The sequence below is a fragment of the Eublepharis macularius genome, chromosome 5, assembly GCF_028583425.1.
Source record: "Eublepharis macularius isolate TG4126 chromosome 5, MPM_Emac_v1.0, whole genome shotgun sequence".
NCBI lineage: Eukaryota > Metazoa > Chordata > Lepidosauria > Squamata > Eublepharidae > Eublepharis > Eublepharis macularius.
The window spans coordinates 174,925,323-175,045,532 of record NC_072794.1 but is presented as its reverse complement, the minus strand read 5'-3'; the positions used below and the strand labels follow the sequence as shown (position 1 = coordinate 175,045,532).

At 55.9% G+C, this 120,210-nt stretch overlaps 6 protein-coding genes across 9 annotated transcripts; 4 read left to right on the top strand and 2 right to left on the bottom strand.

Annotated features, from left to right (window-relative positions):
* Positions 1-8,210: 8,210 nt before the first annotated feature.
* ZNFX1 (zinc finger NFX1-type containing 1) lies at positions 8,211-19,151 on the bottom strand. Its single transcript, XM_054980982.1, has 13 exons — positions 18,977-19,151; positions 15,782-17,530; positions 15,318-15,437; positions 14,964-15,106; positions 14,038-14,181; positions 13,416-13,524; positions 12,919-13,172; positions 12,572-12,711; positions 12,341-12,495; positions 12,083-12,228; positions 11,862-11,972; positions 11,376-11,471; positions 8,211-11,166 (listed from the first exon to the last, which is right to left on the bottom strand). Exons 1-13 carry the CDS (start codon positions 19,089-19,091, stop codon positions 8,722-8,724), a joined length of 5,727 nt encoding a protein of 1,908 aa, XP_054836957.1. The 5' UTR covers positions 19,092-19,151; the 3' UTR covers positions 8,211-8,721.
* Positions 19,152-19,322: 171 nt separating this feature from the next.
* On the top strand, positions 19,323-38,615 carry DDX27 (DEAD-box helicase 27). Its single transcript, XM_054980228.1, has 21 exons — positions 19,323-19,450; positions 19,563-19,712; positions 19,807-19,866; positions 20,286-20,421; positions 29,619-29,668; positions 29,788-29,892; positions 31,796-31,901; positions 33,856-34,029; positions 34,154-34,304; positions 34,395-34,494; positions 34,707-34,848; positions 34,934-35,087; positions 35,174-35,255; positions 35,356-35,533; positions 35,650-35,756; positions 36,298-36,400; positions 36,482-36,576; positions 36,679-36,808; positions 36,930-37,017; positions 37,302-37,376; positions 37,466-38,615. The coding sequence occupies exons 1-21, from the start codon at positions 19,358-19,360 to the stop codon at positions 37,479-37,481; spliced, it is 2,295 nt and encodes a 764-aa protein (XP_054836203.1). The 5' UTR covers positions 19,323-19,357; the 3' UTR covers positions 37,482-38,615.
* Positions 38,616-43,296: 4,681 nt separating this feature from the next.
* SNRPB (small nuclear ribonucleoprotein polypeptides B and B1) lies at positions 43,297-46,127 on the bottom strand. The gene is made up of 7 exons (XM_054979873.1): positions 46,048-46,127; positions 45,792-45,943; positions 45,557-45,668; positions 44,583-44,735; positions 44,215-44,353; positions 43,896-44,021; positions 43,297-43,458 (listed from the first exon to the last, which is right to left on the bottom strand). The coding sequence occupies exons 1-7, from the start codon at positions 46,048-46,050 to the stop codon at positions 43,421-43,423; spliced, it is 723 nt and encodes a 240-aa protein (XP_054835848.1). The 5' UTR covers positions 46,051-46,127; the 3' UTR covers positions 43,297-43,420.
* A 235-nt stretch (positions 46,128-46,362) lies between these two features.
* On the top strand, positions 46,363-64,075 carry ELMO2 (engulfment and cell motility 2). 4 transcript variants are annotated; one of them, XM_054979870.1, is made up of 22 exons: positions 46,363-46,477; positions 47,890-48,021; positions 48,174-48,214; positions 48,334-48,406; positions 48,622-48,672; positions 48,865-49,046; positions 51,924-52,023; positions 52,287-52,438; positions 52,867-52,945; positions 53,203-53,238; positions 54,322-54,372; positions 54,792-54,914; positions 55,029-55,163; positions 55,353-55,457; positions 55,540-55,648; positions 57,341-57,477; positions 57,624-57,787; positions 57,890-58,002; positions 58,230-58,337; positions 58,562-58,644; positions 58,796-58,873; positions 63,465-64,075. In XM_054979870.1, the coding sequence occupies exons 2-22, from the start codon at positions 47,944-47,946 to the stop codon at positions 63,663-63,665; spliced, it is 2,199 nt and encodes a 732-aa protein (XP_054835845.1). In that variant the 5' UTR covers positions 46,363-46,477; positions 47,890-47,943; the 3' UTR covers positions 63,666-64,075. The 4 variants fall into 4 exon arrangements, with proteins under 4 accessions (XP_054835845.1, XP_054835844.1, XP_054835847.1 ...); XM_054979869.1 differs by having other exon boundaries at positions 51,921-52,023; XM_054979872.1 differs by lacking the exon at positions 53,203-53,238.
* A 3,774-nt stretch (positions 64,076-67,849) lies between these two features.
* On the top strand, positions 67,850-74,729 carry SLC35C2 (solute carrier family 35 member C2). The gene is made up of 9 exons (XM_054979874.1): positions 67,850-67,988; positions 68,093-68,258; positions 68,363-68,426; positions 68,541-68,613; positions 68,721-68,889; positions 68,979-69,062; positions 71,086-71,261; positions 71,821-71,950; positions 72,045-74,729. The coding sequence occupies exons 1-9, from the start codon at positions 67,860-67,862 to the stop codon at positions 72,152-72,154; spliced, it is 1,101 nt and encodes a 366-aa protein (XP_054835849.1). The 5' UTR covers positions 67,850-67,859; the 3' UTR covers positions 72,155-74,729.
* Positions 74,730-104,908: 30,179 nt separating this feature from the next.
* On the top strand, positions 104,909-107,029 carry LOC129330462 (basic proline-rich protein-like). Its single transcript, XM_054980497.1, has one exon. It carries the CDS (start codon positions 104,909-104,911, stop codon positions 107,027-107,029), a length of 2,121 nt encoding a protein of 706 aa, XP_054836472.1.
* The last annotated feature ends 13,181 nt before the right edge of the window (positions 107,030-120,210 follow it).

Below are 120,210 nucleotides of genomic sequence, written 5' to 3'. Positions count from 1 at the left end.
ATGAGGGGCAGTTCGGTCTATGGACCATTGTGGTTGGCGTGTCGTGACGTCGAGGTCTTGTCCGGTGGGTAAGTGGCCTTGTGGCCTGGACATATCCATGGGTGGGGGTAGGCTGTCCTCCCCTTGCTGTCCCCCCTTGGTGCTCCCTCTCAACTGCCCATCTCCTGTGCAGGGTCTTACTCTGCAGGGGCGCCATTGCTTGGTCATGGGGTTCTGTGGCTGTGGCAGCTGGTGACCAGACAAGCCCAGGACCACCCCTAGGCCCCTAGGGGATCAGGACAAACCTGCACTTGTGGATTCCTCATCCACCCTAGAGGGGTGCTCTGCCAAGCCCATGGTGCCTGTGCCACTCCAGCCCTAGGGAGCAAGCCAGGAGAACAGGAGCTCCTCGATGGGCCGTGCCCCACCCCAGCCCGTGTCTGCAGAGCCAGAGGAGAAAGAGGGGAGGCGGCTGCGGGCATCTGCGTGTTTATTCCCTGCCTTGTTTCTCAGTGGGGAACAATATAATTTTAAGGACAGAGACCTATGAATTAGTTACATCTATTGCAAGAGTCTGTTTGCTGTTGCCAGCAGGAGATCAATGCATGGGTCAAGCCCATTGATAAAACGAGCCAAAAGTCTGAAAGCCTGCTACAAAACTGGGACAGCAGGCCTGCACCATCTAGTGGCATAATGTATGGAATTTCATAGAAAACTGGAACATTTATTTTCATGACTACCAAAGTGTTTTGAAATTAAGGAAAGTTATCTTAGTATTTTACTCCAAAGATCTCCTAAAATTATTTTTGCAAGTATTTCCCCTGAAACCAAGGAGTTGTGGACTTAAGAGTTTCCAGATGGATTGACAAAAATACTGGATACACTTGATAAAAATTTGTCAGCCATCTGGAGACCGCAGGCTTGGCAAGGCAAGGGCAGTCTGCCAAGGAGGCAGAGAAATAAATAATAACAGCCCTTCAGGATGACTTAACACCCAGAGCAGTTTAGAAAGTGTTGTATTATCCCCACAACAATCACCCTGTGAAGTGGGTCTGCCTGAGAGACCTCTGAGAGAGCTGTGACTGACCCAAGGACACCCAGCTGGCTTCAAGTGGAGGAGTGGGGAATCAAACCCGGCTCTCCAGATTAGAGAGCCTGCGCTCTTAACCACACCAAGCTGGAAGGGGTCTCAAGGGCCATTTAGTCCAACCCTCTGCACAAAGCAGGAAATTTACAGCTCCCCCCTCCTCCCCCCAAACACACACTCTATGCCCAGAGGAAGGCAACAAACCTTCAGGGTCCCTGATCAATGTAGCCTGGAGGAAAATTCCATTGCTTCTGCTACATGCCAGAAATGTCATTTTCTGGCACCACAGATGTACACACCTCATGCACAGGTAATCCTCACCCCCATCCTGGCAAACCTGATGCTGAAGACTCTCACAGACTCAAATAGGCCAAGGGCTCCCGTTCTGGAACCTTTTCTCCAAAAAGGGAGCACCAATCACAGAAGAGTTGGAAGGGGCCATACAGAGACCATCTAGTCCAACCCCCTGCCCAGTGCAGGATCAGCCTAAAGCATCTCTGACAAGTATTCATCCAGCCTCTTCTTGAAAACTGCCAATGAAGGGGAGCTCACCACCTCCCTAGGCAGCCTATTCTACCTTTGAACTACTCTGATCCTGAAAAAGTTTTTCCTAACATCCAGCCGGTACCTTTGTGCATGTAATTTAAGCCCCTAATGTCCAGCCGGTACCTTTTAGCCCATTGCTTCGCGTCCTACCCTCTGCTGCCAACTGGAACAGCTCTTTGCCCTCCTCCAAATGACAGCCTTTCAAATATTTAAAGAGAGCGATCATGTCCCCCCTCAATCTCCTCCAAACTAAACATTCCCAAGGCTCCTCAGCCTTTCTTCGTACGGCTCAGTATCCAGACCAGTGATCATTCTCGTCTCTCTCCTCTGCACCCTCTCGATTTTGTCCACATCCTTTTTTGAAGCGAGGCCTCCAGAACTGCACACAATACTCCAGGTGCGGCCTGACCAAGGCAGTATAGAGAGGGACTATGACCTCCTGCAATTTCGACGCTATGGCCCCTTTGATACAACCCAAGACTGAATTGGCCTTTTTTGCCACCCCATCACACTGACTGCTCATATTTAGTTTACAGTCCACTCTTACCCCAAGATCCCTTTCACATATACTACTGCCCAGAAGTGTATCCCCCATCCAGTATTTGTGCTTCCCATTTTTGTGGCCCAGATGTCATACTGTGCACTTGTCTTTGTTGAATTGCATCCTATTCACAGCTGTCCACTTCTCCAGAGTATTCAGGTCTTGTTGAATTTTAACTCGATCTTCTTGGGTGTTTGCCACTCCTCCCAATTTGGTATCCCCAGCAAATTTAATGAGTTAAATGAGTTAAACCTACGAGTCTGGCTACGAACTTCCTTGGCCCTTGCCCCCCACAGCAACTGGAATTCAAGGAGGACATTGTAACTTCCCCCTAAGGTCCCCCACCACCATAACCCTATCTACCAATTCTTCCCTGTTGGTAAGTCTACTATGGCCAAGCCCCTTGTAGCTTCCTCCACCATTTGAAAAAGGAAGTTATTGGCTAGGCAGGTCAGGAAGTTGCATGATTCTTGTCACTTTGCTGAGCTTGTCTCCCAGCACACATTGGGGAAGTTGAAGTCACCCATAATTATAAGGTTCTGATGTTTGGATACTCTACCAATATGTTCAAGGAGGGCAGCATCCATGTCCTCTCCTGGGCCAGGCAGTCTGTAGCAGACACCAACAACAATTCCCTTTGTCCTTCCTCCCCTTATTTCCACCCATATACTTTCCACTGGGCTGTCAACCACATTCTCCAGAACTTCCTGACAGTCAAGCCCTCTCCTCACATACAATGCCACTCTGCCTCCTCTCCTACCCTTCTGTTTTTTTCTTGAACAACTCATACCCATCCACTACTAAATTCCAGTCATGGGAATCATCCCTCCAAGTCTCCGTAATTCCTCCTATATCGTAGCCCTCTGTTTGCAAGAGCAGCTCAAACTCTGGTCCTCCAATGGACCAGAGCATCGCCCTATGCAGGACTCAGCCTTTTGCCACTGGGTTCACAACAGGGGGCATTCCCAGTGCCAGAGAAAAATGCTGACATTCCCTCCCCCTTCCTAAAAGGCACTAATCAGAAGAGCGCGGTTGACGAGGCCAAGGGAGATCCAAGCACGGCTCGTCTCGATTTGAACCAGAACTCCCCCATGGTGATGCTCGGATCTATATGAGAGCAAAGTTGGCATCTTGATTTGTTGCAGGTCTTGGTACCAGAGTCCATGTGACTGTTAAGCGGGTTATCATTGTGGATGCTTGTTTCAGGTTAGCCGGCTGTCTGTAAGCAAGAAAAGGCCGGCCTCCCCAGTGCCTGTGTGAGGAGAGTGTCACAGTCCAGCCTGGGCTGTAGGTCATGATTAATGTGCTGAGTTGGGAGCAGGGGGTGACCACCAGTGGCGTTTGTGTTATTTTCTCTGGGCTTGTCTTGTAGCAAGCTATCCCTGGGTGTCATTCTGTATTTAACAGGAGTCACTCTCAAGCAAGTGTGCAGAGGATTGCAACCAGAAAGAGGTTTGGGCTTTTTTATTTTTTGGACAAGAGACTGTATGGGGAGTGGGGGGGGGGGGAGAGGAGGAAAGCAACTCTACCATCCGTTCCCATCCACCCTCTCCGGGAAAAGGCTGAACCACACCGAGAATCTTTTTCTCGTCACTCTGCAGTTGCAAGATCTCCTTCCAAGACCCACAAGCAATAAGAAAGAAGAGCTTGAGCTTCTATTGCAAACAGAGGGCTACGATATAGTAGGAATTACTGAGACTTGGTGGGATGATTCCCATGACTGGAATGTGCTAGTGGATGGGTATAAGTTGTTCAAGAAAAACCGGAAGGGTAGAAGAGGAGGTGGAGTGGCGTTGTATGTGAGGAGAGGGCTTGATTGTCAAGAAGTTATGGAGAATGGGGCGGACAGCCCGGTGGAAAGTATATGGGTAGAAATAAGGGGAGGAAGGACAAAGGGTATTATTGTTGGAGTCTGCTACAGACCACCTGACCAGCAAGAAGAAACGGATGCTGCCCTCTTTGAACAGATTGGTAGAGTATCCAGACATCAGAACCTTGTAATTATGGGTGACTTCAACTTCCCAGATGTGTGCTGGGAGACAGGCTCAGCAAAGCGTCATGAATCACGCAATTTCCTGACCTGCTTGGTCGATAACTTCCTTTTTCAAAAGGTGGAGGAAGCTACAAGGGGCTCGGACATACTAGACTTGATACTAACCAACAGGGAAGAATTGATAGATGAGATGAAGGTGTTGGGGACCTTAGGGGGAAGTGACCATGTCCTCCTTGAATTCCAGTTGCTGTGGGGAGCCAAGGAAGTTTGTAGCCAGACTCGTAGGTTAGATTTTCTTAAGGCCAACTTCGATGAACTCAGAGGCTTGATGAGAGTCATTCCGTGGGGGGGGGGGGGGGGCGTGTACGGGAAGGGAAAGGAGCGAGTGAAGGGTGGGCCCTTCTCAAACACGAGCTTTTGCAAGCTCAAGCCCTCACTATCCCTGCAAGACGGAAACATGGTAAGGGCTCCAAGAAACCGATGTGGATGTACAGAGAGCTCCAGAATAAGCTAAGAGAGAAAAAGGAAATGTTCAGGAAATGGAGAGGACAGACCTCTAAAGTGGAGTATATGAGGGTTACTAGGCACTGCAGATCAGCCGTCAGAGAGGCCAAAGCTCAGTACGAGCTGGGTCTGGCCAGGAGGGCTCGCTACAATAAGAAAAACTTCTACAGATATGTGAGAAGGAAACACAAGGTAAAAGAGGCAACTGGACCGCTGTTGGGAGTAGATGGAGAAACTCTGATGCAGGACAGAGAAAAAGCAGACAGGCTTAATGACTTTTTTGCCTCTGTTTTCTCCCTGAAGAACTCAGGCACATCTAGAGATAGTAGAAAATGTGGAAGGACACCTGAATGGCTAATTGACATTGAGAGAGAGGTTGTGGAGAGGCATCTGGCTGCATTGGATGAATACAAATCCCCTGGGCCGGATGGGGTGCACCCAAGAGTGCTGAAAGAACTTTCTAGAGAACTTGCAGAACCCCTGTCCATCATCTTCAAGGCCTCCTGGAGGACTGGGGATGTGCCACAAGATTGGAGAAGAGCAAATGTTATCTCACTCTTTAAGAAAGGGAAGAAGGATGACCCGGGAAACTACAGGCCGGTCAGTCTGACTTCTGTTGCTGGGAAGATATTAGAACAGATTTTAAAGGGGTCAATCTGTAAGCATCTGAAGGACCGGTCAGTGATCCGGGGAAGTTAGCATGGTTTTGTTCCTAACAGATCTTGCCAGACCAACCTGGTTTCCTTCTTTGATCGAGTGACCAGCTTAAGAACTCTGTTGACATGATTTATCTGGATTTCAGTAAAACTTTTGATAAGGTCCCCCATGACATTCTGATGGGCAAACTGGAAGACTGTGGAGTAAACTATAGGACAGTTCGGTGGATAGGGAACTGGTTGGAGGACCGCACTCAGAGTGGTGGTCAACGGCATTTCATCAGATTGGAGGGAGGTGTCCAGTGGGGTGCCGCAGGGCTTGGTTTTGGGCCTGGTACTTTTCAATATTTTTATCAATGATCTGGATGAAGGAGTGGAAGGGCTGCTCATTAAATTTGCTGATGATACCAAATTGGGAGGAGTAGCAAACACCCAAGAAGATAGAATTAAAATTCAACAAGACCTGAATACTCTGGAGAAGTGGGCAGCTGTGAATAGGATGCAATTCAACAAAGACAAGTGCACAGTATTACATCTGGGCCACAAAAATGGGAAGCACATATACTGGATGAGGGATACACTTCTGGGCAGTAGTATATGGGAAAGGGATCTTGGGGTAAGAGTGGGCTGTAAACTAAATATGAACAGTCAGTGTGATGCGGTGGCAAAAAAGGCTAATTCAATCTTGGGTTGTATCAAAGGGGCCATAGCGTCGAAATCGCAGGAGGTCATAGTCCCTCTCTATACTGCCTTGGTCAGGCCACACCTGGAGTATTGTGTGCAGTTCTGGAGGCCTCACTTCAAAAAGGATGTGGACAAAATCAAGAGGGTGCAGAGGAGAGCGACGAGAATGATCAGAGGTCTGGAGACTGAGCCCTACGAGGAAAGGCTGAGGGCCTTCAGAATGTTTAGTTTGGAGGAGGTTAAGAGGGGACACGATTGCTCTCTTTAAATATTTGAAAGGCTGTCATTTGGAGGAGGGCAAAGAGCTGTTCCAGTTGGCAGCAGAGGGTAGGACGCGAAGCAATGGGCTAAAAGGTACCGGCTGGACATTAGGAAAAACTTTTTCACGGTCAGAGTAGTTCAAAAGTGGAATCAGCTGCCTAGGGAGGTGGTGAGCTCCCCTTCGCTGGCAGTTTTCAAGAAGAGGCTGCATGAATAGTTGTCAGAGATGCTTTAGGCTGATCCTGCACTGGGCAGGGGTGTTGGACTAATGGTCTCTGTATGGCCCCTTCCCACTCTGTGATTCTAAGCTGTGCGAGAACCCTCCTCTCCCTCTCACTGACAGAAAATGGCCTCTGCCTGGTTCTGAGCTAGAAGCGAGAGGAAGGTCCTGATCAAAAACTGCACATGTAACCGCCCCCCCCCCCAAAAACCCTTGATCCATTTCATTGCATAGGCCTGATTCTGAAAATGGCAGCGGAGCAGGAGGAAGCATTTCAAGAGGCAGGATATCGATTCATTGGGTCTTTGGCAACCACATTTCTGAATCAGTAGATAAGAGCAAGAGTCCAGTAGCACCTGTAAGACTAACAAAATTTGTGGTGGCAAGGTATGAGCTTTCGTGAATCACAGCTCATTTCTCCAGCTACATTCCTGAATGTGAAAGAGTCCCTGACTGGTCCATTCTTTTTCCTTTCTCTGGAAAAAGAACGATGGGCAGGCCTGGCCATTGAATTCTTATGGATGCGTTGACCAATCAGGGACTCTGAACTGTCTGGACAGCTCCCTGCCCCATGAACTAGCTCTCTAGTGTGGGTTGGCATCACTTACACCAGCGGGTCAGGGACAGCCTGAGACTGGCTCTCTTCTGCCCACACGCAACCTGCTCTTTAGCAGTGATGGTGGGTGTGGCCCAGGAAGGGTAATGGACATGCGGGGCGGGGGGGGGCGGGGGGGGGGCGGGCAGCAAGCACAGGTCCAAGGGTGGGAAGGACCTGCAGTTGCATTGGACCAGCCCTGCTGGGCAGCGCATCCCACGCCAGCCAGCACTGGTCCTGAGCGTGGGCCTGAGCCTGGCCTCCGCCTCCCGTTTTGCTGCTGGGCTAAAGCTGGGCTTTGCCTTCTGACCAGCCTCCTCCTTGCTGAGAAGGGAGCCTGGGCCTCCCCCTCGCTGCAGGGGCTCCTTCGCCAGAGAGCTTTGGGAACGGGGAGGGTGCAGCTGTGGGCCCCCCGTAGCTGCCCCAGGGCCTGCGTTCCCTTGCCTGGAGGCCCCCCGTGCCCCGCTCATGCTGGCTGCAACCTGAACCCTTGGCCAGAGGGGTCTTGGGTGGCCCCGTGGGTGCTTGGGCTGGGTGCGTAATGGCTGGCACCGACATGTCTCCTCTCCTGGCAGAAGGAATGCAGCTGCAGGCAGGGCCCTGACCCTGCACCCGAGGAACTCCCCCTCTGGTGGTTTTCCACCAGCACTGGACGGCTTTTCCCTTGGCTTTGTCCTCCCACCACTGACTCTTTACTAGCTCTGCTCCCCGTTTGTGGGTTGGTATGGCTCCCTGGCAGGGGCCCCCTGGACTCCCAGACAATTGCTCCACTCCCTTAGTTTGCCTCTGTGTGTGTGTGTGTGTGTGTCCGTCCGTCCCTCCCTCCCTCCCTCCCTCCCCCAGATGCTGACCAAGCTCAAGGGTTCTCTGCCAGGTTGGAGTCTTAGAAGGGGGCTGCTCAGCTTGGAGGAAGTGAAAAACGACATTCCCAGCTCTGTCAGTGCCTGAGTGAAGAAGAATGGATGAAGGGGAGGGAGAGGAGTAGCCAAGTTGGTTAGGATATTTGGGTACAAGATTCTTTGGAGGGTTATCCTGATTCCCGCTTGGCTTGATGGGTTCCTCCAGAATAACAGAAGAAACCAGACTTCACATACGTGTGAGCAGAAAGGTGGCTAAGGCAGCAAAAGCTAGATATGGGTTCTGTTGCCATAGAACCATTTGCTTTAATTGTTGCAACATGAAATCAACATGCCAAATAATTCCTTTTAATCATTGCTTCAAATGCAGTACTTGGACAGGGTTTCAGTAAAGCGGTAAAAAATGTGCCCTCCCCTCGTTCATGGTTTACCTTCTGGACAAGACAAGAGCCTCATTTTCCAGTGGGAGAGGTACAGCTCAAGAGGATATAAACCCTCTGAAGCACCCAAGGTTAAGCCATCGGCTATGGGAAAGACCTACTGGTTAGCAGAAGGCCTGGCAGGGCTGTTGGGAGAGAGGCTCCAGGGAAGGAGTCGCCTTCTCCCCCACCATCATTCCCAGACCACAGGAATTTAACTCTCCAACATTTTTCTTTGTTCCCTCTTGTTCAGAAAAAATGAAGTGCAGCCCAGAAAGGTCCAGCGCCATCAGGATCCACCCGCAGGCCAAGACCCAGGAGGCCTTGACATGGGCTGGGCCAGTAAGCAGGTGAGGAAGGACAAGGGCTGGGGGCCAGCCTAGTGCAGCTGGTGCCACTCAGCCGGAGGGAGCAGGGCATTGGCAGTATCTGACCACGCGGGATGAGCGGCGCCATCCATTTCGGAGGCCAGCTGGTTGCTGGGATCGAGCCTGTGGTTGGTCCCTCCAATGACTTCACGACACTCCGGGCAGCGGCTTTCCTCCATGGCCCCCCCACAATCTCCAATGGCGTAAATGTGCCCGTTCCGGCACTTGAACCAGTGGCCCTGGCGTGAGCCTGTGACAGCAGCCACGATCTCCACCCTCTCTGCGTCCGAGAGGCCCAGGCCCGACTTCGGAAGAGCAGCCTTCACCTCCTCCATCGTCCCTTTCACAAACTTCTCATCTTCCAAGGTGAACCTCCCCACACCCTCCAGGACCTGCCGCATCGTGCTGAGCAGTTCCGCCACAGGAGCGCCGACCTTCTCTTTCGCAGCCCTGCAAGTGGCCAGGAGATCGAGGAGGAAGCCCAGGCGCTGGAATTCACTCTGCAGGTCCAGCAGCTGCTGGGGGGTGAAAGTGAGGCGGGGCCTCTCCAGCCACTGGCCCACTTCCGCCAGCCGCCTCTTCACGCCTTCCCTCTCGCTGGGGTCCAGCTGACTCAGGGAGGAGCGCAGGTCGGCCAGCCGCACAAAGAAGCTCAGCTGGTTCTCCATGACCCCCAGGCTCCGGCTGCACAGGGAGGGCTCCTCCAGCGCCTTCTGCAGCCGTTCGTACTGCTCAGGAAGGTGCTGCTCCAGGGTGGAGCCTTTGCCCCTCAGTGCTGCCTGCAGCCTGTGCCTGGTGGCTGCAGCCTCCGCAGGGGAGCCCTGGATCTGCTCCTTCACCTGCTCCACCTCCTGCAGGCTCCTCCTCACCAGCGTGCTGTAGCGCAGGTTCCTCCGGATGGGCGTCTGGCAGCCGGGGCACACCCTCAGCCTGACGGCAGCAGCGCCTGCACCCTCGTCCATGTAGTGGTCCAGGCCCGTGGACTCAAAGATGTGGCCGCAGTCCTCCAGCAGCACAAAGCGAGCCCCGGGCTCGTCCTCAAAGCCGAAGAAAATCTGCGCGAGTTCTTCGTGGTGGCACACGGGGCACTTGGGGGGACATGGCTCTCCACACATCCCTGCACAAGGGTGGCCGCAAAGCAACTGCTTGGGACACGGAACATCACAGCGGGGCCTGTCGCATGGCTCGGAGCACAGCTTGGAGCACTGATAGTGCCGGCAACGCCACTCGCAAGGTTCCATGCAGGGGGTGCACGGCTCACCGCATTTCTTATGGCAGCGGCTGTGGCTGCAGCGGTTCTCACAGGGCTTCTGGCACGGGGGGCAATTGCTGGTGCACGGCTCCAGGCACTTGTGAGCACAGATCAGGAGGCGTTCGCACGGCCTTCTGCACTGCTCATGAAACCGGCCACTGGAGCAGGAGTGGCAAGAGCCAGGGCAGGCGTGGCCACATTCCAGTGTGCCGAGGCACTTCACCTGGCATAAGACAGGCCTCCCGCATTCCACATCAGCAGCAGTGCAGCACTGCACCATCTGGCTGTGCTGACACCGCAGTGTGACCTGAACCATCTCTGGGCAGTGCTTGGTGCACGCCTGGCCACAGGTCTGACGGCAGCTGTGCCCGCACCGGAGGACTTTCCAGCACGGCTCTTGGCAGCAAAACGCCTCTTCCGGAGTGGAGCAGGGAACGTCCTGCAGGTGGCCACACCTGGGCAAAGTCTTGGGCACTATGACAAGGCACTGCCCGCAAGGCTCGGAGCACAGCTTGGGGCAGCGGTGGCCATTCGCACAGAGCACTCTCTGGCAGGCCTTCAGGCACTCCACCTCTTTGTGCTGCGGGTCATAGGGGTGGCAGGCCCGGGGGCAGACGTGGCCACAGCTCAGCCGGTAGTCGCAGGGGCGGCTGCAGCCCCCCTCAGGAACCTTGCTGAAATCCACAGCAGAGGCCACGGCGGTTCTGGTTTCCGGGTGGTTCTGACAACAGAGCAGGAGCGAGTGACCGATGTGGCCCTTTTCGCGCAGTGTGTGGATGATCTTGCTCCACAGCGGGACCTGGCCCAGCATCGCCATGTTGCCGATGCAGTAGAGCCCCTTCTTGGCTCTGGAGAGGGCCACGCAGACACGGTTGGGGATCTGCAGGAAGCCCACCCGCCCCTCCAGGTTGCTCCGCACCAAGGAGAGAAGGACGATGTCATTCTCCTCCCCCTGGTACTTGTCAACCACGTGGACCTTCACTCCCTGGAAGGTCTTGGCTGGCAAGAGCCTGCGCAGGCACAGCAGCTGGCCGGTGTAGGTGGTGAGGATGGTGATCTGGGAGGGCCGGTAGTTCTGGCACAGGAGGTACTTGCAAAGCGCCACCACGAACTGGGCCTCGTGGGTGTTCTGGTGGCTCTTCCCTTCTTGGATCTCCTGCTCAGGGAAGTCGTGCTCCACAAAGAAAAGACTGGAGGAAACTCCCTGCAAGGAGAGAGCGGGAGGGGGGGGGCAGGCATCAGAACAGCCTCTGCTGCCTGAGACCCAGCCTCAGGGGCCCTCCTGCACGTCGGCAGCCCAGAGGCGCCGTGGCAATACGGGGAGGTTCTTGATCTCAGCCTGCAACTGCCAGTGGGGAGAGGAGGGAGGAAGCCTGTGGAGCAGGCTGGATGGGGTCGCGTTGGAGCACGTACCTGGATGGGGTCGTACTGGAGCACAGAGGGGTGGTTGGCCAGCTCCTGGTAGATGTGTGGTGTGAGGAGGTGGGCAATCTCTGGCCGCATGCGGTGCTAGAAAGCCGAGCAGAGGTTACAAGAGTTGGTATGGTGGGGATGGGAGGGCTGAAGACACACACAGCTAGCCACAGATGGAATAAATGAGCCCAGGAGACCCCACGGCCCCGCTTCAAGCCATAGACTTTGACGGGAACAAGCAAGCACTCCTGAAACCCCCTCCCTCCTTTATGTGGGATAAGGGGCCAAATCCCACATTATGGTGGATCAGTCCCAAAGGCAAAATTACTTGGCGAGACAGGGCTACAGCCAAAGAAAGCACCAACTGTACCCACAGCAAAGAGGGTGCCAAGATCCACCAGTGTTGGGTACAGGGGAGACATGCCTGCCTGCCCGCCCGCCCCCACTTCTGAAAGGTGGCCTCAGGCAAGCTGGACTGCTCCCCACCTGGAAATTGAGGCGGACGAAGGGCAAGCCAACCTTCACCAGCCGTTCAAAGAGGGACACCTCCAGGTTGAAATTCTTGGCCAGGTCGTACACATTGGCACTGGGGCGCAGCTGCCAAGAGAAACAACCGATGGTCTCATACATGCCTGTCCGCATGGAAGCCGGATTCTGGGACGGGGCCGGATTGTGGCCGCCAGGCAGCCTCAGACCCGCTCCTCTACCTGCTGATGGTCCCCTATGAGGACGAGGTGTTGGCAGGCCTTGCTCAGCGTGGTGATGGTGTGAGCCTCGAGCACTTCTGCCGCCTCTTCCACGAGGACCACACGAGGGGCCACCTTCTGCAGGCCTTGATGGTACCTGGCAGCGCCTGAGGGGAGAGAGGGATGCCACCCTGTGCCGCGCTCTATGCCAGCAAGGCCTCTCAGGAGGTGGCAAAGACTGCCGATGGCAAAGACTGCCGGGCCCTCCCCCCCCCTCACCTGTCGTCGTCATCCCAACAATCTGGGCCTTCTCCAGGATGTAGAGGTCCTCGTGAAGACGCAGCTCAGCCAGCCTCTCTGCCGCGGACTGGTATGTCTGCTCGTGCTGCTGGATTTTGTTCCGGATCTCGGCCTGGTACTTCTGCAGCCAGTGCCTGGCGGGGAGGAGGAGGGTGTGAGCGCTGACCAAGCTCACCTGGGGCCACCCACCCACCCAGAGGAAAAGGCTACCTGTAGAGCTGCCACCGAGAGCCAAGGTCTAGCTGCCAGACATCCTGGATGGCCTCTGCTTGGGCCACAGTCATCCCTTCCAGCTTGCGCAGTTCTCCTTTCACTTTCTGCTTCATTCTCTTCTTCTGGCCTCGCTGCACCTGGAGTGAGAGCCGATGTGTGTGTGGGGACCAGGGGAGGGGACGGGCCCTCTTTCGGCCTGCTCATCGCACTGCCATGCCTGAACTCCCTGCCCTCTCGGCAAAGGGATCAGAGAAAAGTGCCCTCCCCTGTCCCTGGCTGCTGCCACCAGCTCTGCTCCAAGCAACTGTTCCTTTGGAAGGCTGGAGGGGAGCAGAGCGTCATACCTCCCAGCCACCGTTTCCCAGCCCGCTGGCTGTCCTTTGGCCCTCCTGCTCCTCCCCATCTTCTTCCTCCAATTTCATGGCCAGCAGCAGGTTCTCCAGCTGAGCTCTGGCAGCTCTGGGGGGCTCCTTCTTCGGAGGGCGGGGGCGGGCCGCCTCATCGCTGTCCAGCAGGCGCTCTGCCTGAATCAGCTCCGCTTCCTCTTCGATCAGCAGCAGGTCTGACTCCGCCCCCTGCTCCTCCTCCTCCGGAGTGCCTGTGGGATCCAGGGCAGGTCAGCGGCACAGAGAGGTCAACGACCCCCGCCCAGCTGAGCCCACCAAGCCACTACCCCATCCCCCACTGAGAGGGGGTGGCCATGAAGTCAGCGGGGCCATCAGTGTCTCCGCGCTTAGCTTAAGCTGCCTCACGGAGTTGTTACGAGGACAAATAAGAAAGGAAATCAGGTGAGTAGCTTTGGTCTCCACGCAGGAAAGGCGGATACGTAGTTAATAAGCACCTGCATGTTCTTCCCCATTGGGCTCCACGTCACTGCAGGAGAAAGGGCCGAGGCCGAGGCGCAGCCACTCCACCATCAGAGAGGCTTGCGGGTGCAGCCACTCCGTGTCCTGAAGCAAGAAAGAACAGCTCAGCTGGGCTGGGGGCACCAGTTCCAGCCCCCCTGCTCTTGACCGCTGGCAGGGCCAGGCCAGCCGAGGCAGCAGGAGGTGGGGGGGGAGTAATCTGCCACTGCCCTGTCCTGCAATGAAGCCTCTCCCATCTGTATGAGTCCTTCCCCGCCTGCCTCACACCCCAGAGGAGGAAGTGCCTGCTCTGGGTCGGGGGGGGGGCTTCCCCCTCTACTTTCCTGATGGCCGTATTCTGCAGCTTTCTCCTCCAGGCCACAGCCAAAAAAGTGGGGTGTTCAGCAGACAGAGCTCCCCACCAAGTCAGCGCCAAAAGATGCCCCCCATTCTTTCCACGTTCCCCAGGCCCTCCATTCTTAAACTGTTTGTAAGTGGGCCCCAACAAAAGAAAAAGACAACCGCCCCACGCCTGGGCTCACCCTCCACCCCCCTAGGAAACCAGAGCCCCCGAGATTTCTCACAGAAGCCCCCCGAGGCAGCTTGCACACGCCTTACCCAGCCCCGTAGGAGGCTGTTCCAGTGGGACTCTGAGATGTGAGACTGCAGGTGGCGCTCATGCAGGATTCCTTTCAAGCTACACTCCAGTAAGGCAGCAAATTTCTCCAGCTGCTCTGCGGATTCCCTCATCTGGATGGTGACCTACCCGAGAGATCTCAAGGTTAGGGCTGCCTGGGTCCCGCTGCTGGGCCCAGCTGCCACGCCTTGCCCAAAGCACCTCTCGAGACCAGGCCTTCCAGCTGCGGCGGCAAAGCACTCCAAGTGTTCCCACCAGTTCTGCCTTCCTGTCATTAGACGTCACCTCCCTCCTCACTCAAGGCCCAGCAGAAAACCCCCTCGCCCTGCAAGCGCTCCTCCTCTTAAGCACACAGAACCTCTCGGGATGTCTTTGCAGAATGGCCCTTCTCCACACACCCCAGGCCCTGAGACGGCCTCGGCGTTAAGGGCAAATGTCCCGGAGAGGCAAACTGACTAGGTTTTTTCCACATGGGATTTCCCCCATTTTTTGCTAACCTGGTCAAAAAACAGTCCCTGAACATCCTAGACCTTGGCCTTCCCTGTTCAGAGGCAAACATCGACAAGCATTTATAATACTAGTAATAAGTCTGTTTATATACTACATTTCTGGACAAAGGAGTGCCCCACTCAGAGTGGTGAACAACATCAGTGTTGTCATTATCCCCACAATACAGCTGGGTAACTGGGCTGAGAGAAGTGGCTTGCCCAAGACCACAAGCTGAGCTCACAGCAGTCGTGGGAGTTGAACCAGCAGAGCACTGGCTCAGAGTCTAGTCCCTTAACCACTATGCACCAGCACCCTCTTTCCCAAGCCAGCAGGCCAGCTGGGGCCACCAAGGGGCTCACTTACAAGGACTGCCTGAAAGGCCCCAGAGCCTGCCTCCCACCCCAGTTCCGGCACGTACCTCATTATAGCCCCAGCGCAAGTGGGGGCGCAACTCATGCCGAAATTTGTTCCGCAGTTCCCGCAAGGTGAACTGCCGCAGGACCTCGCTGCTGCTCCTCCCGCCCACACGCACAATCCCGCTTTTCTGGAACTTGTAGATTCCTTTGCAAGAAACACAGACAAGGAGGAGCACACAGCCCCGGGCGCAGCAGTCCCCCCCCCTTCCTGGGTAGCAGGTGGCCTGGCCAGTTCTGGCCTCCTTCCTCCTCCTGGGATGGAAGCCACCAGCCCTGTGACAGCAGCTGACCCTCCCACCATGCGTGGTGCCACAGAGGGCCTTGGGGGGGGGGAGGTAGCAAATGCACGCTCTCACCTTCCAGGAACTGGTCCAGGGCATGGTTGGTGTAGCAGACCACCAGAATGGGCGACTTCTCCCGCAGGGCTTCATTGGCCAGCAACGCCTGAACAATCTTCAGACCCACATAGGTCTTGCCTGATGGGAGTGGGGGGGGCACATGACAGCACGCTCCCTAGCGTTTGCATTCCGCTCAGAAGGAGCTTCTGCCCTGGCGAAAGGCCGACCTCTGCCACCAGGCCTTCACTCCCAGCACTGAGGTACCTGGAGGCCAGCAGCTTCTCTGCCACCGGGCGAGTGCCTTCCCCAGTCCCCACCCAGCTAGCACTTCCAGCACCAGGGAGGAACATCCCCCCCCCCCGCCCAAGAACACTCCAAGTGTTCCATGCGAACCCCTGATGGGCACAGCCTGGGCCTTGGGCCGAGCTTTGCTGGTCCCCAGCTCAGGCCAGGCAAAGGGAGGGGAGGCAGCCCAGACTCACCTGTTCCAGGAGGTCCCTGGATGATGGCCAGCTCCTTTGTGAGTGCCAGCTGCAAGGCTTCCACCTGGGAGGCGTCGAGGCCCAAGACGTCCGCAGCTGGCCACTGGGCAGGGTCAAGGACATCGATCCTGTTCCCTGCCGGAGCCCCCAGGTGCTGGTCTGCAGCAGGCGCCTTCAGCAGAGGGCGGAGGTCGTAAGTGCTGCCCCTTTCCAGGTAAGCAGGTGCTCTCACCTGCGGCTCACACTTGACAATGTAGTCTTGAAAGGGGACCTCTGCCTCTGGGAGCGCCTGCAGCCCCTTGAGCACGTGCTGGTAGGCTTCAAAGTAGGCCGTCGTCTCCACCATGAGGAAGGAATCAGCAGGTTGGACCTCAGCCAACAGGGGCCGGCTGTGCTTGTTAAAAGACAGGTGTATGAAGCCCTGCTGCAGGTCCCGGCTGTCCCGGTGAGACACCGTGGCAAACAGGAACGTCTCAAAGTTATCTTTGGAGAGGCACACTAGGGAGCCGTAGAGCAAACGCTTGGAGTTCTCCCACCGGACAAATTTTAGGGGTCTGGTGTCAAACTGGACCTTGTAGTCGATGCCAGTCGCAGTGCAGAGAGGGCCGAGGATCCTGGCGTCAAAGTAAACCCGGATGTCATCAAACTTTTTCTTCCGGAGACCTTTGTCTTCAAAGCTCTGGAGGAACAGCAAGATCCCTTCCCTCAGAGGCCGGACAAAATCCTCTCTCAGAAGCCGGAACTGGGTGTCCAGGTAGATGGCTGTGCTCTCGTACTTCTGAGAGATGATGTTGGGGCGCAGGAAGGTCTTTTCGTTGCTGTGCACTTCATTGTACGTGGGGTAGACGGGCATGGTGCGATAATCGGCTCCCTGCTCAGCGCCCAAGGGGTGCATTGTGGTGCAGCTGTCCACCTTCAAGGTGCCCCCCCGCCTCTTCTCCTGCAGGTGCTGGACGAAAACCTGGACCTTCTCCAGGCGGTTCTCCATCTCCTCTGTGAAATCCACCCCAGATGCCCTCAGAGCATTTACGGCCGCCGGCAAAGCAGACATCAGCATGGAGATGTTCTGGATGGAGCTGGCGGGGAACATGCTGGCCATTTCCTGGACCAGCACCACAATATTGTCAATGTGCTCTGGGTACTGATGCCGCACCGCAGGGGTAGCCTCCGTCAGCATGCCTGCCACGTACTGAGGCAGGCAGACCCTGAGGAAGGTGGACTCCTTCACAGCGCACATCAGCTGCTGTATGCTCTGCCGGTCCATCTGGGAGCAGCAGGCCTTCCGGAGCACTTGGCAGAGCAGCTGTACGAAGCCGGGCCTCAGGGCCGTTTGAGACAGCGCCTCCTTCAGGCCGCTGCTTGAAGCCAGAGTGATGGCCACCTCCGAAGCATCTTTTTGCAGGAGGCCCTCCAGGAACTTCAGCCCGACCCTCCGGACCTGGCCATGCGCGTGGCGTGGGTCCTGGGGGAAATGGGAGGCCTGGCCAGAGCGGAGGGTTCTGCTTCCGCCACCGGGGTTCTGACCCGCCTGCGAGTCCCCCCCTGCCTGCTGGCTCCATGGCCTCCTGGCTCCATCTACTGCCACCCTGCCCTGGGGCAGGACAATTCTCCCGGAACCCACATGCCTTTCCTCCCTTATCTCAAGGTGGCCACGGCCTCCTCTGGGGAGGGCCGCTTCTCTTCTAGGGCGGCCTGGTCCCCGCTGGCCATGATCAGGACCTTCCTGGAGCACGTCTGCCACTCGATGGGCTGCAGAGGAAGAACAGAAAGAAGAGGGTGCCACAGCTCGCTTGGCTGTTTCCACGGCTGCCTTGCTGGGATTCGGCACTTGAGCGCGGGCCTCGAGCGGCAAGGGGTTGCTGGCAGAGGCAGCAGGGGAGGGGCTGAGTAGAAAGAGCAAGGCTGCCTGGGCAGCAGTGACAGAGGGATGAATTCAGAGGCAGGCTGGTGACAGGGCAAATGGCACTGGGTGGCACCCTCCCAGAAGGGGCTCATCACAGGTGCCCTGCGAGTGCTTCACTCAGGATCGAGCCCAGGGGCTTGGCTTAGAACGAGAGAGCTGGGAGGGACCGCAAGGGAGGGGAAAGCAGCAAGTTCACAGCTACTCCCCCCAGGGACCCCCAGGATCCCTGCCCCGTCTGGCCTGGAGGAAAACTGCTACCTGGCTCCAAGGTGGCGACCGGCCTCACCCTGGGCGTGTAAGAAGGGGCCACGAGAACTAAGCCCTGATGCGACCCTTCCTGCCCTCCCCCTCGTGATCTGCCCAGGTTCACAGAATCGGCACTGCTGTCCGATGGCCGTCTAGCCTCTGCTTTAAAACCTCCAAAGGAGGAGAGCCCACCACCTCCCGAGGAAGCCTGCTCCACTGAGGGGCCGCTCTAACTTTCAGGAAGTTCTTCTTAACGTTTAGCCAAAACCTTTTGATTTAATTTCAACCTTTTGGCTCTGCTCCGACCTTCTGGGGGAAGGAAAACCAACTCGGCGCCATCCTCTATACTGCAGCCCCTCAAGGACTGGAAGAGGGATCCCTCTCCTCTCCCCTCGCCTGGCTATGCACACGGGGCTCCCTCAGCCTTCCCTCCTAGGACTCGGGCTCCAGGCCCCTCGCCACCTTCGCGGCTCTCCTCTGGACACGCTCCAGCTCGCCTGCATCCTTCTGAAACTGCCCCGAACTGGCCCAGGCCGCTCCCTGCGGCCCCCTCGCCGGAGACCTGCGCCAGCCCCGGGGGCAGGGAGGCCTCCGGACCCGCCCCGCGAAGGGCTCCCGCCTGCCTGCGCGCCCGCCTGGGTGGGCCCGCGCGGGCTGGCACGAGGGGGCCCCCAGGAGCGCGCCGGGCTCCCCTCCGCCTCTGCCGACCCACGAGCGCCCCTAGGCGGCGGCGGCGGCGGCGGCAGCAGCAGCCCGCCTGCCGCGCCACTAACCAGGCTCGGGGGCGGGCGGGGTAAGCCACGGGGGGGGGACACCAAGGCTCCCCCCCCCCACGACCCGGACAGGCGCCCCAGGGCAGGCGGGAGGGAAGGCGGCCGAAGAAGAGGCGGAAGCGCGGGCGCTGCTGGGCTGCCGGCGGGGAGACGGGGCGCTCGGACCTCCCCGCTCCCGGCCCGCGCCCCTCGCCAAGAGCCACCGGAGCGCCCCTTCCTCTGGCGCGGCACGTGTGCATGCGGCGGACACGCGTTTGCCGGCCCGACTCTCACCTCTACCGGCACCGGGCGGCTGCTGTTGCTGCTGCCGCCTCGCGGGTCTCCGCCGGGCCCCCTCCATGGCGGCGCCGCGGCCGGCCCGAGGGAAGGCAGGCAGGGCGGGCTCCATCCCCGCCGGGCGCGACCCTGCAGCAGCCCGACTGCCCCGGCTCCTGCCCCGCTCCAGCCACTCCCGTCCGGCCGCTCCCGCTCGGCGCTTTCGCTTTCCAGTTCCCGGCCGGCCCCGCCCCCGGCGCTCAGGCCCCGCCCCCGGGGGAGGAGCGAGAGGCGGGGCGGGGATTCTCCGCGGGCGGCCGGAACCTCCTGTCGGCGGCGTTGTTCCCGGCCGGCGAGGCGGGGCCCGGCACTTCCGGTCCGTTGGGTGTCTCTGTCGGCATGGACCTCGAGGCGAGCCCGGAGTGGGGCCTGGACGGGCCGGAGGGCGCCGCGGAGGAGACGGACTCGGGATCGGACTCGGACGGCGCCCAGGTGGGCAGCGGGCGGGCGGGCGGGCGAGGAGCGCCTCCGGGTCGGGCTGCCTGGAGCTGGCGGGGCCTTCAGCCGCCCTCCCTTCTCTCTCTCTCTCTCTCCCGTGCTGCAGGAGCCGCGGCCTCTCCCGGGCAGGGGCCGTCGCGGAGCAGGAGGCCGCCGCGGAGTCTTCGCGCCCGGGTTCGTCTTCGCCGAGAAGGAGGCGGCGGCCGGGCGGGGCGGCGGGACGTGGGCCGAGGCGCTGGGCCAGTTGAAGCGCCAGGTGAGGCGGGGGCCGGGGCTGGGGGGCCGGGGCCGGGCCGGGGCCCCGCCGACGCTCCTGCGACCGGCCTCTGTCTCTGCCTCTCCCTCCCCAGAGGAAGGCCTCCAGCCTGGACGAGAAGATCGCGGCGGTGCGGAGGAAGAGGCGGGCGCAGGTGAGCGGGGGGGGGGGGGCGCTCTCTCTCTCTTGGGCTTGTTCCGCGCGTGGCCCGGCAGGTCCGCTGAGGCAGGCGGTGGGTCGCCTCGTGTCATTCCCCTTGTCGTGGGGCCAGGGCTGGAGCAGCGCGTCGGGCGTCACTGGGCGCTTCCTGAGCCCGGCAGGCAGCCAACCCCGGGTCAGAGCGGGGCAGCTGAGGGGGTGTGAACACACACACTCACACAGAGGAAATGGGGGGCGGTGGCAGTGTGCGCACTGAACACAACCAGTGGGGGTGAGAGGGGAGAAAACACACCGAGAAGACCACCAAGGGGAGAGTGGGGTGCACAGCTGCCTCTATGAGCCCTAAGGCTATGGGGCAGTCTGTGGCTGTGCCAAGAGTTTGCTACGCTCCGTGCTATGGTGTGTGTGCCTTAGGAGAATCAAACAGAACAAGAAACCACAAATAGAGGGGCCGGAGAGACTACACATGAGGCTGGGGACAAGGCAAGTCCTGAAGATAGTGAGGAAGACGTGTACTCTTCTGCAGATGAAGGCATCTTCTCAAATGCAGGTAAGCAAGCATAAGCTTGAGTCAGGTTTGTCTGCCATGCGGTAATTTTCATGTGCTTGCATCTGGAGGAACGTTCTGCAGTTTTGTTTTATAGCATGTTTTCATATCTTATAAAGCAGCAGTAGCATCTCTTGCCAGTTGTGGCAGAAACAATGTCCTCTGGATCAATGAGATGTATGGATGCATAGGTTTACAGAGCTGAGCAGATGCACATCTGGAGGAATAAATGGTATTACTGAGAAACAAGTAAGCTGGTGTTCTGTTACTAGTCTTGGTCTGGTTTCCCGTGCTTTGTAGACATTAGGCCTTTTCGTAAAAGGGTGACATACCAACTTGCATTTCTTGGCACTTTGGTCAAGAAGTTCAGCGAGGGTTTTTTTTAGCTTTGTGTAAAGTGATGAGTGTGTAAATATTGTATAGCTGCAATTATAACTACTACAAAATCAAGATAATATTGTTGATATCTAATTTAGTATAGAGAATCTACCTAGTGAAGTTTATCCTGTTCATGAAACACAAGGAAATAAACACACTTGTAAATCTAATAAAACTCTTAAGTCTAATGAGCTGGGTTTTATTATTTCGGATCCAGACTTCAGCTTATGATGGAGGTTGCAAAGTTGGGGGGGGGGGCTGCACTGAGGAGGCGCTAGGGGAATCCCCCCCCCCAATATTTCTTCAACCGGCTGTATTTCTGCTTGCACAAAGGCAAGTGTGAGGATGATCCCACCTGAATCCCCCTCCCCCACCAGCCAGGCAAGGTCTGTCAGAACCTTCAGCTTATGCTTTGTAGGATCCGATCCACCCCCCAAGGGCCGCTTATGCGAGCCCAAGACTGGCAAAGTGAGGCCTGCCAGGAGAAAGCGTTTGGGTTAGGAAAGCGGAGAAGGCGGCAGTGTTTGTGTGCGAGGGAGAAGGCACACCGGTCACACTGTTTCCCCATCGGGTGGTTGGGTCCTGCCAGTACTGGACGGTCTTTGCTGGAGGTGGTGGGGAGGGCACTCCTGGTTCAGCTCCTCTTGGACTCGCAGTTCCAGCTGTGGATCTGTTGCTGTCCTCTCCTTGGTCAAGGCTCTTAAGGGAGTGGCGCAGCTCCATTTGAACTATTTGAATGAACACAGCTGCATTTGCCTTCTTGGCTGGCAACTTGACTCTGCCAGGAGAAGAGTGGTAGAGGAATGTAACCTTGCTGGTTTTGATTTTCTCGGTTGTACTTAACCACAGGATCCTGGATTGCCTGTTGGAGGTGTGAGTTGACGGTATAGGGTTCTGGTGGTTGCACCTCTCTACCTGCTGGGCAGGTTCCAGACAGTGGCACTAGAAGGCTCCTCGCTTCCACGTGTGACCACGGAGCTTTGTTGTGTCCCTTGCGCTCATTTAACTTCTACATGAAAGCCCTGGGAATGAAGGTCTGGACGTGAAGCTCATTCAGTATGTGGGGGCGCAGGCCTCATATTTTCCTTGCCAGATTCACTTATTCTTATTTATGATCCTTGTAGGGCACCTTTCTTGTTGAGAGTGTGAGAGGCAGTGGTTTCTGCACGTTGTTTACGAAGAAAATCCCTGGACAAATCTGACATGGGCAATTACCCTGCTGCCTCTTCTCTGCCCTTTCTGGGCAAAGTGACTGAGAGAGCACTAGCCGACTTGCCTGAGGAGTGCCTTGCTGCCTGGGGTGGAACTCTTGGGAGGGCCTGCTTCTCCCATGGGGATCTGCCCCTTGCCTGAAATCGCTTCTGAGGGCACCCCCCCCCCCTCTCTCGGTCTCTGTCTTCAGAGTTTCCGTGAGTGGGTCATCCGGGACGAGTGCCTTTCCTGCGCCCGGAGTTTGTGCCTGAACGAGTCTGTGATTTCTTCCGTGCTCTCTGTGGTTGCTTTTAACTTGCCCACCTTCTGCCTTTACTCTGACGGGTGCCCAGTTAGCATTAGAGGTCACCAGAAAAGGTAGGGAATCCGTACTTTCGGCACGGCACACTTGCATCTCGGCCTCCAAGAACAGCCTTCTCCTTTGTTCTTCCAGCCCCAACCATCTGCTACTGCAGGGGGCGAATGAGCCCCGCAGTCAGGAGTGGCTATGTGCAGAATGAGTCTCTAGTGACAAGGTGGTTCTCTTTAAAAGAGGATAAGCAGATAAGATGGCAGCATGGGCGTGAGTCCCTGGTGAGTGCTCTGCTGAAAAATATCAAACACTGCGAAGTAACATGCCAGTGGAAAATTCTGAGCACCTAAAACAACTTTTTACAACAACTTTTACAATTTTTTCTGAGTTATTAAGTCTGGAACAGCAACAGGACAGTGCCTAACAGCAACAGAGCGGGCAGCAAGCGGAACAGCAATAACAACAACGGAGCTACAACTGCCCCGTAACTTTAGTTAGCAACGTTTAACTTAAGCAGCAACAGCAATGGAGTTACAGCTGCTTCTGGCAAGTGAGTTGAGCCTGGAGGAGGATGACGAAGACACTGAGGCAGTGTCTGGGAGATCAGCCTAGCCCCAACCTCAAGTCGGCGCCCCAATTAGCCAGTTGGAAAGGATTTTTACCTGGAGGTTTGGGAGCTGACAGAGAGACTGGGAGGAAGGCGAAGAGGAAACCAGCAGTGAACAGGCGGCTACTGTAAGGCGACTGGAAGACGAAACTGCTCCCTCGGAGACCCTCGGGGAATTTCGGAATTTCGGGGTGGAGCAGGGCTGGGTGCTCTGGAGAGGCCGTAGGAGGCTGCTGGCCTTTCTTCTTTGCACAACAAACGGAATTACAGCTGTAACCAGCTGAGCCTTGAAATAGCTGGTGAAACCTTGGAGTTATCAGCCCGAAGACCTAAATCACTGATAGTAGATTATTAGGGCTTGAGAAATCTAGAGTTAGTTGATTATATTATTGTGCCCTAGGATTGGAAGATTGTAACTACTGTACCACTCTGTTTAGCTGTGGTTTAAAGGGGAGGGGGTTAAGATATCAACCTGAGTAAATCAAAACTGCTGGTTGTAGTTGAAGTTAATGTGGTGTTATATTAGATTGAGGGGGGGCGAGGTATTGCTGAGGTTAATTAAACTAAAATTGAAATGAATGGTTTTGGAACCGACTAAATTGGGGGATATATATTACGGCCACGATCTACTGTGGCCTTAATATAGTAACATATTTTCTAACCTCTGGACAAAAGGGTTGTTAGTTTGAGGGTTGAATTTGGTTTATGCTACCCTGTTAGTGCGGCCTAGAAAAGGAAATTGTTCCCTGAAACTATTAAAAAAGAAAGAAAAGTTTTCCTAGACTGTTGCAAATTGGAGCTTCAAAAAGTTGATGAGTGGAGGGGAGCCAAACTACGTAGTTAGGGTTAGGCTACTGAGGACTGTGTTCAAACACATTGACTCAAGAGTAAATTGTATTTGATAGGAATGTTTCATAAGGTCTGAGATATGTATATGGCTAGGTCTTTGCTATATGATATGTGGTTAATATCAGTGTCATCGGTCACTGCTGTTTGGACTGCCGGTCGAAACGAGAAGTGAACTGGATAGTGGTGGGCATAGGGAGGGGGGCCAGTATGGAGTCAGAGATCCCAGTCCTCTAGGGCAGGGGTGGGAAAATGGTGGCCTGCGGGCCGCATGCGGCCCGCTACAGAGTTTTTTGTGGCCCGCCAAAACAGTACACCACCTCGGCGTCAGTGGCTCCTGTGGGCTTTTCCTGGGAACATGCCCCTTTTTTTTGCTGCTGCGCTCTCAGCGCGTCGGCCAGCGCTCCGTGGCTCTGCGGCCCGCGGCCACGTCTCCTGCGGCATGCTCGCCCAGCGTCCCTCGCTCAGCCGCCTTCACTTTCTTGCCTCGCCGCCCCCGGCCAGCCCTCCTCGGCTCGCACACAACGATAACAATACCGGAGCAGCCTCTGCCTCGCTGGCTCTGCGTGTCTGTGCGTGCGTGCGCCTGTCCACCTGTCGCAGCTTCGCCGCTGCCGCCTCCCCCCCCCCTGGTTCTCTCTGCTGGCCACATGGCCAGTGAGAAGCAACTGGCTTCAGCGCAGCCCTTGCCCGGGTTAAGCAGCCGCCCGGCACCACCCGAAAGCAAAAAGCTGGGTTTAGCCGCCGCCAGAGCCGGAAAGAGGCGCGCGGACAAGGTGGTGGTATCTCCTGGCCATTGAGCCCTCGGGAAGAATTGGGCGGCTCGGCGGGTCTGGTTTATCGAAAGACGCGCAGAGACGGCGGGAATGCAGGGCTTGAGATAATTTTAATAAAACAAGCGTGGCAGCGCTTTGAGGCTTGTGCACAGGGCGAGAGCCTCTTGCTAATGTGGAAAATGCCTTTGCAGACGAGGCCAGCCAAGCCCAGCAACGCTGTTCCAGCCCCCATTGGTCGCGGCACTTTGCGCGGAGCCACCTGCTGGGAAATGAAGCGTCGCTGTGTTTAGGCGGTCGGGGATGCGTTTGTTTTTACTTCTCTCCCGCCATTGCCCAGCCTGGAATTTGAGCAGCCTGAAAATTAGGAAGTTTCCGCCCCTGTGGTGATTGCGTTGGCCGGCCTTTTCTCTCCCCACTCCCCCCCCCCACTCCCACGCCCTCCGCTACCTGCGCCGATTCTTTGCAAATATTTTCAGAAAGCTTTAGGTTAACCATGGGCAGAGCTCCAATCTGTGTGTCCAAAAATGTCAGGCTGCATAGCGGAAATTGGGAAGGTCGCTGAGTACACAGTAACAGCAAGGATCAGTGCTGGGTCATTTGCAGAGCTGGCAAAGGTTTTTCCCCTCACCCTACAGGTCACTGAGCAAACTTGTTTTGTGTCCATGCACCAAAGCCTCCAGGAGTCCAGCCTGAGTGAGAAACAACAAGGGAGGGGAGGGATTCGAGGCACCGGCCCCTAGAAAGCTTCACAGGGAAAGAGGGACTCCAATGACTCGCTCTGGGTTTTATAATTGAGATTGCATGAGAGGATGGAAATCTTATTCCTACCACTATTTTATTTAATTTATATTTATTGATTTTTATGATACAATTTAGACCTTTTCTGAACTAATGAATGCAATCATTTTAAAAGGTGCGGCCCTCCGCTAACCTCCGCTCCCACAAAGTGGCCCCTGAGCCAAAACAATTGCCCACCCCTGCTCTGGGGATATGGGAGGTATGGCGGTGGGAGCTGGTCTTGGCTGAGAAGGGCACGGAGATATGGTTTAGCTCGGTGCCCTTCTAACCTGTGTCCCATCCCGAAATATGCTGGGGATGGAGCTAGAAGAAGGAACCTCCCTTCGACACTGATGTTGTGCAATGCCAGGTCCATAAATAATAAGACTGCTACATTGCAAGACTTTTTTGCGGTGAGCAATATGGACCTGGTATGCGTGACTAAGACCTGGGTGAGGGAGGGCGAAATGGTTGCCCTGGGAGAACTGACCTTGAGATCTCTGGCATTGAATGTGTAGGCCTGGTGTGGGGTGCAGAGGAGAGTTTGGCCATCTGTCTGGTGTACCGGCCGCCTAGCACAGCAGCAGATACCCTGTCGCGCCTGCTAGAGGAGGTAGCGGGGTGGGCCTTGGAGTTCTCCAGAGTGTTGGTCTTGGGGGACTTCAACGTCCACACTGAAGACGCCTCCTCTGCGCAGGCTGTGGACCTAGTAGCTTCCATGGCAGCACTGGGACTCTCCCAATTTGTATCGACCCCCACACACAGAGCGGGCCACACGCTAGACTTGATCTTCGGGATGGGCCTTGATGTGGATCTAGAGGCAATAGAACCAGTGCCATGGTCAGACCACTCGGTTTTGAGGGCTAGACTGGAGATGCCACCACCCCCCCTCGCAAGGGCGGTGAGCTGATTTATGCTCGCCCGCGGAGACTTATGGAGCCAATTGGTTTCCAGAATGCTCTGCAGGATCCTATGCTCCACGGCGGTTCGTTGGATGAGCTGGTGGAGGACTGGCAGTGCCGGCTCTCCGAAGCCATCAATGAAATTGCCCCCCATTGCCCTCTTTGCCCCCGTGCAAGACGTGCTCCCTGGTAGACAGAGGAGCTTTGAGAGAAGAAGCGGGAGCTAAGACGGCGACGGGGAGCTGCGATCTCACGACGAAGAGGCAAGATCATCTTATAGGACATTTATGAAAGCCTATGAGGTGGTGGTGAAGGCTGTGAAGAAGGAGTTTTACACAGCCTCTATCGCATTAGCTAGCTCATGCCCAGCAAAATTGTTCAATGTGGTTCGGTCACTAGTCTCCCTCCCAGGGGGAGACTGCCAAATTCAGAATTCGGACATCAGCTGTGAGGCTTTTGGGAGCTTTTTTGCTGAAAATTTTTTGTCTCTCCACCGTGACCTGCCAGCCACAGTTGATACAGTGAAGGAACTCGAGACCCCTTGGCCGTCTTTAGGGTCAATATTTGATCAGTTCAGTCCACTCTCCGGGGAAGAGATTGACAGGACCCTGCAATCTGTTAGGCCCACCACGTGCCCCCTGGACCCATGCCCATCGTGGCTGGTAAAGGCCAGTGTGGATGGTCTGCAGTCCTCATTGGAGGCCATTGTTAACACATCCCTGGGCACTGGGGTTTCCCCCGGGCCACTAAAGGAAGCTGTGGTGAGACCGCTCCTGAAGAGACCATCACTGGACCCCACTGACCGGGTCAATTATCGCCCAGTCTCGAACTTCCCGTTTCTGGGAAAGGTGATTGAGCAGGCAGCGGTGGGACAGATACAGGGTTTTCTGAATGATGTCTCGGCCCTAGATCCCTTTCAGTCCGGGTTCTGGCCAGGACATGGGACGGAGACACTGCTGGTCGCCCTCACAGACAACCTTCACAGACATCTGGACCGAGGTGGTTCAGCGCTGCTGATATTATTGGATTTGTCAGCAGCGTTTGACACAGTCCATTACGATCTTCTGACCCACCGCCTCGCCGATGTGGGGATACGAGGGACTGCCTTACAGAGGCTTGTCTCTTTTCTCCACAGTTGGGGACAGAGGGCGGTGCTTGGGGAGAAATTGTCACCCCGTCACCCTTTGGTGTGCAGGGTCCCACAGGGGGCAATACTCTCCCCTTTACTGTTTAACATCTGTATGCGCCCCCTTGCCCAGCTGGTGTGAAGTTTTGGGCTTGGGTGCCATCAATATGCAGATGACACCCAGCTGTATCTGATGATGGACGGCCGGCCCAGCTCAGCCCCAGACATCTTGGAACATGCTTTTGCAGCCGTGACTGGTTGGTTGAAGCAGAGTCAGCTGAAACTGAACCCAACAAAGACGGAGGTCCTGTACTTGAGCCATGGAGGACTGGATTTGGGATTCCGGCTCCCGGCCCTCGATGGGGCACAGCTTGTGCCAGTTCCAAGGGTTAAGAGCCTGGGGGTGATCCTAGATGCCTCCCTGAAAATGGAGGCACAGGTCACAGCGGTTGTCAGGTCTTCTTTTTTCCACCTGCGGCAGACCAGGCAACTTTTCCCTTACCTGTCTACCTGTGACTTAACTACAGTGATCCAGGCAACGGTCATCTCTAGGTTAGATTACTGTAACTCGCTCTACGCGGGCCTACCCCTGAGCCTGACCCGAAGATTACAGCTGGTGCAAAATGCAGCTGCGCGCATCATTATGAAAGCACCAAATAGGGCACATATTACACCAACATTGCGCGAGCTGCATTGGTTGCCAGTGGAGTATCGGATCAGGTTCAAGGTCTTGGTATTGACCTATAAGGCCCTGTGCGGACTGGGGCCAGCGTACCTGAGGGACCGTCTCTCCCCGTATATTCCCCAGAGGACCCTCCGATCAGGAGAAAAGAAATTGTTATCAGTCCCTGGCTCCAGGGAGGCCCGCCTGGCCTCGACTAGAGCCAGAGCTTTCTCAGTCCTGGCTCCTACCTGGTGGAACGCTCTGTCTGCCGAGACCAGGGCCCGGCAGGATCTACTATCTTTCCTCCAGGCCTGTAAGACAGAGTTGTTCCGCCAGGCTTATGGCTGAGGCTGGGCCTCCGCTGGCTGGAGGATATACAACATCTACTCCCCTCCCTATGAGAGCTGCCCACCACTGTTCTCAAGCTGCTGCTATGTTCAACTGCACTGTTGCACTATTTGCAATTTACGGTATTGCCACCATCAAGAAAAAGAAAAGAAGTGCTGCTATTTTTTTATATTTTTGTACAATGCTTTTAAATGTTTTATATGAAATGTTTTAAATGTTCTTAATGCTGTTATCCGCCCTGAAACAGTACATGAACAGGAGGCACCTTCACCATATGGAATAAACACAACTAGCAGATAACTCCACGTGAAGGAGATTGACGAATAGAGCCAAACGTCAACACAGCGACGCACCTAAATATATGCTCAGTGGCAATGATTTTAAGGAGAGTCAAGAACTGTCAACCAATCAACGTTAGATAAATAAACTGTGTTGATATTTGGCTTTATTTGTCAATTTCCTTCACGTGGAGTTATCTACTAGTTGTGTTATCCGCCCTGAGCCTGCTTGCGGGGAGGGCGGAATATAAATACGATGAAATAAAAAATAAATAAATAATTCCTCTCCTTCGGGATTACGTGCAGTGTACGGATGTGAACTGTTTGCTTGAATCTTCCTAGTTTTATTTTTAGTTAAATGTGTGCAGGGCCGTGTTTTGTTTTGTCAAATATGCTAGCAAACATAAGGGGAATGAACTGATGGAGAAAGCAATCTTTGGGGATTGTAGCGGAAAGCTAATATTGATTCATTATGAGGCGGCAGCACAAAAAGAAAACTCTGCCAGGAATTTTTAGGAAAGGGATTGAAAACAAGGGGTGTTCTCATCATGATCTGTGGTGGCAGACTTTTTTTAATGCTTATAAAAACTGGCAGGCACTGTTGTAAAAGAAGCAGACTCTTCCCCTCTGGGGATGGGTTGCCTTCTCTAAAATGGGTGTGCAACATGAGAAATTGTGAACAGATCAGGATTTTTCATTGCAAGCATTACAAAATATAGTCATAACCCTACAGAGCCCTGAAGGCTGAAAGATGAGTTTGGCTCCTAAATTTCAGGGAAGGGTCCTCGATTAAAAGAAAATTTTCCACGGCCTCCTGTAGAGCTTTGTAGGTTTGCGGTCTCTAAAGTGAGCTTTAATCCATGAAAAAGTCATGAATCATTCATGGGAGGGGTCTCCGCCCTTTTTTTGTCTTCCATTTGGAACAGCGAACTGAATGCTTGAGCGGAGTCTGTTGACCTAAATAACAGATGTTTGGCTTTTGCTGCTTTGTTAGATACGCTCAAGGTGAAGGAGAAGAGGAAACGGAACAGGGCAGAGGAAGAGGTGAGCTGGCGTGGAGCTGGGCCCAGCGTGAAAGGCCCTTGCCACTGCCTGTCATAAAGAAAGGCCTGTTAGTTGGGGAGGAGGAATCCACGTGGAAAAGGTCTCCTGTCTTTCGTTAGGATCTCGCATTCCAGGAAACGGAGCTGGTCTTTGGTGAAGACGCCTCTCAGTATGACGACAGCCTGTCATTCCAGGACATGAACCTGTCCCGCCCGTTGCTGAAGGTATCCAGTGAATCCTTTCCATGGAAGCCGTGGGCAGAAAGGATAGAGGGGGTTGTTTTGGGGAGGGTTTTGAGACCTACTCTCAAACTTGTTTGACGTCACGGTTACCGACAATTTCTAAGCATTTAGAAACAAAAACTATATACGAGCTTCCCAAGGCCTATTCCCCAGGCTGGAATGGCCTTGGCATGGTTTGTCACTGTCTTGTAAAGATGCAGCCTCCTAGCAAGTGGGTTGGACCACAGGCAGAATGGGGGGCAATTTTCAGGCTCCTGATGCTTTCCCTGGGGGTCCCCTTCCTGCAGAGGCAGTGTTTTGGAGTGCAGCAGGAAGGAGGAAGCTCTGATGGAAATCCCCTTCGGTCTGCAGAAATTATTCATGGATCCAAGGCAGGGAATGGATGGGTGGCTCGTGTTTCATCCGTGTTCTGCCAGGGCAGCTGCCTGAAGAAAGTCATGCGCTCAAAGCCACCTTCTGCGGTGTCAGGCCTTTCCGCTCCTTTGGAAGCCGCTCTCCAGGGTCCTGGCTCTTTTGCATCACCTGCTACCTAGCTAACTGTAGATGCTGTCAGGGATTCACTCAGCCCAGCCCAAAGGACCAGCCTCTCTGCCCCTCACAGTGAGGGCAGGGCAGGGCAGGCAGAGTGGGGCGAGGCCGGCTTCCATACACCAGGTGTTCTGCTGAGTCTTGGAAGGGCCAGGGGGGGAGATCTCGGGCAGGCTGCCCTTCCACAGCTGAGGTGTTTGGTTTGGGTCAGGGATGTGACCCGGCTCACTTGAGAGCTGGCCTGGCGTATTGCTTAGAGGGTCAGACTGGGATCTGGGAAGTCCCTGCCTGTCATGGAGTCCTTGCTGGGCCAATCGCTCTTTCTCAGCCTGTCTCACAGGGCAGTAGTTGTGAGGTTAAATGTGCAGGGTGATGCCAATGGCCACTTTGGGGTCATGAAGGAATTTTCCTCCAGGCCAGATTGGCCGGGATCTTGGACATTTTTTGCTTTCCTCTGGGCATAGAGCAGGGGTCACGGGGGAGCTGGGGGGAGGATAGCTGTGAACGTCCTGCTTTGTGCATGTAGATGACCCGTCCAGCTCTATGTTTCTATGATGTGAAGCGCTTTGGCTTCCCACTGGGGTAAAAAGCAGGATATAAATAGTTTCAGGTGGGTAGCCATGTTGGTCTGCAGTACAACAGCAGGGAAGATGACAACGTTTTCAGGCTATTTTTTATTTATTTTATTTATTACACTTCTACGCTGCGCTCCCCGTCAGACGGGCTCAGGGCAGTGTGATGACACACAGTTTGCAACATACAATCTAAAAACAGTACAAACATTATAAATAAACATTCGAACACTATTCCATGCAAAAAAAAAAAAGAGCTTCCGAGAGTCAGAGCTCCTTTCTTCAGATATCTGAAGAAGGGAAATAAGCTCATTCCCTGAAACTCTTGTGGGTCTCCATGACATAAATGATAGCGCGTTGCAACCGCTCATCTAGGGAGTGGCCGTAGCTGAGTGGCAGGATCGCTCGGCCTGCTTTGGACCCAGGAGGCCCCAGCTCAATCCCAGCAGCATCTCCAGTTGTGGAAGGATCAGAGGCTGAGTGGGTGGTGTGAAGGTCCTCCTTCCTGTTCCTGAGACCCTGGAGAGCCACTGCCAGTCAGAGGGGACCGCGTTGACCTGTGTGTTTGTGTGGTTGGGGTGTGTGTGTGACTGAGCAGAGGGGGGCTTTCCGTGTTCAAGCATCTCCTTGTGTGAGAAGGCAAGGCCCGGAGAGATGATGGGGCAGGCAGCAGTTGAGGGGTTGTGAGGGAGTCTCCAGGTTCACTTCCGGTCAGAGGAGACAGAGTCGACCTTGCTGTGCCCGTGCTCTGGCTCGCTGTGTAAGGCAGCCTCGTATAATTGCAGGCAGTGACTGCCCTTGGCTTCAAGCAGCCAACGCCCATCCAGAAGGCTTGCATCCCGGTGGGGCTGCTGGGGAAGGACGTCTGTGCTTGCGCGGCAACTGGGACGGGTAAGTTCCAGTGTCAGGAATCATCCATTTTGCATTTCTTATCTTACCAGCAAACCCACAAACTTTTCTAATGATTCTTACTGAACTAAGACTTTTTTTTAAACCAGAAATGTACAATGGTGCTAAATTAATCCTAAAGCTACTTCAACAAAGCGTGCTAGTCAAATCAAATCTCCAAACATTCTCAAGTGTTAACAAATACAGGAGGTTCAAAAAGAATCAGATTTCAGCTAATGGTGGGGCAGTGCTTGAAAGCCCAAGACACCCCCCAATGTCGCCCCTTTCTTAAGAGTTCCCTCCACAGAACCCTAATGAGGTATCTGCATGACACTCTTTGGAGAAACGTGAACAGTCACCACCTTAGATAAATCTTTTAACCTGTGATCTATCATGTGATTGTTTCTCCAAATGATTTCATCCTCATAATTACTTGTTAGCTGCTCAAGCAAGATTAAAAAGGTTAAATTATTTCTTACTTGCAATTAAGAGGAGACTACTGTTTCTTCAACTGCATTAATTGGCTGTCAAAGATAAAAGATCCTGTACTTTTCCTGACCAGCTGGTGAACTTTCTGCAGTAGTTATGAGAAGTACATAAGAATAGATCCAGAGGAGTTAGCCGTGTTAGTCTGCAAAATAGTAAAGAGTCCAGTAGCATGTTTAAGACTAACCAACTTTACTGTAGCATAAGTGTTATGACCTGTACTTTCTTTGGGGTAGATTTTTCTTTTAATCTTCCCCTTACACCCTCTGGGTAGTTTGCTGCCACCAGGAATATATTATTCCAAGATATTTTATTCAAATTTCCCCTTTGGTAACGTGTTTAAGCGTCAGGCTCCTTCGTGGTTCTATGTGGCCCTGAGGATAGAAATGGGATATAGCAATGACAGCTACACTGGGATATAACAAAACAAAATAAACTTTTATTTAGTCAAGAAGCATATCGGTTTCATAAAAGTAGTTCTTAGTTCTTAAAGTTACTTCCTATAAACTCATTCTCAGGCTTCGCACACAGTGAGCCGCCTTCACTAGACTCCATAGTTCTCTCACAAATACTTCAAAGATAGGCAGCACGCAGCCGGCCTCCCTTTCCCTGACTCCTATTCACAGAAATATGAAACCTGCTCAGGCAGCACGCAGCTGGCCTCCCTTTCCCTGACTGAGTGTCCTTTCACAAACAGGCTCAGTTCAGGGTCCACACAGGTCATATTTCTCTCATGACCACTTCAACATATTCAGGCAGCCCACAGCCGGCCTGCTTTCCTCTGACTGAAACCTTTCTCTCTTGCCTGTCAGTCTAAAGGGCATTCACTCCGCCCACCCTCTCAGTCATCAACCAATCACATCACTCACTCTTCCCTCTCTCGCCCCCACTCTTCACCTAGCTCAAACCAAGCATTTAAAGACACAGGCACACACTTACTTGGAATCATTACAATAAGCTTTCGAGAACCACAGCTCTCTTCGTCAGCTGCATCTGATGAAGCATGTAGCATGAGTGCCTAGGATTTCAGGTGGTGGCCCTGGGCCCCCTGCTGCCCACCAGCATCCTTCCAGGTGCCTGCCAGGTGTTTCTAGGAAGTGGGCGGAGCCAGGTGGGGCTTTTACTCGGCAGGGCTTCTGATTGGCCATTAGAGATTTGATGGGCTGTGCAGATTTTTTAAAAAATGTTGCTTTGGCAGCAGTTGTCACCACAGCACAAGGATCTTCACTGCGCGACTGATGGTAAGCTGCAGCAGCCATTCTGTGGCTGGCTTCGCCTTCTGTGGCAGCCATTTTGTTGCTGCGCTCACCAAGCTGTCAGCCTTCCAAAGATGCCCACAGGCTCAAAAGGGTTGGGGACCTCTGATTTAAATCAAATGCGTGACACGGAAGGCGTGCAGGTCTATGGGTCCTGGCCCCTGAGCTGAAAGCCTGTGGCTCTACCTTCAGCTGGCCCTGGGTGTGTCTTTCAGGGAAGACGGCGGCCTTCATCCTGCCTGTTTTGGAGCGTTTGATCTACAAGCCCCGGCAGGCCCCCGTGACGCGCGTGCTCGTCCTCGTCCCCACCCGAGAGCTGGGCATCCAGGTGCACTCGGTGGCCAGGCAGTTGGCGCAGTTCAGCAGCATCACCTGCTGCTTGGCAGTGGGTGAGTGGCCTGGGGAGGCTCCCAGCCTTGCTGACGACCACTTTGGCCTCATGTTGCTGGCTCCCTGGCAAGAGCAGCTGCCAGGCCTCTGACGGCCTCCTCTGGCTTGTGCCATTCGTTGCAGGGGGCCTGGACCTCAAGACTCAGGAGGCAGCCCTGCGGGCAGGCCCGGACATCCTCATCGCCACTCCCGGGCGCCTGATCGACCACCTGCACAACTGCCCTTCTTTCCACCTGGGCAGCATCGAGGTCCTCATCCTGGACGAGGCCGACCGGTGAGGCCTGGCGGGGCTTGGCTCGTGGCAGGCGGGGCCTGTGCTGAGCGGGAGCCTCTCGGTTGCTCACGTCTCTGCCTCATCTCACAGGATGCTGGATGAATACTTTGAGGAGCAGATGAAGGAGATCATCCGGCTCTGTGCGCGGCATCGGCAGACGATGCTCTTTTCTGCCACTATGACTGAGGAGGTACTGAGGGAGGCCAGAGGTGGGGCTGTCAGTGGCGGGCAGTAGGCGGGGGCGGAGCCCAGGACGGGAGCCTGGAACGGGGATTGTGGCAAGCAGTAGGAGGGGGCACTCTCTCTCTCTCTCTGGCCTCTGTCTGGCTCTTGCAGCGGGAAGGGGGCCCCTGCTCTCTCCTGGGGGGGCCAGGCCTGATGCCCCCTCTCCGACTTGGGCAGGTGAAAGATTTGGCGTCCGTCTCCCTGAAGAACCCCGTCCGAGTCTTTGTGAACAGCAATACTGATGTGGCCCCGTATCTGCGCCAGGAGTTTGTCCGGATCCGGCCCAATCGTGAAGGCGACCGGGAGGCTACAGTAGCCGGTGGGAGTTTGTGGGGAGGGCCTTCGGGAGGTTGGGGGCTGGGGCTGGGGGTCCGCTTCCTGACAGGCCTTCCTCTTTCCTCCAGCCTTGCTCACGAGGACCTTCCCAGACCACGTGATGGTTTTCACTCAGACCAAGAAGCAAGCGCACCGCTTGCACATCCTGCTGGGGCTGATGGGCTTGCGTGGCGGGGAGCTGCATGGAAACCTCTCCCAGGCACAACGGCTGGAGGCGCTCCGGTAGGCAGGGCCAAGGGGCAGCGGGAAGGGAGGGCCCCAAGGGAGGCGAGAGCCGGCCCTCCGCTGATGCCTTCTTCCCCCCACAGCCGCTTCAAGGATGAGCAGATTGATGTGCTGGTGGCCACGGACGTTGCTGCGCGAGGTCTTGACATTGAAGGCGTCAAAACGGTCAGGTGCCACCTGCGCCCTTCTCCCCCCCCCCCCCCCCCCCGGGGTGGCTGTTTGCTCCCCATCCTCTAATTTACTTCCTCCTCTCTGTTCATCGCAGGTGATCAACTTCACGATGCCCAACACCACTAAACATTATGTTCACCGTGTGGGGCGCACAGCGCGGGCAGGGCGTACAGGCCGCTCTGTGTCCCTGGTGGGGGAAGAGGAACGCAAGATGCTGAAGGAAATAGTCAAAGCCGCCAAAGCACCAGTCAAGGCCCGGGTCCTCCCCCAAGGTGTGTGTGGGGGGGGGGGAGGGGCTCTTGGATCGGCCCATGCGTGCGGGCTCCTAGGAGAGGGGTGGCCAACAGGTAGGTAAGTGCCTGGTGACGACTCTTTGCTCCCTCCCCAGATGTGATCTTACGTTTCCGGGAGAAGATTGAGAAACTGGAGCCAGATGTGCACGCAGTGCTGTGCCTGGAGCGGGAGGAGCGGGAGCTGCAACATTCGGAGGCGCAGGTGAGAGGGGCGGATGGAGGCAGGCTGGGGGAGGTTTCAGGGAAATGCAGGGGATCCGCAGAGCAGCTGAACAGAGCCGCTTGATCTGAGCGGGGTGGGGGGGTGTCTAAGTTGGCTAGCAGAGGAGGGCTTTGGCTGGCTGCCCAATCCAGCCCCTCTCCCCATTCAGGGAAGCACCCTGCAGATCCTGTTTGGACTGGGGGGGACCAGAGCAGCTCTGGCACAGGGCATCATAAGAAGCTCAGCTGGCGTGGGCTGAGGGGAAGGGTCTGCTGCTTTGCCCACCCCCTCCTCCCCGCATGGGACCTGGGCCTGGACTAGCCCCTGTTGCCTGCCTAAAGCATCTGTGCTGCTGCTGGCCCTACAGAGGAACTGGTTGGCCACTGTGTGGGACGACCGGATGCTGGACTAGGGGGGCCACTGGTCTGATCCAGCAGGCCTGTCCGTATGTTCTTAAAGCCGTTCTTTCTCCTCTGCCTTAAGGGCCCACTTCCAGGCCCAGATTCTTCCTGAATCTGCTTCCCCCTTCCTTTCCCCCCAGCTCAACACTGCCAAGCAGAAACTGGAGACGGGGGGGCAGGAGGCCACAGAAGGTGCTGGTCGCAGCTGGTTTCAGACCCGGGAAGAGAGGAAGAAGGAGAAGCGTAAGGTCCCTTCTGGCAGGGAAGCACCGGCTGCTCTTGAGGCTTCCCCCGTCTCACCCTGATTTGGTCTCTTCCCCACAGTTTCCAAGGCACTGGAGGAATTTGACCTGGCTTTGCGTGGCAAGAGGAAGAGAGAGAAGTTCATGAAGGAGAGGCATAAGAAGGCCCAGATGACGGTGAGCGGTGGACTGAAGAGGGTAGTGGCAAAAGGCTGCTATGAGGGGGGAGAGAGAGTGAGTGTAGGAGGACACCCTAGCCTGACTGTGCCCTCTTGGCAGCCTGAGGAGCGGTCCCAGTTTGAGATCTTGAAAGCCCAGATGTACGCCGAACGCCTGGCAAAGAGGAACCGCCGAGCCCCTCGAGCACGGGCCATGCCAGAAGATGTTCCAGGGGCCACATCAGTAGCAGGTGGGAAATTGGGGGGGGGGGGGGGTCTTTGCAGGCATGTCCTGTTTTCTACTGGTAGTGTGATGGGCATGAGCTTGGAGGTTCACTTTGGCCTCTCCCTGGCTTCTCCCTGTTTCCCAAGGGCTGAACAAGTGCAAGAAGAAGGTGTCTGTCTTTGATGAGGAGCTCACCAACACAAGCAAGAAGGCCTTGAAGCAGTATCGTGCCGGGTGAATATATCAGGGGATGGGTGGGCTGCAGGGCAGTGGGTGACTGCTCCCCCCCTCTCACGCTCTGGTGGGCTTCGTCGCAGGGCCAGGATCCTGCCGAGAGGAAGGCTTGCTGTTGACGGTGCCTCTCGGTGCACGATGCAACATGCTTTGCCTCCTTCTGGTGGGGTGCCTCGCATGTCCCAGCCTTCCCCACATGGGGGAGCAAGACCGCACGAAATTCCCCTGCTCTGTTGGGCCCTGGAGGCTCTGCCAACAAAGACATTGACCTGTGCTTTGTTTAGGCCCTCCTTTGAAGACCGCAAGCGCTTGGGCCTCGCCACTAGGAGGAAAGGAGGAAGCTTCAAGTCCAGGGCCAGGTAAGGGCCTTCCCTTCCACTGCCAGTCTCCTCCCCCTCGCGCCCCCCCTGCCCCCGGAAGGCTGACGTGTTCTTGTGTCTTTGTGCAGGTACAAGAGGAAATGAGGAGAGGAGCGGGAATGTGCCGCTCCCTGCAAGGAAGTGCTCGACTCCTACGATCCGAATGTCCCTTGGTGGTGCCCAAAGCAGCTTCAGCCAGGGCGGAAGAAGCCGGTTCCTTCTGGCTTCTCTCTTTGGTCCCCGTTTAACTGGAGCGTCTGCACTCTGCCCCTGCGAGCATTGTGTCTCTTTAGTGAGCTTTGTCATTAAAGTTTCTTTTGATGATGTCTAAGACAAGAGTTTGCAGACATGATATGTAATCGACCCATCCAGTCCAGCAGCCTGTTCCAAGCAGCAGCCAGCCAGCTGCCGTGGAGGGCCAGTCCGGCAGAGCGAAGGGGCCAAGGCGAGCACTCAAGGGCTTGCTCCCTCTGGATAACGAGTGCTCCTCGCAGTCCCCATAGCTAGGAGCTATTGATGGATCTCTCCTCCACAAATCTAGATGATCCCGTCGTCATGAGGACCAGGGTGGGATCAGCTCACAACTGAATTATTCAGGGGGGCTTTCTACCCAGATTAAAGGGCTGTGTCATAAGCAGCAACTCAGAGAAGGTCCTTGGTAGGGACAGGGGCTGTGTGCTATGCTGCTGAGTACTGTCTGCTGATGTAGACGTGTGCCTACCAGGGAGTTTCTACCTTGCTAAGCATGCCATGTAAATCAGTTAGGCTTTGTTTCAGAAAGATTTCATCTCTGTGCTTGGCTTTGTTTATTAAATCTTCTGCTACCATACCTCACGGTGTCTCTTTCCCTGATAGTCCTAACGGTTGTTCATTATTGCTCAGTGAATGTCCTAGCTGTTTGAGTATATTCTATTTTCACTTGCACTGTGGAATCAGCCTTGGATCTCAGTGAGAAAGGCGGACTATAAATAATAATAATAATAATAATAATAAAACAGGTCTATCCCTTCTGACAGCCTCTCTAGCCACTAGCGGGAGTGGGAACAGGGTAACAAGTCACAAAGCCCTGCTGCCCGGAAGAAGACGGCTTCTCTGCCACAAGGGAACAACCGATAGGTTCGGCACCAGCCAGAGCGGGGGAAAGAGCACCCATTCCTGCGAGGCAGTGAGCTTGTAGAGAAATGATGACGTTTCAAGGGGGAGCTCCCCTTGCCTTTCCCAAGAGCAAGGAGGGAGGAAGTTAGGTTAGGCTGGCATGGCTCAGAGACTGAGCCGTCCAGCAGGGGCACCAGTCCTTTCCGGTTGCGTTAGCTTTTCATGGTGGTTTCTGTTTTGCATTCTCCAGTGTGTCTGAAATCCTTCGGTTTTCCCCCTGCAAGTAACCGCATCCACCTTCCCTTCTTATTCCATTTTCCTCAAATAAAGTTATAACTTGTTTAAGAGAGCCTCTGTTCGCCACAGATGGCTTGGCTGGAAAGGGACTGGGGGATGTCTCGTGAGCCAGGCTGCATGGTGAGTTTTCTTCTCATGATGTGACCAAAGTACAACAGCCTCAGTTTCATCATTTCAGCTTCTAGGGAGAATTCAGGCTCGATTTTGGTGGTTTATGGTATCCGTAGAACTCTTCCTCCACATTTCAAGCCAGTCACCTGTTCTTTTGTCCAATTTTCACATCCATACACATTAATGAAGAATACCGTGGTATGAATTACCTTGATCTCGGTCCCGTGACCCATTAAGGATCCTTAAGGATCTTTTCTAGTTTCTTTGTGGCTGCCCTTTCAAATCTGTCTCCTTTATGATTTCTTGCTTGCAGTCATCCATTTGGTTGATGACTGAGTCAAAGAATAAAAAATCTTTTATGTAAATCCTTGTCTTGACACCATTGCCAGTTGGAAAGAATTGTTTCCCCCGTATTCTGTCCTAACAGTAGCCTCTTGACCGAGTACAGGTTGCGCATCAAAGCAATCAGATGTTGTGGCATACCCATTCCTTTTAACACGAACTTTTCATGATCCACAGTCAAAAGCTTTGCTGTCATCTAAGACAAGAGCCTGATTTCCTTCTGCGACTGCACTGCAGCTTCCCTCATCTGAACGGGGCCTTCTGCAGGTACTACTCTGCAGGGCAAAAGATTTTCTGTTTCTGTAGCTTGAAATAGCTCTACTGATAGCCCATTTACTCCTGCTGATTTGGTTCTCCTAATTGCTTTGAGTACGGCTTTCACTTCACTTTCTAAAATTTATTTTATTTGAACCAAGACATAAATTCAAATAGAGATGAAACATTACTGAAACAAAACTTGAGTTATTTGATATGAACTATTGAACAATGGGGCAGCTACTCCAGAGGAGCGTATCTCCATCACCAAGCATTAATCACACGTATACGGTCTTTTCCCTTCACCAAAGCATCTCTTTGAACCCTTTCCTTGCAGCACTGCTTTATTGCCTGAGTAAAAAACACCTCTTGAACAATCAAGTTTTGTAGTTTGTGGAAAGCCTTGACCATGCTATAAGCAGAGTCCACCACAGAGAAATCATACCATGGTATTCTCCATTACTATGTATGGAAGTGAACATTGGATGAAGAAAGTTGACTCATTTGTGATGTGGTGAGTTCTACTGGTATCATGGTCAGCCAAAAAGACGAATGGATTTTAGATCAAATGAAGCCTGGATTCTCCCTAGAAGACAAACTGGTGAAACAGGCTGTTGATTCTGCCCTTTAGCAGGGTGGTACCTGCAGAAGGCCCTGTTCAGGTGAAGGAAGCTGCTGTGGTGGAACATGGGGGGGGGGGGGGAGAGGTGCTCCCATAGATGAGAGGGACCGAAGCCATGCAGGGCTCTCTTTGTGACAGCCCAAACCTTGAACTGAGCCGGGTAACTGATGAGCGGCCAGTGGAGTGACTGCAGAGAAGGAAGAATGTGCCTGTTCCACCAAGCTCCGAACGATAACCCGGAGCGAGTAAAACGGCTGTTCCCGTAAAAAGTCAACAGGAGAAAGTGAGCAACCTCACGGGAAACATGGGTAAATAAATAAACACACGAACAATCTATTACAAAGTGTACTCAGAGTGCAAGTGCTGTACATGTTTCATATTACTCAATGCCTCATAAACAAATAATTATACGAAACACGGAAATCGTAACAGGTTGAACTCAGCAACCAACCGGGTACAATACAATACAAAGTCCTCTTTTTACTCCTGTGGTTTAATCGTTCTTCCGTGTTCCTCCGTGTTCCTCCAAAAGGAGGTCAGCAGATGTTCACGGAGCCGATGGAGGGAGCTCCACGTCACGCCCAAGCTGGGGCCGGCAACACAATACAGATTTCGTGCCTGCTTCATCAGGAGCGTGCACTCTGTTACAAAACATGAATTCATCAACTGCTTTATATCTAGTACCAATTACATCCTATGGTTATTGTGGGTTTTCCGGGCTGTATTGCCGTGGTCTTGGCATTGTAGTTCCTGACGTTTCGCCAGCAGCTGTGGCTGGCATCTTCAGAGGTGTAGCACCAAAAGACAGACTTACACAAAAACTCCAATCACCACCCCCGACAGAAAAGAGGCATAATGAAAACATTAGTGGATCGTGCAAGATGGATATGTGAGCCGCACTTTCTCAATGAGGAAATTAATCATCTAAACCACGCACTTCAGGCAAATGGCTACTCCAGAAATGAAATCCGAAGAGCAATCAAACCCAGGATGAATCAAACAACCAAGGAAAAACAGTCTCCTACAGGAAAAGTGTTTTTGCCATACATCAAAGGAATTACTGATCAGATGGGAAAGCTTATGAAAAAGCATAACCTCCAAGCAGTATTCAGACCCACCCGAAAAATACAACAGATGCTACGATCAGCAAAAGACAGTAGAGACCCCCTCACCTCTGCAGGAGTATACCGTATACCCTGCAGCTGTGGACAAGTTTACATCGGGACCACAAAGCGTAGCATCCAGACAAGAATAAAAGAACATGAAAGACACTGCAGACTTGGACAACCTGAAAAATCAGCAGAAAAATAGCCTAACTCAAACAGGGCACAGTATCTTATTCCAGGACATCAAAATACTGGACAACACTTCCAACTACTTTGTCAGCAGTCCCCAAAACACATTTGAACACATTTCACGTATTCGAAATAATGTTCAGGAAGCACCGTTAACCCAGCATTTCCAAGAGAAAAAACACAGAGAAAACGCCTTCGGGGTGATTATCTTGGAAGTAATTAACAAAAATAGCCGGGAATCCACACAAACGCTGCTTCTCCGCCGTGAGGCTTTTTGGATTTTTAAGCTTGACTCAGTCAAACCACGGGGTCTGAATAGCGAACTATCCTTAAGCTGCTACCTTTGAATAGCATTAGTTTTGGGGACTGCTGCATTTAGCTGTGACTATAGAGGGTAAGGTGTAAGTATTATACCTTTAAATTTAGTGTCACTAATTAGCCAGCATAGAATTTAAAGGGAATCATCGAGTGTGTTTGGCGCGCGTGAGAAAGCACTGCCGCCTGTTCCGGGTTGTATGCTCTGTGCCTATTCTTCTTAATTGATGGTATGTAAGTCTAAAATTGTGTACAATGAATTACGTAGGATGTAATTGTTACTAGATATAAAGCAGTTGATGAATTCGTGTTTTGTAACAGAGTGCACGCTCCTGATGAAGCAGGCACGAAATCCGTATTGTGTTGCCGGCCCCAGCTTGGGCGTGACGTGGAGCTCCCTCCATCGGCTCCGTGAACATCTGCTGACCTCCTTTTGGAGGAACACGGAAGAACGATTAAACCAAAGGAGTAAAAAGAGGACTTTGTATTGTATTGTACCCAGTTGGTTGCTGAGTTCAACCTGTTACGATTTCCGTGTTTCGTATAATTATTTGTTTATGAGGCATTGAGTAATATGAAACATGTATAGCACTTGCACTCTGAGTACACTTTGTAATAGATTGTTTGTGTGTTTATTTATTTACCCATGTTTCCTAATGATAACCCTGCATGTGTTCTGAACCAGCTGAAGTCTGAATTGACGAGAGACATGTCAAGTGTACTACAGGAGGTCCATTCTCCACATTTATGGTGTGAATCCAGGTGGCCAGACCAGCTCTTTCAAGACAGCGGCCCATCTTTCAGGCTGGGAGAAGGACTTTTGCTGCCGTGTTTACTTGTTTCTCTAGCAGCAATGCTACAGTATTACACCTCAACTCTCAACTGAGTTAGGGGAAATGAGGGCTTCCAGCTACCTGCCTAGAACATCCAGCCTTTGTAGCTGCTTCCCTGAGACAGGAGAACTGAAACTATGTTTACTGCTGGGGTAGCTTTTTCTCCCACAAAAGCATCACCTTGTGGAGTATATTATGGTTTGGAAGACAGCCCCACTGAGAGAGGATGGCTGCAAGTGTTTGTAAGGGCTGCCTCCTACTTGGCCTGCAGCTGGACCCTCTGAAACCAATAATGCATGTGCTGTACAAACCCTAAATATCGCCCTGAAATCCTGCTTAGTCTTTGATGCAGACAGTGTCCTCTGAATATATAACAAGACCAAGAGTCGAAAAGCATCCAGTAGCACCTTTAAGACTAACCAAGGTTACTGTAGCATAAGCTTTCGAGAATCACAGTTCTCGTCAGATGCGTCTGACGAAGAGAGCTGTGATTCTCGAAAGCTTATGCTACAGTAAAGTTGGTTAGTCTTAAAGGTGCTACTGGACTCTCTTCGATTTTGCTACTACAGACTAACGCGGCTAACTCATCTGGATCTAAGACCAAGAGTGTATCACAGTTTGTCTGCACGAGTCTAGCTAGTTACCAGCAGTTGTAGAGTAGCTGAGAGAACAGCAGACCCAACTACAGAAGCAGTGCCTGCCTTGCCCTCCCCGTTAGAGTGAATTGCCACCTGACATCAGGAAACTTCCTTTTATTAAAAAGGTGATCGCAACCAAAGAATAGAAAACATGTACAGACAAATTCCCCGCCCCCCATGCTTCCCACAACAGACAACTCAAGCTTGTACAGATCCGACATCAATCGCTTGGCCGCAGGCCTCAGGGCCGAGGTGGGCGCATGCCAGGAGGAGGGGGGCCTGGAATGAACACAGAGCAAAGAGAGGATCAATGCCACAGGAGGAGACCGTCTTCGCAGCAACTCTGGCTTTGCCTTCAAGTATAAAGGTAGAGGCTTGCTAAGGGCTTTATCTCCTCTTCCCTTTCCACAACACACCCACAGACAGGGTATGAGGCTCATTTGTCTATCAGAACAACACATGCTTTTTGCCCCTCTAAGCTGGATCAGGCAGAGAGAGAGCAACCAGCTGAGGACAGGAAGACGCACAGGAAATCTGATTCTCCCCAGCCACAGGACAGACTTTGCCAGGGCTGGTTCATGGTTAACTTAAACAGCCCTTCAAGAGGGTAGGTCTGTTACTTCGTAGTCATCAAACGCAATTCAAGTGCACGAGTGTGTTAAAGCTCCAACCATTTTTCCTAAACCTCGCTTCAGATACAAAAGAGGGCAACTCACCTCTCATGCCAGGTGGAGGCGGTCTCATCCCAGGAGGAGGCATGCCCATTGGTGAGCCTCGGCCAGGTGGCATGCCCATTGGTGGGCCCATGGGAGGTCTCATGCCAGGAGGGGGGCCCATCATTCCTGCACAAAGGGGCAGAAGCTGTAAGCCCCCAAGGAACAGCCTCACGGCAACCCACACAGCCCTGGAGGGGACCTCAGCGTAATCCTGCTTTGCAACAACAGCTCCTCACGGTGTTCAGATGCTGCCATTTCATCATCAGTCCCATTAGCCTGGGGGGTGTGTGTGTGTGTGCAAAGTGAAGTTGCAGCTTACCAGGAGGAGGAGTCCCTCGGCCCATGGGAGGGGGTGGGCCTCCACGGCCCGGTGCATACTGCGTTGGGGCTCCCGCAATGCTGGCAGTGGCGGCAGCTGCCGCCGCTGCCACTGTCCCTCGGCTCTGAGGGGTCATCACCTGCAAGGTGGGGAGGGGGAACAGCAACAAATAAGAGCTTGACAAAGCCTCTGGATCCTGCCTCCACCTCCTGGGGCAGGTCATGTTGTGCTCGGTCAGGATTTCCAGCATCCTGCTGAGCTGGACACTCGGCTTGTGGACGTGCCCCCTTGCAAACGGTTCTTGAGTCACGCCAGACCCAGCTCCCCATCAACAGGAAATCCTTCCCAAAGCTGCAGAGAACATTTACCTGTTGGGACGGTCCACCAACTCCACGGACAGGGCCGGCCAAACCAGCTGGTGCCTGGGGCATTGGAGCCCCTGCAGGCACTCCTCTCCCAGCCGCTCTGCCAACACCTGGTCCTCCTGCTGCACCTGCCAGTGGCACACGGGCAATGCCAGTCTGAAAAAAATCACATAATCCATGCATGAATTGCACATCCCGGGAGCCTTTCATTTAAGGTCTGTATGTGCCTCTGGTCACCCTCAACTATTGCTCTTGAGATGTCCGAGAAGCTTCGCATACATTCTGGGAGGCTGTGCCACTGATACTCCCTGCCTCATCTTCCTCTTTGGTCTGGCTCTGGCCTGCACTAAAATGCTCTTTTCCTACTGTCAAAGAGCCTGTCTTCCAGCTCTGTCCTCCAACACAGACGATCCTTAGCTCATTTTGCCTTCTCTCAGCCGTGTATGTGCCTCTGTCTCCATGGGGAGCTGCTGCTTCCTCCTCTGCCTTTCCCTCCAGCTGCTTGAGTTCCAATCTTGGCCCCCTGTAATTCACTCCCTACCCCCTGCTAACCTCACAAAGCCCTTTCTATGCTGGTGGCCCCCAGGGCTCCTGTCTCCCCATCATGTTTAAGCCTCATATTTCTGTATGAACAGCAACCATGAGAAACGTATGCCAGAAAGGGCAAGAAAACGAGAGTCTCTCTCTGCACCAGGACGTCCCTCAGGTGGGAGTAATTCTTGAGCGTCCCTCCCCATTGCCACAGGCACCCAGGAAGGCCACAACAGCAGCCCCTGGACTGTCCAGCTGAAGAGGTCAATTCTGGGGCTGGGGAAAACAGGAGAAGCAAAGGGGGGTAGAGCGCCGCTCGCCCGCCACAGCCCCCTTCCCGGCCGCCCGGCCTTGCAGGGGCCCCAACCCGCCTCTACCCGCGCCCCTCCCGCCCTCCCTCCACAGCGGGCCAGCGCCTGCCTGCCTGCCGCCGCCGCCCTGCTTACGTCCTTGGGGGGCGGCCCTTCCACGGTCATGGACACCAGGTTCTCCCCGCGGAGCAGCACCAGCCCCAGCACGCGCTTCTCCTCCCGCTCCGGCTGCTTGGAGTTCTTGGGCCTGGAGGGAGAAGCGCCTCCGTCAGTCAGCGCCCGCCCCTCCTCCGCCCCGCGCCCGGCACGGCCCCCGCCCTCCCGCCCGGGAGCCCCCGCTCTCCCGCCCGGGAGCCCCCCCCGCGCTGACTTGATCTTGCGGAACTCGTCGCAGTCGCAGAGGATGAGGTTCATGTGTTTGTCGAAGGCCTTGAAGGTGCCGATGAAGACGCGCCCGTCCTGCAGGATGCAGCGCATGCGGTAGTCGATGTGCTGCAGCATCTTACTGCTCTTGCCCACCGTCTGCGGGGGGGGGAGGGGGAGAGACAGAGGCCGGGTGAGAGGAGGGGGGAGGGGGGGAGACCCACCGGAGCCCCCTCCCGCCCCGCGCCCCGGCCCGGGCCTACCATGGCGGCGGCTTCGTGGGGACCCCGCGCGGCAGCCTCGTTCCCGCCTGGCCGGCCAAGACGCACTCCCTGACGCGAGCCGGAACCGGAAACGCGAGAGCCGCGACCGAGCACCTCCCCGTGACCCGGAAGCTCTGTCGCGGGGCGGGGCTTGTTGCCGCGACGACGCGGCCCGCCGCGAGGGCGAGGGGCGGGGCATCGACGCTCGGCTGCCAAGCTCCGCCCTTGCCGCAGCCAGCCCAATGGGAGCGCCGCGCGGCGCAGCGGCCGGCCGGAAGGCCCCGCCCCCGCTGCCCGGCCGCCCTCCCGCCCCCTTCGCGCCGTTGGGCCGAGCCGAGCCGAGCCGAGCCGGGTGGAGGCGGGGCCGTCCTCTGGCCGCCCCCCCAAGCCCCCCCTTCCCCCGCGGCTCTCCGCGCAGCCGCCGCGCCAGGTAGGGGCCCCCCCCCCGCCCGGTCCCTGGCAGGCGCGGCGCTCTTGGCGGGGGCGGGGGCGGGGGCGGGGGCGGGGGCGCCGCAGCAGGCCCGGGAGGGGGAGGGGGAGGGGGTGGGGGGGCGTCGTTTCCCGGCCGGCGTCCAGGCGCGGCTCCGGGCTGCCCCCCCCCCACTGCGCCCGCCCGCGGCTCCGGAGGCGCCTCTCGGCCGGCCGGGCTTGGGCTGCAGCGGCTGCGCGGGGGCTTCGCTGACGGGCGCCCCCTGCTCCCGGCCCGGCCCAGGCCTCCCGGCGCAGCTTCGGCCGGGCCCCGGGGTGGTTGGAGCGGCCGACCCGCCGCGGCGCCCCCTGCCCAGGCGGGGAAAGGGCGGCCTTCGCTGGGCGCCTCCTGGAGGCGGTCCCTCCCGGCCGGCCGGGGGAGAAAGTGGCCGGCGCTGCTGCTGCTGCTCGGCCCCGGGGAGAGGCCTGGTGGTGGTGGTGGGGGGGGGGGGGCTCCGGGCGTGTGTGTGGTCGGGAGGCATCCTGGGTGTTTTCCTGCCTGATCCAACTTCGCGTCGGTGACTCGCAGGCGGCTCTGTCTGCCGGTCGAGCGGGCGGGCGGGCGGCCCCTCCTCGCACACGCCTGAGCGGCAGCCGGCCGGGTTTGCTTCAGGCAGCGCGGGCAGGGGCCTCCGTTCGCCGTTCATGTTGCTACGCAGCAAGGGAGGCTTAGAAAGGGCAGGTTTTCCGCAGAAAAGGCTGCCTCGTGGCTGCTTCTGATGGCAGGAGAGTGGCTGGAATACGTGGAGCGGCTGCGTCTGTCTTGTCCACTGTTGACTGGCTGGCAGCAGCTCCCTCCGGGTCCAAGGCGAGCCCTTCGCGTCACCGAGGACTTGACCTTTTCCATCAGGGATATTGCCTGGGATTGACCTGGGCGGGGGCCTTCTGCCTGCTCAGCAGAAGGGATGGAGCCATTTCTGAAAGCAGCCAGTAATAACTGCTCACAAGACACAGGCTCGTACATCCGGGTGAAAGGTTTAAGCTTAGTCTATTTTGTGCTAGATTTCTGCTTGCAGGGAGCCCCGTATTCATTTACATAGGCAAGATTGAAATTGCTAGTTGCAGCCTGAAATGTCGCAGTCCATTCTACCTTCACATTCCTTGGCATGTCTTGACCACCCTCAGGCCCTCCTTTTCTGGCTGTAGCCCAGATGAAAATGAACCCCAGAAGGCGGCTTCACTCCTGCAGGGGGCACGTGTTTCCTGAGATCATAGGGCAGTGCCAAGCCTGCATGGCAGTCATGGAGGTTTGACAGAGAGGGCAGGCACCAGCACAAGCAGTTCTGGTCAGGCTGCACCATCCCCTGTGCGTCATCTGCCAATGCGCTCCCCTTCCACGGTTGCTGGGCCTGACTTGCCTTCCCCTTTCGATAGGTTTGGGAGATCTCCATCCCTCCCCGTCTTGGGAAGAGCTGAAGCTCCGGAGAGATGCCTCCCCCATCAGATGTGGTCAAGGTAGCTGTGGAGTGGCCAGGAGCCAATGCTCAGCTGCTGGAGGTTGATCAGGTAAGAGCTGCAGCCAGGTGGGTGGGGGGCAGAGCAGGCTGTGGCTGTCTTGCTGATCCAAACTGGGTGAGGGAGAGGAATCTGCCTGGGAGGGTGTCCTGGAGTTGGGCAGGGCTGTCCGTTCAGGCGCTCTCTTTCTGTCCTCCCCGCAGAAGCGGCCCCTGGCGTCCATCATCAAAGAAGTGTGTGATGGGTGAGTCTCGGGTGGGGCTTGGCTTCACAGAGGGAGCCTGGCCTGTGGGTGGCACGTGCCCCCCCCCTTCTGCCCTTGGGAGATGGTCAAAGGGTTTCCCTCTGCTCTTCCCCTTCCAGCTGGTCACTACCCAACCCCGAGTTCTACACGCTGCGATATGCTGACGTGCCTCAGCTGTACATAACAGAACAGGTTCGTGTGCCTTGCAGGCCCTTCTCTCGGTAGAGGCTCTGCAGACAAGAGGCAGCCCTCTGGCGGTGGCCTCGTCCCGCTCTCCCCTGCCTGCTCCCACACCCAACCCGGCTGCCGTTGTCCCTCCTGCCCTCCCCCCCCCCCCCAAGTGGCCACTGGGTGGAGAGCCACCCCACTACCCCAATAATTGCCTCCTTGGTCTTTTGGCTTTCTAGACTCGCTGTGACATAAAGAATGGGACCATCCTGCAACTGGCCGTTTCCCCGGTACGTCTGGGCTGCCCCACCCTCTGGCTCCTCCCCTCCCTGCTCTGAGCTCTCGCTTGCTCTCTCCGTGGACCAGCACGGCTTTCCTGTGCCGAGGCCCTGCTTGCTGGCTCGGGAGGCGAGCTGGTGCTCTTTGGCCAGCTGCGTAGCCCCGGGGCTTGCAAACGACTTGGGGGTGTGCCTTCTTCCCAGTCTCGGGCTGCCCGCCAGCTGGTGGATCGGACCCAGTCGCACAGCATGGAGGCTCGGCTGGAGGCTATGAAGGAGCTGGCCAAGCTGTCTGCAGACGTGACCTTTGCCACCGAGTTCATCAACATGGACGGCATCCTCGTGCTGACTCACCTGGTGGAGAGCGGCACCAAACTCTTGTCCCAGTAAGTGCCTGCCGGCTCGGGAGCAGATCCTGTGCTGGCTGAGGGCCTGTGGGAATGCCAACTTTTCCAATCCGTGTAGTGCTCTTCTGCTTCTCTTCGGTGCGGCTTTTTGGATGCTGTGCTCAAGTGTGTGGCGGGGGGCAGGGAGGTATATGGGCTGGCATTTAATCCAGACAGGATGGGCACGAGGGTGGTTAGGAAGACAGAAATGGGTGGTGTATGCTCCTATTTGTTACGTGGGGTAGAGTTAACCGTGGCTGATGGTCCTGATGGTAGTAAGATGCGCAACCCACTTTGGCCCTTCCGACTTTGCCAACCTGGCCATGCCAAGCCACGCATCTGTAAATTCTCAGGTCAGTTACAACAGAGAGCTCCTCGTGGGGCTGCCTTGAAGATACTTCCGGAAATTCAGTTGGTGAAGAACTTTGGCCAGGCTGTGAATGAGAGTGTTGTGCTGATCTTAAAGCAGCTTGATTGAATCCCTGTGTAGCTTGTGTGTGCAGCTCAAGGGAGCAGCAGTTCTTTGTGGCACTTGAGAGACTTTGTATTGGTCAGCTCAGATCCACAGACGGGGCAGCCTAGGCGGGCCGTCCACCTGGCCGTTTCTGCTGGCCTGTGTGGAGAAGACCTTTTTCTTCAAACGGGCTTTCGATTGACAGCGATGGTTGCTGGTGGTAGGTAGAGCAACCTAGGTGCCGAATCCGTGTAACTGGGAGTTTTGTGATGAAAATAGAGATATCTGCTCTGTACTGTTGGGATTAAGTGGCCTATAAGGCAAATCAGATAGTAGAAGCGTAGAGCTGGAGGGTGTGCCAAGGGCCATCGAGTCCAACCCCCTGCACAATACAGGAAATTCACGGATCCCCCCCCGTCTATCCCCCCCCCCCCGCGTACACACACTCTCAGTGACCTCTTTGACCTTTTTGCCCATGGGAAGGCAAAAAATCTTCAGGATCCTTGGCTAGTCTGGCCTGGAAGAAAATTCCTCCCTCAACCCAAAGTGGTGATCGGTATTGCCCTGGGCGTATGAGAAAGAGCCACGATAGTCAAGCAGCGGCTGATCCCTTCCCCCCCCCCTCCTGATCTGCCTAAATTGTATTACAACGAACAAGTAACTGGGATACAGACCTTTTATTCTGGACTTCCCTGAATTTTCCTGCTCCTCTGCAGAATGCCCCACGTTGCATCTGGTGCCGTCACTGGGTAGGGGTGGGGAGCCTGACTCCAATGGGCAGCAGCCTTTGCGGGGGGGGGGGGGCACAGTGGGCTGCAGTGGGAGGGGCAGGCAGGAAATCTCCATTCCTCTCCCCAAGTCCTGTTTCTGCTGCTTTGGTCGCAAAGGCAACGTGGATGAAGTCCTTCGGCTGCTTCTGGCGCAAGAGCGCCATTAAGGACGTTTCTAGCCACGTGCGCAAGGCTTGTCTCCGTGAGCGAGCACCTCCTGGCTGCTTGAAACGTTTGTGGGCTCTGGGTCAGCCTTCTTTGTTCCAGGCACCTCTGGCCCACCCCCCTGCAGTCCATAGGTATTGGATGAGAGGAGCAGGTGATCAGACCTCAGCAAGGCGGCCTCGTCGTTTGGTCCCGCTTTTATGAGTGTCTGCATGTTTCAAAAAAGGCTGTGTTTCCTGGCAAGAAAGGCCTGGGGTGGAGATGAGACTTGGATGACCAGAAGGGTCAGAGAAGACTCACCAGCGAGGGAACTTTGCCCGTCACCGAATCCTGCCCATCTCTAGTTTCTTGGTCTTCGCCAAATGCCATCCGTGACGGTTGGGGTGCTCACGAGCAGCCAGTTAAGCGGGGATGTGACGGGCCGGTTGCCCGCGTCTAAAACCAAGCTTCAGCTGGCCAGGAGAAAGACGGATCCCTCTCCGGGGAAGCCGAAAGCAGTTAGTCTTCAGACCTGTCAGACAGGTGAAGTTCTTTGGACCAGCTGTTTATCAGTACATGTATTTATATAGGGTTCAGTATTGCTTTGCAACTCCTTATCAAACACACAGACACCAATCTGGAGTTTATTTCACTTTATTGAAAATATACCCTAGTTTTTTAATGAAGCAAGCAATCAAAATATAAATGGCTATTAATATGAATCCTATAACAACAGAACATAGAAAGGCAATAAGAAATAAGTTCACTAACATTTCTCAATAAATCCTAAGTTTAACATTGGTCAAAGTTTCTATGAAATACATAGGTAGAAATAGGTTCTCACCTAGATTCTCCCAAGAGATCTCTTCCATCAGTACCCTGCTTATTCTTTCTGTGTTTGCAATTATATACCTAATCATATGCAAATATTTAGGGTCCATTCACATGATAGCACAAACAAATAATGATTGGTTTGACACTTCACTGAATACTCATAATTTCATAGTACAGCCTTCCAATTAGTTAAAAAATTATGTCATTGTCTGATCTGCAAGAGAATACTATAAATCTCTGACAAGTGTCAAGAAAAAGTTAAGTTGGGCGATCACCATTGGTTGAATCTCTGATAGAGGAACATCAGTCTCGGTAGAGTCCACTATTTTAATTAATTGCCAAAGGATGAAAGCACACCTGTTGAATTACCTTACACACAGAAAAAATACACTGAAAGTTCATGCAAAGTTTAAAAGTTCATCTAGAGAGTACAGAAGCTAGGCCTAGTATTCTTCAGAATTGATTTTTGGTATATGATTTTAATCTATATTGGCATAACGGGAGTGGAGTGCTGATTCTGTCGCCAGCCCCGTCAGCCCCTTTCCCACGCCGGGCCTTGCCTCGCTTTGGAACAAGCGTTCCCAGCAGGGAGGGAAGGGGGCGCTGAGCAACCCTCTGCTGCCGCTCAGCCGCAAGCTGCCTGTCACAGAGGCTGCCCTGTGTGTTTCCAAGCAGCTACGGGGAGATGCTGGCGTTCGCCCTGACAGCCTTTCTGGAGCTCATGGATCACGGCATTGTTTCTTGGGACATGGTCTCCATCACCTTCATCAAACAGGTACAGGTTCTCTGGGCAGGGCAGCAGCAGTAGATCTCAGCGAGCCCCTCCGCTGGGGAGGAGGGGGCCTTGCTCTCACTGGCGGTTTCTGGCAGGCATGCCCTCATTTGCGTGGCTGCCTTCAGCAGAGAGCTGGCATGGTTGGCTGGGCAGGTGCCTTCTAGCGGCTGGAGGGAGGGGGCCGTGCCGACTGCATGGGCCTGGGGCTAGGGTTCGGTGCTTCTGCCTCTACTCCAAGCAGCTTCTTTTTGTTCCACCTGAAGATTGCGGGGTACGTGAGCCAGCCCACCGTTGACGTCTCCATCCTGCAGCGCTCCTTGGCCATCTTGGAGAGCGTGGTGCTGAACAGCCAGAGCCTGTACCAGAAGGTTGCAGAGGAGGTCACAGTGGGGCAGCTCGTCTCCCACTTGCAGGTGTGAGTGTCCCGGCCGGGCCTCAGCCGTGCTCTTTGGGGAGGTCGTAGTGGGAGAGGCGGGGGGGGGCTCCCCGGGTCACAAGGCCACACAGAAAGTTGCCTTGCACTGCGTGGACCGTTTGGTCTGCCAAACTCCCTCTTGTGTCCTTAGACTGGCAGTGGCTGTGCAGGGCGTGGGGTAGAGAAAGGCCTTTCCCGTCACCTGCTGCCTGATCCTGCAGAGAACTGAGCCTGGAGCTCTGCCTCTGAGCGACAGGCCCCCTCGGATGGCAGGTGCTTGATGGGGCCACAGCAGCCTGTGCTTGCAGACTGACTTTGGGCCTTGGGGGGTCCCGTGCCTGCACCCATCCCAGAAGCAGAGAAGGGAGCAGTCCCAGAGGCCGAGAGACAGCCTGTCAGCCCCACCCCCCGCTTTCTCACTCCTGCAGCTCGAACCAAGAGATCCAGACCTATGCTATTGCCTTGATCAACGCTCTCTTCCTGAAGGCCCCAGAGGACAAGAGACAGGTCGGTGCATGCCCTTGTGTAGCAGATGGCCTGGCTGGGAGGGGAGTTGGCATGAGAGTTGGTGAGAGGACCCATTTGAGAGGCCCCTAGTGAGGGGAGGAATGGGGGTGCCTTCTAGGGTGCTGTCTGGGCTTCTGTGCTGTGTGTGACTCCTTCGTGTCCCCTGCGCCCTCGTCCTGCCCCACCCCCTCCCGGGCGAGGCACTTCTGTGTTAATGCCATTTGCTTCTCTTTGTGCCTTTTGCTTCCTGCCAGCAGGACCAGCTCCTTAGCCCTCTAGACCTGCCCTGCACCGTAAGTAACTCCAGTCCCAGGGGAGGGGAGCTGCCCCCGGCACCCTTGGCCGGAGAGGCTGCAGGGCTTTGTGGGCAGCCCTGCTCCCCACCCGTGGTTGAAGGACCAGGCTTGCTTCATGCGCTGTTCTCTTGCTGCAGTCATCTGTCGCTGCTTCATGTTTCGGGGTGCCTGGGAAAAGAGCACAGGAGGACTAGATTCCCCTGGCCCTGTCCAGACCTCTTGCACAGTGGACTTCACTCCTTCTAAACCTGGGAACCGCTTTTAACACCCATGTGGCAGTGTAGGACCCACTGTAGCACATGTGGCAGGAGAAAGTGGAGGGGGGGGCACACCACTAGTGTGCCTGGAGCGTTGCAGAACCAGCAGTCTGGCAAGGTGGCAGGGGAGACCCTTTGTGCTGAAGTAAGGGCCCTCCCCGCTGCCCAGTGCTCTCCCCTCACCATCCTGCTGCTCCTCTGGGTGAGCCACAAAGAGAGGCAGGAGGCAGGAGCCCCTCGCCCTTGTGTGCTGTGCACGAGCAGCGGGTCCTTCGGGAGGCCCCCCACCCCACCCCCCGCCACTGGCTCTGCAGAATCGGCCTTGTGACCCAGCAGGTGGGGTCAGAAGCTGTGTCGTCGCCCCCCCCGCCCCCCCCCCCCCGAGGCTTCTGCCACTTCTCTAGCAGAACCTGCCCCAGGAGCAAGGGAGGCCCAAGTCCTGACTAAGCGAGGTGGCTGCTGCCAGCCCTGCAGAGCGGACCGCAGGAAGCTGCCTTACGCTGCACCCAACTCTCTGTCCCACTGACTGGCCACTGGCTTGGCCCAGAGAAGCAAGGAAGGTTTCCTTGGACCTGGAGACGTTAGGGGTGGAGCCTGGGGCCCTGCACATCCGAGGCTTTTCCATAGGGCCGCACCCTGCCCCTCCCTGCAGCAGAAGGCTGTGGCTTGGGGTGCTGAGCAGGAGGGGGACTGAGCAGAGCAGCCCATGGTCCAGGATGTGCGGCTGCCCCTTCTTGGCCAGGATCCAACTGGGGCCACGGTTGGATCTCGTGCTCTCTCTTTCTCTCTCCCCTCCCCCCCTTCCCCTCCACGTTCTGGACAGGAGATGGCCAACGCCTTGGCCCAGAAGCACCTGCGATCCGTCATCCTGACTGTGAGTGCCAACCAGCCTGCTGTGTTCCGAATGCTGAGAGGGAGGGAAAGTGGCATGGCCGGCCTGAGCTCGTCAGATCTTGGAAGCTAAGCAGAATCTGTGCTGGGGTCCAGGGCAAAGCACCTCTGCGGCTCCCTTGCCTGGAAAGCCCCTTGTTGCGATCGCCACCGGTCAGTTACGACTGGGGACGGCACATACGCATTTAAGTTCAGAGTGCTAATCCTGAGCCCAGATCTGTGCATCGCTCGGCCTGATTCTTCCCCCGTTGCCTGTCATTTCTCTGTGCCAAGCTGCTGCCGTCCGCGTGAGAGGGGGGCCATGCTGTGGTCGGCTGAGAGGGGTTTCTGTTCCTCCCAGCACCAGAGCAGGCCCTGCGTGCTTGCTTCTGCTTTCTCATTTTCCCTTCCTCAAACACACAGCATGTCATCCGAGGAAACCGCCCCATTAAGACGGAGATGGCTCATCAGCTGTATGTGCTTCAGGTCCTGACCTTTAACCTCCTGGAAGAACGTATGATGACCAAGATGGACCCCAACGATCAGGTGCCTGCTGCTGCCAGACAGACTGGGGGGACTGGGTGCACGGTGAGGGACTGGGCCATGCTGCCTGCCTGGGGGGCTGCCTTCTCACCAGCCATCCCTCTTCCTGCCCGCCAGGCGCAAAGGGACATCATCTTTGAGCTACGGAGAATTGCTTTTGACGCAGAGGCTGAGAGCAACAGCCTGCCTGGCGGGGGGACAGAGAAGCGCAGAGCCATGTACACCAAGGACTACAAGATGCTGGGCTTTACGGTCAGTGGTCTGGCAGGAGTCCTGCTTCCTGGCTGGGCAGGGAGTGTAGGGAATGGCAGGGGGCCTAGCCAGCCTGGATGGGGCTTGTGCGGACGCTTTTTCTAGTTGCATGAGAGCATTGTGGGGGGGGGGGGGGGGGGGGGAGGAATCCCCTCCAGTTCTGATCCGTGTGGCTTTTATCACACACAGAACCACATCAACCCTGCTTTGGACTTCACGCAGACCCCGCCAGGGATGCTGGCCTTGGACAACATGCGTTACCTGGCCAAATACCATCAGGATGCCTATGTCCGGGTAAGGGCCAGAGGTGCCTCCCCAGTGGAGACCCCGGCACCTGTGCCAGCCGCCCTCCTTCACTGCTTCTCCTGCCTTGCAGGTTGTCCTAGAGAACAGCAGCCGGGAAGACAAGCACGAGTGCCCCTTTGGGCGCAGCGCCATCGAGCTGACCAAGGTGCTCTGTGAGATCCTGCAGGTTGGAGAACTCCGTAAGTGAGGGAGGAGTTCAGGGCCAGCTGTCCGTTCTAGGGATGGCAGTCCAAGCCCCTCACAGCAAGCACTCCAGTGTATTGGTTGAAAGGTCTTTATTTAGAGATCCATTAAGTTCATGTGTACATCCATAGATGGGAAAATTGGCAGGAATGAGTATACAAGCAAAGGCACTATTGATATAGGGAGTACTATTCCCCCCTCCCTTGGAGCAGTTTGCATTTAGGCATGAAAACCTAAGAAGTTGCTCAAGAACACAATAGCTTAGTCTGGACAGAGAAAGGCAGAAGGTTACAAAGCGATCAGACTGTTTCTCCCTCCCCTGAGAAACAGTTACGTTGCTGGTTCCAGCTGCAAGGTCAGTGCAGCATACTTTCAGAGATAACAGGCTGGTTACTTGTTCTGTGAACACTTTCGTTTTCAGGCAGGCAAGAACGGCATGACTGTGTAGCTACGTTACGAAGCACAACTATGTGCTCATGACATGAGATCGATACATTAGAACAGAGAGATCAATGCAGTGGATGCACAAATGGCACCGGGGGGCGTGCACACACGACACCAGCAGAAGTCCCCGATCCCCCTCGGCCCTCGAAGCCTGGTTCGCTCCCTGGCTGGTTTCCTGCTGTGGATCTTCTTAAAGATGCGTTGTCATGAGAACTGTTTGGACTTCAAGTTCCGCAGTTTTTCTCTCCTTTATTTTCAAGTTGCCTTTGTTTTCAGATCCCGTGCATCATAATATCATTTGCTAGTGATCCTATTTTTGGCATTGAGGCCAGATCTCTAACTTAAAAAAAAAACCCTCTGGCACCGGAGCAACACTGGCATCTTTTGGGGCTGGTTGACGCCCATTCCTGGTTGTGGCTCGCATTTTATTGGGGGGGGGGCGGTGTTTAAATCTTTCTTCGAGGGGTTTGCCCCTCCTGACCATCCTCTTTAGCTGCCTCTTCATGAATATCCTGATTCTAGAGAAATCTTCCCCTTTGGGATTTAAACGTAAACAGATTTCTGTGGATTTGGCGCCCTGGAGCCCGGACCCTCTTTGTCCCCTTCCTCCAGCAGCCAGTTCTGCAATCCACGGGGGCCCATGTTGGAGCACCGGCCATGAGGGCTGAAGGGCAAGCTCCCTCCCCTCCCCTTCGGCCCCCTGCTGGCAGAAGAGGCGGGGGGGTGGGGGTTGCCCCCTTCTCCCTCCCCGCTACAGTCCACCAGAACCAATTCTGTGCTTATGCACAGGCAACCTTAGTTCTCTATTATGGGACACACGCATGCACACACACGCTCGTCTTTCTGTCACCCTATCAGCGGTAAGCAAATGTTGCGTTAGTGCTCTTGTTTGGAAAAATCCGTTCTGGATTTCTAAGCTGTAAAGGGAAGTGATGAGCTTTGCAAAACTGTTGAGCACCCAGCTGGCCTCCGAGTGCCGAGTGGGGAATCCGGCTGTGGAGGCTTCCCCAGTCAGAAACTGGCTCTTTGAAATGGAAGCTGCGATGGTTAAGACGTGGGGTTCCGTGCCGAGCAGCACCGCCACAGACCACAGCGCACATTCCATCCTCCTATTACCAATTGGGTCGGGTGGTTTTCATTCCTCCGCAGCCCTGGGCCTGCCCCTGCCCCGGCGCCCACCCGCTTGGGCTCCTGTGCAGCGCCCGGCGGCTCGGACAGACCTTTGGCTTCATCTCTTCCAACAGCCAACGAAGGTCGGAACGACTACCACCCCATGTTCTTCACTCACGACCGTGCCTTCGAGGAGCTGTTTGCCATCTGCATCCAGCTACTTAACAAGACCTGGAAGGAGATGCGGGCAACGGCAGAAGATTTCAACAAGGTGGCTGGAGTGGGGAGGGGCTTCCGCCTGCTGCTCTCTGGCCGGGCTGTGGAGGCTGCGGAGGACGCCCGCCTGCCCGCCCGTCCCTCCTGGGCCGCATCTGCCCTTGGGCCAGCCATCATCTCCCTCCTCGCTTTCCCTGCCAGGTAATGCAGGTGGTGCGGGAGCAGATCACCCGGGCACTGCCCTCCAAGCCCAGCTCCCTCGACCAGTTCCGGAGCAAGCTCCGCAGCCTGAGCTACTCGGAGATCCTGCGCCTGCGTCAGTCTGAGCGGATGAGCCAGGATGACTTCCAGTCCCCGCCCATCGTGTGAGTGGCCGCGGCCCCCTCGCCTGCACGGCCCCCCCCTCCCCCCCTCCGTGCAGCCCACGGAAGCCACTCACTCCCTTGTGGCCTTGCTGCCTTCCCCAGGGAGTTACGGGAGAAGATCCAGCCAGAGATCCTGGAGCTCATCAGGCAGCAGCGCCTGAACCGCCTCTGCGAAGGGAGCAGTTTCCGCAAGGTTGGCAATCGGAGGAGGCAAGGTGAGGGGGAGGGAGTCCTGCTCTGCTGAAGCAGGCTGGGGGGCGGGCTCAGCTCCTCCACTCCCTGGCCAGGGGCGGCGCTGGTGCAGAACCCTCTCTTGGATGCTGGGGCAGGTCTGTAGCCCCCCTGGCTAGATGTGTGGGGAGAGAAGCCCCTCCGCAGCCTCTTCCGGGGGGGGGGGGGCTGAGTGGCCCCTCGTCACCTAGAGCTGTGCTGTGTCTTACAGAGCGCTTCTGGTACTGCCGCCTGGCACTCAACCACAAGGTGCTGCACTATGGAGACTTGGAGGATAACGCCCAGGGGGAGGTGACCTTTGAGTCCCTGCAGGAGAAGCGTACGTGCGGGGCTGGGTGGAGGGGGGGGGGCAGATGTACATCCCAGGCGGAGGAACGCCACGGCTGCTTACCCCGGGCACCCTGTGCAGGCACCAGGTGGTCCTCCTGCCATTGTCAAAGCTGGTTCCCTATTTACCAGGGAAGGGGGGGTGGCATCCCTAACCATCCCCGCCTGCCTCCTCCTGTTCCTGCCTGTGGTGCATCTTCTCTCTTTGTTTGCTAGTCCCTGTTGCAGACATCAAGGCGGTTGTCACTGGGAGAGACTGTCCCCACATGAAAGAGAAGGGAGCCCTGAAGCAGAACAAGGTACCTGCCAAGAAACGAGGCCCCTCGCTCCCTCTGCCGGGTTCCCTTCCAGCCTCTTTTCCTTCTGCCGGTGCACAAAGGAAGAGGAGCTGCAACGTGCTGTGCGGCTGCTTGGCCTTGACGCTTCTTCTCGTTGACTTCTCCCTCCCAGGAGGCACTGGAGTTGGCCTTCTCCATCCTCTATGATCCCGATGAGACCCTGAACTTCATTGCGCCCAACAAATACGAGGTGAGGGAGGCGGTTGTGTGGGGTGGGTGGGAGAGCTCGGGACTGTTTCTCCCTTAAGTGGCCTCTCCTTGCCTGCTGCTCCCCCCTTTCCCCAGCCCTCTCCTGTCTGCCCCTCCCTGCTGCCAGAGGGCAGCACAAAGGCCAGCCCCCTCCTCGCCTGCAGCCCACTTCCCAGGCGCCCTGTGGCCCTGGCCTGGCCCTCCTGCTGTTAAGAGAGGGATGGTTTTGCTTTAGCTGTGAATGGAGAGGGGCACGTTTGTCCCAGGGCCACGATCAGTTTTCAGGCTGAGGCCAAGTGTGTCTGCCAGGAAAGGGGGAACTAGCAGGGGCGCATCCGTCCGAGAAGGCTTAAGCGAGGGTCAGACAGAAAACCCTCAAAAGCCATTTCTTGACGATGGTTACACCACTCACCTCTAAATCCCGGCATGGCAATAAATAGTGTATTTTATTTGTTTACAGAATTTATGGCCCACCTTTCTAACCTTCTCTGGGCCAACATGGCATCTGACAGATTAAAAACATAATAGAAACATGTCTTAAAACCCACCAAAATCAAACAAAAAGGCCTCGTTACAACGCTTAAAACCAAGCTAGAATACACACACACACACACACACACACATAAAAACAACAGAACATCGGGCAGGAAGGAGGCGTCACTGAGGAGGGGTCACCAGGTGGAACAGAAAGACTTTACCTGCTGGTGGAAGACGGCAACAGAAGGGGGCAGATGAATCTTCCTGGGGGGAGAGTTCCAGAGGTTTGGTGCCGTGACCAAGAAGGCCCTGTCCCAGGTTGCCACCCACCTAATCTCATCGATGCAGAGGAGTCAGCCGTGTTAGTCTGTGGTAGCAAAATCGAAAAGAGTCCAGTAGCACCTTTAAGACTAACCCACTTTATTGTAGCATAAGCTTTCGAGAATCACAGCTCCCTTCGTCTCGAAAGCTTATGCTACCATAAAGTTGGTTAGTCTAAAAGGTGCTACTGGACTCTTTTCGATTCTGCACCTAATCTCAGACGGCCTTGGCTGATGGCCCTGGTGGTTGGGTCGGTAGTAAGGGAAGCATTGCCCATGAACATGCCTAATACTGTACCAGGCCATCGTCCGTCAGGGTCAGCATAGATTCCTCAGGCTGGCCGCTCCTCACCAGGGACTCGGGGGGGGGGGGGGTCTTTGCACCACTTACTGCCTGGTCCTTTTGACAGGGTAGGCCAGGGGTGGGACCCGGAACACTCTGCACGCCGAGCAGAGGCAGAGGCTCTCCCACTGAGCCACAGCCCTTGCCTGAGCCAGGCAGTCCCTCCGGTGTGCCGGTCCCAAGCAGGTCCATAGCTCGGGAGCGCTGCTGGATCCAGGCCTTCCCTTGGGGTCAGCAGGTGGTGGCAGTGGGCCAGATTTGCCAGGTGAGCCAGCTGCAGTCGTTCCTGAGCAAAACCAGACCTTGTCACTGTGGTGCATGCCCTGGTGACATCTCGATTGGAGTACCGCAACGCATTCTGTGTGGGGCTGCCCTTGAAGGCTGTCCGGAAACGACAGTTGCTAGGGAATACTGTAGCCAGAACGTTGACTGGAGTAAGTTGTAGGGCCTGCATCACTCCAGTCTGGTTCTATTTATGTTGGTTCCTAAATGGATCCCATGCCCAACTCGGGTTGCTGGTATTCCCTTTAAAGCCCTTACGTGATGGGGTCGGCATGCCCTATGGACTACCCATCCCCATATGCGCGTCTCTGTCTCCGCTGGTCGTCTTCACAGACTCTGCTTTGGGTGCCCGTAAGCCTAGGTGGGTAGCAAGCCGGTAAAGGGACGTCTCGGTTGTGGCGCTGAAACTCTGCAGATCCCTTCCCAGGAATTTTGTCCCCCTCCCTCCATCATTGTCTTCTGCCAGCTGCTGAAGACATTTTTGTTTGATTTGGTGTTCATGTTTTTATTTTAAAAGCTTCTTAATATTTGAATTTTTAAATGTTCACAGTTCTGTGCCTTTTCCGTTGTTTCTGAATGAAGGCAGCCCTCTGAATTAATGACCTCCAAAACATTCTGGCCGTAACAGCCTTGCCCAAAGGCCTGGCTGGTGACCAAAGCGCCTCTCGCCACGGCAAGGGCAAAGCTGGCATGTCCCATCACCACCAGGCTGCACCGCGGGAGCGCTTTCTTGGCCTTGGTCCAGCTTGGCTGCTGCTGGCTTCTGCTCCCTCTGGAGTTCTCTGCTGCCGTGCTGCCTCCAGGCAGATTAATACGGAGGCAAGGCCGTGCAGTGTGGGAAAGCCCCAAGAGAGGCGCACACATGCACGCGCGCACGCACGGGCACACACAGAGCGCCTGGCTGGCAAACCCCTGGATGGACACTGAGCAGCCGGAAACTGCTTGCCAGCCTCAGGTCACGGGTCAGGGTTACAGGGGTAGGTGAGGGGTGCCAGGCCGGACGGGATGTGGGTTCCCCTCTCTCCTGCTCCCCCACTACTCTGGCCCTCATTCAAGAAGACTTCACCTGGTACACGTTCCTGCTGCCCCCAGCCCTGGGAGTCCACCTGCTCCCCCTCCTGCCAACAGTGTGTGTGTATGGGTGGTGCTTCGGCGCCGGAAGAGGCACCAGGCCAGGCAGTACCAGGAGGTGCATCTGCACCATCCAGATCCCAGGCAGCACCTGCCTGTGCCATTTCCACCTGGACGGGGGGCCATCCAGGACCCTTGTGAGGAGCGCAGGCCAGTGTTCCAGGGACCAGCCTCAGCCGTTCCTGTCCTGCCGAAGGCGCTGCTGCCCCTCCGTTTCCTGGCCAGCAGCTCGTTCCAAGGTGCGATGGCTGAGATCCCGGAGATGTCCCAGTCATGCACAAGGGGCTGGTTCCGTGGCTTCCTGAACGCCATGCTGGGCTGCTCCAGGAACACGTTTGCTTCCCCACGGAGGAGGCTGTGCTGGCCCTCTTCCGGGCCGGGTTAGTCTTGCTTGCGGGGTCTTGGATGTGGAGGACTGCACGCACGTTGCCCTTGGCACCCCCTGCAAGGAGCCCTGGGTCTACCGGAATAGCCACCCTTTCCACAGCACCAGCGTCCAGGCGGCGTGCGACCAGCAGGACATCTTCTCTGTCCTGGGAGCATTCCACGAGGCCCAGGTCCTTGTGGCTCTACGTCTCCACAGCAGGGGGCTCTCGGGCAGAGCCTCTAGCCGCCTCCCCACTTACCTGGGGTCGTGAGCACCCTGGCCAGAGGTGGTGTAGGGTGCCTGAGGAGCCGATTGGGCCTGGGGAAGCGGGCTCGGCTGCTGCAGGGGCGCAGATGGATTGGTCCCCACGGTAGTTGGCCCCCTGCGCTCCGCCGGGCCGCTTGGGTGGGGCTGGAGGGGCGGGCGATCGACTTTTCTCGCACAATGGGCGCCTGTGGGCTACGCCATCATTTTTCATGGTGTGACTTTCTGCTGCTGCTGCTGGGGGCATTCCTGTGCCCCAAGGCTCAGGGAGCTGACTACCTCACACCCTGCCCCCCCAGCTTGCCAGCGCAGGGACTTACTCCCCAGTTAAAGCGTTCCCAGCCACTGTGGCCGGGTGACAGCAGGTGGAGCGGCGTTAGGCCACCGAGCCATTGTGTGTGTGTCGGGGGGGGGGGGTGCGCCGGTGCAAGACTGGGATACACCAGAATAACTCCCAGTTGGCTTCCAGGGCGCCTTCTGCGCTCCTCTCTCAGGATTGTGCTGTTAATCGAGAACCCCCTGATCTGTCTTTTTGGCAGTCCCTGGTACCCATAAAACTCTGCTCCCGCACCACATTTCAAATGAATCCATTTTCTTCCTGTCAGCTTTCTTCACTGTCTAACTTTTGCATCTGTACAATGCGGAATACTGTCGTGTGGATTATCTTTGTTCCTAGCGACGCATCCTTATCTTCAAGGAACTTTTTTAGTTCCTTTGTGGCTGCCGTTCCAAATCTCAATCTCCTGATTTCTTGGTTTGCTTTCTTGGGGACTCTGAATTAGATGGAAAGACGACATAGAAATATTTTAAATAAATATAGATCTTTAAAGGTCAATGCCTTGAATGGTGTCCAGAAATGGATCAAGGCAGTGTTGTGAGTGCAGCGTTCTGCACCAGTTGGAAGTTTCCGGACACTTTTCCAAGGGTGTGTGTGTAGCATTTTTGTGTTGGAAGCGCCCTGCCTTGCTTCACGTTTAATACAGCAGCTGTGTTTGGCAGAGTGTTCGGTTACACATTATTCCCCTTTAACCCTGGAATAATGGGAGTCCCAGTGGAGCTGGATCGAGGCATGCTGTTCAAACGTTCCCTACCTCTGTGCCTCCAATCGCTGGTAGTTGCTAAAGCGTAAGGGAGAAATTGGGGCAGAGGCTAGACTTCTCCTAGCCCCCCCCCCGCACCCTCCCTTTGGTGCTGTTCTTCTGCCCCACCTCTTGCGTGCTCTTGCTGTGGGGGGGGGCATACTGTCTCCCCCTCTTTAACTCCTGTCATCCTCCTTTGAGGCATGGGGGGAGGTAGGGAGGGGGCTTCTCTATCGTGGGAGGCGTCTCTCCTGCACAGCACGCCCCCCCCCCCCGGTCCTTGTGGCTGCCCTGAGGTCTGAGTTGCCTTCTCTGTCCCCCCGCCCCAGTACTGCATCTGGATCGATGGCCTGAATGCACTCCTGGGGAAGGACATGGCCAGCGAACTGACCAAGAGCGACCTGGACGCCCTGCTGAGCATGGAAATGAAGCTGCGCCTGCTGGACCTGGAGAACGTCCCCATCCCGGAGGTGGCCCCCCCCATCCCCAAGGAGCCCAGCAGCTACGACTTCGTCTACCACTACGGCTGAGCCTGCACCGCCCCCACGCGCCCTGGCCTCTGCTGGGCTGAGCGACTGTGGCTTGGGGGGGGGGAGGGGGAGGCAGACCCTCCTTGTGCTTTTCCTTCTGTCTCCGGATGGCAGGGGGCTGCCTGGGGCAGGCGGGCCAGTCGAGGGGTTTATCGAACTTCAGCAGCCGCTGCTGCTGCTGCCGCCCCTTGGTCCCCAACCACAATGTGGGGGGCGAGTGCTGTCCCGTGCCAGCGTGAGCATCTGCAGGCTCTCTGGAGGAGGCCTGGAAAGGGCCGGGAGTGAGAGTGGCCTGGGTGCACTGGGGACGCTGGCGGGTGCCCAAGGAGCAGAGTGCTGCCGGACAGACCTGCTGCTGCCTTCTCCCGTTCCCCTCTCTGCTAATGTGTACATTAAAGCTCTTTCCTTGCTGGCGACTCCACCTCTGTACTTGTTCTACAGCAGTCCGAGCCGTGAAGCTGCACGTGTGGTGGGGCTTCCAAGCGCTCGGCCCTCCTTGCAGCAGTGGGCGGGGGGGGGGGGGCTGCCCCTCCTACTGCGTGTCTAATAGCCCTTGCAGGCCCTTGAATGATGCTGGTTCCAAAGGGCAGCTGCGTTAGTCTGTGCTAGCAAAGCAGAACGGGAACGAGGTGGAACTTGTCAGACTAACTGCACGTTGCAGCAGCAGCGTTTGTGAGACCGGCTCTTTTTCAGATGCATATGAAATGGGTGTCTGATGCAGACTCTTAGAGAGGGAAGGGAAAAGTGGGGAGTGGGAGCTGGGGTGCAGGGAGACCCCCGTTGTAAATCATTTATGTAAAGGGCTAGAAAGGATGTGGTGGCTACACTTAACGGAAGTCGAGGGAAGCCGGGCATCCCAGCCTCTTGGGGGCGCAGTTAGAGAGAGAGTCCGATCCAGGGAGGTGCAGTGCGGAGCGTAAGACGAGGGCTGCAGTACGATCCAGCCTTATAGCAGGGCTGCAGCCTAAGAACCGGTCGCCATCTCTCAAGGAAATCCAGCCCCCTTTTTAATCCAGGGTTTAATCTCTTGCTGAATTCTGAGGAGTTTCACTTTGGGGTCTCCACTTCATTTATTTTTTGTAGGAGCAGAGACTTTAAGAACTGCGGCTTGGGAGGATTAAAATGTTCGCCCACGAGCGTCTGAGGGATCAGGGCAAATGAGACTGCCGCGTACTGCTTGTCTGTAGACTATGGATTATGTTTGGGGTGGTAGCCAGAAGCACCTTGGTATGTTTGGCAGTTGGAGGGTTTCCGTTTATCAAGCAGTGCTTCCCAGTCAGACTGGCGGTCCATCTAATCCACCGTCCTGTTTCGCACAGATGCCAGCCAGTTGCCCAGAGGGCACAGAGAGGCCAAGGCCTTCCCCTGATGTAGCCCTCCTAGCTTCGGCACCCAGCAGTTCACCGCCTGTGAATGTAGAGGTTCGCAGCCCCTTCTGCAGCTGCCGCACATGCTCTGTCCCGGGGCCTTGCTAGGCATAGTGTGTTGGCGGGGGGGGGGGGGCTCCTGTGGACCTTGGTGCTTCCAGGCACTCCCTCCCTGCAATCCCCTCTCCTCGTTCACGAGAGAGAAGAGCCCTGCTGGATCTGAGCAGTCGTCCATCTCGGCCAGGATTCTCACACACAGCGGCCAACCACGTCTCAGGGACAGCCAACAGCAGGCCATGGAGGCCGAGACCGCCCCCTGAAATTGCCTCCTGGCACTGCTGCTCAACAGTTTACTGCCCTGAATATGGAGGTGCCCTGTAGCCACCATGGCCAGAATCTCCCCTTGGATCTGCCTACGCCTCTTTTAAAGCCACCCACGCTGGCAGCCATCTTCACTTCCACATGCAGTGAATCCAGCAAGTGAATCAATCACCGAGTAAACCACCACGTTGCCTTTCGTCTGTCCTGAACTAGGGTCTCCCTGGCAACTGAGTGGGGGGATTGGATGGCTGGGTGCTCACAGTAATTACTTTGCTAATCTGTGCATGTGCATGCGTGCCTCTGCACACCACCACAATCATGTCACTTCCTGAAGTGATGCCATTGTGTGGGGTGGGGGGCGGGCAGAAGCGTGCAATTCACAGCAGGGTTGATTCCTCAAGAATCAGCCCCCGGTGCTCAGTGTGTGCCTGCTCCTGTCCGATGACGTCCCTTCTGGCACTGCCCTCATCGCAGTGAGGCACCGAGGCGTGTGTGCCCATTTGCCTGGGTTGCCTGCCAAAAGAAGGTAATTGTTGTCCAGTTTGCTTCCTCTTGCGATTGATGGGCAGAGGGGTAAACAATTGGGAATTTGCCTGCCTGCCTGCCTTTGGCAGCCACACGGCTACCCTAGTCCTGAACCGATTATCCAGGAGCTCAGTCTCTCGACAGGAGACCTCTTACATGAGCAAAGATCCAGAGGAGTTAGCTGTGTTAGTCTGTAGTAGCAAAATCAAAAAGAGTCCAGTAGCACCTTTAAGACTAACCAATTTTATTGTAGCATAAGCTTTCGAGAATCAAGTTCTCTTCGTCAGATGCATGATACAAACTGGTCAAATACAGAAGAGGAGGAGGGAGAGGGGAGAGAAGGGGACATATATCAGAAGGCGACAAGATGCAGTTAGCGGGGAGGCAACCAAAACATTCCTTTGCTAGTAAATGTAAACATCTTCCCTGGTATGGGCTTTTGGGGACCACAGTTCTCTTTGTCAGATGCATCTGGCAGGGAGAGCTGTGGTTATCGAAGGCTTATACTACATAGGAATTGGATGCTTATACTGCTGCAAACTAACACGGAAAACTGACTCCACACCAAAAGGAGATGTTTACATTTACTAGCAAAGGAATGTTTTGGTTGCCTCCCCGCTAATTGCATCTTGTCGCCTTCTGATATATGTCCCCTTCTCTCCCCTCTCCCTCCTCCTCTTCTGTATTTGACCAGTTTGTATCATGCATCTGACGAAGAGAACTTGATTCTCGAAAGCTTATGCTACAATAAAATTGGTTAGTCTTAAAGGTGCTACTGGACTCTTTTTGATTTTGCTCTTACATGAGGACGCTCATTGTATGGAGATGCAATGTTAGCCAGGAAGTGTAGTTCATCTCTCTACAGGAGGGTAGTTTTAAAAGACAGAGCCGGTGGAGATCACTCCCCAGAGGGATTGTTAATTTGATCTTTGCCTCCCTAAGCCTCGGGAGCATCTCTGCCTGCTCTGTCTTTTTAAATTACCCACCTGTCCAGAGGTGAAATTGACAGAGCTGAAGGCTTTTGAATTGGGCTTCCTGGCTAACGCTGCATCTGCCTACACTTGAACATCCTCGTGTAGAGATTCTTAGTTGGGGGTCCTTGAATGATAATATTTTCAGAGAAAGAGAAGCAGCTCTTTCCATCCACCTTCTAGACCTCGTGCATAACTTGATAAACATCTGCCACGCGCCCCTCTGCGGGGGGGGGGGGGTCCAGAATGCCAGGGTCCCGTCGCTACTGCGAGACAGGCGGGGCGTGCATATCACGGGGCTCGATCGAAGGAGCTGGCTGCCACGTGCAAGGAAGGCCCCTCGTGGCCTTGAGCCCTCCTCTTTGTAGGGCTGCTGCGCCCCCAGCTCCACCTGACCGCTTTGCCCATCCGAGCAGGGACTCGTGCAGGTGCCGACGAGCAACTGGGCACAAGCCACAGCTGCGCCCGCGCACGCACGTTCCCCCTGACGCCCCCCCCCCCCCCGCGTGGCTTGGCCTGGCCTGGCCTGGCCTGCCCGAGGGAGTCGGCAAAGCTCCCTCTCCCCCGGCTTTCTGCAAAACCGGAGGGCTCGAAGGCATCTCCACGCCGCCCGCTGCCAGCGCCCGCATTGTGGACTTGTTTATTGGCTGCCCGCGCCTGCATCTGACTCGCCCTGCGACCCGCTTTCCGGCCGGGCGAGGCAGGCGGGCTCTAAAAGAAGCAAGCAAGTGCAGGGGAGTCCCGCAGGCTACTCTCTCCGGCGGCCGCAAAGCGGACTCGGGGCGCGGCCCGGCTGCTGACGCGCCCTGCTCCGGCACCGCCCCCTGAGCCCACGCCCCGCCCCCTCGTAGCACAGCGCAGGCGCCGCCGAGCCACGCGGGCAGCCCAGCAGCACCGCCCCTTCCGGCGGCCGAAGAGGCCGAGGCGGCCAATGAGCGCCGGCGCCCCGGCCCGGAAGCGGCGCGAGGGGCGGCGCCATGGCAACGCGGCCTGGGCCCGGCGGCCCGCGGATGGGCGCCCCGCCGTCGCCCTCGGCCTCGGGGGCCTGGGCGCGGCGGGCGGCGCTGACGGCGGGGCTGGTGCTGCTCTACTACGCCTTCTCCATCGGCATCACCTTCTACAACAAGTGGATCATGAAGGTGGGCCGGGCCGGGCCGGGCCGGGCGTGGGGGGGCGGGCGAGGGGGGCCCAGGCCCGGGCCTGACGCGCCGCCTCCTCCTCCTCTCTCTCTCCCCCCCCGCAGAGCTTCGCCTTCCCGCTCTTCATGACGCTGCTGCACCTGCTGGTCATCTTCGGGCTGAGCGGCGCGGCGCGGGCCTGGCGGGGCCGGAGCGCGGGGGCGGCGGCGAGGCGGGCGCGGGGGCCGCTGCTGGCCTGGCCCGGCTACCTGCGCAGGGTGGCGCCCGCAGGTGGGGGGGGGGTCGAGGGGCGGGGTTAGGGCGGGGGCGGGGTGGCCCCCTCCCCTCCCCCCCGCTCACGCTCTTCCCCTCTCCCCCCGCCCCCGCCCCCGCAGCGCTGTCCACCGCCCTGGACGTGGGGCTCAGCAACTGGAGCTTCCTCTACATCACCGTCTCGCTGTGAGTCCCGCGCCGGGGAGGGGGAGGGGGGCGCCGCGCTCTCGCCCGCCCGCCTGCCCGCCCGCCTGACCCGCGGCCTCTGCCCTGCCTTCTTCCTCTCTCCCCCCCGCGCAGCTACACGATGACCAAGTCCTCGGCCGTCCTCTTCATCCTCCTCTTCTCGCTGCTCTTCAAGCTGGAGGAGCCGGTAAGGGGCGGGGGCGGGGGCGGGGGCGGGTTGGGGGCCCCGGCGGCTGCCTGCCTGCCTGCGACCCTCCCGCCCTCCCTCCCTCCGCGTGTCTCTTGTCTCGGCAGAGGGCGGCGCTGGTGCTGGTGGTGTTGCTGGTGGCCGGCGGGCTCTTCCTCTTCACCTACCGGGCGACGCAGTTCGAGGCGCAGGGCTTCCTGCTGGTGCTGGCCGCCTCCTTCCTGGGCGGCGTCCGCTGGACCCTCACGCAGATGCTGCTGCAGAAGGACGAGCTGGGTGCGTGGGGCGGGGAGGCCGGGGGGGGGGGGCGCGGCCGGGCGAGGAGGGCCTGCCTCTCTCACCTGCCCTGCCCTTCCCCGCCACAGGGCTCCAGAACCCCATCGACACCATGTTCCACCTGCAGCCCCTCATGTTCCTGGGCCTCTTCCCTCTCTTCGCTGCCATCGAAGGTAAGGCCTGGCCTGGAGGGCCCTTTCCTGCCAGGTCCTGGGCTGGCTGGCAGAAGCAGACCCGGGGAGAGACTCTTGCCTGCTCCTTTCCCTCCTGGCCAAGAAGCAGGGCGGCCACTTCAAGGGAAGCTGCCCCTGGCCCACCTGCTCTCTGAAACACTCCCTGGAGGCACTGCAGTGGAGTGGACAGTGGCGGCACGCCCCCCCCCCCCCCCGCTCTGCTTGTACCTCCTTATCCTGGCCAGTAGAAGGAGCCACTGCTCGGCCCCTGAGGAGGTGTTAAAGTATACAGTCGCTTTTAAGGGTTTTTTTTCCTGATTCTTTATGCTTGTTATGATCCTTTCTTTCTCCTTGGTATATTTTGCCTTTACTTTTTCTCTTACACCCTCTGGGTAGATGGCTGCCACCAGGAATATTATATTCCAAGATATTTTCTTTAAATTTCCCTTTTTAGTAACGTGCCCAAGGGTCACGCTCCTTCGTGGTACTATGTGGCCCTGAGGAGAGGAATGGGATATAAAAAAAACCATAGTAAACTTTTATTTTTATAAGAAGCGTATCGGTTTCATACTATTTCTAAAACTTGATGGTTTTCAAAGAGTAGTTCTCAGTTCTTAAAGCTACTTTACTTAAACTCAGTCACACAGATCTTCTCTCAGGCTTCATGCACGTTTGCCTGCTTTCTCCTGACTGAATGTTCTTTCACAAACACACAGTTCAGGCTACCACACAGGTTAATTTTCTCTCAGAACTACTTAAACATGCTCAGGCTGCACACAGCTTGCCTCTCTTGCCCTGAATGACTCTTTTCTCTCCGCTCTCAGTCTAAAACTGCCTTCACTCTGCCCACCCTCATCAGCCAGTCATCTCCCTCACTCCTCCCTCTCTTTCACCCCCACTCTTCATCTATACCACACCAGGCATTTAAAGACACACACACACACACACACATTCACTTAAAACCATTACAATGCTCCTGCTCACGGCAGCAGCCAGCCGAGAGTCAGACTCTCGCTTGCCAGCATTTGGCAGACAAACAGGATGTACCAGTTACTTGTGTTTAGAAACCACGTGCATGCTTCAGTATCATAAAGCAACTGTGAGACGGTCACGCTTCCTTTTAGAAAGCTTAGCAATATACATTTTCTGCAGAACAATGTAATTTTATCGAAAGTCATAGAACCGAATGGCATTTGTAGATTCTTGCCTTTCCCCCCATATTTATTTAAAGTAGGGAAACTAGCCACTGATAACGGGAGCTCTCCCAGTGCTTAGGCCTCCCTCCCTCCACTCCTCTGAGCAGGAAGTACTGTGGAGTTCTCAAGCGTAGCCAGAGTTCCACTCGATGCTTTTGCACCCCATCCATGTTGTCAAGCGGATGTGATGTCGCTTCCAGACTGTGCCCCCCCCCCCAAAAAAAGTTCCTGGGGGTGCAGCCAGCAGCCTGGCGTCCCCAACTGAGGAGGAGGAGAAACGGGGCTTGTTTCCATCTTGTGTATCTTTATAGGTCCTGATTGGTCCGAGAATGTCGGGTAGGCATCTTAACGGCTGAATCCTGGCGGTTTCTGGGACAGCCTTTGCCAAAGTGGTTTATCTCAGTCAAAGGAGAAAGTCTTTGTTTTCAGGTTTATTGTCCTAAAAAGCCCCATGTCCAAGGGCAATATTGATGGTTACAGTTTCAATCCAGATGGACTGCACTGGTCTTCCCCTAATGAGCATCTTGCATGTATGAAATTAGCAGAACTGTCTTGTGGGTCTTACTCTTCTGTCCAGCAACAGAAGCCCGAGTGCCCTTTTCCCTCTGTTCTGTGGTCTCAGGTGGGAGAACAAGCTCACTTGTATCCACTTCCCACACAGGCCTTGAGAAGGCTTTCCCGGGTGAGGGAAGAGGCTGGGGTGGCAACTCAGAGGTGGTTCCTGGGGATGCAAGTTCTGTTTGTGTGCAGACGGGAGCAGGTCTGACCATGAGGCTTGCTATGGGCGTGAGCACACTTCCCGCCTCTCCGATTCCACCCTTCTCCAGGCCTGCCGTTGTCCTCATCAGAGAAGCTCTTCCGTTTCCATGAGGTGGAGAAGCTGATGGGTCTACTAGGGAAGCTTGCCCTTGGGGGTGTGCTGGCATTTGGGCTGGGCTTCTCAGAGTTTCTCTTGGTGTCAAGAACATCCAGCCTCGCCCTGTCTATCTCTGGCATCTTCAAGGTATTTGGCAGTGCTTTCTCCCCCGGATTTTGCCTGGCTTGAAAAGTCAAGGGAGGGTTGGTGGGCCTGTGAGAAGGAGGGCTGCATGGAGCACTCAAAGATTACTTGGGGGTGGGGGGAGATTTGTTTGTCCTGAGGTGATGTATGAATATTCTTGCACATCTTTTAGAAGCACCCTTTTCTGTTTTATGTGAAATAATACGCTGTCAGGGACTAGAAGCCTGATTGGCTCATGTCAAATCAAATGCCAGTAGCTGTTGCCTGTTAGAAGTCTGTGCTGTGCATTCAGAGTTATTCACGGGAGTTTCTCCAGAAGATTTTCCTATCTCAGGCAGGACAGAAAGGGGCCTTGGCGCAGTCGGAAAGCACCTGCTTGCCATCCCACGGAAGGTAGCAGGTGCTGGGAGACATGGAGGCCCTAGAGGAGAAGGAGTCTCTGCTGGTCAGCGTAGGTGATGCTGAGCTAGGTAGACGAGTGGTCCCACTGGGTGTGGTCGTGGTGGGTAAGGAGGAGGGTTCCGTCTGATGGGGCCCCTCTCCTCCTGCTCCTTGTCCCTAGGAAGTCTGTACTTTGCTGCTGGCTACTCACCTCCTGGGGGACCGGCTCAGCCTGTTGAACTGGCTTGGCTTTGCAGTGTGCCTCATGGGGATCTCCCTGCACGTGGCACTGAAGGCCCGTGGGGCCAGAGGTAAGGAAGGTAGGAGGGGGGGGGGGTCCCCTGCATCCTGAGCTCCTGGCCTGGCTTTGCCTGCTGCGGTCCCTGACACTCCCTCTCTGCCTAGGACAAAGGGGGGCGAAGCAACACGCAGAGTCTGGCGCAAGCTCTGACGTGGAGCTGTTCCTGCTGCAGCATCAGGAGGAAGAGGAGGCTGAGAGCTCCCCCCCGCGCTGAAGTATCCACTCCAGGAGCTCCGCCAGAGAGCTCAGGCGACATCAAGGCAGGAGGTGATGGCCAACAGTGAGAGGTGCTCCGCTGTGCTGATTCCCCGTGGAGAGAGCTGGGCAGGGACGTCTCGTCTGTGGGGTGAAGGGTGGTGGGAGGGGAGCTCCCCCTTCCATAAGCAGAAGCTTGCAGGTATTTGGACACAGGTGTCTCACCTTGTGATTGGGGCTTCGTGGATAGTGTTCTTTGGGCTCTCTAGTAAGATGGTGGGGCCAATGTACATGCCAGGCAGATGTGCAGAGCTCGTTGGTGTATTATAATGGAATTGTTCAGGAATCATGTTGGACTTGCAGCAGAGCGTGGCTGAGGAGCGTGAGGCAAGGGTCACCCGCTGGAGCTTACATTTGTTCCTGATGAATGAGAGGAATTGCTGTAATGGTCAGTTCAGAACTGGAGGTGATTCTTGAAGCTCCAGACCAGCGGGAGCTAGCATTTAGGAGAAGGCTGTAGACACCCGAAGCACGGTGCAGGGGGCACTCCTCACTGGTGGGTGGTAAAAGCCACACAAACAAGCTGGGAGCTAGACACGGAAGAGTCAAGGCAGCTTTCAGGGCCAGGACTTGAGTGTGTTGATGTTTTAGCATAATCGTCGATGACGGGCTGGCAGGAGGAGGCAGTTTTGTGCATCAGTTAGCTAAAGCTGAACAAATACCTCTACAGGTGTCTGCAAATTTAGGTTAGCATTGGCAACCTACCAAAAACTGTGTTCTGCACGGATTCCACTTTTCCCAGGAAGAATGGAATCTTGCTTGTGATGTCATACAGTAGACACCAGTCATGGGGATCCATTCCTGGGATCGCTGCAAATGGCGGAATCATTGAATATTACTGACGGGATTTCTTGCGAAATGTTCCGATGTAATGGTTTTGCTAACTGCACGGTAGGAGTGAGAATGGCCTTGCAGCCGCATCACATGACCAGACCACGCGTCTGCAAATGGCGAACAACTCCTGCCCGGTGCTTTGGAGCTGGGGCAAGCACGTCTTTGGCCTGACATGGCTGCAACCAGGAGCCCTTCCCCTCCAGCTGGGGCTTCCCCCGCCCTTGTCCAGTTTGGGTAGCAGCCGTTTCAAATGAAAACACAAATCCTAGATGGATTTGCTTTGCTGCTGCTTCCGTTCCCGCTTTTGGATGCTGGCACAAAACAGGAGGAGGAAACTGAATTTGAAGGGTAAATCGTGCGCTCTGTAAACAAGGATTTTGGGGTGCTGGCTTCTCCCTCCCTCCACCGCTGCCTCTCAGAGCTTTTCCAGCGGTCATGCCCAGTGAGTGGTGGGCTGTCCAGCAGTTCTCCCCCGTGTTATCTGAAATGTGCCGGGGCCACCTGGCCCTATAGCAGCAATGTGCTGCTTTGGGGGGTTTTAAAGCAAGTTATCCTTATCACAGCACCTGCGTTGTGTGTGAGCTCTTGCCCCCAAGAGCAGCGTCCTGCTTAACCATCCCTAGTTCAGGTCCTGGCTGCGTTGGTGGGGGTGCTTGGGATCTCAGTGAGTTTGCTTCTTGTTCGACTGTGATTGCCACCCCGCTGCGTAGTCGGCCCCTTTAGATGACTCCCGATGCAACTCAGCCGTACTTCGTCAGCCTGAGCAAATGGATGTTATTGGGGGGCCCCTGGTTGCCTCCCAGCTCAACCCAGACGCTGGCTCCTGTGTGGTGCACCTCTGTCGTCCCCCTTCCCAAGCACGTGCGTTCTTTTGCTTCATACCTGCTTCAGTCTTTTGTTGTCATTTTATATTTTAGATTGTAAGCTCCTTGGGGTAGAGATCTGGTACTCCATAAGCAACCTGTCCAGCGACAGCACAAAATAAATAATACAAATGAAGTCATATGGGGGCAGGGCTGGGTGTGTCTTTCTTGATGTCTTCTGTCGATTTCTGCTGTTGCTGCTTTATTGTTGTTTCACCTGATCCAGATCTCGAGGAGGGCCTGTCGTCTTCCCCGTGGCCAAGATTTGTTAGTCTCTTTTGGTGAGGGATTTCGTCTAAAGCTTTCTTTTTTTTTCCAAAATTTTTTATTGGATGGGTTAACAAAGATAAACATGATAATCATTATCATTTCCCACCGCATTACATTTTCCCCATCCTTTCCCCCCTCCCTTATCTAGTGACTCCCAACAGTTTTCCATACCCAACTTAACCTAAAGAATATATACTATAAATTCTTAAAATCTATAATAATATGTATTAAATATCGTCTAAAGCTTTCTTGAAGGGCTGATGGAGGGGGTCTGCTGGCTTATTTTGCCAGTCTAAAGAAGGGGGAGAGGAAAAATGCTCCTTGATAAGCTGCTTTTCTACCTCTTTGAGGGTGTTTTGTGGATTTCTCAGTTGTACCCCCTTTATGATGCATCTAACTGGACCCAAATGTACACCTGGCATTCAGTAGGGGCTTAGGCCTTCTCTCCCTTACAGTTAACGTTAGGCTACCTACTTTCCATTCCAGCAAAAAGACTACTGCCCTGTTCTCTTTGGCAGGTTTATTCTTTTCTGATGTCCTGAATAAAATGCATTACTTTTCTTTGAACTTGCAGTTTTACCTTTACTTTTTGGTGTGCCAGTGCTGAGAGTTTCCACAGTTTGCTCAAAGTATCACCATCCTCGCCTGCATCCTCTCTTGAAGCTCCTGGTATCCTTTGGGACTTGTCTGTTCCTTTTCTCATCACTTTATAATTTGATCTCCTTTTAAAATGTTTTTTAATAATCTCTAAGCTTGTGAGGTGGATTTGACATACATCTTGTGGGAGAGAAGAGGGGTACGTGCATAGTCATTTTTTAAAAAGCAATCTTACAAACTGGAAATGAATAGGCAGCAGGGCAGAATTCTCCATGGCCTGAGAACAGACCCGATTTCCAAAAATTATAAGGAGACCTTTGAAAAGTAGAATGCCAGGATTCATAACCACACATTCCACGCTGACATCGGGAGGCAGACTCTGGGATTCTTTTTAAAGCCACCCTGCCCATGTCATCTTTGAGTGTCTTGCTGCGAACTGTTGAAACAAACATCTTCCTTCAAGATATTCCTGAATTGTATTCTGCACGTGTTTGTTCATGAGTCTTCTTGAGCTTTTCAGAAGGACAGGATGTAAAATACTTTAAATAATCCCAAGACTGCAGAAGAGACCCAGTTCCTTGCAGGGCTGGCCACCCACCACCGTGGGCCTGGCAGCGAATCACGGCTGCCCCGCCTGTGCTGGGAGTAGCTTGCTGTCCCTCCTCCCCTTCAGAAAGAACATAGTTCGTCATCAGTGTAGAGTACCCAGGTCCTGCTGCTTGCTCCTCCCAGAGCTGTGACCGGCATGTTCTCCCTCCGTCGTCTGGGTTTGTCAAAGTCCTGGTACAGCTCTGGGATCCATTATGTTCTTGCCTGCTGCTCAGCTGCAGAGGCCTTTTTCAGGCAGAAGGTAATCTGAAACGGTGTTAAGACGAATGCCAAACTGTTTCTCAGAAGATGCTAAAGCTGCCATGCAGGGGTGATCTGTGACCATCTTTTTCTCTATTCTGTGTCCTTGATTTGCCCCAACAAGGGCCTGGTGCTAAACAGCAGAAGACGCAGCCTCTGGACAAGTCCTGTTTTTGCAATGGGAGAGCATTTTGCATTAGCTGGGACTGCGGGATGGAGACAAGACCGCTTGAATGAGAAAGGAGGGTGGGGCATTTTTAAAGCTCATGGGTGCCCCCTCCCGATTTTAAACCCTGGTACTGGTGTGGTCATCCTCATACCACAAATGGAGAAGCTGTCCAGAGTGTGTGGTGCCAGAAATGGCCATGGCCTAGAAGCAGGCAGCCTGGCGGGGCTGTATTCTGTATGCAAGTGCTAATTGCCCTTTTCCTGCTGCAAAGCGTTGGCTTAGGAGGGGTCTAAGAAAAGGCCAACGGGACTGCTACTTCCCATGGTGCGTGGTTGTGCAGTGGCAAGCAAAAGTGGCTACTTAGCAGACAGTGGAGAATTTCCGGCAGGTGAATGCATCGCCGTGATGGGAGTCTTGGCATGTAGGCTATGCTCCTTCGGGAACGGCTCTGGCCGTGAGGGCTTTGCACACTTCTAAGCAACGTGCTCTGTCCATTGGATTGCTAACTGTTGACAGGAGATGGCGCTATTGCACCCTCTTCCAGGGCCAAAGGAGCCAAAGCAAAACCTCTGCCGTCTTTTGGGGCTTTTGCCCGAATATATTCCCTGGAGGACACTCCAGTCAGGAGATAAACAGCTGTTGGTTGGTGGCCCCTGGCCCCAAGGAGGCCCGCTTAGCCTCGGCCAGAGCCAGGGTCTTTTCAGTCCTAGCTCGCACCTGGTGGAACGCTCTGTCTACTGAGATCAGGGTCGAGCAAGACCCACTGTCTTTTCGCTGGGGCTGCAAGACAAGAGTTGTTCCGCTCGGCATACGGCTGAGGTCTGGGCCTCCGCAGGCCTGAAACAACAAGGGGCGTATAAAATCTAACCCTCCCTGTGAAGGCTGTCCACCATCCTGTGTAAGGCTGACTGTATAACTAGAAATATGTTTTTATTTTAATGATGTTTTTAAATGTTTTATGGAAATGGAATTTTATTTTAATGTATTTTAATGGGTTGTGATCCTCCCTGAGCCCACTCGCAGGGAGGGCGGAATAGAAATGTGAAATAAATTAATAAATACAATAAATAAATACATTTTTGGAGCTACGGCATGTGAAACCGTTTCCTGGAAGGCCATCAAATAAGGGCTGCCCTGAAAAGCCTCACAAGGGCTCGACTCTGCCCCCATATTCACTCCAACAACACAATCGCTGGACCGACCAGCGCCAGCTGTACCATCTCAGGCTCATTCCGTTGTTTCAATGTTATACACGCTGTGGTGGAACAGCCCCGCTGACCCATGAGCACTGCCCGTTCTTGCCAGTGGCAATTCAAGCCCCTGCTTGGCACGTGCCACCCATGTGGGCCCCCTGGAACCCTCAGGGGACATTTTACCCCTTTCATTCCTGCTGCCACCACTTGGCCTGTGAGGGAATTGCCTCTGGAGGGCAGCCTCCCACTCCCTGCGTGGGCTTGTGACTGAGCTTGTGGCTATCCAGCACCTGGCTACTGCAGGGACTGTTTACGGCAGTTCATAGAATAATAGGTTTGGAAGGGACCTTAGTGTACATCCCCCCCCCCAATGCTGGAAATTCACAAATACCGCCCCTCCCCACAACCCCAATGACCCCCATTCCATGCCCAGAAGATGGCAAAACACCCTCAGGATCCCTAGCCAAACTGACCTGGGGGAAATTGCTACCTGACCCCAAGGTGGCGATCGGCCTTACTCTGAGCATGTAAGAAGGTGCCACGAGAAATAAGCGCTGATGCAGCCCTTCCTGCCCTCCCTCTCATGATCTGTCCAGGTTCACAGAATCAGATGGCCACCTGGCCTCTGCTTAAAAACCTCCAAGGAAGGAGAGCCCACCACCTCCCGAGGAAGCCTGTTCCACTGAGGGACCGCTCAGCCAGGAAGTTCTTCCTAATGTTTACCCCCCCCCCCAAATTTTTTACTTCGTTCCAACCTGTTGGTTCTGGTCCAACCTTCTGGGGGAGCGTAAAACAAGTTCGCGTCATTTGCTCTAGGTGAGGTCTAATCACACCAGAGTAGAACGATACTGTCACTTTGCATGATCTGGACTTGGTGCTTCTGTTGATACAGCCCAAAATTGCATTTGCCTTTTTAGCTGCCCCACCACACTGCTGACTCTCGTTCAGCGTATGGTCTGTTAAGACCCTGGATCCTCTTTGCACAGACTACCGGCAAGACAAGTGTCCCCCATCCTATAACTATGCATTTGATTTTTCCTACCTAAATGCAGAACTTGCGTTTATCTCTGTTGAGATTCATTTTATTTCTTTTAGCTGATTGTGTAGCCCTGGGGAGTCAGCCAATTGCCAACAGTCCACCCCCTTCCCATGGCACCTCTTTTATATAACGTCATTGAGCAGTGGGGGTTTGCTTGGTTCAGAGAACAGCTACTACTAGCATTTAAGAATTTTTTAAAAAATTAAAGAAGAAAAAATGTTCACATACTTTTAAGCACAGCTTGAGAGCAAGCAAGGGAAGTCAAAAAGCAATAGGTAAATGTGCAATTCTGCTCTGCCTCCCTCTGTACAGGCTTAACTGATAACTTAATCTGATATAAAAACCATAGCATTCAGAAACCAGTGGGGGAGAGTCTGTGAGTTAAGAGTAGCAGTTCTCAAGCAGAGAAACTTGAAAGGGAAATGAAATGCGAGATTGCTGAAATTGAGTTTATTTGCAAATTTGAAACGATGCCCCCAGGATTGAATCGGGACGTAGGATTTTTCTCGCGTTACAGATGCTAAGGGACTTCACACCTAGGCTCTTGCAAGCTCATTACAACATGTATTATAGCCAGCTTCCTAATCCTGACTCTTCTAATTTAGACTGTCTTTCCCACCCTCTGCCTGGATTAAAAGGACTTCTTCCTTTTCACACTCCTTATATCGGATGAAGGGAGCTTTGACTTTTGAAAGCTCCTGCCTTGGAAATATAGTTGCTCTTTGAGGTGCTATTAGACTCAACTGATTCCAGAAAGTGGTGCTGTAGGCCTGCTGCTCAGTCTCACAGCATTTGTCCTGTGGTCCATCTCCCCTATGCCGTTTAACACCTCCCTGAAATCACTGAGGAAATCATGGGCGGGATTTATAGTGAGCTGCCACCAATACGTAGATGACAGCTCTACTTCTTAACAGATGAGTCAGGTGAATCTGTCCTGAACAGGAGCTTGGAGAAGGCACCAGGATGGATGAGGGCCAGTGAAACAGCAGCTCCAATCCAGACAAGACCAAGATGCTGTGGGAGAGTGACAGATCTGTGTGAGGTCTGAGAAGCCAGACTTTCCGGCGGGGGGTGGGTGGGGGGAGTGCTGTGGGAAAGGTTGGAGCCTGGCCCGTGGCTGAAGCTCAGGTCTCCTCTGTGGCACGTCGCACCTCATAATAAGCTCCAGCAGATATAATAACAACGCTCGATTTATATACCACCCTCCAAGACATCCTAACACCCACTCAGGGGTTTACAAAGTATGTTGTTATCCCCACAACAAAACACCCTGTGAGGTGGGTGGGGCTGAGAGAGCTGTGACTGACCCAAGTGGGGGGAGATAGATGGTATTCTCTTTGTGGGGAGGTGGTGCTCTGTTGTCTTGGTGCTGGAAGGAAGGCAGTGGGAGGGCTTCTGGTGTCCTGGCCTCACTGACAGTCCTTTAGATGGCACTGGATTTCTAGCCACTGTGTGTGACAGAATGTTGGACTGGATGGGCCACTGGCCTGATCCAACATGGCTTTGCTTATGTTCTTATGTTCTTATGTAAGTTCACCCGGCTGGCTTCAAGAGGAGGAATCAAACCCAGTTTTCCGGATTAGAGTCCTGCTGCTCTTAACCACTACACCAAACTGGCTCTAGATATGCCATCTACAAGTGTCCCTTGGGCACCATGTTTTGAACCATCACATCCCAGTTAGTGTACTGAGATGTGGTTTGCCTTTGGAAACTGTTTGGAAAATTAATTTAGTCCAGAAAGTGGCAGCCAGGCTATTGTCAGGTGTAGGATACACGGATCGTGTCACCCCCGTGGTGAAAGAGCTGCACAGGCTGCCCATCTGTTCCCAGGTGCAGTCCAGAAAGTGCCGTTTCTTACCTCTAAGACCTTAAATGGCTTGGGAGTGGGGTGCTGGAAGCGCTGCCTCTTCTGGCACTGTGTCCTTCCTGCAAGAAAGATGTAAACAGCTGTATGGGCCCATGCAAAATCCAGAAAAAGAAACAAAATCAATGTAATGCCCGGGGGGGGGGGGGCAATCCAAACGTCACAAAGCATTGTGCGAGCTTTTTTCAAAACCCTTAATCACACAAATGTTGCAAAAATCTAAAAATGAAGCGTCAAAAAAGCTAATTTTCCAGGCCCAGATCCTAAGACCCTGTTATGCTGGCATTTGATACTGGATGCTGGTGGACTCACAACCTAACCAGTGCAAAGAAATAGAAAACAATAAAAAAGATCTGAGAAATCAAAGGGAAATTCAAGCCATGGCTTGGAATGCTGAAAGCAACACGGAAACTCAGTATCTGATCTGGATAAAGAAAGATGGAAACAATACACCGAAGAACCAGGACTTTTTTTCAGCCAGAACGTGGTGGAACAGCATTCTGGCACCTCTTGAAAATGGTCACGTGGCCATGGCCCTGCTCCCTGATCTCCAGACCCCGGGGGAGGGGGTTAAATCACCCTTGGTGCCGCTTGCAAGTGGCACTGCGGACGATTTAAACTTTAAAAAACTCCCCCCTTGCTCCAGCTGACTGGCGCCAGTCAGTTGGAGCAAGAGGGGCATTTAGATAGCCCTCGGCACCACTTGCAGCACCAAGGGCAATTTAAACTTTAGAGTTCAGATCACCAGCAGCCCAGAGGGCGATTTCCACTCCCCCCTCCTTGCAGGAGCGCTTCCAGGAGGGTGGCTGTACCTTATATGATGACATCACTTCCCAGAAGCGATGTCATCTTAGGGCCCCGGGAGTGCATGTGTGCTTTGCTTGCGTGCATGTGGTACCAGGGGGGCCACCTCCCACTGGGAGTCCATCAGAATCTTAAGAATCTGTCAACAAATATAGAAAACAAAACAATGGCCCACAGACTAGAAATGCTCAGTCTACATTCCAGTTCCAAAAAAGGAGGATGCCAAAGAGTGCAGCAACTATCGGAGAATTGCGTTAATTTCCCATTCAAGCAAAATGATGCTCAAAATTCTACAGCAAAGACTCTCACCATATATGAAATGAGAAATGCCAGATGTTCAAGCTGGATTCAGAAAAGGAAGAAGCTCCAGAGATCACATTGCAAATTTACAATGGCTGATGGAACATCTCAGGGAATTTCAGAAGAAAATCAGCCTGTTTTTTATGGATTACAGCAAAGCTTTTGACTTCATGGATCATGAAAATCTATGGGGAGTCTTAAACGAAATGGGGGTGTCACAGCATCTGACTGTTTGGGTGCGCAACCTGTACTCTGGACAAGAGGGTACTGTCAGGACAGAATATGGGGACACAGTGCTTTCCAGTGGGCAAGGGTGTCAGGCAAGGGTGCATATTATCTCCCTACCTGTTCAACCTCTATGTAGAATATGTTATAAGGAAAGCTGGATTAGATCTAGAAGAAGGTGGAGTGAAAATTGGTGGAAAGAACATTTAACGATTTGAGATATGCAGATGACACCACGTTAAACAGCTACTGATGAAGGTCAAAGGAGAAAGCGCCCAAGCAGGATTACAGCTGAACATCAAGAAGACAAAAGTAATGACTACTGAGGAATTACACCATTTTAAAGTTAATAATGAGGAAAATGAAATTGTCCAAGATTTTCTATTCCTTGACTCAGTCATCAACCAACAGGGGGTCTGCAATGAAGAAATCAGAAGAAGATTGAGGCTTGGAAGAGCAGCTGTGAGGGAGCCAGAGAAGACCCTTAATGATGATAAAGATGTCTCTCTGGGGACCAAGATCAAGATAATCCAAACTATGGTAATCCCAATTCTGATGTATGGCTATGAAAGCTGGACAGTGAAGAAAGCAGACAGGAGGAAAATGGATTCATTTGAAATGTGGTGCAGGAGGAGAGTTCTGTGGATACCAGGGACGGCCAGAAAGACAAAGACCGTTCTAAGACGGTTCTTCCTTAGAAAAAACAGGGAGAGTTCTGGGTGCTTGGCCAGGAGAGCCTCCGAAGAGACCTGGCTCTCTCTAGCCTTTTGAGGGGAGGCGGGTGGTTCCTGGAGGCTGGGCCTTCTCTCCAGTGGCACCCACCTGGAACTTGCCCCGCAAGGCCCTGCGAGGCAGCACCCAGCTTCCAGGCTGCAGCGGCCTTTGCCCCTTGACTTTCCGTTGAGCATCGGGGAGTCGGTCTTCCCTCCGATTGAGGCCCATCAAGGTGGCCTTTCCCATCCTGCTGGGCTTGATGTTGCTGTGGAATGTTTTTAATGGGCCGTGGAAGGCACTGATGGCAATGCTGTGACTGTCTTTTCCCTGCTGCCTCTTTCCCGCCTTGGAAGAGAGGGCAGAGGAGTAAAAGATAACCCTGCGAGACGTTCTCATCCTTTGCCTCCCTCCCACCTCTCGCGCTGCTTTCTTTGGAGAGGCCTTTGGCACTCCTTTCTTTACCCCGTGGGGGGGGGGGGAGCTGCCTGCGACGGCCTTTTGTGCTCTTCAGGCAGCTTTCTCTCTCAGCCGATTGCTGTGGCTTTCTCTTTATCGCAGTCTGTGGCTCCTCTTCCACAGGCCCCGGCCTTATCTAGGTTGGGCTGTAACCCGCTGCCCCAATCCCTATTCAGTCTTTCCTTTAGTGCAAAGGGGGCGGGCAGATGGGTAGTAGAATGGGCTGGCGTGAGTGCTGGTGCAGCCACGGCCCTGGTTTCTTCCCTTTGCACAGGGCAGGCAGCACCGCTCTTTCTCTGTGCTGTTTGCAGGAGCAAAGGGAGCAGTGAGGTTTCTCCATCTGAAAGTGTGTTTGCTGCAGTCCTTGGGTGAGGGCATTTAGGACGTTACATTTCCAGAAGAGACAGGAAAAGAAAATGGGGGACTCGATGTTCTTGTGAGCATCCGCAGCCATAAATGCCATGGGGGCCAGCCAGTAGGGGGCTGGAGGAGAGGCAGAGGTCCCATACTGGCTTCAAGGCTAATGTTGGCAGGTGGAAGAAGGGCTTTTTCCTTTGTGGAAAGTCAAGGCACACAAGCCAGGTACTCATCTGACAACGCTGGATGCCAGCGAGAGCCAAGCTATGGGAAGGAGTTGCAATCTTCGTTCTTCTGTTGTTGTCTTGTGTCCCCCCACCCCCAAATCCAGTTCCTGGGGGTAAGTGGGGCCTGCGGGGAAGGGGGGGTCAATAGCAGTCTTGCAGGGGCAGAACAGGGCATGGGATCCAACCTTTGCTCCCTATATTGTATTGTGTTTGGTATAAGTACATCAAGTGACCGATTTGCACTCTTAGCCATGGCTGCATAGACCTTGTGAGGTAGGCCAGTTTTTGCCCCGTAGGACAGGAGGGGTGGCTCCTTGTACCTTGCACCACAAGAAAGGGGAGCCTGAGGCTGGCAGCAAGTTTGTCTGGCCACGGCCCCTTCATCCTCTCTCCTGGGCCCTGCCCTGCCCAACCACCTCTGAATATCTCCACCTTTCTCAGCCGCAGAGGAAAACTGCAGCCTCCGGCTGGTACCTGCAAGGAGGAGGGAGAGGCGGCAGCTGCCGCGGAGCTTGGCTCTGTCTGCCCTTCCTTGTGAATTAAGCCTGCCCCTGTGGGTAGCTTAGTAATACTTTTATTAATAGTTAATTACTCCCTTTGCCTTGCTGGGGAAATGAGACTCACTTCGGCCTCATAAATCCAGGCAGTGATCCTGTGCTAAAAGGCAACCAGAGGAGCGCCTTCTGGTGCCCCCTCCAATTGCTGTGCCTCCAGCGGTGGCATTTAGTGAGTGACAAATGCCTGCCAAGACTGTGGAGGGGAGGGGGGGTTGCATGGATGGAGAATGAAGTTGCCGGGCACGGGAGACCCTTGCTGGAGGGGGGGGGAACCACCAGCTGCCCCCACCGCTGCCCTCCTACTCCAGGGCTCCACAGCCTGAGAGCCCCCGTCACTGGGGGTAGGTTTCTCCGCCCCCTGGTGTCCTCGGGCAGGCTGCCCTCTCGCCTGCCTTGCAGTCCACCCTTGCTTCTCTGATCTCTGTTTCTGCTGTGCTTTGGAAAATGCCCAAATTGGTGTGCTCTTTACTGGCAGAGGGGGCCATAAATCAGGGCATAAAGCGCCTGCTTTGCATGCGGAAGGTCCCAGGTTCAATCTGTTCAAAGGCTCTGCGAAGGTATAAAGCAGCCAGGGGGGAGCCATCCGTCTCCCTGCTTGTATGTTGAGGGGGGGGGAGGTTCTCTGCCAGTGCAAGGTCTGTCCTAGCAACTGCCAGTGTGGAGCCTTAGAGCAGGTGGCATTGCCTGGGACCGACCCCACAGCCCCCACCACAGTGCGGGACCTCTCTCGATCTAGGCAAGGCAGTTCTGCCTGGCACTTTGGACAGTCACAGCCAGCACTGCAGCCTGACTTGGGAGAAAGCCGTTTCGTCTTTGCCTTGGGTCTCAGTGAGAAAGCTGGACTAGAAAGCAGAGGCCCCACCACACTGGAGAATACTGGAAATGTTCCTAGTATGACCCAAATGGGTGGTGGGCAGAAGTGTCTTGTGCTGACCAGGAATTGGGGGGGGGGTCTTGTGCCCTGGGTTCATTTTCCCGTGAGAAGCTGGGGCGGGGGAGGGGGGGACAGACACTGCACTGCCTCTTTGCAGGGAGGCTGTCCCACCAGTCAGAATTATCCCAACGAGTGTTTTTGTGCCAATCACTGCACCATCATGCTAGCAAGGGGAGGGCTTGCTGATATAAGCATTGGGCCTGGCTGCTGGAGCAGTGCTGTGCTGGATGGGGCCCCGTGGCAAGAGGAGAGCTGTGTGGTGGGAAAGGGGGGCAGAGGCTATGGCTCTGTGCCCCAGCAGTAGCTAGGCAGCACTGGCCCACTTCTCCATAGGAGAGAGAGACAGGTGGAGGGGCAGCTGGGAGCCTGGGAGCCCGTCTGGTAGGGGCAAGCGCTAGCAGCGTGCTGTTAAGCTGCTTCCGAGGGCGACACTGTGCTTGTATTAGCTGGCAGGCAGGCAGGTGGGTGAGCAGAGGGCTGGGCTGGGCTCTCCTCTCTTCCCAGCTACCTGCACTGCAGTCTAATGGGGGAAAGTGTTAACTGAATGCTCCAGCATACTGTCCAGGTAAGAGACCGGAGGTAAGTAGCTCTCCCAAATCACACCTCCCACCAGCAAATTAGAGAAGTCGGTGAGGCAGAAGAACTGGGTCCTCTCTCAGTGAAAACCACCCCCAGCTTCTGCTTGTTAGCTGAGTTGCATACTATTTAGAGAGGTGTGTGAGAGAGCCTGTGTTGCAGAGGATTTAGCCGTGTTAGTCTGTAGTTGCAAAATAGTAAAGAGTCCAGTAGCACCTTTAAGACTAATCAACTTTATTGTAGCATAAGCTTTCGAGAGCCACAGCTTTCTTTGTCAGAGGCAACTTTATTGTAGCATAAGCTTTTGAGACCTACAGCTCTCTCTCTACAGAAGAGGGGATTCAAGCTTGGCTCTCCCATAGCCTAGTCCAGCGCTCTAACCACTACACAACACTGTCACAGACTACTCTTTTGGGGACACCTGGCAGTCCAGGAGTCAGGGCTCTAAGTCAACGCAGTCTCTCCGGCACCGCTTCTCGGGCTCTCTGCCCCTAGTCCATCCCTTGGGGAAGCGTAGAGTCAGTGGACGAGCGTCCTCCCGGCATCCAGACCCGCGGAGTTGTGTGAACAGTTTCCACGGAACAGAGTTGACTCGTCTTGAGTGGGCATCTTGGCCTCATGCAGCTTCCTGCTCTTCACAGATGCAGGCAGCGGTCACCAGGCTGAGTTCAGCTGAGCAAGGCTGCGCTGAAGTTCCGACTGGAAACTCCTCAAGGCTTCCGAAGGCGGAAAGGCCGCCCCCCCCCCCTCCACGGGCTCTCCGTTCCCATGCCCGGCCTTGCGCGTGCAGAGCGCTCTTGGCGTGTTTCAGGGGGATTATTTGCGACCGTTCCTGTCTGTTGTCTACAGGGCTCCCTCTTCTAGAACAAGACCCTCAGAAAGACAAGTCAGATAAAGGATCTCAAACAAGAAAATCTTTATTCCCCTAACAAGATACAAAGCTAGAAAACTGAAGTGCCTGGGAAAGCGAAGCCGTAAAGCAGGAGCGAAGGTAGTCTTTGCAAAGCTGCCCTCCACCCTTGCCCAACTGGGTGGGCAGGTGGGGAGTCTATGGGGAAACGAAAGGAAAGGGGGAAATCGTACATTGGCTGCCCTGGAAAAAGGGGCCTGACGTGCCGAGATCCAGGGCAGGAGAAGCAGAGGCGGGCCTGAGGTGGGAATTCCCAGGGCACTGAAACTAGTCATGACACGTGGTACGCAGGAGACACATGACAGTCTGGGGGTAGAACTGGGGAAGGAGGTCCCGATGCAGCACCAGCAAGAAAGCTGGAGGGGCGGGGATATTCCGCATAGAGCTTTTTGAAGTGGCGACACGATCAAGGGAACGAGTTCTTCTTTCCTGTTGCAGAGTTTGAAGTTTGGGTGAATACAGACAGGATGTGTAACGTGAAATTCCAGGATATTCCTCTGGGGCCCAACAGATATCAGCGATCAATAATAATAACAATAACAACAGCATTTGATTTATACACCGCCCTTCAGGATGACTTAACACCCCCTCAGAGCAGTTTACAAACTATGTCATTATTATCCCCACAACAAAACACCCTGTGAGGTGGGTGGGGCTGAGAGAGCTCTGAGAGAGCTGTGACTGACCCAAGGTCACCCAGCTGGCTTCAAGTGGAGGAGCAGGAATCAAACCCGGTTCTCCAGATTAGAGTCTCACGCTCTTAATCACTACACCAAACTGGCTCTCTCCATGTTGTAGATTTTTTTTTTATCTCAAAAGCTTGGCTCTTTTTTCGTTATATACATCACTGTCCTCTTGCATTTCCACAGCAAGGGCTGCTGCTGAGCCCCTTCTCTCTCTGCCCCCCTGCAATCTCTGTGTTGTAGGCCACAACTGAGTGGGATCACTGGCCAGAGTAGGGGGCAGGCGACTGACTGGCCAGTTGAGAGGCCCAAGGCAACCCATCTCTCCTCCCCCTTGGCCCTGATACCAGAAGACTTTGCAACTGAAAGACTACATTACCCAGAGTGCTCAGGGGCATGCCACAGATGCTTGGAGAGACAGTATCGTGTGTAGTGGGTAGAGTGTTGGACTGGGATCTGGGAGTCCCGGGTCTGAATGACCATTCAGCCATGGCATTTCTCTGGGTCATCTTGGCGGGTCCCGCTCTTAGCTCTCAGGCTTGCTGGAAGCTTGGGGCTGTCTGGCTATGTGAAGTGCTTCCATCCGCCTGCTCGTTTCATGGAGCCCTTTATAAATCTAGCAGTGGAGATTTCATCTGGCGGAGAGGTGGCATGCCCCGCCTTGGCAGCCACAGGCTATCAGCGGAATGCCTTGTGCAAACCATAAGCGGCGCCTGATCAGATTAACGCCCCCTTACTCAACTTGTCCTGCCAGCAACTTAGGGGAGGGGAGAGGCTGCGCTGACCAAAGGCTTTGAACCTGAGACCGGGCAGCTTTTGAGGGGGGGGGGCGGGATTCTCCAGCCAGGAAGGCGTCACCCGGCGACCGGTGGAGAATGCTGCTGATGGGCCCCAGGCGCCCTCCCGAGCGGTGACTTGTACTTCTGACCCCGTGGTCGGAGCAGCAGCCCAGGCCATCGCAGGGTGTCCCAGTCCAGGCTGCGCGAAGGGAACGGGGTCCCCTCCTGGAACACCAGGGAAGACGGGAGAGCCCGAGGCGCTCTGCGTTGGAAGACGAGGCCGACGGCTGCGGGTGCAAGCCGGGGTCAGGGAAGGGCAGGTGGGTGAGTGTGGCGGAACAGACGCAGGCCGCTCCCGATCCTTCTGGTTGGCCCCGGAGGGCCGGGAACCCACCCCCGGCCTTCACTTGCACAGCTGCTCTGGGCGCATCTCCCGCGAAGCAGCGTCGAATGCTCCGCCCGGGGCTGCTCCGCGCCACGCTTGCCGCAGCAAGGCCCGGGAGGGGCGTGGCCTGGCCTGTCCAGAGACTCCCAGGCCCGGAGGGGCCCCGAGGGGCTGAGCGGGAATGCCCCGAAACACTCCAAGCGTTGAAAAGAATGGGCAGTGCTAAGCCGGCGGGCACATCCAAGCGCACACGAAGCCGAAAGAGGCGGGGAGGGACTGCCCAGCCACGAAGCCTCCGCCTGTGGGCAGCAGAGGGGGGCGCCGAGGGACCTTCCTGGGCAGGCAGCTGCGCCAGGCGCCAAAGTCCAGCCGGGAGGGAGCGGGAGAGACTTCTTGGCGCGGTTCCGCTGCGTTGCCCTCCCCCCCGCCCCCCGGGAAGCCCGTCGCCGGCGCGTCTCGTGGGGCGGGAGAGGGAGCCGAGCTGCCCCAGCCGGGCGGCCCACCTTCCCCGCACAACGCCAGGCTCCCGGCGGGGGAAGGGGGCCGTCTAGCAGCCCCCGAGGGCCGCGCCTGACCCGCCGCCCCTCTTCTCCAGGGATCCGGGGGAGAGAGCGAGGGAGGGGCGCCTTGGAGCCCCCCCCCCCCGGGCGGGGAAGCCCAGCCCAGCCCCCTCGCCTCCGGTCCAGTGTTCGGGAGGACTCGGGCCCCGCTCAGAGGTCGCTGCCCTTCGGCCCTCCCCTCGGCGCTTTGAGTCACTGCTCCCTCCTCTCGCCCCTGCCTGCCGCCCCTCTAGCCGGGCCAGACGAGGAGCCTGGTCTGGGCAGGATTGCCACGGCCGGGCACCCGGGTAAGGGCTTCGGTCACAGTTGGAGATCTTTAAAAAGGGGAAAGACCTTTATTCGACTAACACACATCTCTGTTAACAAGCGGCACAAGAGCATCAGGAAGAGACATCAGAACAGGAGCAGAACAGGTGCCGCAGAGAAGAACTAGGGACGGTATTCAAACGGAGACTAGTTAAGTTCCACACGCGGCTGGTTTAAGAAAAACTGGCTCATGGGGGCTTCATTGCGTTCCTCTCCATTTGCCTTGGATGAGGCGAGCCCGACCTTTGAACTCTTGCCCCCCCCCAGCTGGGAGAGGCGCTGTTCTGTATGCCCCCCACCACCAACTCAGGATATTAGAAGTGATCTTCCTTGCCTGTCCTGGGCAGGCGGGCGAAAGTTACCCCTCTCCTCCCCGCTTGTCTCCGCAAACGGAGGGGGGGGGCCCTCTCTCCTCTCCGCCTGTCGCAAGAGGATTTGGTGGCTCTGCCTCTTGGGGTGTTTGTTATTCCTGACCTCCTGCATCCCCTGATTGCAAAAGGTGCAACCCCAAAAGGGGGAGCAAACCTGCAACAACCCATATTCCTAACAGTAAACAGGAAGACGGCACAGCACAGGCGGGGCAGCCCAGCCCTGAGGCCCATCCAGTGGCGGCGCCCAGACGCTGGCGGGGCAGCAGCACCGCTGGTAGGTTCCCTGTGGACCATGCGGGGCGGGGGGGGGGAGACATATGTCCCTCCGCAAAGCTCAGATTGGACCGCAAGCTCGGTCATGTGACCCTCCCCCACAGACCCTCATCCTGATTGGGTCACCTGACCCAGCAGAAGACAGGAAGGACCCAGGAAACGGCAGGGCTGCCGGAGTGAGCCGAAGGCGCTTGGCAGCTTGCGCACTCCGGGGCGTTTGAGGACCAGCCCTTGCCGTGTCCCCTTTTCCCATTCTGCAAGACTGCAGATAGTAGCAGGGCGGCAAGGAGGGAACACGCCACTGTAGCCCAGTGGAGAATTTTGCACCTCCTGTTTAGCTCAGAGTGGAGGGGGACCCAAACGGAAAGGCATGGGTTCATGGAATCAGCTGCCTAGGGAGGTGCTGAGCTCCCCCTCACTGGCAGTTTTCAAGAAGAGGCTGGAGGAATACTTGTCAGAGATGCTTTAGGCTGATCCTGCACTGGGCAGGGGGTTGGACTAGATGGTCTGTGTGGCCCCTTCCAACTCTTATGATTCTAAGCCCCAGCGCCCCTTCGTGCATCATTCCCTCCAGTCGTATGCGCCGCGCATACTTGCCAGGGAAACAAAGAGGCATGCGCCGTGCCTCTTCCCTCCACTTCACCCACAAGCGCCCAGTGCGTTAATTACATCTTTTATTTCAAAATAATCTGATACTCTAGATCTGCTTGAACAAAACATTAGTGACTAGGTGCCCAGAACCCTGGCCTAGCCCCTAGAGGTCCGTGCTCCTGCCCAAGCGGCTTTAGGAAGCAAAGTGAAATCCCAAGCGGGCAAAGGCGTAGGGGCCCAGCCGAGCCGAGCCGAGCCTCCTTCTGGGGCAGGGAGGACTGATGTCTTCCCGCCTGCTTGGAGCAGCTTTCTTGGACGTTTGCAGCTCCCCGATTCAGCCAGAGACCCGCCCGTAGCCAGCTGCCCTTTCCTTTCCACAAGCTAGCCCAGAGGCAATGCCGGACATAAGGGAGCGTTTCCTGACTTCTTCTGCCCTCCGTCTTCCGGATGATTTTCTTGTTTAAAAGAATAAGTAGTTCTGAGTAAAACACAAAAAATAGTTCCGCTGGCTCGGAAAACGACTCTCCGTTATCCCGGTCGGAAGGCCATTTTGGAGAGTCTGCAGAGCGAGCCCCGGGGCAGGCAGGCAGCCAGGTCTGGGCAGGAGTGGGCGGGAGGGCAGGCAGGAGCTCCCCTTCAGTCGCGAAGCACCGAGGCGTGGGCCCAGAAGAGCCGGGCTCGCCAGGCTTCGGGCTCTCCTGCCACGGGGGTCCGCGGGAGCCAGTCCCGTGGACCCTGCCCCGTGGGGCGTGGCCCAAACCCACTCGGATGGCACTCGGGGCAGGGCAGCGCCTGGAGGCTGCGGCGCCTGTCTGGAGCAGCTACCTAGAGGCACCATCGGCCTGCGGAGCGGCCTGCGGCCAGAGAGGGCTGAGCCGAGCGCTGGGGTGTGCGCCACGCTCTGTGCCCCCCCCCACCCCCACGGCCCCGGGATGCGTGGGAGGGGTGGGCTGGGCCGCCGGCCGCTCTTCTCCTTCGCCTCGCTCCTCCTGCAGGGAGCAGCTCCCCCCACCCCCACCCCCACCCCCACCCCGCATCTAGAACCTGCCTTGCACTTCGCAGTCCTTTGCGTTTTTGAAATGCAATGTCTTCTTTTTGCTTGTTCTTTTTCCTCGTCTCTGCCTCACACCTGCTGGATCCCTTCAGAGCTGCCGCCAACTCTGGGGATTATGAGTGAATAATTCAAGCAGGACTCTCGGTTTGAAGTTTTACAGCCGGAGCTGGATATGCAACCTGTCCCCCCCCCCCCCCGCTCCCAACCCAGAGCCAGCGCGGAGCGGCAAGGTGAAAATTCCTCCCCGGAATGGGGCTCTCTCCATTCCCGTGCATGAGTTACGGGGCCCACTTATTAACAGGGCCAGCGACATACTGATGCCCCCCAAGAGGAGGGACCCTGGAGCACTTCCAGCGTGACACGGGGTGAGGGCTGCTCCGAGGCCCCCTGCCACCCCCCTGCACTTTGGAGCCCCACCGCAAAAGGCACGGGGTGGGGGACACTGCGGCACAGCTGGGCAGTCGGTGCCACTGTGAAGAGAAGAGGGGGGGCAGGCTGGCACGCGTCATGCCCCAGGCTTAGCAAGATTACAGCCAGAGCGACTTTCAGGCGCCTCCGTTTTGGACAGCGACTGGGCATGTCCCGTGGCTGTGGGGAAAAGCCCTCCCTACTTGCTCAGTGGCCGAGGAGGGAGACCGGAGGTCCCTGTGCCTCCGTGTGCTCTCTGGGCCATCGTGCAATAAGGAAACAGCCTTACACTCACGAGGGCGGGGGGGGGGGGAGGCCCAGTGTCAGCACCAGCGCCTGCAAACTGACCCGTGTTTCCTAGAGTGGCACCAAGTGTGCCATTCTCCCGGGTTCCTTGGCATGAAGCCATGTGGCCATTCACATTGTCTGCTGCCAGTTGTTGTTGTTTTCCTGGCAACGCACCCAACCCTGCAAAGATGCCTTTAAGGCAGCATTTTCCTAGCAAGTGTGTGGCCAGCACGTCGGCATTGGAAGGAAGACCCAGGATGAGTCCGGGACCCAGTGTGGGAGGGACCCACCAGAGGCACAGCTCCAGGCTTCCAGGGACTGTGTCAGGCAGAGAGCTGCAAGACGCCAGAACACACACAAGCGTTTCTTGCCTGGTCAGGCTGGGTCATTCCCTGCTGAAAGAAAAGCCCTCCATGCTCACATTGTATCTTCATACCCGTAAATCCATCTGTCACGTCTACGTGACACACATGATCCGGGGCAGTCCAGCACATGCACGGCGGTTCCAAAGGGCAGCTGGGTCTGGCCCCGCCCCACGGCCTGCCGGTCTGCCACTGTGGACTCGCTTTCCAAGTGTGCGAGGCTGAATTCCGGTCAGGAATAGGCAGCACGTAGAGAGATGCTGCTGACTCCTGCCTGCCTGCTCCCTTCTGCTGACTTGAGATGCCTCGAGGGCTGCCCTGTGAGGCCTCCTCCCGTGTAATGGAGAGACACGTGCAGGTCCAACCACTGTGGCAGATGACCACCCCCTCCCAAGCCGTTCCAGGCTGGAAGAAGGCTGGAGCAGCCCTGCCTGCCGGTCCTGATGTGAGCTGGGCCTGAGAACTGGGCTCCCAGCAAGGAACTCACCAGCACTCGTCCCGTCATGAGGGGGTGGAGGTGGGGGTGTGCATCATGTGGAGCGATGCCCCTGCCAGAGTCCCGGGCGCTGCTCATGTCCCTGTGGCTGCAGCCCATTAGCAAAGGGAGTCTCTGGGGTTCCAAGCAGCAGCTGGTGGGGGCTAGCTCTGTGCAACAGAACAGGCTGGGGACGGGCTGCTGCCTCCAGGGTCTGGGGCTGTATGAGCTGGGCTGGTCCAAACCTTATTTTGGCTGCAGCAGCCCCCCCTTCCTTATTTGTTATCTCCTTGGCAGAGCAGTCCTCCGTGTGATTCCTGGTGGCACAAATGCTGGGCTTTGGACCAGGTTCCACTCGAGGGCACCTCCCAGGGCACTGCCTCCTGATCTGTCAAGTCATAGCCAATGCATGGCGACCCCTGCTGGGCTTTTCAAGGCAAGAGATTTCAGCTGCCTCTGCGTAGCAACCCTGGACTTCCTTGATGGTTTCCCAGCCTAGTACTGACCAGGGCTGACCCTCTTTAGCTTCCGAGATCTGATGAGCTCTTCCGAGAAAAGCTGCTGCTTCAGAACAACGGTGCTGGATTGGACCAGGGACCCGTCTGGTGCAGCATATCCTGTTTCCCAGAGAGGCTGATGCCCCTCCAGCCAATGGCACTGATGGACCCCTCACCCCCACGACTGCCTCTAATCCCCTCTTTTAAAAGTGGGGGCTAAGGAGCAACTCTGTTCATGGCCCCAGCCAGCCCATCATTCCAGGCAGGTCCCAGGTCACCAAGGAAACCAGCAGCATCCATTCATTTCTATGGGGTGGGCTATTTGACCCCCCCACACACACACCAGGGAGCAGCGAGCTTGGCCGTGTCTTCAGAAGACCACAACAAGGGCTGAACCTCCAGCTGCCGAAGCAAACCACTGGCAAGACACGCAGTGCCGAAAAGTCAGTCCAGCAGGGGGGCTTTTGATCTGCTAACCTGTTAAAATGGCCTTCCAAGTTTTGGATTCCAAAAGGCTCCGGGGGACTTCAGGATTCCAGCCATGTGCTGCTCTGTTGAGGCTGCAGGGGGGGCTTGGAAGGTGACGCTCCCGGAAGCCCGACTGCCCCTCCTCTCCTGCCCTCAGGTGGTTCTCCAGGGTCCTGGGGAGGCAGCCTGGGAGACGTCTAGAAAGATGCTGGCAGAGAACTTGCTCTGAATCTGGGAGAGCATGCTATAAAGCCCCTCAGAAACCCAGGAAGCGGCAACGCCAGCAGCAAAGCGGTGCTGCTCCTCTGCAGCCACTGCATCAGCCAGCTCACAGCTGTCTCATTTGTTTAAGGTATCTTGTCACCTGATGCCTCCTAACTCTCAACCGCTTGCAGGGAGAACAGAATATAAATTGAATAAAATAAATAAATAAATAAATTTACTGTCTCAGGATCAGGCAGTTAGCCGTGACACCTTCGCCAAGTTTTTTTGTTGATAAAACACTCTGATCTGTTGAATACGCTCTGATCTGGATGCCTGCTGTAATACAGGCAAAGCAGATGAAATGCTTAATGCACCGTCTGGTCAACTTATGGGCCATTCAGGCTCAGTTACAGTGTCAGATATTGACAGGATCCTGGGATTTGTGAAAACCGTTCCATGTGCTCTGGATCCCTGCCAGTCCCGGCTGCCAAAATCCTGTACAGTCCACATAAATGAGTCACCAACTCAGGGCATCTTTCCTCGGCCACTCAAAGAGATGGTTAGGCAGCCACGACTGTGAAAAAAACATTCCTAGTGGAAAATGATATGGCCAGTTATCGCTCAGGCTCTCATCTGCCCTTTCTACACAGAGAGATTGAGGCAGCAGCAGCGGATCAGCCCTGGGTCTTCTTAGATAATTCTTGTGCTCTGGACTAGAGATGGGCACAAACCACACAAAAAAACCCCAAACCATAAGGTTTGTGATTCATGGGCTTTCACAAACCAGGAACCACGAACTGGCACAAACTGGGGCTAGTTTACAAACCAGTTCGTGGTTTGTGGGGTTTAAATGCCCCTTTCCGGCTGCTTAGCAGCGGCAGGGAAAGAGGCATTTGACAGTTTAAAGGGCCCTTTCCTGCCTTGCAAGTGGCAGGTCCCTTTACACTGTCAGCCGGCAGGTGGCAGAGAGGATCCCCTGGGGAAATGGCCATTTAAACTGCCCCTTTACGACCCAAATGAACCAGTAGACCAGTTCGTGGATGATCATGGAAACGAGCTTCCACGAACCATTGGTTCACGAACCAGCGTGGCTTGTGCGTTTTTTTGGGTCATAATTCGATTCGTGCCAATCTCTAGTCTGGACCCTTTTCAGTCTGGTTTCAGGCTGGGCATGGGACAGAGATGGCTCTGGTAATATTAACTGATGACCTCCGTCTGAATGTAGACAAAGGCCGCGCTTCCTTGTCGCTCCTCCTGGATCCACCTGCAGCCCCCCTGATACTTGGTTGAGGCATGGAGAGGCAGACGTGGGTGTCAGGAGATGGGCCGTGGAGAGACTTAATTTGTTCTTTGTGGTACGGACTCATAAGGTTGCTGTTGGAGTGATCTCCAGAGTGGGAATCACCTTGTGGGGTTCTGCAGGGTGCTACAAAGCCCTACACGGACTGGGACCGCCTCTCCCCATATGAACCCCAGAGGACTCTCCGTTCTAGTGATAAACGTCTGCTAAAGGTCCCTGGCCCCAGGGAGGCCTGCCTGGCGTTGACCAGGGCCAGGGCCTTCTCGGTCCTGGCCCCAGCCTGGTGGAAGGCTCTGTCCGATGAGACCAGGGCCCGGCAGGATTTGTTATCCTCCCTCCAGGCCAGACAGAGCTGTTCTGCGGAGGATTTCTGGAGGGAGGATTTGTTATCCTCCCTCCAGGCCAGACAGAGCTGTTCTGCTAGGTGTAGAGACGGCGCTAGGCGGAGCCCCCTGGCCGGTTGATCGCAGAACAAGCCCTCCCGGCTAGCAACACCCCCCTCTAGTAAGCAGTCCTTGCTGCGATGCTCTGGAGAAGGGCAAAGGTCGGTCGGTTGGATTTTGTGCTGCTAGGTGTGTGTGTGTGTGTATAAATGGTCCTGGCCCCAGCCTGGTGGAAGGCTCTGTCCGATGAGACCAGGGCCCGGCAGGATTTGTTATCCTCCCTCCAGGCCAGACAGAGCTGTTCTGCTAGGTGTAGAGACGGCGCTAGGCGGAGCCCCCTGGCCGGTTGATCGCAGAACAAGCCCTCCCGGCTAGCAACACCCCCCTCTAGTAAGCAGTCCTTGCTGCGATGCTCTGGAGAAGGGCAAAGGTCGGTCGGTTGGATTTTGTGCTGCTAGGTGTGTGTGTGTGTGTATAAATTGTGTAATGTTGGATGTTTTATGGTTTTAATTGGTATTAACTGTTTAATGCATTTTATACTGTATATGGTTGTAATCCGCCCTGAGCCTGCAGGTGTGCGGAGGGCAGAATATAAATCGAATATAAATAAATAAATAAAATGAACCTTATCCCCATGTTATCCAGCCTCTATGTAAAACCTTTAGGAGGAATCATTCCCAGTGTTAGAACTGGATGTCATCAGGGTGCAGACGACACCCGGCTCGGTATCTTTCTACCCAGCCAATCCCCTGGTCGATGCAGGAGGCGGTCTGGCGTCTCCCTGCCTGACAGCTGTGGACAAACAAACTGAAATGGAAGTGATGCTGGTCAGATAGGAGCTCTTGAAGGACATTTTGCTCCCTGCTTCTGATGAGGTTCAAGTGGCCCTTGCTGATTCAGTTAAGAGCCTGGGAGTTATACTGGATCCAGCACCTCTGATCGAGAAGCAAATTGGTACATCTTGGGTGGTGGGGGGAGAGAAACCCGGTGCTTTCTTCCAGTTTCAGCCACATAGATCCAAACCACAGTAACGTGAAGACTAGACTACTGCAATGCATTCAGCATGGGTCTCCCCTCGGTCACCTCAAGGACTCCCAACTGGTGTAGAACATGCAGCTCAGTTATCAGGGGTTGGTGGCACAATGCGTATTTAGTCCCACTTTGCAGTCGCCCCACTGGCTGCCCACCAGTTACTGGACTTGGTTCACGGTCTTGGCTGTCGCATACAAAGCCATTCATGGCCGACTGCCTCTCTCTCTCTCTCTCTCTGCTCTGCCGCAGCAGCTTCACTCAACTGAACCGGGCCTTCTGCAGGTGCCACCTGGCCCATGGGCAGAATCAACAGCTGCCCGGACACGTGTGTTCTTTGTGGGGTTCCACACCTTATGGAACGGCCTTCCTGAAAAGGTCAGGAAGGCTCCCATGCTACTGACTTTCCACAAACTATACGAGGACTTTCTCACCCAGGAAGGAGGACTGTACGGTAGGGTAAGGAAATGGTTCCGAGAGGAGCTTTGAGACTGCCCTGCCGCTTGCTGCCTGTTCTTTCTAGGTGATTTCGGCATCGTTTTCTGTGCCGTGTTTCTGTATTACTTCAGCTCTGCACCAGATTTCTCGTTTTCATTTTCTGCAATCAAAATACGTTGCCCTGTTTATGGGATGCCCCAGAGGCTGATCCCATTGACTTATACTGTGCAATCCGCCTTGAGTCTCAGCGAGAAAGGCAGGCTACAAGGGAAGCGAATAAATAGGGAGGCAGTGTTATGTAGTGGTTAGAGTGTTGGGCTAGGATCTGGGAGGCCTACGCTTGAATCCTTGCTCTGCCATGGAAGCTCACAGGGTGACCTTGGGCCAATCACACCCCTTCCGCTGAACCTACCTCAAAGGGTTGGTGTGGCGATAAAATGGAGGTGAGAATGATGGAAGCGGCTTTGGCCCTCCCTGGGGAGAAGGGCAGTGTATAAACACAGTAAGTAAGTGAGTGAAATATATGCGACTCCTCACTAAAATCAGCCACTCCCCCTGGAGACTGGAAGGTGTGTGCGTGTTGCACCTCACCAAGTCACTTCCAACGTATGGCCACCCTATGAATGAAAGACCTCCCAAATGTCCTATAACTGACAGCCTTGCTCAGATCTTGCAAACTGAGGGGTGTGGCTTCCTTTACTGAGGCACGCCTTCCGATGCTGGGCCTTCCTCTTTTCCTAGCATCATCGTCATTCCCAGAGAGTCTTGTTTTCTCATGATGTCAAGAGGGGAACCCGGAAATTGCAAGCCAGTTAGCCAAACGCCTGTCCCAGGCAAACTAGTAGAAACTGTAATCAAAGACAGAATCGTTGGGCACGTAGAGGAACAAGGCCTGTGGAGGGAAAACCAGCATGGCTTCTGAAAGGGAAGTCCTGCATCACCAGTCTTTTGGAGTTCTTTGAGAAAGAAGCGTGCAGAGAACGGTGCCCCAGTGGACTACTTGACTTTCTGAAGGTTTTTGACAACCTTTGGCTCCTCCCTCAAGCCTCAGCCGGAAGCCCCTCCCACTAGGACCACATGTGAAAGGAAGGAAGCTGCAGAAACATGGCAAACCCCAGACAGCTACAGAACCCCAAGGCCCAAGCAAAGGGGCCTCTTGCACCAGTTCCTTGTTGCGCTCCTCCTGTGGGCCCCTGTGTTTGTGCACTCCGCAAGCTGCTTTGCAAGAGTTCCAGAGCTCTTCATCAGGCTGGATGGGTCTGGCCTTCACGTGCAAGGAGACAGGCAGCAGCCAAACAGGTCAGGCAGATGTGGGGGTGGCTTCAGTGACGTTCCAGGGATGCACCGAGCACCCCTGGCCTGTTTCCCACGGTTGTTAGTGCCCCTCACAGCTGCATTTGAAGAGGAAGCTCCCCAGGATCATCGTGTGTGTGTGTGTGTGTGTGTGGGTATGTGTGGCTCAGTGGGAGAGCACCTGCTTGACATACAGAAGGTCTCAGGTTCGAGCCCTGGCAGCATCTCCAGTTAAAGGGGATGAGGTCGTAGGTCGTCATGCGAAAGACCAACACTGAGCCACTACCGGTCTGAGAGGGCAATACGCACACTGATGGACCAATGGTCGGATCCGTACGAGGCCCCTCCCTCCCTCTCCCTCCCTCCAGAGATCTCTGCCATCCAGCCAGAAATAGCTCACAGGCTTATCCCAGGCTGGGCCTGCAGAGGGCTCCAACCAGCCAGCCTGTGGAACTCAAGGCCACAAGCGGGGAGGGACTGCTAAGGCCTGAAGCCTCTGCTGGGAGAGGAGCTGGAAGGCAGAAGGGTGGAGCCTTCTTAGACCGAAGCATCCCCATCTGTCTTGGCAGCCCTTCCTACGGCCAGCCAGGCCACTCTGGAGGCATCTAAAGCAGCTTCCCGGGCAGGTGCCTGTGCTGGCTCTGCGGTGCCTGGCTCATCCCCATCCCGAGGCAGCCGCGGAGGCAGCAGGCAGGTTTTACATAAAGTTCAATTAAATATTTGCTTTATAATTGCACAACAAATTATTCATAAAGGCCTTGGAATCTAATCACGTGGCGGCAGCTCTGTAGAGTCTGCAAACGGGAGAATGAAGAGCAGGGAGCAGGAGAGGCAGGCGCAGGGGCTGGGCCACCGGAGGGGCCTGCCTCCAGCACAGCGAGAAAACCGTGGGGGGGAGGAGCTGCCCACAGAAGTGGTGTGGGTGGAAGTACCAGGCCAAAGGAGTTTCTTCAAAGTGGGGGTGTAGTCTCACCCACCCGATCACCCCCTTGAGGCTGATCTTGAGAGAGAGAAGGGAATAAAGGAAGTAACTAAAGCAGATGTTGCCATACTGGGCGACTTCAGCGACCCCCACGGTGACTGGCTGAACAGGCCTGGAGTCACACTGTAGAAATGAGATGTCTAGACCTCCTCGCAGGCTGTGCCCTGGCACAGCTGGTCACAGGGCCAGCCAGAGGGGTGGTGATGCCGGACTCGGTTCTGAACAGGGCTCAAGACCTGATGAGAGACGTATATATTGTTGCACCAATTGGGAACAGTAATCAAAATGGAATTAAGTTCTGCATTCTTGTCAATGGAAAGTTACCCCTGAAGTCTAAAACACTAACATTTGATTTCAAAAGAGGGAACTTTACAAAACTGATGGGAACATTTAAAAGGAAGCTGACAGGAAAACACAAGGAAGTCAGATCCTTAGAGGATGGCTTGGAAACTATTTAAAACTACTAATTGAAGCCCAGGTGGAATGCATTTTCCAGGTTAGAAAAGGTACTACCAAGTCTAAGGGAATACCTGCATGGTGAACAACCCAAGTCAAGGAAGCCATAAAAACCAAAAAGGCTTCTTTTAAAAAGTGGAAGGTCTGTCCTAATGAAGTGAACAGACGGGAGCAGAAGAAATGTGAGTTGATAATTAGGTATGCAAAAAGAGAACTTGAGGAGTAGGTTGCTAAAAGCATCAAGACCAAAAAAAAAAAGCATTTCTTTAAATGTATCCAGAGCAGGGAACCAGCCAGGGAGGCAGCGGGGCCTTTGGGTGACCAAGGAATAAAAGAACTGCGAAAGGAAGAGGGTTCGGGCTCTCTGGAAAAGTCAATCGTGCTGGGGAAAGTGGAAGGCAGCAGGAAAGAGGGAGGCCTAAAAGGAGAGGGCTGGACTCGCCACGTCCTCCCCTTTGCAAGACCTGAGCAAGGCCGTCAATGATAGGACATTTCGGAGGACTTTTAGTCATAGGTTCACCATAGGTCAGTAGCGACTTGACAGCACATGACACACACACACACAAAGGAAAATGGGAAGACAGCAGAGAAGCCCCATGAATTCTTTGCATCTGTGTTTAGTACGGGAAGCGTGGGGCACGTACCACGCAACAACCATGACTTTTAGGAAGGAGGCTGAAGAAGTGGCTGAAGTGATATTTTAGATCTACTGGGGCAATTGCAAACCAGGACGTCTCCAGGCAGTGATGGCGTGCGCCCGAGAATTCTTAGGGAACTCGAACGTGAAGGCCTACTAGTACTACCCCACATACGTAACTTGTTACTAAAATCAGTTGCTGAACCAGAAGACTGTAGCAAGTGTTACGCCAATGTTTAAAAAGGGATCTAGATGGGAACCAGGAAATGACAGGCCAGTTAGCCTCGTGTCTGTCCCAGGTAAAATGGTAGAAACTGCCATCAAAGACAGAATTATAAGGTACACAGAGGAGCAAAGCATGGCTTTTGCAAAGGGAAGGCGTGGCGTTCTTTGAGAAAGTGAACAGGCATGGAGATAATGGCGATCCAGCAGACATTACTTACTTGGACCTTCCAAAGGTTTTTGGTCGTGTTCTTCACAAAAGACTCCCCTATGGAATTCCAGGTGTGTGTTTGAGCAAAAGTTCTTGTGGCAGCCACGTGAATAAGCAAAAATTGTTGCTATTAAGAATAGCATTACTGATGGCCGCGGGGCGCCAAGATGTGTCCTGCCCCACAACTGAGTGTGACTGGGAGAGTTCGGGGGGGGGGGGGGCGAAGACGAGACTGAAATACTCTTGAAATGCTCAGTCTGGTTGCAGGCCTGCCTTGGAGACGGGCTCCGCTCTGGGCACCCGTCTCCCTTCCCAGTTGGGTACAGCGGCTACATCCCCGTAGATGTCATTAGACCCACTAGCGACATTCAAGGCTTTTCAAGAGGTTGTGGGATGGCAATATGGCACACACACACACACACGTTTTGGCCAGCAGGATACAAAGGTGCCATCAGAGAGGCAGAATCCGTTGCCTGGCTCTTACATATCACACCTCCTGGGGCTGTGTACATTCACCCTTCTCGTTGGTGGCTGCTTTTGTCCTGGACCAGTGTCCAGATGCCCTCACCAGGTGGATAAAGGAAGTGGAAACAGACCTCAGAGAAGATGGAGGTGAGTCTGGCCATGCCGGCAGGTATTCTAGAGAGGACTGACCGCTTGGTCTTAATTAGATGGGAGTGAAATCACCTTGTCTGAGCTAGTAAAAAGCCTCAGACCTATTTTGTTTTTTGGAAAACCAGTTCTGGCTATGGCAGAGTCCCTCCTTTCACTTGCACCTGGTCAGGAAATTGTCCTCCCTTCTGGACGGGGCTGATTTGGTCACACTGATCCAAGATACTGTCCTGTTGCCTCTAAGTGGGATCCTGCAACCTCAAGACAAAAGAATCACAGGACTGCAGCTGAACACTGGCCGAGCAGGAGCCACCAACGGGATACAGCTGCAAAAAAGGCTAATGCGATTTTAGACTGCATTAAAGGACACACAGAATCCAGGTCACAAGAAGTAATTTATTTCATGCTAGTAAGACCTTATCTGCAGTCCTGTGTCCAACCAATCTGGACCGGGTTAAAGAAGGGCCCAGGAAGAAAGCCAGAGGCCTGGAAAACAAGTCCTGTAAGGAAAGGTTGAAGAACTGGATATGCTTAGCCTGGAGAAGCCCTCTTCAAGCGCTGGAGGGGCTGCTGTGTGGAAGAGGGCAAAGCTTCATATTCTGCTGCCCCTGAGGGCAAGACCAGATCTAACCGGCTTACGTCCCAGGAGGGCAGAATGCAGTTGAACATTCCCAGAAACTTTTGGGTGGGAGCCTGGCTCCATGGCAGAGCATCTGCTTTGCGCGCAGAAGGTCCCTGGTAGGTAGGTGATGTCAGGGCCTTTCCTTGCGAGTCCTTAAGAAGGGCTTCAAAAGGGAGTTTTTCCAGGGCACACGTGGTTGGAATGAGGCAAACTGTGCTGTTGGCTGGAACAGATGCAGACAAGGCGTTTCGTAGGAGCTGAACTTTCTAACTACTGCAGCAGCAGAAACTGAAGTTCTGAACATAAGAAAAGCACTTCTGGATCAAACCCGGGATCTAGCATAATGTTCCCTTCAGTGCGCTACCAGATGCCTCCACACGCGGGGCAGGAAGCAACAGACCCTCTCGGCTATTTGCTCCCAGGGCCTGGAATCCAGAGGAAATCCCATCCTCCCATTCGTTGTATATTTGCTTTATTTTATTCATGTCTAGCCCACTTTTCTTGCTGAGAGTTGGCAGATTACAAAGCAGAAAAGTTCAGCCAGACAGCGTGACATCGAATAAACAGTGTTGTACAACGACAATTACAGGCTTGGAAAACAACACAGATAAACAAAGAAAAACCTGCCTAAGACATGATGACACACCATCCAGCAACTGATTCGTTGTTGTTGTTGTTGTTGTGTGTGTGTGTGTGTTTGTTATCCCCCTTTCTCACTGAGGCTCAGGGCTGACTACAATGAGCAGCTGAGGATCTGGCCCATTTGCAGGGTGGTACCGGCTGAAGGTCCGGCTCAGAGGACTGAAGCTGTCATGGGGGAGCACGAGAGGAGAGGCAGGAACCCCTGTCCAGGGCCACGAAGGGCTTGGAATGTGGCAGCCCGAACCCTGAACCGAGCCCGGTAACTGATGGGCAGCCGGTGGAATGACTTGAAAACTGAAGTGACCGGCATGCTCTCCTGAGCTCCCACGCGGCAGCATTCTGTGCCAAGTAGAATCTCTGAGCTGGCTTCCAGGGCAGACTTGCGCAGTGTGCATGACAGTAGTCTAGTTTCAGTTTTACTGTGGAGTAGACAGGGCCGGATCGACAGGGGAGCAGGGGGGGTAGTCTTCCCCTGGCGCCGCCAAAGAGGGGGCGCCGGGCACAGCTGCCAGCCCTGGGAGCATGCTGCCAGCCCCAGGAGCGCGCCGGCCTTTTGTCTGCCTCAGGAGGCTGGGAGGCCGCCTGCGCCGTTCGCCTGTCCCCCCCCGCAGCAAGCTGGCTGTCCCGGCGTGCTGCGGTGGCGGCAGCACGAGTGGCTTGGAGTCCACCCGCGCCGTTCCTCAGGACAAGGGGCGCACAGCAAGCCAGCCGCCCCTTGTCCTGCAGGGCAGGTGAACGGCGCGGGCAGCCTCTGAGCCACTCGCGCTGCGGCCAGCTCCGTGGAGTGCCGGGACAGCCAGCTTGCCACGGGGGTGGCGGGGGCACCCCAGTGCGATGATGTCACTGGAGTGACATCATCACGCAACTAGCCTGACTACGGTTGCCCTGGGCGCTGGCAACTGTAGATCCAGCCCTGGGAATAGATCCAGGTAACCAGATCAGCCAAGTTAAGTTAGGGGACCTTCTGGGCTAAAAAAGTTGGAAGAAAACGCAACTTGCTCTCTTCCTCCATAAATCCATCTAATCCCCTTTTAAAGTCTTCTGAAGTATGTCATGTTCTGAAAGTAAATTGTGCCGTTGTTGGAAGGACTCTGTTTCCTCTATGTCTTCATTTGTAGGTGACAATAAAATAGTTAATCCAAATCTTAAAAGGCAAAGGAGGCCTTTCCAGAGGGGCTGAAAGCAGAGACAGGCCGGCCTTGACGTGGTGGTGCCGCCTTCCAAGGTCAGAGGCATCAAAAGGGGGAAGGCTGGAGATGAGGCCTCCCCCAGACCCCCCCCCCCCTGTGTGGCCCTCTGGAGAACAGAGGGCGAGTGTGCAGGGACAGTGCCAAAGGGGCATCAGCGCCCCACCCAAACCCCGCCACCCAGGCCAGCAGGGATTCTGAGAGGAGGGAGAGGGAGAAGCGAAGCCACACCCGGGCAGGCCGAGAGGGAGGCACGCTCTGGGCGTTCTTTCGGAAAGTGAACAAACAGGCAGATAACAGGCCTGGTAGAGATGATATGCTTGGACTTTCGACAGGCTTTTGGCAACCTTCCTCACCAAAGGCTCCTGTGCAGTCACGGAATAAGAGGACGGGGCCTCTTATGGATCAGAAATTGGTTAAGCAACATGGAACAAAGAGCAGGAATCAATGGACAGTTCTCGCAATGGAGGGACGCGAGCAGTTGTGGATTGAAAAAGGAAAACTGTGCTGGAGATTATTAGGAAAGGGGTTAAAAATAAAACTGCCGTTATTATAACGCCCCTGTGCAGATCTGCAGTGGCCTCCTTTGGCATGCTGTGCGCAGTTCTGGTCCCCGTATCTCCAAAAGGGCATTGCAGAGGTGGGGAAAGTGCCGGAGAGGGCAACCGAGACGATGGAGGGAACGGAGCACCTCTCCTGTGAGGAAAAGCTGAACCATTTGGGAGATTTCAGGCTTGAAAAGAGACAACGAAGGGGTGGGGCGGCCGGGCGGGGGACGTAAGAGAAGTTTAAATTATGCAACCAGCGTGGAGGGTGGACAGAAACTTTTTCTCCCTCTCTCCAAAAAGAGAACTTGAGAGCATCCGATGAAGCTGACGGGCAGGAGATTCCAGACACACCAAAGGAAATACTCGTGTGCAGAAGAAGGGATGGAGGGGTGGGATTTGCTGCCACAAAATGTAGCAAGAGCGCAGGCAGAGAAATGGCGGTCTATTGGTGGCTGCCATCCATGGTGTCTGAAGGGGACCTCCACGTCCAGGGGCAGTCAACCTCTGACTCCCAGTGGCAGGAGGCAGCGTTAGGCCTCTACGCCCTGTGTTGGGCGCTTCGGGGCAACTGGTTGGTTGCTGGGCTGTGAGGCAGGAGGCTGGACTAGACGGGCTGCTGCTCTGGCCCCGCGGGGCTCTTCTGTCCTTTCTCTAGTGTGAACAAGCGGAGCTGATAGCAGAATGGGAGTCCCGGAAGGCACCGAGGGCCATGGGATGCTGTGCCCAGCATAGAGCAGGTGTGGACAGAAGCGGCTTCCAGACCCATCCCACTGGGGCTGGGCTCTTCCTCAGGGATCTGGTGCCCTACAGCCTTGGCAGCAAGAGGAGCCGCTCTTGGCAAGGTGAAGCAGGGAAGGCTGGCACTGGTGCTGGGCCCCTCCACAGCCAGGAATGCCCCCACCTGCCTGGGGGTGGGTGGGTGGAAGTCTGGGCCAGCGGTTGGGGGGACAGCAGCCCTCCCCCTCCCCCTCCTCGCACCGGCCCGGCTTGCCCGGGGGGGGGGGCGGGAAGGGCTGCGACATTCCTCGGCGGAGGTAGAGCCCCCCCTCCGCCAGACCAGGGCTGCAGGCCGGGCCCGGGAGCCCAAGAGGCTCCTCCTCGAGGGGGCCCTGGCTGTCGAAGGGGCCCGCCGGGTCCGGGAAGGAGACTGCCTCCGAGCTCCCCACGCCTGCCGGACCTCCTCCGGCCGCTGACCCTCCGGCGGGGCGCCCGAGAGGGCTGCCCAGGAAGCGAAGGGCCGCCGGGGCGCTCGCTGGGCAGCGGGGAAGGCTGCAAGGGCAACCGAGGCCGGCGCTCCCGGGGGGCGGCGGAGGCGGGCTGGCGCAGGGCCCGCCCGGTGCGTCGCTTCTACGGCCTTCGCGCCGGACCCCGCGGCCGCCGCCGGCTCCGCTGCTCGCAATGTCCCGGGCCGACCGCAGGGGGCGCTGCGACACCGGCAGTGACCGCCGCCGAGATACGGAGCCTCCTCCGGCCGGGCGACGGCGCCCGTTTCCCACGCCACGCGCGCCAGAGCCGGGTCGACCCACGAGCCGGGTCGCCCCCCCCCCGGCTGCGCGATGCACGCGCCGGCCGCTCACACGTGCATTTCAGATCCATAACGCGCGTTCGCCTAAAACGCACAACGCGCGGGGAGGCTTTGGGAGTCGGCGCGCGGAAGCAGGCCTCCGTCCCCAGAGCACGCGCAGCGCCGGCGGAACGCTCGGGGCATGTGCAGAGCGCCTCTCTCGGCTCCTCTGGCCACCCGCCTTCCGGGTCATTCCGAGCCCCGGAGGCCAGGCAGGCAGGCAGGCGTCGCCGAGCGGCCTTCGAGGGAGCCCAGCCCCGGCCGCCAAGGGCAGCGGCGCCGACTCTGACCGGCAGCGGCTCTCGGGCCCTTCGCGCCACGGGCGACCGCAGCCTCCAGGCCGGCCGCTCCCCGCCTCCGCGCCCCGCCCGCCCCGCAGCCTCCCCGGCCGGCCTCTGGCTCGGCGCCCGGCGCCCCCGGCCTCCAAAGGGAGCCGCCGGTCGGGCGCCGCAGCCGCCGCTAGAGGGAGCCCAGGAGCCGCCCCTGCTGCCGGTCCGGCCCGCCGCCGGCGCCCCCGCAGGGCCGGGCCAGGGGAGACCTGGGTGGCGCGCAGCCGGGCCGGGCCGGGCCGGGCACCTCCGCCTCTCGCCGCGGCTGGGGCCGGTCTGCCTGCCCGCCGCCGGAGCCGCCCGCCCGCCCGCGTGGTTCCTGGCCGGCCGCGGCTCCGCCACCCGCTGCCCACGAGGCGTCCTCGGCGCGCCTCCCTCGCTCGCTCGCTCGCTCCCTCCGTCTCGGGCGAGGCCCCTTCGCGGGGAGGGCCGGGCTGGGCCGGCTGACGGATCGCCGGGCCGGCCGTGCGCTCTGCGCGCTCCAGCGGGGCTGGGCTGGGCTGGGCTGGGCTGGGCTGAGCGAAGCGAGCGGCTGCCCAGAGATCCCGCCCCGCCCGCCGCCGCCGCCGCCGCCGCCACGGGCTCGCCGCTTCGTGCTCCGCCCCTCGCCGGGGCTGTGCCGCCAGCCGCCGCCGCGGCCGACCGGGAGATGCAGCGTCCTTCCCGCCGCCGGAGCAGCCGCCCGCCGCCTCCCGCCTGCCTTCCCCGAGGTAAGCCGGCCGAGCCCCGTCGGGAGCGCAACTTCCCGCCGCCGCTTCGCAAACTTTGCTCCGCGCCGCCGCCGGGAACGCTGCCGCCCGCCGCCGCCGCCCCAAGCCGGGCAGGCTGCCTCGCTCGCCCCCAGCCGCCCGGGCGGGGAGGGGCCGGAGCCCCTGCCGGGCCGGCTTGGCGGGCAGGTCGGGGCGCTCCCGGCGTGCCCGGGTGCCTGCGGGCGTGAGCCGGGCCGCGCGGCTGGCTGTGCCGGGGGGGGGGGGTCCCGGCGAGGCGGCATGCGTTGTCGGGGGGGCGGGGGGGGGGCGCCGAGCCCTGCGAAGAGGCGGGTGGCCTTGGTGCGGGTGGCCTACCTCGTCGGGTTGTTGTGAGGTCTGGCGTGAGCCGCAACTCAGTCTCTGTTGGGCGCCGGCAGTGGCATTTGCGGGGAAGGAGCCCTCCGGGAAGGCCGACCCAGCAGGTGGCTGCCACGGCCTGCGTGCCTGTGTGTGTCGGGCAGGGCTGGGGAAAGCCTCTGCCCTGTGCCCACGTCTGGCCTGCTGGGCTGCCCTCTTTGCCAGGGCCCTGTGCCGGCCATCTATAGAGGAACCCAAGGAGGGTGGGGTGGGGCAGGCCCCATGGGGGGGGCGCCATGGGTTACTGTTGACTTGGAACTCTTCAGTGTTAAATGGACCCCCCCACACACACGCACACGCACACGCACACAGCAGCAGCCTTAAGCCCTTAGGGCAGCGGTGCCCAGAGCTTCCTTGGTTTCCGTAGACCTTCAGCCTCTGCTGGTTTCCTCCGTGGGACCTGAAGTGGCTTACAACATGCTTCCCGGCTCCCTTTCATCCTCACCACTCCCGCCCTGTGAGGTGGGCTAAGCTGAGGGTTTGTGACAGGCCCAAGGGGATTTGAACTCGGGCCCCAAGATCCTAGTCTGTGATTCTGGCAACTGCACCACACTGGCTTTCTCCTGTGGAACTCTCCCTGCCTCTAGCTGGTGTGCCTGGTGCTCCCTCTCATGGCAGGCCGGGGCACTGGGGGAGAGCCTGGCCACCACAGCCCCCCCCCCAATAGGGTCTCCACCGCACAGTATTGGGGTTGTGCTTCCAGTGGTTCCAAGCGTGGCCCTTTCCTGGCTGTGGATGCTGGTTGAGTCTCGGGGCTGCCGGTCCGTGCTCTGTTCTGAAACCAGAGGCCTGTGTCCCGGGTCATTCTGGCCCTGCTTGGCTCGTGGTCTGGGGGCTGGGGGCCAGGGGGCGTCCAGATGCTCCTTGAGTTCTTTCCTGGTGTCCTGGCTGTCCTCCCTGGCACGAAGGCGGAAGCTGCCCCTTGGCCAGGCGGGGTTGGAGTATGGGGTGGGCTGAGGCTTTGCATGTGGCTCAGTGGTGCTGCTCGTACCGGGAGGCAGATTGCAGACCTGGGAGGCGTGTGGGGAGGAGCCCCTCCGGAGGCCAGACTCCTTCCAGTGCGTGAGCAACACTCCAGGCAGGTTTCTGTAGCGCCTTCCAGCTGTGCTAGGGAGGCAGGGGGTGGCAAGCCCCCTCCCGGGACTGCAGCGGGTGCTGCGACTCTTGGGGGGCACTTAACCGTGGGCCTCCAGGGCTGCGCTTCCTTGGAGTGGCGTGCCCCCAGTCCCAGCACGTGCAGGCGGGAGCAGATCCGCTTCGCTCGTGTTCTGAAGAGGAGTTTGGTGTGTGCGACTTGGATCTTCTGGTGATCTGGTGGAGGGCTGAGGGTCCTGCTGGGTTTTGCCTAGCCGGCTTGCCTGTCTGTTGGCCGTTGAGCAGTTTCCAGCTGGCCCAGTTCTCTGGGGTAGTTTCAGCCGCAAAACCTCCAGTTGGGGCTGCTGCTTTGGACACGGCCCTGCTCCCCCAGACCCCGAGTGGGGCTCCCTGGCACTGGAGAGTCGCCCGTGGGACGGGAGGCCCCAAGTGCATGGCTGCTGCTCTCAGCCTGCCTGCCTGCCTTTGTGCTGGGCTGGGCTGGACTGGCTCGCGGGTGTGTGTGTGTGTGTGTGTGTGAGAGAGAGAGAGAGCATTGGTGGGGTTTGTGTGGCCATGTAGTGGGTATGCTTCTGCGCTGATATGAGGGGCGGCTGAAAAGCAGTGTGGGTGTGGGGAGCGAGCGAGCGAGCGTGGCTGCTAACTTGCATGCGGCTCCACTCCAGGCAGCAAGGGACTCTCTCCTGGCCGAGGGGCGGGCTGCTTGGCGCCTTCCGTTGTTTCTCCATGGGTGAGTCCTGGCCTCCCTTTGGATCCAGCGGCAGGAGGCCTGTCTGTGTGTGCTGGGGGTGGGGGGTGGCGGGGGGTGATGGGACGCAATTTTCTCCCCTGTTGCTGAGCTCTGCTCTGGGTGTGCCTGGAGCACCTGCGTGCAGCTCCCTGGCAGGTTTCTTGCTGGGTGCAGCTGGGCCAGGGGCTTTGCCTCCCCACGGCTCCTGAGTGGCAGGAGGGCAGCCTCAGCTGAGTCAGCTCCCCTGGACCCTCTTTGGATCCCCCCTGCCCGGCAGGAAGGTGAGCAGCTGGCAGTGGCCTGGATTGGAGCTGGAGGAGCTGCCTGCGCGGGGCTGGGTTGGAGCAGTGGAAGTGCAGCAATGTGTCTCGCACCTGGGTCTCGATTTGTGGTGATGAACTGTCTTTAGCACTCTGGCTGGCAGAACACGTTCGGGAAAGACCATCTGACAAATCAGTGGAGCCTCAACATTCCCAGGCAGTCTATCTTTGACATTAGGGGCAACAGCAGGGTGAGGTGCCTCTTTCGTTCCCTGCTTGATGAAAACTTCCCAGACTTCTGACTGGCCTTTGGGAAGCCGGTGCTTCGGGTCAGATGTCACAGTATCCGCAGTAGCAGAGCGTGGACTGGCTGCGGTGGCATCAGGGGAGCCTCTTGGGGAACTGGGTGTTCCGTGGCCACGTTCCGTGGCTGGCCAGAGCCGTACTGGCAAGCAGTTGCCCCCGCTCAGCCATTGCATGACTTGGGCCAGAGAGGGGAGGGGTCCCTGGGGCCAGGGAGGTTTGGGGCTTTTCGGGGCCAGCAGGAGGCTCTCTGGGGCCCCGGGGAGGAAGGCAGGGTGCCCTCTCCAGAGCAGAGCCCTGCTCCCGTGGCTGCAGCCTTTCAGCTGCCAGCATGTACCAGGCCGGGGAGGGGGGGGAGAGCCGGTGGAAGCGGCAAGGGGAGTCTCTTGGGAGTGGCGCTTCAGGCTCTTCAGTGGCTTTGGCTTCCAAGACCTTGGAGAGGCACAGCACGCTTGTGCAGATTTGGGATGGGTTGGGATCTAGAGAGCAGCTCCCGTGTTCCCTCTGCAGCTCTCTCTTTCCTAAGCTGCTGCTCGCGGTTCCTGACCCTTCAGAAAGGCTTTTGCGTGGGAGCGCTGGACGCTACGGCCAGCAGGAGCTTCAGTGGGTGTCTCTGGCTGCGTGGTGTATCGATGTGGTGAATGAGCCTCGCCCAAGAGGCACCGGCCCCCCTGAGTGAGGCAGCCTGGCTGCGTGGAAAGCTGAGAGTGCACCAGAAGGCTCTGGCCAGGAAAGCCGGGCGAGGCTGAGTTGGGGAAGACCTCCCCCCCTACCCCCCACCCCGTCTTGCATGTTGTGAGACTTCTTCCAAGCCCCCTCCAGGTGGAAGGCCACGGGCAAAGGCTTTCTCTCGGCGTGGCCCACCCGGCAGTGCTGTAGTATGGATAAGAAAGAGAGGTGGGCTTTCCCCCCAGGGAATGAGATACAACCCCAAGAGGAGCATCGGCAGAAGATGGAGAGGCAAGAAGGCTTGGAGGGAGAATCTCCCTGCACCGCTGGCTGAGCTGGGCCTGTGGGGGCCGTAAGAGGGGCCAAGGGACGGGGGTGGGGATCGCAGGCCTGAAGAATTCCTCTAGGATGCCAGATCTGTAGAGTTCACCAGCCACGGTGCTGTGGGGAGGAGGCCGCGGTGTCAAGGCCTGAGCGGTCCTAGGGCAAGATTCCACGACAAGCAACTCCCGGCCTGGACTCCAGTCTGGAGTTGCTGGCCTGGGGCGGAGCTTGCAGGAGAGGGGTGGAGGCTGCTGCCAGGTGGCTCCTGTTTCTGTGGGGCGGACAAGAGTGCGGACCTTCAGCGGCTGCTTTTCCAGCCAGAAGGAAGGAGGCTGCTCTGGGGAGGTCCCCGGAAGGAGCAGTCCAGCCAGATCTCCCCCCCCCCCCGGGAAAGCAGAGTCAGGCAGGGGCTTTGCGAGCCAAGGTGCCGAGCCTGCGTGGGGAGGGGCCCGCTGTCCAGAAAGCTCCTGGCTGGGAGGGAGGGAGGGTGTGGGGAGTGGGGCAGCATGGGCCTGCCTGCTGCGCTGTGCAGGGATTTGGGGCTGGGCTCCCACCCCAGAGCTCTCCACCCCTGGCCTCTTCTGGCTCCCCGGTGGATTCTGAGGCCACAGTCCCAGAAGGCCCTCGTGGGGGTGCCTTTTCCTGGAAACACGACTAGCCGTGGGCGACTGACTGTTGAGCAGGGGAGGGGATCTGCTCTGAGGCTGGGGAGAAGAAAGGGCCCGGCTACAAACGTAACATCTCTAGAGATTTTGAACCCACAGGAAAAACCTATTCCCTCCCTCCCTTTTCCAGAAAAAAATATGCAATAGTTACTTTCCTACCAAACCTAGACTTCTTTTTACTGATTTAACAACATAAAATGCCTCGGTTATAACTTGGCATACAGAATTGTACTGTTTGGCATGTGAAAGAATGGACTGGCAAGCCCCCCTGTTACTTCTGGCTGTTCCCCAGGAAGTTAGAAAACCCCGCAGCCTTCCCATCTCACCGCTTGGTGATGCCCCCCCTCCTTTACTTTCAGGGGGTACCAAAAATAGCCTGGGAGGTGACCCCACCACCCGCCAATCAGAGAGTCTCTCTCACTGGGCAGGTTGGCACATCCAGCCCCCTTTGCCCACGTTGCAATTTAGAGGCTCCGCCTCGTTGCTGCACGTCCTCTTCACTCTTACAGGCTTAGCACGGGGCTGTTTGGCCTCCTTGTGCAATTCTGAGCCGTCACATTCCAGTGGTGGCGAGTTTATCCTCTACTCCTCCTCATATGCAAGCCCAAATAGGTGTGATGTAAGTACAGCGATCAGGCTTAGAGCATCCAAAATATAAGAAAGTTTAATAAACAAAAATAAAAAGAGTACACATGGTCTCTTCAGGCACTGAGGCTGAGCAGAGGTATAAAGAGAAGGTGAAAATGCACTTGGTACTTACCCTAAACGATGTCCAAATAGGACAGGCTAGTCTTACTTGAAGTAGTTTGAAGTTCTGCATGCCCTTAGTTCTCAAGGTCGGTACTCCTGCCTGTTGGCCTTGGCCACGTGAAGAAGACGAAATCCGCCCCCCCCCCGGGATAAGTGTAGTCCTTTGTGGCTTGTGCCCATCCAAGAAGAAGAACAAGATGGAAAGGAGCTTCTTCCAGTGTCCTGGGAATTTAGTGTCCTGTGCTGCAGCGTTTCTAATCTTCCTGGCTGAATAGGAAGAGAAAACTCTCTCGTCTTCTGGCTGCCTCCCCCTCTGTCCCTTGGGTGTGACATTCCAGCAAGATGTATGATGCGAACCATTCTCCTCCTTCAGCCTAAGCCCTCGGCATCTATCCGAGCTCAAGTACTCTGTGCTGGGGGCTTGGGGGTCTCAGCCCCTGGCCGCCGCCTCCTTGCCAGTTTGGAGTGTGCAACTGGGTTTCATCAGGCCGATCAAATGCTGTCCCAGTGGTCGAAATATTGGGGTGAATTCTAGTGTTAGAGGCATTTCTGCACAGCACAGATGTGGAGTTTAAGTCTTTATTAGCAAAATTGCAAGAATACCCAATAAATGAAAGAATCTTGCAAACTGCTGGGCCCTGTACTGTCATAGCATGTGCGTCTTTAATTTTTGCCATCTGAGCAGTAGAAAAAATAAAAGTTGAAGGTAGTAAACAAATCCTGTAGTAACCCAAAGAAAGTATACTATTTGAACAGGAAAGTTCCCTTTGAGTCACAATAGGTAGGATTACCAACCTGTTTGGATATGAAGCTAAACTTTATAACGTTAGAAATACTGAACTCTTTAATAATGTATTATCATTGAACAGATTACAGCATATTAATCAGTGTCAAAATTATTTACATTTAAAGAGGAAAAAATCTTGGCGGTGGTGTATCTATGTCTGCAGCATAAAGAGGGGTTTTCAGTGCTTCCCACATTTCCCAGTGTTCCCATTGTTGAAATTGAGGGGGTCCTCCGGTTTTTCATGCTGTACATTTGCAATGAGTGAACTACTTAGTGTTCACTTTCACAGGAGATTTTTTCAATGTTCCCCCCAAATTTCCCAGTTTTTCTGTGGGGAATATTGAAAAAATCTCCGGCCTGTTCACACTCTTATGTTATAAACATGAACTATTACCTCAGTAGGCATTTTACTCCTTCCAAATGAGAAAGTATTTCATAGGAACGTTTTTTCAACAGCCCACTCCCATTTTCCATTGGAAAAATCCTTTGGAAAAACACACAGTGGAAAAATCCCTGCCCCCCCCCATTTCTCCCCCCCTCCCCAGCCCTTCATGTCTCTAGCCCCAACTCTTATTTTCTGATCTTTGAAGTTTCGCTGTATCTGGCTGCAGTCTAAGACGTGGAGAGGGATGTTTACAATTCCCTGAATGCCGTGGGCTTGAAGCAGGCTTATGTGTATACAGGATTGCTTTGTGCATCTGCACGGGACAGGCTGGCTGTGCAGAAGGAGTGCAGCTTGCCACAAAGAAGCAGGCCAGCCTGGAAGCCGTGCCTGGCCAGGGGGCTGTTTGGGAGCCCTGCAGAGGAAAGGGGGGTTATAAAGAGCAATAAAGGCGGGCGGCCGTGGTCTTGGGAGCTGCCTTATTTATTTGTATTTACTTTATTTGTAGCCCACGTTTCCGACTGAGCGTGCAGGCCTGATGGGGTGTATGGTGGGGGGAGGGCATGGAAGGCTGGAATAGGGACCTTGGAGCAGCAGGGGAATTCTTCCATGCGGAGACAGACAGACACAGAGCGTCGGTAGGAACAACGTGGAGGCTTTGGATTATTAACTTAAGGCAGGAATAGAACGTTTTATTGCGGAGTTTTCTAAGCTTTAATGCAGCTAAATGATGGATGCGGCCAGACCGTTCTTTGGGCTGTGAGTCCGGCGTGCTGCTTGGTGTGCTCTGATTTGGGGGGCCGTGCGCACCTTCTTGTTCTGTTGCTGGCAGAGTCAACAACCCGCTTGCCCTCTCCGTCCTCCATTCAGAGCCTACTAGCCTGCATGTGACGGCGGCAGACCCATTCCTGCCTAGCTTGCGCGAAGTTTACAATACCTGCCTGGACTTGCTGTTCTTATTTCCCCTGCAGTTAAACCCATGGCCTCTGCGCCCCCCCCCCAGCTGAGCTCCGGTACTAAAAATGAGGTTCGGCTGTGGAGGGTCCGATGCAGAGAGGGTTTCACCCCCGTGCCAGTGGCAGGCACGCTTGGGGACCGCCCTTTCAGGGTACAGCTGTCCGGCACCCTGTGTCCCCAACCTCTGTGGCGGGGGTTTGTCAACATGCTATGCTGCAGAAGGTGGGCCTGATACGGGGCAGGGGACACACACACACCCCTCGGCAGCGGGCCTCTCTTGGGGGGGGGTGCACTTGTTTGGCCAGGTGCTGGCCAGTAAGCGGGGGTGGGGAGGAGGATAAATACGTGAGGTCACTGTTGTGTTGTTGGGGGGGGGGGCTGCGTGTCTCTCCTTTGCAAAGCCTCATAACCAGACGACTGAGTTCCTCCAATCAGCCCTCCTGAATGCTGCAGGCTCCGAGAGTTTCTCCTACTGCCATAGGCACCACCAGGGTTGGTGATGGGTGCCACGCTGCCGTCTGGATCTGGGGACCCAGAGAACGGTAATCTCTGGTGCATGCAGTTAGCATTGGGGAAGTGAGTGCCGATCATGCCAGGCACAAGTGTGGGCACCCTGGCATTACCCCAAAGGAGAGGCCAAGCTTGCTTCTCAGTTTCAAGCAGGGATGTCCAAGCTGGAATGTATGTTTCCAGTTCTGGGGAAATCTGCTTTTTCCACATTTAAAACTGCAAGGAAGCCGGCCGAACCTGCTCTCTCTCCTTGCCTTTTGTCCGAAATGAGTGGGTTTCCCAGGGAATTTTCTGCTGACTGTCGTGTGTGCAAATGCCTGCCGGCCAGCCGGCCTGCGACGCTCCAGGCCAAGAGGGATCGGCAGCTCTCCAGAGCTGAACCTGCCAGCTGGGGAGGAGCTGGCGGAGGTCTCGCATCTGCATGCTTTCCTGCCTCTGTTCAGCCAGAGAAAGATCATCTCTGATCTCTCTGGATGCAAAGTCTCCATGCTGGGTGTTTAATCCAGCCCCGATTCCAAAAGTGTGCGTGGTCTCCCCCCTTCCACCTAGCATCACGGGGCTGTCCTGCACCTTCTGGCTTTCTCCCAGCTGTTCTGCAATCTCTCCTGAAACTGCTTTGCTATGAGCTTTGGGGGGGGGGGGACGACTGCAGCAAGGCTGGGGGGCTGGCTCTTTCCCTGCCCCGCTCCCCTGGGGTAGTCATTCCCCCATGACGCTGGCGGGCTTTGGGTTTTTAAAAAGATCAGCAATTGGCCATGGTGAGGCCTGGGCAGAGAAGATGTGGGACAACTCGCTAGGTGGGGGGCCTGCTGCTGCCGCTGCCGCTGCCGTTGTGGTGGATCATCCGTCACAGGGGCAAGGAGGAAAAGGCCTGAGAACCGTTGCTGTGTGGAGGACGCCTTCCCTTCCCCTCCCCTCTGCACCCCCTTTCTCCTCTGGCCCCCAGACTCCAGTGCCTGTCGTTCCTCGGCTCAGTCTCAGGTGGCTGCAGGCGTCCCTTGCTGCCTTCTCCCGCAGGGGGAACGAAGCCGTCTCCTCACTGGTGGGCATGGTTGGTGTGCAAGATGCTGGGAGTTGACAGGGAGAGGGTGGCTTGAAGTCGGGGCCTGGAGCACGCTGGTCCTGCCTTGGCCCTCCTTTCCAGCGCCCTCAGCTGGCCCTCCTTGGCTACGGACCTGTGTGACCCTGGGCCAAGGAGCTTCTTTGTGCGAGTGGCTGGCCCTCCCAAGGGGTGTGTGTGGCTGCAGAGGCAGTCGCCCCGCTGGCTTCCTCCTGGGCATGGGGGAGTGAACTCTCCTTGAAGGGCAGTGCCGCTAGGGAGTGCTGGGGTGGCTGGCGGGTGCTGGGGTGGCTTCCTCCAGCCAGGTGCCAGAGGCCCCTTTGGGTGGGATCTGGTCAGAAAGAGGCACCTGCCGCCTGCCTGCCTGCCTGCCTGCTGAACAGCTGCCAACGGGTTGACATCCTGGAGCCTGTGAAGCGCTGCTGGGTCCTTAGTGGTGGGTGCTGGACAGTGGACCGGTCTGCAGGGGGAGCCGCTGGAGCTGAGGCAGCTGCCACTTTCCAGGGCGTCTTGACCAGAGAGCCCCACCCCTGCAGAGGCCGAGGGCCCTGCTGGACACTTGGGGCACGTGGCAGCCCTTCCCGAGCTGCCTGCTGCAACTCAGGCCTTCACTCTGACCGTGTGTGTGTGTGTGTGTGTGTGTGTGGGGATGCCGCAGTGTGATGCCCTCAAGTGGTGGCGGAGCCCGAGCCGATGCTGGGCCTTGCTCAGGCATGTTGGCACTGGCCTCCCTGAGTCCTCCTGCGAGTGGAGCCTCCAGCAGTAGCAGCTGCACTTGTGCCCAGGAGGGCGGGCCGGGTTGGAGGGCGCCTGTTCAATAGCGCCGGGAGCTGGGAGCACAATTGACGTTCAGCACGGAGGAGATCGGAACCTTTCTTGCCCCAGATGTGCTGGCTGCAAATTTGCTTTTGCACTCCTCTTTTTGTGCGTGTGTGTGGGGGAGAGAGATTTTCATTTTGCTGATTTCGGCCTCTTCCAAAGTAATAAAGGTCACCTTGAATTCTATTCTTGTCCTCCAACGCTCTTGCACTCCCACGTGCCTTTGTTTTGCAGGGTGTATTCTGTTACGTTGAGCATTGGAGATCTGGCACTTGATTGCTGTGGGCTGTTAAATATTATTGATCAAACAATTGCGGAATCTTCTGTTAACTGTTCTCTGATTTTGGTCATGTTATGCCTCCAGCTTGACTGAAACAAAGGCAGGTGGAGATCGTGGCCTCCGCTTCCACGTTTGCCATATTAAAAGCCCACCCAGAATTTCCCCAAAGGCATGGCGGGGGGCACGGGAGAGGGGGTGCCTTCTACACTTGGGTGGAGACTCCTGCCAGAAAAAAGGGGGGGTGGCCCCTTTTTCAGTGGTGGCAGCGGAGTGGGGAGGATTCGAGCTTTTGGCCCAAGAAGTTTTGCTGCGTTGGCTTCCCCCACCTCCCTCTGTTGGCCTGGGAACAGGGCGCTCTTGCCCCCTGCTTGGCTCCCCCCCTCCCTGGTCTGCTGTTCTTCCGTCCCCAGCAGTGAGTGAATGGCAGCTCTGTGAAGGGGGGCCTTTTTGTTCCGAGGAGGAGACGGGCTTTGTAGGCAGGGAGTTCCTCTGGTTCTTTCATCAAACAGGTGATTGGGGGGGGGCGGACAAGGGAGCTTCACGAACAAAGGCAGAGAAGCTTCAGAGGAAGGGAGCCTGGGGTGTGTGGGGGGGGGGACCAGCAGCTGCCTGCGCTGCAACCGGGCAGGGCAGGCGGTGTGTCAAGCAGGCGAAAGAACTGGGGCTGCTGGAGAGGACGGGCCTGCGTGTGACCCTTTCCGGGGAGAGCAGACCCTTGGGAGGGGGTCTCAAGGAGAGGGGAGAGCGTTTAGCAGACAGTGCTGTGGAGAGAGAGGTGGGGGATGGCCTTTGTACCACCGGGCTCTGGGGTACCTGCTCTGCCTCCTGGCGGGGCTTCCTTTGCAGCTGAGATCATCCAAGCCCAAGGCCTCCGGGCTGGTCTGCTGCTTCCTCCTGGCCCCGGCCATCCCTGCCCGCTTGTCTGCTGCACAGAATTGCACCTGGAGGACACCCACGCATGCCCCCCCCCCGCTGCAGTTTCTCTCTGGCATTTGTTACACCGACTCTCTGCCTGTTTGCTTTTCCACTCCCCACAACGTTGCTACGCACGTTCCTTCTCTCTCTCTCTCGCTCTCCTTTTGTTCCCCAGCCTGCCTCCTCGGCTCTTGCTTCCCCACGTCTCTCTGGAGCTGCTTTGATGGAGAGCCTGGGAGAGCCAAGGCCCAATGCTCAAGGTCTCCTCTTTGGGGAAACTCACCGGCCAAATCCTTCCCAGTCAGCCCTGCAAGGAGAGGAACCCCAGGGGAGTGGCCGGGTGGCGTGTGCTGTGTGGCGCTCATGCCAAGGAGAAGCAGGCCCCAGGGTGTGGCTGTGCCCCTCTGCTCCACGGAGAAGAGGCGGCTGCCTGGGGCTGGAGGGACCCTTTGGTGTCCCCTGACTCCTCTTGGAAGGGGCAGCAAAGGCTTTTTCTGCCCACGTGGAGCTTGGCAGGTGGCAGCGAGGGGTGCCTCCGGCCTCTCGCCCCTGCTCTGCAGGGCTGAGGTTGGCCTTGCCATTTAGGGGAGCACCTGAGCTCCACCTTTCATTGGCCTGAGGCAGGCAACCCTTGGACTGGCCCTGAGGACTTCTGCCTTGGATGCCGCCTGTCCTGCTTTGGACATTGGCTGCTTCTGCCCGCCCCGCAAGTGGGAGGATAGCCGTGTGTTGCCGGAGGTGAAGGGGGGTCAGGCGAGCCAAAGTCGCTGGCCGGCGCTGGCTCTCTCTGGCATCTTGTCTGCGTAGTAGCTTCGCTTCGCGTGGCAGGGCTGGAGGGCTGTGGCTCCGGGCCTGTGTCTGGGTGCCAGCCTGGCGTCATGGCAACCTTGGGCCAATGGGAGACCAGCAGGATCCCACCAGGGAGTGGGGATTCCAGCAGGTTCCAAGGGAGGGCAGGGGAAGGAGGGTTAAGAGTCCTCAAAATGGCCGCTCAGTCAGGCTTGGGGCATCCACTCCCCAGAGTTTTGATCTGTCCATCAAAATATTTAAATCCAGCCTTTCTCCCTAGTTCCAGGCAGCTTTCAGACTCATATTTAAAATATACAATAAGCCCCCCCCCCAACTTCCTCCCCCTAAAATTAATTGAAATTTTTAGAAATCAAGAAGTTGGAAAGCAGGGGGAAGGGGTGGGAACTGCTGTAAAACTTGATCTTTCAGACTAACATATATATAATATAATATAGCATATAACAACAATTGGAGTATATACCGCCTTTCAGGGCAACTTAACACCCACTCTGAGCGGTTCACAAAGTGTATTGTTCTTATCCTCATGCAGTCGGGAGGATTGTTGCACAGGCAGAGGGCCCTTGTAACAAATTTATGACATAAATAAATAAATCGCCCTGTGGGGGCGCGGGGGAGGGGGGTGAGAGAGCTCTGGCAGACAGAGAGCCACGCTCTGGTTGGGGCGGGGTGGGGGTCCTTTTTCTGCTGCTCCCTTAAACGGGGGTCCGGCAGTGGACGGAGAGGCCCTTCCCCCTCGCTGCTTCCACCCCCGCGCTGGCTCCCTGTCCGAGGGGCCCTTCCGCCGGTCGGTCGTGCGGAGGCCTGAACGCGGCTGCCTGGCCTCCTTTGCTGCTGCCGCCGCCGCCGCCCAGCGGGGCTCTGTGCTGAGCAGCTCTCAGCTATTCTGGGTTATGGAGCACCTGCTGGCAGCTCCCAGGAGAGGCGGCTAATTACCGGAGAGGGAAGGGGGATCGATTCCTTCTGTGCCTCCGGCCTGCTGGAAAAATAAATTGGATCCAGTCAGGTAAAGTGGCTGCCTGGGATGGGCCTGATTCTGCCAGGTGGCTCTTCCTCCGTTTGCTCACCTTTGCGGGGCGGGGGGGGGGGGCAGGGGGACCAAGTGACGTGGAGCCTGAGGTAGGGGTGGATGTCCCCGCAAGTGGGTGCTCCCCGTCAGTGGGCGCAGGCACCTCCTCCTCCTCCTCCTCCTGTCTGCTGGGAGGCAGAGCAAGCGAGGACAGAGGGGGGGGGGATGGACGGACGGACGGTGCACGCCGCTGCCAGGAGTCCCCCGGCTCCTGCTCCGTGGCCCCGCCTCCTCTTGCTAGTTAATATTAGTATTCCGTTTGTGGAACGGGCTGTGCAATTAATGCAAGGGTACAGTCATTCATTCTGACTGGAGGACTCGAGGGATCTGCTGTACTGGGGGGGTGGAAACGGAGGTTTTCTGCTGGGAACGAATGTCACAGCACAGTGGACACAGAAATGAAAAGCTATTAATAATGATCCTGGAACTTCACTTCCATCAGCTGTTTATTTAAAGGTGCCCCGTATTCAAAGCCACCTGATTTATGTGGGCAATAACAGGCGTAGGCCTGGGATCACTTTTTTAAGCAAGGCTAATGGGGTGAAACCATCACACTGCGACAGCAGAGACCAAGCTGGGAAAATGATACTGGAGCGCCAAATAAGCGATTGCCTGCATTATCCAGGATCC

Excerpts from the sequence above, each read along its gene's own strand:
- DDX27 (XM_054980228.1), top strand. The coding sequence starts at position 19,358 with ATGGACCTCGAGGCGAGCCCGGAGTGGGGCCTGGACGGGCCGGAGGGC. Across the intron at positions 29,669-29,787 it reads GGAACAGGGCAGAGGAAGAG|GATCTCGCATTCCAGGAAAC; the intron begins GTGAGCTGGCGT and ends GTCTTTCGTTAG. Across the intron at positions 34,030-34,153 it reads CACCTGCTGCTTGGCAGTGG|GGGGCCTGGACCTCAAGACT; the intron begins GTGAGTGGCCTG and ends CATTCGTTGCAG.
- SLC35C2 (XM_054979874.1), top strand. The coding sequence starts at position 67,860 with ATGGGCGCCCCGCCGTCGCCCTCGGCCTCGGGGGCCTGGGCGCGGCGG. Across the intron at positions 68,890-68,978 it reads GCTGCAGAAGGACGAGCTGG|GGCTCCAGAACCCCATCGAC; the intron begins GTGCGTGGGGCG and ends TCCCCGCCACAG. Across the intron at positions 69,063-71,085 it reads TCTCTTCGCTGCCATCGAAG|GCCTGCCGTTGTCCTCATCA; the intron begins GTAAGGCCTGGC and ends ACCCTTCTCCAG.
- ELMO2 (XM_054979869.1), top strand. The coding sequence starts at position 47,944 with ATGCCTCCCCCATCAGATGTGGTCAAGGTAGCTGTGGAGTGGCCAGGA. Across the intron at positions 54,373-54,791 it reads TGCGATCCGTCATCCTGACT|CATGTCATCCGAGGAAACCG; the intron begins GTGAGTGCCAAC and ends TCAAACACACAG. Across the intron at positions 57,478-57,623 it reads CGGCAGAAGATTTCAACAAG|GTAATGCAGGTGGTGCGGGA; the intron begins GTGGCTGGAGTG and ends TTTCCCTGCCAG.
- LOC129330462 (XM_054980497.1), top strand. The coding sequence starts at position 104,909 with ATGGGATGCTGTGCCCAGCATAGAGCAGGTGTGGACAGAAGCGGCTTC.
- SNRPB (XM_054979873.1), bottom strand. Across the intron at positions 44,736-45,556 it reads AAGGGCCGCCCCCCAAGGAC|ACTGGCATTGCCCGTGTGCC; the intron begins GTAAGCAGGGCG and ends GATTTTTTTCAG. Across the intron at positions 44,022-44,214 it reads CCGAGGGACTCCTCCTCCTG|GAATGATGGGCCCCCCTCCT; the intron begins GTAAGCTGCAAC and ends CCCTTTGTGCAG.
- ZNFX1 (XM_054980982.1), bottom strand. The coding sequence starts at position 19,091 with ATGGAGCCCGCCCTGCCTGCCTTCCCTCGGGCCGGCCGCGGCGCCGCC. Across the intron at positions 17,531-18,976 it reads GCCGCCCGGTGCCGGTAGAG|CCCATCGAGTGGCAGACGTG; the intron begins GTGAGAGTCGGG and ends CTTCCTCTGCAG. Across the intron at positions 11,973-12,082 it reads TCATAGGGGACCATCAGCAG|CTGCGCCCCAGTGCCAATGT; the intron begins GTAGAGGAGCGG and ends TTCTCTTGGCAG.